We start from the raw sequence: 144,179 nt of genomic DNA on the forward strand, positions 1-144,179 counted from the left end.
TTGTTTTATTTAAGATCATTTATGGTTTATATTTATATTTAGAGCTGTAATGCACTCCAGAATCTGTCAGATTGATTAGCTGTGGGCTCTAGAACAGTCGTCTAAAGCGTTGTCATACAGTGTTATGCTGGAGTTCATCAATAGTCTTACATTAACTAACACAGACTATATCTGAAGGGTTTGGAAGTAATTCGCGTTTTTTCTCCTGTTGAAAAATGTCATAAGAACAATGTTTATTGGCTCAAAACACTTTATTGATATAGTTTACAACCAAGCACAAGTGGTCAGAACACAAACGAGTCACAGGTGATAAAGTATTAAGCGTTCTCCTAAAGCAAAGTGTGTCTGAACCAGGTTCAAGCTAAATGCTAGCAGGTGTCTGTAGCTCCGCCCACTCTCCGCCTCTTTGCCCTTGTTTGGTATCCCGCCGTGGGTGTGATGACGCTTGACCAAAATGGCGACGGTTGGCCGCGCCTACTTGTGGCTTCTTTTGCGCTCTTTAGAAACCTATGGGTGACGTCACGGATACTACGTCCATATATTTTAGTCTATGGTTGGAACTAAATGTATTCACCTTATTCTCCGGCGACGAGCGGGCGCTGCCATTTGAATCTTTTTGGCTCGAGACTTCCGGTCTCATTCACTTCCATTCATTTTTTGACGTTAAAAACTGCTCGTTACGCTGCTAGATGTTGCAATTTGATATTTTCTTATTATATTATTCTACTTGGTCTGTATAATCATGCAAACATTTGTTTGTAGAGCAAGCAGTTTGACCGTTTTCTGCCGTTTATTATTCCTAGTCGTTTCTCCCATAGGCGACTGAATCGGAAGTTCTAAGACAATCGCGAAAACAGGCGCACGTCCGCATTTTAGAATAAGGTCAATATGTGAATGAGTATGTATGGTTGTTTCCTGGTACAGGGTTGCACATGGGAGGGCATCCACTGCGTAAAACATCTGCTGGAAGAGTTGGCGGTTCATTCCGCTGTGGTGTCCTCTGATAAATAAGTCACTACGCCAAAGGAAAATTAAGTTAATGAATGAATAATCCACCTATTATTACCTTTAATCCATAAAGTCTTGGCTAATGGAGTTTCCTCATTTGAACAGGAGGTGATCATGTAGTAAATTATGTTCAGTGTCTTGCTCAGACAATCATTTTGCCTCATGAGACCTCATCAGGAGCTATGGGTATTCATTTTATTTTGCCTGTATACATTTGCTGACCCTTAAAAACTTTATGAAGGACCGAAAACCAAACTTGATTTCCGGCTGAGGGTGAATATAACAAACTACATCACATTAAAGTGGCCAGAAAGAAACTCAAAACCCGTTTGGATTAATGGAGGATGAGTAAAAGATGACAGCATTTTTATTTTGGGGTGAACTATCCCTTTAAGGTTAAAGATACATTAATGATTTTACTATTTATTTCTTTTCCTCAAGGGCGATGCTTGTGGTTCAAGAATAGATCGACATCTTTGTTGTTCCAGAGCAACATTCCGGAAAAGCAAACAGCGTCACGTTTACTCTCAGGCTGGTGTCAGGGCCGAAACAGATTTATTTTAAACATTCGACAATATCTGGAACCGAAACAAATGGAAAAGTAAAACTAGACCACAAACAAAGGTAGAAAAGACACGAGAAGCGAGAGGGACGAACTGATTGCAATCACAAGAACCGAGTCAGCCGGCATAAACATTTCAATAACGTCCAGTAAACAGATGCGTCTTTAATTGAGTTTTGAAGTTTCCGAGATGTTGAGAGAGGGAATTCCAGCATCTTCAGCTTGATGTGCCACCCAAGATGAACTTGAGGACCGTACCACATGCACTGCAGCAGGAAAGATGAATCACATCAGATAAACTCTGAGGCATGAGACCATGAAGAGCTTTAATGCTCAGTAGAGCTGAGCTGTTGTGATTGTCGACTGGGTGCCAGCGGAGTTCGAGATGTTTGCTTTTGTCTATGTAAAGATCATATTAGTGTAGAAGCTCGTGTCTGTCGTGGAGCTTTAAATTGAGGCATACTTATGTGATTGTTAGAGTTATACACTCACATTCAAACCTTCTAGTGCTGAGAGGGTCAGCGCTGTAAAAAACCAAGTTGACTCAACTTAAATTGGGGAATTGTAAGGCAACACTGCTGAGCTTTTTTATTTGACTAAACTTAAAGGTAACACTTTACAATAAGGTTCATTAGGTAATGCATTTACTAACATGAACTAATCATGAACAGCATTTATTAATCATATTTGAACATTTACTAATGCATTATTAACATCCAAGTCCATGCTTGTTAACATTAGTTAATGCACCATGAGTTAACATTAACTAACAATGAACTACTGCATTTTCATTAACTAACATTTACTAACATGAATAAATACTGTAGTAAATTTATTATTAATTGTTTGTTCATGTTAGTAAAAACATTAATTAACATTAACTAATGAAGCTTATTGTAAAGTGTGACCAACTTAAATTGAGTCAAGTGTAGTACTTGGGTTAAGGTTGAGTCTTAGTGGACTCAACTTAAATCGGGTCAAGTGCTGTACTTGAGTTTAATGTTGAGAGGTTTAGTTGACTCAACTTAAATTGGTTCAAGCGCAGTACTTGAGTTAAATGTTAAGTTTTAGTTGACTCAATTTAAATCTAGTAAAGTGCGGTTCTTGGGTCAAAGTTGAGTTGAGTTTTAGTTGACCCAACTTAAAATGCAGCACTTGGCTTAAAAGTTGAGTTTGGGTCGACTAAACTTGAATCGAATCAAGCGCTGTGCTTGGGTTAAATGTTAAGTTTTAGTTGACTCAACCTAAATCGAGTCAAGTGCAGTGCTTGGGTTATATGTTGAGTTTTAGTGGACTCAACTTAAATCGAGTCAAGCGCAGTGCTTGGGTTAAATGTTGAGAGGTTTAGTTGACTCAACTTAAATTGGTTCAAGCGCAGTACTTGAGTTAAATGTTGAGTTTTAGTTGACTCAATTTAAATCTAGTAAAGTGCGGTTCTTGGGTCAAAGTTGAGTTTTAGTTGACCCAACTTAAAATGCAGCACTTGGCTTAAAAGTTGAGTTTGGGTCAACTAAACTTGAATCGAATCAAGCGCAGTGCTTGGGTCAAAGTTGAGTTGAGTTTTAGTTGACCCAACTTAAAATGCAGCACTTGGCTTAAAAGTTGAGTTTGGGTCGACTAAACTTGAATCGAATCAAGCGCTGTGCTTGGGTTAAAGTTGAGTTTTAGTTGACTCAACCTAAATCGAGTCAAGGGCAGTGCTTGGGTTATATGTTGAGTTTTAGTTGACTCAACTTAAATTGTCAAATGCAGCACTTGGCTTTAAAGGTGAGTTTGAGTTGACAACCTAAATTGAGTCAAGTGCAGTATTTGAGTTAAAAGTTGAGTTTTAGTTGACTCAACTTAAATTGTGTCAAATGCAGCACTTGGCTTAAAAGTTGTTTAAGTTGAATCAACTTAAATCGAGTCAAGCGCCGTGCTTAGATAAAAGTTGAGCTTAAGTTGACTCAACCTTAATTGTGTCAAGTGCAGTGCTTGGGTAAATGTTAAGTTTTAGTTGACTCATTTTAAATCGAGTCAAGCGCAGTGCTTGGGTTAAAGTTGAGCTTGAGTTGATTCAAATCGGGTCAAGTGCAGTAATTAAGGGAGTCAAATGAAAAGGCTGCGCAGCAAGTTGCCTTACAATATTAAGTTGAGTCAACTTTTTACAGTGTAGTAGGATAGGAATAAACAAAATTGTCTCTAAACTCACAATTGCAGGGAAAACCACAAGCAATCAAGACTGCATGATTATGTCATGGCTTTGCAATACAAAAAATTGTGGTGATAATGGAAGTCAATTGGGCAAAAACGGTTCTCAACATACTGAAAGAGTAGTCCACTTGAACTATATAGAAGGGTTAACAGTTAAAAATCTAAAATATCCAATCCAAATATGCAGGTATTGTTTGCTAAGAAGGTGACAGCACCAACTAATGGTTTTTGCAGGTGTGTGTAAACACAAATCATTTTGAATACAGGAAAGATTTGTAATTACGCAAGGCAAAAACTTGACCACAACACTGTCATGTAAAGGTAGCCTTGTGAACGGCAGTCATCATAAATCAGCAAGCTTTCATCAAACTCTTCGTTACAAGTAATCCTGACAACCCAGCCGTTCCTCACTCAGCGCTGTGGACTGCAGACTGTTTTAAATGTTTGCATGCTAATGATTTCCAGAGCGGCTCGGGTCATCCGAAGAATCGTTTTGTTGTGGAAACTGGCACGTGATCGCTGTTAGTGTTTGTCATTCTCAGCGCTGTAGGTATTTGTAAGGATTCAAACAGTCGTCCACATTCCCCATCCAGTGCCAACACGGCGGAAAACAGGAGGAAAAGACTCGAACAGGCAGAAGTTAATCCAGAATCATTTCCAAGGCTTTTTAAAACTGAATACGCCACCATTTAAACCACAGGACACGCTGACACCGAGAGCCTCCAAGTGTTTTACAGCACAGCCTTAAATAACTCGAGGTAAACAAGTCTTCTTATTTACAGCCAATGAAGCACTTTGTTGAAGTTTATATTTGTGGCTTAATGGCCTTTAAGTGAATGGCGCACATTTATTTTCCTGTTACATTGAACTTGACTGTAGACACTAGCTGAGCCACAGTGCTATTTCTAATTTCCACACACTTACAGTTGCTGTGCTCCGATATCTGTTAACATGGGCTGCAATTTAAAGAGAGAGTTCACCTAAACATACCAGACACTGTTAATATACTCATCTAGGATGATGTGGGTAATCAATACTAGCCATATTGATTTTGCTAGCTTACATTGCTAGTGTTGTGCTGAACAATTCATCTGTGCATGTCATGAAGAAAAAGACTAATTTTGTCATAGTTATCTTTAATTGAAATCAAAAATGCACTTCCTGTTCGTTTTCAGGTAAATTCTCATGGTGGAGGAAGTGGGCGTGGCTAGGATACTTAACCACGCCCCTTCAGCTGTCAGTTTTGACAACAAACAGAAACGGTGAGCAGGAGGAGTCTATTAGGCTGTAAAACTCTCCCCAAACCTTTTTCCAGATCTTTCTGAATGAAACACCTACTTTATGACATCCAATCAGCTCGCGGTAGAAAAAAAAAACAAGCCACGCCCACTGTTTTCTCATTTAATTTTCCGTTTCTCCAGCAACTGCATCACAATACAGAAAAAAAAAATGGTCGCAGCTTCTGGTTCATGCAGACTTTAAAGAGAAGGTAATGAGGTTACTTTTAAAATGTAAGCAGATCACAAACTATATGCTTTAAAATGTATCTGTAATGTATTTCGTTAGGTTCGGTAACTTAATCTGAATACTTTTAAAGGGGTGGTCCAGGAGGAGCTGTAATGTTGTAGCAGAGGAAGCTAAAATGACGTCCAAACGCTGCTATTTCCACAGAGCTTCTTCTGTTTCTGTATTTGGGCTTCCAAAGGACCCGACACAAAGAGAGAAGTGCTCACAGTTTTATTATAATTATGTTTCAGAGAATTATAAATAATATATATCTAGCATTTAACAAAGGATAGCTTCCAGAATCAAGTTCAGTGCTGGATTTTGGCTAAAAAACTCCTCAGAGAAAGAGCAGCTCCAACCAGACCAGCGTTAACGGTGAGTTGTAGAGCAGTGGTTCTCTAATTTTTTTCATCAAGTACCACCTCAGAAAAAAATGTGTCTCTCCAAGTACCACCATAATGAGCAATATTAATATACAGTGGCGTAGTAAGCCCAGTAAAGCAGCTACAGCTCTGCACAGTTCTAAAACTTGGCAGATTAATTCCTATTATTAAGAATATTAATTATTGTCAGCCATTTTAAACATTATAAACAGTTTGAATGTTAACACTGTAGTGTACTGTGCTTATATGTAAAAAAAAAAGAAAAAAAAAAACTAACTAAAAATGTCAACATTTGAAATTAAAATGTGCTTTTAAAAAGTTAAAAATGGTAGGTTACTGTTCGTAAAAAGTAAAAAGAAAAGTGCTATACCGAAATGTAAAGTATTATTATATAGTAGCCAATTCATGAACACCTGAAAATGTTGCCTGGACATCAGAAATATAGGCTACATGTTATATAATAAATATTATTATATGTCATATTTATATATAAATCATTTATGATAAATTTGTAAATATATGGAGCATATACATATGACACATTTGATATCTCCGCGTACCACTAGAAGGAAGCCTGCGTACCACTATTGGTACACGTACCACAGTTTGAGAACCACTGTTGTAGAGGATGTAAACAAAGGGAAATGCTGTTTGGCACCGCTAACAATTTAGCTACAAATTCATATTTATCAGTCAAACAGCCACAATCTCCAGCAGCACTGCAGTGTCTCTCTATGCGGATGCTTTCCCTGCATTATAGATCTCAGATAATGAACTCGCAAACATTATGTGAACGTTTCAGATGACTTACACATAATAAAAACCCCAATATTTGTGAAAGACACTTGTCAGATGTTATTTTAGAGAGCAGGCGTGAGGTTCATCCTCTTTATTTTCAGTCTGATTCAGACTCAAACCGAAGTGGTTACTACTGCCTGACAGTGTTTATACAGCGCTAAAGTGCGTGCTTGTAGGAGCGTGACGCTTTCCTGGTGATATGGAGTTGATCCGCGAATCACAGCACATTATGTTAGCCGACCAATCAGAGCCTCTTGAGGGCGGGGCTTTCAGAGGAACTAGGAAACATGACAGTGGTGTTCATGTTAGCTGAGTAGCTGTATATAATCAAAGTCAGATACATGAGCAAAAATAACCTGATTTTCTACAAGTGAAGCATGAGCACACATTGCTTTGCATCTTATAAACACAACCAATCCTTAAAATACACTCTGCACCACCCCTTTAAATACTCAAGCTATGCAGGTGCATCTCCATAGATAAGGTTATCATGCAGTCAAAATCTTATAAAGGCCAATGCCTATGTAAAAAAAAAGATGTTTTGTTTTGCTACTTATTTAAAATGAGCTGAACCAACCCTAAAGATTATAGGAACAACTTAATTGTTTTATGTTCAATTCACTTCACTTTGTAAAATAAATAAGTAAATAAAATGAATTGATTTGTGTTGAGACAACATGAAGTTATTGTTTTTTTACAGTGTAGTGCACACACTCATGTCCATCCCATGGAAAACCTCTGTCTGGTGCACAAAACACCGAGGCTTCAGTCAAAGCGACACAATGCTGTGGTAAAAGGCTGGTGTGTTTGCCTGTGCTTTTGTAAATGTCATCCCTCCGGCCACAGTGACTGATGGAGCCGCTCTCCAAACACTCCTCCACCCTCCACTGCACCTACACTGGAGCCCTGCAGGAAATGAACAGGCCAGACGGGGCCCAGTACACACACACACACACACACACACACACACACACACACACACACACACACACACACACACACACACACACACACACAGACTGACAGACAGACACACAGATTCACACACACATAGACGGACACACACATAGAAAGAAACACACACATACAGACAAGCACACATAGACAGATAAACAAACACATGCACATACACAAATAGACATACACACACACATACACAAACACAAATAGATACAAACTGACTGACAGACACACAGATACACACACATAAACAAACACATACACATAGACACACACACACAGAAAGAAACACATATACAAACACACACATACAGACAGACACATATAGACAGACACACACATAGACACACACACAGAAAGGAACACACATACAGACACACACACATGGACATACACACACACACAAACACAAATAGATAGATAAACAAACCGACAGACAGATACACACACACATAAACAAACACATACACATAGACGAACACACACACACAGAAAGAAACACACATACAGACAGACACAAATAGACATACACACACACAGAAAGAAACACACATACAGACAGACACAAATAGACATACACACACACACACACACAAACAAACACACATACAGTCACACACACACATACAGACACACACACACAGAAAGAAACACACATACAGACAGACACAAATAGACACACACACACACACAAACAAACACACATACAGTCTCACACACACACATACAGACACACACACACAGAAGAAACACACATACAGTCACACACACACATAGAGACACACAGAAAGAAACACACACACTCATGCACATACACAAATAGACGTACACGCACACACACACACAAATAGACAGACAAACACACACACACACACACACACAAACAAATCTAAACACACATATTTAGACACACACACACGCACAACTAGAAAGACATACAGACCGACAGACACATACACAGACACACACATCATACACATACATAATCGCACACACACATTCCTGCTTATACAATAGAGGCAAGTTCAGCCTCTTCAAGAGTCTCGCTTCATCTAAGAAAGCCTCGGTGTCTGCAGGAAGTGACGCATCTATCTTTTGTTTTCCTCTTATTGATTATTAATGTTCGACAAATAACCCTAGCACTCTCTCCAGCTTAGTTATGCTAAAACATTCATTTTATTTTCAGCTTAGTCCTTTTATTAATCTGGGGTCGCCACAGTGGAATGAACCACCAACTTATCTAGCATATGTTTTACGCAGCGGATGCCCTTTCAGCTTCAACCCATCACTGGGAAACACCCATACACACTCATTCACACATTCATTATTATTCATTTCACCTATACCACGTCTTTGGTCATAGTGGTAACGTCCACGTAACATCATTTGACGTTGATATTTGGTTGATTTTAGGTTGGACATTGACGTTGGCCTGACGTTGAGTTCTGATGTCAACCTGATGGTTATTTCCAAACAAAATGCAGTGTCCCCATGATGTTAGGGTACAACGTCAATGTGATGTCATGTTGACGTCGTGTGCCTGCTGGGAAGCGGTCAGTGATACTGCAGACAGCATGAGCTAGCCTGGCCGCATGCATCCCAATCCATATTTCTCATTTGTTCATTGCTGATGGTTTCTCTGGCCGTCCCGCACCCGAGGGGAATGTTAACCAGGTAAATTGAGCTTTCCAAATTTCGAGCGCTCACTTGGGAAACAAGACCACAAGCTGGAGCCACATCTGCAAAGCTCATTACAGGCTGGAGATTGGTAATGTTTTACTGTAACTCACCTCATGATAATGAGCCTGCCCACATGCAAGCGCTGGCCGCCATCTGGGACGGGGAAGAGAGCAATTTATTTCACTCCGACTGACCTCTGCCCTGTTTTCTCTCTCTCAAGCAAACCTTTGAGTCACGACTCCCACGAAAGCGCAGACACGTTTCTCGAATAAGCGCTCTGAATCACAACTTGTTTGCGCTTTGAACCAGACGTATAATTTGATTATATTTGCAAGAGTGTGCAGGGAAAGTGATGTCATGAGGAGACTCCGCCGCAAAGCCAGAAGCCCAAGAAGCAGTGTTACACACACATGGCTTTGGCTCCAATCCGCCTTTGAGGTCAGGCACATCTCCCTCATCACTGCGCGCATTAGGGCCCAGACTGTGTGTCTCTACCAACCGGGTATATCTCAGAGTACGTCTCATGGCGCACACCCTTTATTATTAGCATTAGCGTAATCACTCATTCTCCTCTCCCTGCCACTATCCAATACAGTCAGAATTATTAGCCCTCCTGTATATTTTCTGTCCCGATTTAGTTTGTTTGTTCAACACATTTCTGAACATGTTAGTTTTGATAACTCATTTCTAATAACTGATTTATTTAATCTTTGCCGTGATGACAGCACATAATATTTGACCATAGATATATACACTAGATGTCGCCTGGCCTATTGTTGTCTATTGGACGGAATGCGTCAATAGCGCCGCCATCTTGGTACAGGGTAGCGCTCCTTTGAAATGAATGCGGGACCAAGGTACAGTGGAGGACTGTGGCCATCCAAAGCCAGAGATATACACATATACACATATATCTATGATCGGGAGTTTTCCTGGATGTTAGTATGTAATTTTTTTTAAAAATAACGAACATTTTAATTTTATATCACTTTTCTACATTGATTGATCAGTGATCGCACGGGCATTCCTGAAAAAAAGCTTGTGTTTGTGTGTACAGAAATGTATTATTCACCCTCCCTGTTAAATTTGATCTAATCATGTCCTGAAACACAGCTCCTCTCCTGCTTTCACTTCTCATACTGACGGAGAGAGCGATTCGTTTGTGAATGAATCCCCCAACGACGTTCACTAGGTCAGAGGTTCTCAAAGTGGGGGTCGGGACCCCCCGAGGGGTCGCGGGACAATGAAGGGGGGTCGCCTGGTGATTTTCAAAAATCAATTAATTTTTATTAAACCTTAAGACTTACTGTATTTTATCAATAACCTACTGAAGAGAAAAAAATAATCGTTTATAGTTACTATAAACTATATAGTTACTATAGTAGCTTATAGTTAGTTCTATTGGATTGCGACTTCTCGGGTAATTACATTATACTAAAGACACAGCAATACTGTCAGATGCAGCAGATTTTGTAACACCAGGTTAAACTTTCTAGCCCATTTACAGCACTGACATACATTAAAAACAAAAACAAAGAATAGACTTGGGTCTATTGGTGTGTTTGTGCGCATCATTGCATACAAGCTTTCTGTATTTATAACCACCACCTCAGAGAATATTGGGGGTCACGAGTCACTGGCATTGTCATTTTGGGGGTCGCGGGCTGAAAAGTTTGGGAACCCCTGCACTAGCTGACAATAATACAAGTTTCTGGCTGCGCAGCATCTCGTTGTCATATTTCTTTTGCATTGTTTGCTGGTTTTATTCAACAAAACTAGCATAAGCCGAGTGTTTAGTGCGAGTTGGAGCTGCTTTGCCGTATGGTGAATGCAGTAAGAGACTGTTATCATCAATAACGTTACCTGATTAGCACAAAAGTTCAGAACATACAAAAACAGAAAAAAACTTAATATTACCTATGAAATGTTCTGCCTTTGTGCTTTGTTTTCTTTGTTTGCTCGTTACTACACCCGTAGACAGTGCTAAAGTCCTAATCTTCACGTAATAACTCTGTCTTAACTAGTGCGGTTGAATGACATTTGTCCTGGGAGCACTGTACAAATATGGCGGCGCTATTGACGCATGCTCAGTGTCCCTATGCAATATCTAGTGTATATATCTATGATATTTGACTAGATAAGGGATTCTCAACTGGTGGCTATAGTGGGCCTCAGCGATCCTGCAGGTTGGCCGTAGCTTAAAGTGAACTCTCAATATTATTCTACAGTTATTGGACTTCATTATTAACATGCTACATAAAAATGATGGAAGTTCTGAATAAAGGTTTAAATGAGCATTTCATACAAACACTTTAGAGAAAATGTCAGGTGGGCCTTCAAAAATTGATTGGAGAAAGAAGTGGGCCCAGCAGTGAAAAAGGTTGAGAACCACTGGACTAGATCAGGGTTTTTCAAAGTCTAAGACAGTGGGCCTCCCTTTTGACACAACTTATCCATTGGTGCCCCCCTCCTCCCAAACACGCACGCACACACACACACACACATATGTATATATATAGACTTCATTGTAGGGACGTAGGGGATCCACAGGTGATGCCGGTAATCTGCAGGTCAGGTGATTTAAAAATAGACTGCATATTTATATGTGAATGAGTGTGTTTGGATGTTTCCCAGAAATGGGTTGCAGCAGGAAGGGCATCCGCTGTTTAAAACATATGCTGGATAAGTTGGCGGTTCATTCCGCTGCGGTGACCTCAGATTAATAAAGGGACTGAGCCGAAAAGAAAATGAATGAATGCATGAATAAACAATCCAAAACTAATATTGCTTAAGGGGGCTAATAATATTGACCTTGAAATGCTTTTTTAAAAAAACCTTCTTTTATTCTAGCCAAAATAAAACCAATAAGACTTTCTTTAGAAGAAAAAATATTATAGGAAATACTCTATATATATATTTTTTTTGCTCTGTTAAATATCATTTGGGAAATTTATGAAAAAGAGAATAAAAATCACAGGAGAGCGAATCGTTCTGACTGCAGCTGTATATCAAGCCCTCCACGTCAGCCCTGTGAGACTTTAAGAGGAGTGTGTGCATCCTCTGACATGCCTGAATTGTGATGTGGCACAGTGATCCCGTTACCCCACAAAATCAGTTTTCCAACCGTCTGGCTCGGGCACACCATATTTCCCACTTTCCAGACCTTTCTGGGAGCGAGTGGAAAGGCGGTTCAGACGGGGGACTCGATTGTTCCGCTCACCCAGTCACTTTCACCCAGAAACCCCATCTCTCCTCTTCAACACTAACCTGTTGTTTTTTTCCGTTTACTGGAAGTTGCTTTTAAAGGGACATTATTTAAAAAATAAGTGGGCTCATTTTAGAGTCTACATGAACCTGAAGCTGCCACCGTTTTTTTTTTTTTTAATATTGCTCCTAAAGAAACAGAATATTAAATGAGAAACAGTGGGTGTGGCTTGTTTTATTCTACCACGAGCTGATTGGATGTAGTAAAGCAGGTGTTTCATTCAGAAAGAAGGGTTTGAGGAGAGTTATTACAGCCTAACAGACTCCTCCTCCTTGTCAAAACTGACAGCTGGAGGGGCGTGGTTAAGAATGTTAGCCACACCCACTACCTCAGACGGACCTTTTTTTTTTCTTCCTTTTTTCTTTCTTTTTTTGACAGTTCTTTTTTTATTATAACATTTTAACAGTACAAAAATATGCCAGGGGGTAAGCATAAATCCAATACAAATGTACAAAATGCACATATGTAATAATCAAATAAATGCATTGTAGAGTTAAAAAGTTTTAAAATGCGTATAGGGCTTTCTTATTTAGAGAGTCTCTGATACTACTAATAAGCGTAATTCAGTCATCAATACCTTAACATTCGGCTTCTTATTATCGGTAAATTCACATTTATGAATGTAATTTTCTTCCTGCGTTCGCTTGGGTTTCCTCTGGGTGCTCTGGTTTTGCCCACAGTCCAAAGACATGCGGTACAGGTAAATTGGGTAGGCTAAAATTGTGCATAGTGTATGAGTGAGTGTGTGTGAATGTGTGTGTGGATGTTTCCCAGAGATGGGTTGTGGCTGGAAGGGCATCCGCTGCGTAAAAAACTTGCTGGATAAGTTGGCGGTTCATTCCGCTGTGGTGACCCCGAGTTAATAAAGGGACTACAGACTAAAGCACTGTCAATGAAGATAAATGTAAAATGCAAAACGGTTTCAGGAAGGAAGCGGCTCGCACCACCAGCGGGTTGTGGGGGCCCCCTAGTGGTGGCGGGGCCATAAGCAGGCGCTTAATTCGCTTATAGCAGGGGTGTCCAAACTCTGGTCCTGGAGAGCCGCTGTCCTGCAGATTTTAGCTCCAACTTGCCTTAACACACCTGCAAGGATGTTTCTAGAAGGCCTAGTAAGAGCTTGATCAGCTAGTCCAGGTGTGTCTGATTGGGATTGGAACTAAACTTTGCAGGACACCAGCCTTCCAGGACCGAGTTTGGACATGCCTGGCTTATAGGGAGTGCCAGCTATGCCACTGAAGATAAGCACTTGTAAACACTCGCTCCATTGGGCTCGCAGCACCGCCCACACTTATCACTGGTACCAAGCCGACCAATCACAGAGCTTGCGATACGCGTTGTTGCGACGTGTAGTTACATTTTTTGAGAGGTGACCATCAGCGACGGCCATGGCGAAGAGTATGTGTGAAGGCTGCGCCAGACCATGCGCATACGCAAGTATAAATCAGCCAAAAATAAATGAATGATGCTAATGGTCTAATCCAATTCAATGATCTATGCTAAGCTAAGCTAAAACTGCTTAAATTGAGCTGAAACAACTCAATTCTTGAGTTTTTTTGGGGGACAACTTAATTGTCTTATGTTTGATGAACATAAAATTGTAAAAACCATTAAGTTAGCTTAATTGATTTGAGTTGGGAGGCCATGAAGGAATTGTTGGGAAGCCAGCATTTTTACAGTGTTATATTTCTAGAAGAGTGGAGTGTTCCTTTAATAGGCAAATTGGTGGTGTGTGCAAACTCATGATGTAAAACTCCTCTCTCCCACACTCACTGCATGAGCGTCAGACAAGAGCAAAACACCAGCGTCTCGCTCACGACCACTAAACACTGCTCTGGCCTTTATTGTGGTCAGGGGTTTATGCTGTCATGGACGAAATCGGAAACAGTGTCATATCAGATGCAATGAAAGCGTGTGGATATTTCAGTTCTCCCATGAAAACGCCGCAGTGGTCTCTCTGTGCGTCACGTAGGTCAAACTGTTGTTGTTGTTTTTTTTCTGGTTCAATTTTTTAGTCATTAGAGTTTAAGTCATGTCAAACAAGTACGCCTGAAACTGTATGCATTGATGTTAGAATGATTAGTTGACTGTAAAACGTGAGTAAACTTGTAGCAATCATTAAGTTAATGAATAAGGGTGACATGCGGGTAGCCTCACAGTAAGAAGGTCCCTGGTTCGAGCCTCGGCTGGGTCAGTTGGCGTTTCTGTGTGGAGTTTGCATGTTCTCCCTGTGTTGGCGTGGGTTTCCTCCGGGTGCTCCCTCACAGTCCAAACACATGCGCTATAGGGGAACTGATGAACTAAATTGGCTGTAGTGTATGAGTGTGAGTCTGTCTTTGCTTTAAACATCTGGTAACCCCGCTCTTTCAATACACTCCACATAGCAAAATTTCTCTGGCCCGAGCAATCAGGTTTTGCTTGGCCCACATGCCGGAGTGAATTACGGTACATGACTGGACCAAATCTGGCTATCAGACAAGGTTCAAACACGGACCATGGGGCCACGGACCATACACCCGGCGTAATGTGGCGCAAGGCGTGATGCAATAGTCTTTTGGTAGTTTCAGCTTGGCGCAAGAGTGGTTTTGAGGCGTTGCGCTAGGCTGTTTAAATAGGAAATGCATTAGCGCTCGTATGTGCGCCCATAGGCGTTCTGGTCTAAAAAGGAAGGAGTTCTGAGGCGGACCGCTGGCGCGTTGCTATTCTGAGAAACTATAATAGATTTTTCATTAGACCAAAACTAACCCGGTCTAAACTCCAGCACAGAGTTGCGCCTCGCTTACACACTGCTTAATACACACAAGAGAGCAATAGGCAAATATCTTTACATATGAAAAAATGTAAATATTAAGGATATATAAAGGATATAATAAGAATATATATAGAATATAAATATAAAGGATTAAAATATTACAAAACATATTATTTTCTAGCCTACATAAATATGAAAAATCACTGCTTTTATGTCTTCTTCATCTCGGGAGGCTTTTTCAGTTCATTGATAACAATTTGCTTTTGTATAATGTTATTATTATTAGCAGTATTATTTATTATATCCATATTTATATTTGTTTTATTAAAAACAAGCTAAGATTTGCCCACCTGTCAGGTTTTAGACCATATGGGGCGCAGCATGCGTTTTAGGATATAACTCAGGTTTTTGAGCACACTTCGTTATTGTTGTTCATTTATTCGTTTGCTGGAAATTAGAACTGAATTTAGAAATAGTTTTGAAATGAATATTTGCGCTTAACAAACCCAATTAATTATTTATAGACTAATTGATGTGTATGCGTAAAGGTTTCCCTATCCAAGAGCGAAAGTAAAATTCTACTCATTCTCACGCAGTAGATGCTCTGTTTAACTGTTTTCTGTGAACTGTTTGCTTGTGAAATGCTCATTTTTTCCACTTAGACTTACTTTGCGTCCTGTAAATAGCGAATGCACTCTTGGTGCGACGCAGCTGGCCCTTAAAGGGAATGGGAGATGAGACTGTAATTGGTTTATTCTTAAAACACACCTATAACTCATTAAGAAAATAAACTCAACCCTTTTAGACCATGGGCCTTGGCGCAAAGCAGATTTTCCCGTCCTTAAATTAGCAAAAACACGTTCTGACACGCCCTGAATGCGTTTGCGCTCTGCGCATGGACCGTCAAAATAGAGCCCTATATCTGGACCAAGTCTCAGCCCAGTTATTAACTGGGCCTGAACTGGGCCAGATAGGTTGGTGGTTAAGATTGCAATGAAATTGACAAGCCCATGAAGCGTTGCGCTTTAGGCACACTACAGACGCGCTTTTTCTCAAAGTCACCTGATTGGTAGAATGTTTTTCTTTACTCAAAAATTATTTCTTATTTTTATTTATTTATTTTGTTTATTAGGTTCATCTTAGGTCAGACAATAAAATATACATAATATTGATACATATAGATAAACGCACTGATGCAATTCACCAAACAAAAAATGTTCAAGAAAACATAATTATACACTAAATAAGCATATGAATAAAGATAAAATTCCACATTTATACACAAAGATATACAAACATACGATAACACAAATAAAAGAATAAACAAATAAAAACAAATAATATAAAGATAAGAAAGATAGAAAGGCAATTGAGATATAGGTGTCTCCTTAAAAAAATGTGGAAAAGGGCTCCAGACTTTCTGCAACTGTTCTGGCTTTTGTTTTATTGCAAATCGAATCTTTTCCATCCAAAGAGCGTGCAGGAAATCAAAGCTGCTGACTTCAAAATGATTTTAATGTATTTTAAATGTGGGTCACGACTGGCCAGACTCACATGGCCCACATATCAGTTTTTAAATCTGGGCCAAATTTTACGTTTTACATCTGGCCCAAATCTTGCGTGCCTTCTTAAAGGCCGTACTCACACTAGGTACAGTTGCCTCAAACCGGGCCAAAGCACGTTTGTCCCCCCTCCCGTCTCCCCCGACGGCCCGCGCTCACACCATATCGGGCCTCGGCACGCTTACGTCATCGCTGCTGCGCTGTTCAGAAGCGCTCTCTATGGCAAGCCTTTTTAGCATTTAAATCTTTGTTCTGACTCCATAAATATATCTAGAGATATCTCTAATTATATTTTGACTTGTCATAATTATAATTCGACTAGTCAGAATATATAGATATCTGCAAATATTTTTCAATGGGAGTCAATTGAGGAATATGACTAGTCATAATATATTTGCAGATATCTCCAATCTGATTTCGTACTAGTACAATTGTAATTGCAGATATCTCTAATTGTCATTCTGACTAGTCGAATTATAATTATGACTAGTCAAAATATAATTAGAGATATCTCTATATATATTTATGGATAGTCAGAACAAGGTTTAAATGCTAAAACGGCTTGCCATACGCTCTCAACCAGTAGCAGAGTGGAGATTTCTCTAGTTATATCGTTTCAGTCGTTTGATATGCCGTCAAATATTTCGCCAAACAGTCCTTAGGGATGCGGTGACACGCAGTCAGATATTTCGCCGAACAGATCATAAACAATCATTAAGCTCTCGTGCTGCAGGAGTAAGGAGGTCTGCTGAAGGCGCGCAGCTGGCGTGCTGTGAGGAGTTTGCGTCTTTAATAAACTACGGCAGTTTGCGTTCACTGAACAGTAAGAATGATTATTAATCCATATCAAACAGTCCCTTAAAAGTCACGTCTCGCTTTCGGTTTCGGGCTTTGGCGCGTTTTGCGCTCACACACAAGCGTACCGCGCCAAAGCCCAAGTGTACCGCGCTCAGGCCCACCTCTTCCAACCGGGCCAGGGCCGGCCAAGTGAACCGTGCTTGAGCGCGATTCAGCGCACTCACACTTCTCAAACGATCCGGGAAACGGGCCTGGGCACGGTATGGATGGCATAGTGTGAGTAGGCCCAAAGACGTTGCCACCTCTGCCAAACCCGGGCCATGTTTGGCCGACATGCTGTATGCCAGTGCGGATGAATGCCTGCTGTGCCAGCTTTATGCCAAATCTGGGCCCGAATTCTTTGCTACTAGGGACAGGCAAAATAACAAACCAAAATCTGATTTCCTTCATATACATTATGTTTAACATGCAAAACGGAATTAGCTGTTTGATTTCCAATCACTGGGACTCACTGTATACTACAAATATGACAACATTCAGTTTTTTAAAGGAAAAGTTGATAGTTAAAGTTCAGCTCGAGGTGAAAGGATTGAGTGTATTTCTGGTACTCTGACATTAATCATGTTTACACGGCTCCGTCTTCTTTTAGCTTTCCGTTTGGGCAGTGTGTTGACGTCAGGGATCCACAAACCCTTGTGTTGTGCTGTAAATAGTAGTGGGTTTCTCCCTGAAACACCCTGCTTATTCACTGCCACAGCGCACACACACACAAACACACACACACGCACACACACACATATATTAATATTATAGGAGCAGTAGCTGATTGTCTTCAGAAAGTATTGTTGTTTTGCTGGTTGAAAGTCTCTTTAATCATTAAATTAAGGGGTATAATTATAAAAATATTTCATATTTATTCATTCATTTTCCTTCGGCTTAGTCTCTGATAATCAGGGGTTGCCACAGCGGAATGAACCGCCAACTATTCAAGCATATATTTTACACAGCGAATGCCCTTCCAGTACTGGGAAACACCCACACACTCTCACATTTACACACACTCATACACTACGGCCAGTTAAGTTTAAGTCAAGGCTCGTCGTGATGTCCATTTCTTCCAGAATTCTCAAGACATTCTTATTTGTTTGCCATCATAGGCCTGAAAACTGCTGTGTGCGCGTTCTGACGCAATATGTAGTAAAGAATTCTACAAATAGTTTGATGGTGGTGTTTACATGTCTGTACTGCACTTAGCATAATGGTATTATTATTAGCAGTGTTATTTATTATATGCATATTTACACTTATTAAACACAAGTTTAGATTTGTCCACCTGTGGGGTTTTAGAGACGTCTGCATCACCATATGGGGCATAAGAACAGGACGTGTGTTTGGATATATCTCAGTTGTTTGAGCACACACTTTGCTGGAAATGCTGCTTTGCTGCAAATTAGAGCTGAATTTAGAAATAGTTTTGAAACAAATCTTTGCTCTTAATAAACTAAATTAAATATGTGGGCTAAAGGATGTGTTCAGTGGAGTGAGTTTCCACCGTTTCCTCCACCAAGGTAAAGAGTGAAAGTAAAGAGAAAGTAAAGATGCTGAATGGAGGAGGCTCGTTCTTTATCCTCTGGCTGCAGATGCTCTGTTTAACTGTTTTCTCGCTAGTGAAGCGTTCAGTTTTTACACTTATAAACTCCGCCATGTACATAGCAAATGCGCCATGGCGCAACACAACTGACTCTTAAAGGGCCATGAAACCCCCTCGTTTCAGCAGGGTGTTTTCACACCTCTACTTTGGAAAAAGTCAGAAAAGTGGGCGTGTCCAGCTCTGTTTAGGGGGGAGTGTCGGATGAACTAAAGTAAGATGGTGTGGGAGTGTCTATTTGGGCACGCGCGAGTTTCAGAGTCAAAATACACACACACACACACACACACACACACACACACACACACACACACACACAGGAGAAAGTGACTGTGTTTAACCTACATGGACATCTGTAGTCGAATTATTTGCCAAATTATTAAATGGTGGACTTTAACTGCAGTTTGGCTCTTTCATTCAGGGAATTCATTCATGTCCCTCGCGACAAACGCGATATTTGATTCGAGGATCTGCTCTAAGCGTGTATTTTTCATGCAATGTTTGATACCGCACGGCGAATGAGAGAAAAAAAACCTCAGCATTTCCCAGAAACTTAGATGCACACGGTAGGTAGTGTCAGAAAGCCGCGTGTGTTATTCCGGTCACAAAATGCGGTGAAAATCCTACACGAGGTTAAAGTTTGGTTGTGGTGCTAACATGTTTACACTCGGTGCAATTCGATACGAACAAACTGAATAAACAAAGAGCACTGGTCGCTCACTTACCAAATCTGTAGAGACAGGACAATCACCAGCAACTAGAGCCGCGTCTTTATTAAGAGAAGACTACAAGCGAATCCGGATCTCAGCGTTTGCAGATTAGAACAGCTCTCAGGTAAACAATAATCCTCCTTGGAAACGTAAGTTATTGTTGTCGAGCGTCGCATACACTGTTAATCCACACGTGACTCTGAGCTCTCACAGAGAGAAAATGAAAACAAAACTTAACTATAAAACTATAAAAGCAACACTTCATGCTTGTTTTGCCAACACAACGTGGCGTCTCTGCCGTATACACTCTGACAGTAATGAATATTAATGAATTGAAACAATAGAGCGCGCTGATTGGTTTGAACCAAGCCTTACTCATGCATTAATGCAGCACACTGTAAGACGTAATAAGACTCACTCTGGCACAGACGTCCAGTCTGCACGCTGGAATACACGCTATTATCTCACGACCGTGACGCAGCTTCAAAAATCGTTTCAAACCGAAAGTACGAATTTGCTTGAAATAACGCAAAAACAACCAATTTACACTTTTTAGTGAAATATAGGTGTCCTAATAGAGTTTATAGCAGTGTGGGACACATATACCACTGTCAACAGCTCAACACATGTGTTTTAGTGTTTCGTGACCCTTTAAAGGGAATGAGAGATGAGACTCTAATTGGTTTAATGCAGGTTATGCTCAAAACACTTCCAGAACTCATTAAGGGAATAAGCACAACCCTGTTAGACCATGCGCCAGGGCGCAAAGCGTACTTTTCTGTCCTTAAAATAGCAAAAGTGGATTCAGATACGCCCTTAATGCTGGTGCACCATGCACTCTAGACTTTGTGCTTATATTGTTAAAATAGAGCCCTTAAACAGGAATACTCCACATGTCTTAATTCGTCTCTTAATTAGTACAACTATGAGTCAAATTAAGGTCATCAAAAACTGCTGTTTACATGGTAGACTCTTTATCAGAGTATTGTCTTAATCCTATCAAAATCAGATTGTTGGTATCCATGTAAATGTATTCATAGATGAGCCTCTCGTTCACATTTGGAGATTGAGTCACTGTCTGCCGCACAGACGCGGCTGAATCCCTCCAGATCGGGGGCCCCACAATTAAAGTTCTTGACACACATTTTTGCTATTTTCTTCCATGCCATGCCCTGCAGCCCTTGGTCGAAAACAAACTCGTTTTGGAAGCTCTTCAGGGTTTTGCCCACCACAAAATGAAAGCGTGCAGATCGCGTTTTACTGTACACACGACCACCAACAACCTCGTTAGCGGTATTCCTCTGTTTATCTTGAGTTTCCATGCGCACAGCGGGGCCGCGCTCACGCAGTCAACTGATTGAGTCAAAACAAATGTACAGTTTTATCTGCGAAACTTAAACCTAACCTCTAACCCATCCGGCGCACACTGGTTATGATAGGAGTCAGTGAGACAGAAATAATGTGTGGGTTAAAACATGCTGAAGCAATAATACTCTAATGTGTTCCATCTCTCATAAAGCGCTGTACCTGGTGCCACTCTGGCTGTTCGCCTCCATCTCTGACTCTCCCACACACACACACACACACACACACACACAAGCTGCAATGTAATATACTGATGTCTTGTTTCTCCCACACTTCATATATGGATGTTTTCCTGTATCTAAATGAGGACACCACTACTGTTCGAAAGTTTGGGGTTTATTAAAGGCACAAGTCTCTTCTGAATCATAACAATAAGAATATGTACGCAGATATTTAAGAAGCATGCTGAGTGAACATACTTGTTTAATCATTCATTTTCCTTCAGCTTAGTCCCTTCATTAATCAGGGGTCGCCACAGCAGAATGAACCGCCAACTTATCCAGCATATGTTTTACGCAGCGGATGACCTTCCAGCTGCAACCCATCACTGGGAAACATTCCAACCCAGGCTCATTCTGAAAATGTAGTCCTGTGGACGTTTCTGGAGACCGCGGAATACGTCCCGAGAGGTATGTATTTTTGCAGTTTTTGTTTCCGCGAACCCGCGAGAGGCCGCTGTGTGCACTTTTTCGTATCTCAAATGTCTGTAGCAAGTGCCGTTTGCGCCCGTGCTGTTCGCCCACGAGAGGCTGCTGTCTGACTGACTGAATGACTAGGCGACCGGCTAACTGGCTGACCCACCCTCCTCCCTTCCCCCAACCCAACCAATTTTACCGATTGACCCACCTGCCCGCCCGCCCGCTCACTTCCCTAAACCCAACCAACAATTTACATAAGCTGTCCAGAAAAAGAAAAGCCCTTGTCTGATTTTTTTTTTTTACCACGTTTTCGGATTTCACCACATTCTCACCCTGTTATGAACTCGTTCGCTTTATTTTTTGGATTCTGTTTTTGTCTTACCTGATTTCTGGAACCGCTCTTCCCCGGACTCGAACCCAGTCGTCGTAGTCAACTCCTCTCTGCGTCTCAAGTCTGCTGACGTACACGATGAGCTGACTGGACAAACTGGTTGCAGTGGGAAAGCCCTCCACACGGAGGTAAGCGCTCACGCGGTAACCGCGAAAGGAAGCGGCGTCATATCATAACCCTGTGTCGTTCGCTTAAAAAAAATGAAATGCAGCCATACGTTCCTCCCGGGACGTATTTTGCAGTCTCCAGAAACGTCCACGGGACTACGTTTTCAGAATGAGCCTGGGTTGCAACATTCCCACACATACACAACCAGGGCCGGCGCGTCCATAGAGGCGACCTAGGCGGCCACCTAGGGCGGCAGTGTAGAGTGGGTGGCGTCCGCGACACCTCCCTTACCACCAGCGTCCTCAGTTATGTCCTCGACACCTTCCTCACCACCCGCGTCCTCAGATATATTCGCGCATTGCCGACAGAATAGAGAGGGCGGCATCAGCGACACCTCCATCAGCACCCGCGTGTCCTCAGTTATATCCGCGCATAGGGCGGCAGAATAGAGAGGGTGGGGTCCGTGACACCTGCCTCCCTCAGCACCCGCGCGTCCTCAGTTATATCCGTGCATAGGGCGGCAGAATAGAGGTCCGTGACACCTCACTTCATTTCATAACCGTTTTCACGTTGGGGTTGAGGGCAGCGTTATCGTCCTCTGCCTAGTGCGGCAGTTCGGGCTTGCTCCGGCCCTGTACACAACTGACAACTTAGCTTACCCAATTCACCTATACCGCATGTCTTTGGACTTGTGGGTAAAGCCAGAGCACCCAGAGGAAACCCACGCCAACATGTGGAGAACATGCAAACTCCACACAGAAACGCCAACTGACCAAGCCGAGGCTCAAATCAGTGACCTTCTTGCTGTGAGGAAACAGCGCTGCCCACTGCACCACCACGCCGCCCGTTCCTTTAAAGTTAAAATGTAATAGGAGTGCTACACTTCAGCTTCAAAGCACAATCTTGCCATTTGGAGCATCAGTTGTAGCGGTGCACCTGTAATAACTGAACTCAGATGTGCTTCTCCTGATCTGTGGATCTCACGCGGTTCTCATGCGTGTGCGTTTGAATCCACTCTTCAGGCTTCAGTGTTTCTCCCTGCTTGTGTTTTTACTGCTGACTCCAGCAGAAGCAGGTAATGTTGCCCTGCTCTGCCTGTTTTACATTAGCTTTCATGGTTACTTGACTGTTCTACATTTAAGAGGGTTTTTTTTATGTGAAATTGACCCCAGGAAACCTTTTTCATCTGGCAGAATGCATTTTTCTCTCTTTAATTTGAAATGCTTGATCTTCCTGTGTGTGTTAGGCGGCATCACAGAGGCTCTGTATGTATGGGCCAAACGTGCATGCTTCCCATATTTTAAATCACACCTTTGAAATCCCATCATAAGACCTGCTCGCTTAACCCATAACTCTTCTCAGCTCACAGAGAGCGGATTCTCGCTTTTACAGAAGTGAAGCCCGCCATTGACCAACAAGTACAGAGAATTCATTATATATATATATATATATATATATATATATATATATATATATATATAGAGAGAGAGAGAGAGAGAGAGAGAGAGAGAGAGAGAGAGAGAGAGAGAGAGAGAGAGAGAGAGAGAGCTCATTCATTTTCTTTTGGTTTAGTCCCTTTATTTCAAGAGTTCACACTTAGCTCATGATTTATACATGGCTTGTTTGGCATGCTGTCCCGGGAGAGAGCCCTGAGCTCAAGGGATTCTCGAGCTCAGGGCTCCCCCCTTTTGCAGGGGGATATTGAGCTCAGGTCGATCTCAAACTCCCCCGCTGCTGAGGCCAAGGCAAACTTCCTGAGAGTAAGACATTATAAAAAGGTTTAGGCTTATTTTATCTATAATATAGAGCATATTTAGATGGTGGGAGGAAACCGGGGAACCCAGGGGAAACCCACACGGACAAGGGGAGAACATGCAAACTCCGCACAGAAATACCAGATGGCTCAGCAAGGACCCAACGCCATAGGTATTTTTGCTGTGAGGCAACAGTGCAAGTCACTGGGCCACCGTGCCGCCCATTCTGGATGAAGGAGGAAGAAGGGGAGGAGGGGGGTTTCTTCCAGACAAAGACAGTTACAGAAAGGAAATGAGGATATATATAGTGACTTCCCTGCTGAAAAATCCAGCCTGGTTTTATCTGGTCGACCAGGCTGGTTTTAGAGGGGTTTTGGCCACTTCCAGGCTGGTTTCCAGCCATTTCCAGCCTGGTCTTAGCTGGTCAGGCTTGGATGATGAACAGCTAAAACCGGCTTGAACAGCTTAGCCAAGCTGTGAGTCCAGCCAAAACCAGCTATATCCAGCTTAAACCAGGCTGGTCAAGCTGATTTTAGCTGGATTTGAAGTATTTCAGCATTTTTAAATAGGTCCTCACTCCATTCAGCTCTTATGATGCCTGTTAGCCAAAGACGTCTGCAGTTGGCATTAAAAGCAGTGTGGTGTACGGTAAAGTTTAAGTTTTCTATTTTTAGACTTTAGATTCTGGCATCCTACCGCACAACACGACATGTTTGCTATTGCAACCGGTATGCGCGGTTGAACCAGTGTGACGACATGTATGACGTAGGTTGGCAATTCCCCTATAGTATTTCAAGAGTTCACACTTAGCTGATGATCTATCTAAGGCTTGTTTGGCATGCTGTCCCGGGAGAGAGCCCTGAGCTCAAGGGATCCTCGAGCCCGGGGCTTCCTCCAGTTCGCAGAGCTAGAAGGGAGCCTGAGCTCTGTGGATCTCAGAACTCCCCAGCTGCGTTAGCTAAGGGAACATGTGAGAAGGGGGGCTAAACAAGTGCTTGATTGTTATGCATAATGTATATCTTTGGATGGTGGGAGGAAACCGGAGATCCCGGGGAAAACCCACGCGGACACGGGGAGAATATACAAACTCCTCACGGAAACACCTACCAGCCTGGCGGAACCAGGGCTGGCAGTGTTCTTGCTGTAGGGCTCACAGTGCTAACCACTGGGCCGCCGTGCCGCCCGATCAATGGTAAAGGAGGAGAATTGGGGAGGAGGGGGGTTTCTTCCAAACGAAGATGAAGTGGACTGAAAACTGTGGTTATTTATAGTAGCTTAGGGCTCGTGTGATTGGAAGATAATAATTAGGTAATATAAGGCAGGCCGTGATAAATCATAAGCACGTGATCCTCTCGAAATCAGGTTATATACAAACCTCACCTACAATAAAAAACAATAGTATTTTCCTTTTCATGTGGGCTTTCACACGGGTTTATCCTGGATATCTCCTTTCCTGTGTTGAGAAGCAGGCATGGACGCTGTTATATGTTTATAGGCACATATGTTTGGTCACACCCTTCCTATATTACATTAGTAAAGATGTCAGTAATCATCTCTCAACATATGAAGTGCATTAGACGGCTTTTTTAAAGTTAAAATGACTTAAACAACTGCTCCCTGTTAAGAATGTATTACATAAGAGTTCAAGTTTTTATGACACTTCTATAAATAAAGCAAAAATAAAGAGAGAGAGAGAGAGAGAGAGAGAGAGAGAGAATGCTCTGGTAAAAGCATCAGTGGCCTCATAAACAACACGCCCCTGAACGCCCTGTGAATCTGGCTGGGAACGTCACAGCTCATAGAACCTGGCATAAGACGGCCTATCAAAAAGCCATGACAAATACAAGAACAGTCTGTAATGCATTGCTGTGTGTCAACCACTGGATGGGTTCAGACTGCTGGAATGCACTGCAACTGCACTGAAAAAAAAAGATGCATTGGATTTACTACATTTTTTTTAGGTAAGTGGTTAAATGATAATATATATGGGCTGTATAGAGCAAAGCAATTAAGTTGAACAGTGCTCAATTTCATTCGTTTCTTTAAATTCAGCCCTTATGAATTGTTTGCCACCACTTACCTTAAAATAAATCCAATTTCTTTCAGTGTATTGGCCGGATCTCCGGTGCTATTAGTCAGGCATTATTTGATTGGCTGCTGATGATTTTCCAGCAGGGACTCTGTGTCTTTAATTCATTCTCAATAGGAGTGACGTTTCACAAATCTCCATGCGGTTTATCCTGCTGTCTAATCTTTCACTGTTTTGCATTAATCAAGTCTGTGTGCATTACAGATCGCACAGCGTTCACATCAATCAAACAGAAATGTAAGAGTGGGGCGGCACAGTGGCTCAGTGGTTAGCACTGGGGCCGCAAAGCAAGAAGGTCGCTGGTTTGAGTCCCGGCTGGGCCACTTGGCATTTCAGTGTGGAGTTTGCATGTTCTCCCGGGTTTCCTCCAGGTGCTCAGGTTAATGCATAACTGGTTTGTTTAGTAGACCATCCAAAACAAATATTTCTTATAATATTAATCTTAAAATGGTTTTAAAAAAATTCAGAACTGCTTTTATTCTAGCCGAAATAAAAAAAACAAACTCTGTTAGGGTGCTTTCACATCATTTGGTCCGGACCAAGGGCTACAAATGATACATAGGAGCATTTTCTGCTGTCTTTGGGTCGTTCTCACACCACACTGCTGGCTTTGGTCTGAACCAGTTGAAAAGAACCAAAATGCAGTCATGTGACAAAACCCACATCACTCATTGGCCAGATGTTGTTGAACATATTTCCTACACTGCTTTAAGAATTTACACTTAGCTGATAATCAATAAAGCGTATTTGGTATGCTGTCCCGGGAGAGAGCCCTGAACTGGTAATATCCTCAAGCCTGGGGCTCCCTCCCGTTAAAAGGGCGAGAGGGGAGTTCGAGCTCAGGTAGGTCTGGAGAACTCCCCTGCTTGTCACCGTGTGAGAAGAGTAAGCTAGGATACTGGAGAACCCGGGGGAAACCCACACGAACACAGGGAGAACATGTAAAATCCGCACAGAAATACCGACCAGTCCGATAGGAGGTTGGACCAGCGGTGTTCTTGCTGTGAGGCAACAGTGCTAGCCACTGGGCACCGTGTCGCCCTATCGGAAAAAAAAAGGGGGGGGGGGGGGTAGCTTCAAGACGAAGATAACTAGAGTGAAAAACTCTGGTTATTTATAATGCTTCCGTAATCATCTATTAGGGCAGATAACGGAGCTAATGGGGAGCCAGCTGTGTTGATCATAAGCAGGTGATCCTCTCGAAATTAGTTTACGAGTAAACCACACTTATCAATTGGTCAGAATTAACATGCGGAAAATGTCAATGGAACCAAGCAATGGAAGTAAACAAACCGGCAGACAGAAATAGTTGCTTTTGACTATGGAGCAATGACTGCGCTGGCTGATTGTATCCCTGCTCATCGTATACTATATTGTTTATATACATCGCTTTAGACAAACTCTACATTTCGAGAATGAACTGTGGCTGCGCCTGGAAAACAATGTTTTAATGCATCGCAAACGGCGAATCGCAAGTCACTTCAGGAGGAGGCGTGAATTAATTTAGTTAAACTGCGACATGGTCATCTTCCGGAAACATTACCAACGATCCATCAGGTAATGCTTTCCCCTCTCTCTCTCTGTTAGTAAAGCACCCACAACAAATATTTTTCCTCCACATTCCATAATGCACAGCGCATTGTGCTACGGCAGCCGGATTAGTCCAAAAAGGTGCAGTTATTTTTGACGTTGGGTCTGTTTTATTTTCCCGTTTCCACTGAGTGGTATGGTTTGGTTCGGTTCGCTTATGGCTATCACTGTCAAAAGGTACCTAAAAGCGAACCGTACTGTACCATTTTTTTGGGTACACTTTGCAAAGTGTACCCAGCACAGCAAAAGGGTACCAAAAGGCGGAGCTGAACGCACAACTTCACTTTCTCCAGAGAGCTCGCGTGCGCGTTTACATTTGAAATAACAAACTTCTTGAGCTGATGAGCTGATGAGCTTGAGCGGGGTTATTGAAGTGCTTCTGAAATCTGAACCTTTCACACAGGGACAAACGTGAGAGTGAAGCGCGAAAAAACAAAGGAGAAGCCTGAAAAAACGGAGCAACTTAAAACATGAACAAACTGCCATGTTTAACTATTATCGATAATATTTATATATAATAATTATAATAATATAATATATTAACTATTATATATTATTACATGTGCTGCTGAAGATTACAGACACAGATGAGAGGTTTGCTCTGACTATATGTTGTGTTGTTTTTGAAGCCAAAAAAGGACTAGATGTCTGCTGTGTGTAGTTTTTCTGTAACTGGTAACATATCGGAGATTGTAAGGGTCTGTATGTGTTCTTATATGATCATTTATTTATTTATTTCATATAATTGCAGATGTTACAGCAGGCTATTTCTTTACTGATATATTATTGATCTGCATTTATCATCAACTCATGTTCATAGTAAGATTAGTAAATAACTTTTATAGACAACCCAGGTAGCAAAGAATTCTGGCCCAGATTTGGCATAAAGCTGGCACAGCAGGCATTCATCCGGCAGTGGCATGCCGCATGTGGGCCAAACATGGCCCAGGTTTGGCTGAGGTGGCACCGTCTTACAGGCGGCACTCAAGACTTGGACCAGATATTAAATGTAGTATCTGGCCCAGATATTAAAAATATATATGTGGGCCACGTAAGTCTGATCTTTCTTGACCCACTTTTAAAATACATTAAAATTATTTTTGCGTAAAGAAAAAAATCATTCAATTAGGTCACTTAAAAAAAAAATCACAGCCATAAAGCGAAATGCTACATGGTTTATAAAAACATTCCAGTCGTGACAGTTCAGGCCCAGTTATGGGTTATTAACTTGGCTGAGACTTGGCCCAGATATGGTCCACACTTGTCTTTTGTATGGAAGTCAGACTTGGTCCAGTCATGTAACGTAATTCACTGCGGCATGTGGGCCAGATCTGGGCCAGAGAAATTTTGCTATGGGGGAAGTGTTGATCTGTATAAAGCATCTGTGTTGTGAGAAGTGCTTCTCTTATGATATGTGAACGACCCGTACAGCTTTACAATGACATTTCATCGAGTGAGAATGACGTCTACTGAAACTATCGTACACCACGCCCACCAAAAGACTACCATTGGTATCCTTTAACTAGTGGTGGGCAAAGCGAGGCTTCGTGAAACACTGAAACTATCGAAGCAAATGTGTCGAAGCTTCGAAACGTTTCGAAACACCACTCTACGGTGACACCTAGTGGTCATTTTTTTGTATTTCACTGAAACAGCTTCAGCAAAGAACAGTTGAGCAAATTGAGGTATCAAACCCCACTTTGTAGCCTTGAATCATCAAATGGTTTAGTCGAGCGGTTAGAGTTTGTGACTACCATGCAGGAATAATGGGTTTGAATCCAGACTGACACAATTGTTTAGAAATGCTTTAACACCAGTTGGTAATGCTTTGTTATAGTATCGTTTTGTTTCGACATTGCTCTGACATACGAATAAACACCTTGTAAATAAATTTGTATTGTTTTGTTCAGAAAACAGGGTTGTTACTAGATCAGATACAGTTGTGGCCAGAAGTTAACAACAATTATTTATATTATTAATTACATTTTCTATTGTATTTTATTAACGTCTATCCAAAACCTAAACCCATCACAGTACTGTGAAAATATGAATTATTGTTTTACAGTGTTACAAAAATGACGGTAAATTGATGGCATATCCGCAGCTGTATCCTATCTAGGCTACACCATAAAACAGTAACATGATTAAAATACATAAAATCATGATTTTGGAGTAATTGTACTAGTCGAGATTCGAACCCAAAATAAATTTGAATTATAGTACCATAGTGCACACGCACGGTCCACTGGGCCATACTAGACAGAGTTATAATGAAGGTCATGCCAGTCAAATGCAGATTCTCCGGGTCTTGAAACGCCTCTGAAATGATCGATGCTTTGAATCGCTTTTGTCACATGACCAGGTGTTTCGAAACACTTTAGTCACGTGACCTGGGTGTTTCGGATCATGCTTCGGTGCAGTGTTTCGAAACACTTGCGCTTCGGGATCTCGACACTGTGTCGAAACGTCAGTTTCACGTCAGCCATCCCTGCCTTTAACGCAAGCCTGATAAAGGTGACCTGTACGGTTCTGTACCAGTCAGTGGAAACGAAGGTCTCGGTGTGCTTTTTTGACCTGCTTTTGGGTGCGCACTCGAGTAAGATTGCTGCATTCACACCTGCCCAGACGAACCGCACCAAGAGGGAAAGCTAACTCTAGTGCGATTCAACCAAATTAAACAAGGCAGGTGTGAAAGCACCCTTAAACATCATGTGAGAAATATTTGAAAAAATTCCCAAGAAGCCAAAGAACTCTGACTTCGACTGTATATATATCACGCAGGGAGAGTCGAGGCAGAATTACAGAGCGCGCATTCTCATTGTGTACATTCAGGGCTATAAAAAAAAAAGCTGCCCGCATGACTTCACCTTACTTTGGCAGCGAGATCAGAAGAATATTTGTGTGGAGGTGCAAAGGGGTGTGATCTTACCCCGCTGTATGTTTGGGTTAGAAATGCACGATGGAAAGGGAAAACAGAGCATGTGAGCTACAGATAAACAAAAAAGGGGTGTAAAAGAAAACAAGGCGAGAGTTAAACGGATGGCTGTTTAGCTAGACGTGTGCGCCACATCAAAGCTGCGCTGACTTTGGTTCGCTTTGTACAGAAAACCACAGACCTTAAATGGGGAGGACCATCGACAGCATCTCTGAACACAGAGCAGGCACTGTCTCCTGATAGCACAGACTGCAGAATAATATGTGTTTTGGAGGAATGCCCATGCTGAAAAACCTCCTCCAGGCACTCATGTAAACGTTTGGGGACTTCTACCATCCTATTGTGTCTGAAAAAGAGATCACCTTGCATGCATTTGAGAAGTAAAGGGGCTATCCTGAGGCCAGCGGTGTGTATTTCAGCTGTAGATGTTGTGTAGAGCAAAGGATGCTACGACAGAGTGGTGACTTGGCAAGTAGGGGTGTAACAGATCCCGGTTGATTCGTACGGATCACAACACATGGTTCGGAACACACATGGCCTGCAAATTAATATATTTTTTACTTGTCAATTAATCCTAAATTTGTAACGACTGCAGAGAGATCTCCTCTCGCATAATTAAAATCACGTGTATGAAAGCATTTAGGCTTTACTGTAAAATATAATGATGACGGAAGAAGTCGTGGTGGGTTATTCGGGATGTGGTGGGTTTCTTAGGTTATTAAAGGCGGTTTCTATCACTTGTTTAGCCTGCACTAATGCATACAAGTTGCACGATTAATCATTAAAAGATCGGGATCTCAACACCCACGCAACATAAATTATTAGCGATTGTGATTTGCATATGTTGATTAATCCTAAGAGATTCAGTGTTTAATCTTTTGAGTCAGTTATGAAGTTAAAAACAGTCAAATAACAGCAGTACTGGGGGAACAGTGTATAGTTTAGATTAAATCGTCATATGCATTTAACTTGACGCTCAAAAATAAAGGTTGTAGGCTGCAATCACATTATTTATTACATTAGGAAAGCTGATATTGCTAAATGTAGAAATCTGACATTATCATTTGTACAACCCATATTTATTTTAGTCTCATTTTCAATAAATGATTCAGCTATTCTCTCATAAACCTTCATGTTTCATTGCTAGATGATCATTGTTGAAGAATTATTCAGTAGCACATTATTAATGGCTGGTTGTCACCACCTATGGGTTAAATAATGTAATTGCTGCCTACTTTTATTTTTGAGCATCAAGCTTAATGCATATGATGGTGATTTTAACCTTTACCATAAACATCAGTGGTTTTATCTAAATTATTAAGTGTTATCCCAGTACCGCTGTGTTATTTGACTGTTTGTAACTTCATAACTAACCCAAAAAACTAAAATCTAATGTTAGACTAAATGCTTTCACACATGCGATTTAAATGATTCAGCAACAGTACTATGAGAGGTGATCATCTCTCTGCGATCATTACAAATTTAGGATTAATCTACTACAAAAAACTGGGTTGTCATCCGTATGAATCAAAGATCAACCATGATTCATTACACCCCTGATATTTATTTTATATTTATGTTTTCCCGTTAAACATTACATCGGAAATATTTGAAAAAAGATTTTATATATATATATATATATATATATATATATATATATATATATATATATATATATATATATATATATATATATATATATGTGTATGTGTGTTTGTGTGTGTGTATATATATATGTGTGTGCTATGTGAGAACTTCTTCCTTTAAGTCTGTCTGTTGTCTGACGCAGCTGAGGGAGGAGATTAACCGTACGTTCACACCGAAAGCGGCGAGAGCGTCAAAGTAGCCGGAAGTCATTCATTTTCAATGAGAGCCGGCGGCGATAGGCGACGATAAGCGGCGAGGAGCAGAGCGACGCGTCTTCGCCGGCGTGAGCGTCGAGGAGAGTTGAAATGAAGTCAACTTTATGGTAATGAGCTATGACGCGGTTCGGCGGCAAGCAATCAGAATGAAGACGTCCACCGCTTGATAGCAGTTCAGGGAACACAGACCTGTGAACTTTGGTTCCGACCACAGTTGTTCCCAAGGGTTTGATTATTGCGGTCGCCGGATTTCCAATTTCCAATGTTTTCTTACAGGAACATACATTAAATAAGTTACTGGCGAGTTACTGATGTTCATTAATGTTATATAAATTTATCTTTAAAAAGTGGGAATCTCACGCGATGTGACAGTACAAAACAGTACTGCTGCTTCAGGATATTTCAGACATATGGACACATATTGGATAAATAGAGCAAAGCCACACCACACGCAACTTGATCTTCCATTGTTATATGAATTTGATAAAAAGTGTGCAACATTTTCACGCTAAAAACATGCCTTATGCAGGAATGTAACTGATATGCTGCAACGGCTCCTTTAAGTACGAGATCAATGTAGCGAGTTTTGATGCTCTCGCCGCCGGAGCTGAAGGCGGACAGCGTTGTCGCCAGGGCGGCCAGAGCGACCTTGGACGCTCTCGCCGCTTTCAGTGTGAACGTACGGTAAAGCACGCGGGAAGGCATGTAGAAACAGTAGGCGGGAAGACTCGTCTTAAAGGCGCAGTACGACAAAACCACCCCCTGGTGGAAATCAGTATAAAACAGCATCTTGTAAAAGGTATAATGAAAAATCTGATGGGTGTTTTGAGCTGAAACTTAATATACACATTCTGGAGATGCAATAGACTAATATTGAATCTGAAAAATGGGGTAACCTTATTATTATTATTATTATTTTTTAAATTTATGAAATTTTTACATTCAGACATGACAGAACGTTTACAAAATATATTTTACACACTAATTGATGTCATATTTAATATAATTATATTTTGATCATCATCAACACAGCCAAATCTCTCGCTGTCTCCCTCCCGCCTGAAGCTGTGGGCACAGCATTAACAGTAATGCGTTCAAGCCATTTGCTCGTGCTTTGAAATGGTAATAGTGTGAAATGTGAATGCGATCCCTCTTTTAAAATAAGCAGCGGCGGGCAGCATGTATTGTGCTTGGAGAGACGAGTGTTTGCTCTTGTGCTCTGCAGCGAGAGCTGTTCTCTGGCAGCGATGGCCCCACGCAGCCCAAATAAAGCGTGGATGAACAAAAAAAATGTGAGTTTCTGTCACCCTGCCTGGCCCCCAAACACCCAATGAAAACATGAGCGCCCTCATGGGACTCTGAGTCAATACTGCCTCTTACATTTACAGCTGCTTTTGTAATCACAGGAAAACCAATCAGCAGAGCTCCACACTGTAGAAAGCGATTAGTTTGCTTTGTTTTTAAAGGCGATTAGTTGACTGTATTTAAAGAAAGTGTAAACCTAGTGACCTTATTCTTTATGTATGAGTGGGACACAGCCATTGCAATCTTTTTTGTAATTGACTTCCATTTATATTTAGATGTTAAAAACAGCTCATATTCTGCCACTTATTATTTCTAGTCATTTCTCCTATGTGAAAGTGAATCGTAAGTTATAGTAGCCAGTCTTAAAGGGCCATGAAACCCCCCTTGTCTCTTCTTCTTCCATTCACCTCACTCTTCCCTCTGTCCGCCTTGTCACCATGGGAAGCAGATCCTTCAGCCACTCTGCTCCTCAGCTTTGGAATTCACTCCCTCCTGATCTCCGTAATTTAGACACTCTTTCACAATTTAAGTCCAGACTCAAAACACATCTGTTTAGAACAGCCTATTCTCTTTGACCCGATTGCATTTTTAAAGCTTGTATTGTATTCTATTGTTTATTGTGTTTTTATTTGAATTGATTGTTTTAGCTGTCCTGTACGGTGACCTTGAGTGTCATAAAAGGCGCCTTTAAATAAAATGCATTATTATTATTCTCTAATTTGAAAAAAGTCAGGAAAGTGGGTGTGTCCAGCTCTGTTTGGGTGGGAGTGTCGGGGGAGGGAAAGAGGGAAGGATTTGCATAAAAATGGGAGTTTCAGTTTGGAAACGCGCTGATTTTCATAGAGGCAAAACAAACACACAGACACAGAGGAGAAAGACTGACTGTGTTTACAAGGACATCAGTAATCAAATTATTAGCTAAATTATTAATTTCTGGACTTTGCTAAATTTCTGCAGTTTGGCACTTTCATTCAGGAGCATTTCCTTTTTCAGCTGTTGCCAGTTTGCCCAGTAGCTCGCCACGTACAGTGTGTCAGTGGACCTGAGACGCAGAGAGGAGTTACCCACAACGACAGGGTTTGAGTCTGACAAAGGACGGGTCCAGAAAGCAGGTAAAACAAAAGGCAAAAAAATAAAATAAACAAGTAAATAACAGGGTGAGAATGTGGTAAGATCTAAAAACGTGGTAAAAATCAGGCAAGGGCTTTTCTTTTTCTGGATTGCTTTTGAAAACACTGTTGGTTGGGTTTAGGGAAGGCGGTGGCCGGGTCAATCGGTGCTTTGAAAAAATATCGGTTATGTTTACGGAAGTGGGTAGGCGGGGAAGTCGGTCAGTCAATTGACAGCGACCTCTAGTGGATTTCACGATAACAGCAGGTGTTAATGGCACCCACGAGAGAAATTTGAGATCTGAAAAAGAATACACAGCAGCCTCTGGTCGATTCGCCAAAACAAAAACTGCAAAAATGTAGTTCCTTTGATGTACTTCTCGCTGTCCAGAAATATATACAGGGGTACATATCAATAAAGAGGCTGGGTTGTATTTACTCACTATTTAAAGTAAAGTCAGCTTGTTGCTTTTAAGGAAATGGGTTTACTCACTTTATTAAAATGAAAGTAGCTAACAGTGTAGGTGAACCAACAGCAAACTCAACACACTGTTATCATCTCTATTAGAGAGTGACTAACTACAGGTCGAGACGCTATTAACTGAATCACGTTTCAGCTTTTGTCTAAAAGTAACAATTTTTTTTCCAAGTGAGCCATAATCAAACATTGAGGCAATAATCAAACACACTTCAGTCAACGTCTAGACTGTGTCTGTCTCTAATAGTGCTGGGAAGTCTGATTCACTTTTAGTAAGTTGATTTGTTTGGATGGTACGCTTTAAAAAGAGTACTAGTAAAAAAGAGGCAATTCATTTGAATCTTCAGCCCTTGGAAATTGTTGTGCTGCGTTTATGTCTGGAAAATATTTGGTTTCGGGTTCATTTTGAAACAGTTTTTTGAAATAACGAATGTCAACTAAAGGCCCTTTCAGACTGAATGATAGTGCTTAGGGCTTCCACAGGTTTGAAATATACTCGCAGTGGTAGCCGGATTGAAACACACATTTTACCCACAGCACATGCCTAACTACGACTGTTGAAATAAAATAAAAAAAGAAATCCACTATTATTTTATTCCACTCAGGATTACCCAGGTAAAATTTGCTGCTGACATTTTGTACAGTATTGCCAAAGCATGTTAAATATGTATAAAATATGTAATATATCAACATCATCAAATAAAAAATATATACAGCAAATGGGAAATAAAGAAATAAAATCAAACAATATCTCTAAAGTACAATAATTACAAGAATAAAAAGATTTAAGTGAGGCAAATTAGTTAATTAAATTTTTCTAAAGATGTACTAGTATTTTGCAAACTTTTTTGTGATTACATGTTTTCTTAAATTACAGCACGTTGCGTTCTTTCTGTATGCCCATTCAACAAATTACTCAGGTTTAGTTTGGTTTAGCAGACTTTTAGTGCCGGGGGACACACCAGTCTGATGGCAATAATGTTCAACTGCAAATCATGAGAAGTTAGGACAGTATGGAAATCACAAATAAAGAAAGAGGATACAGGTACTTGACTGGCCTGCCTGCAGTCCTGACCTGTCTCCAATAGAGAATGTGTGGTGCATTTTGAAGACCAACATGCGAAAACGAATACCCTGTACTGTAGCCCACCTTAAGACTTGTTTGCAGGAAGCATCGGACAAAATGACACCTGAAACAGTTCATCCCTTGTCTTCGGTACTTAAATGTATTTTAAGTGTTGTAAAGGGAATAGCAACATTACAAACTGGTAAATGCTTTAATGTTCCAATTTGAAATGTGTTGTTTACTTAAAAAAAAGAAAACAAATAAACAAAAACAAATCATTAGGAACACATTGAATAATGTTTGTTGTATTGTCTGTAATAAAATAACAAGTTAGAGTAAATTTAGAAATCACTACGAGTCTGAAAACGGCGGCATAACTAATGTTCGTCCACACCGTAAGAGCCGTCTGATCTGCTGCAAATGTATTCACATCTTACTTCCCACATTTTTTTCACCATGTGTTGGCTGTCTCCTAGCCGGCACACACCAGTCTGGCAATAATGTTCAACTCCAAATCATGAGAAGTTAGGACAGTATGGAAATCGCAAATAAAGAAAGAGGATACAGGTACTTGACTGGCCTGCCTGCAGTCCTGACCTGTCACCAATAGAGAATGTGTGGTGCATTTTGAAGCACAAAATCTACATTTTGAAATGTGTTGTTTGTTTTGTAAAAAAAACAAACAATAAAAATCATAAGGAACACATTAAATAATGTTTGTTGTATTGTCTGCAATAAAATATAAGTCAAAGTTAATTTAGAAATGACTACTTTCTTTTTTTATTTGCTTTTTCCATACTGTGCCAACTTTCTTTGATTTGGGGTTGTATTAAATAATGTCTTTGAAAAGGCAACTAACCAAACTACAAACTAATTCTTCAAACATTTCGGACTGGCGATGAAAACAAATAATCAGATGGCTGGACGAGAATGTCCACCTAGACTACCGTGACTCATCTGATTATGTGTGAGCTCAGAAATTCCCCAAACTCTCAGAATGACCTGCGCATCGGTGCTTATACTTTCATTATTTAAAGCTGATCCCCAGTAAAATGCAGAAGCGCTGACACACAGAGTGATTCACAAAACTGTAATGATATCACCGAGTCTGAAAACGGCGGCATGACTAATGCCCGTCCACACCGTAAGAGCAGTCTGATCTGCTGCAAAGGTATTCACATCTTAATTCCCAAATTTTATACCATGTGTTGGCTGTCTCAAAGAAGGATGAGTGTTCTCTTGGCAAGTGCGAATGTTTTCCAGATAAAAACTCATATAAACACACATACAAAGGAGCGAGGGAAGAAAAACAGACAGACAGACACACAGACAGACAGAACATGAGTCATTTAGTCGTGACATTACCACATATGAAATATATGTGCTATGACTAGCGAAACAGAGTGGTCTCGGGGTAGAAGTGAGTAAATTTAAGCATGACATCATCATGTAAGGTTCGTCTGCTGCTGCTGCTTTATCGGTGAAAAAAGTTCCTGAGCTGTTCAATCGCACACACACACACACACACACACACACACGCGCGCACACACACACGCACGCGCGCACACACACACGCACACACCAGCTTCAGTCAGAGCAGGAGACATTTGTATATCCTGTAATAATAATAATTATTATTATTATTAAGTAGGATTTTTCATTTTATTCTAAAAAGAATAAGAGCACTTTAAATACCCGCATGCTGCACTTATTCAATGGTTAAAAATAAGTGTATGTTGACCACGTCACACTAAACATTCGCAGGTCTGCTCATGTACTGTAGCAGAAGGGATGGAGCTTTTTGTCATTGAGGTTGAATTATTTGATTTATTTTTCCTTCGTGAATGATTTTTGCACCTTCTAATGGTGAATGTGGTAACACTTATGATAGCTACTATTGGGTAGTTTGGTCAATTATTTCACCAATTTAGCCATTTCACAAAATTGAGTCTTTTTAAAAACTTTTTTAAGACTTCTTTTAGACTTTGAGACTTTTTTCAGACTATTTTAAAACTTTTAAGACTTCTTATGAGATTTTTTGAAACTTCTTTTGAGACTGCTGTAGAGACTTTTTTTTTTTACTTATTTTGAGATTTTTTAGACTCATTTTGAGATTTTTGGACAGTTATTTTGAGATTTTTTGACTCTTATTTTGAAATTTTTTGAGACTATTTTGAGATTTTTTGACACTTATTTTGAGATTTTTTGAGACTATTTTGAGATTTTTTGACACTTATTTTGAGATTTTTTGAGACTATTTTGAGATTTTTTGACTCTTATTTTGAGATTTTTTGAGACTATTTTGAGATTTTTTGACTCTTATTTTGAGATTTTTTGACACTTATTTTGAGATTTTTTGACTCTTATTTTGAGATTTTTTGACTCTTATTTTGAAATTTTTTGACACTTATTTTGAGATTTTTTGACTCTTATTTTGAGATTTTTTGACTCTTATTTTGAGATTTTTTGACTCTTATTTTGAGATTTTTTGACTCTTATTTTGAGATTTTTTGACTCTTATTTTGAGATTTTTTGACTCTTATTTTGAGATTTTTTGACTCTTATTTTGAGATTTTTTGACTCTTATTTTGAGATTTTTTGACTCTTATTTTGAAATTTTTTGAGACTATTTTAAGATTTTTTTGAGACTATTTTGAGATTTTTGGACAGTTATTTTGAGATTTTTGGACACTTATTTTGAGATTTTTTTGAGACTATTTTGAGATTTTTGGACACTTATTTTGAGATTTTTTGAGACTATTTTGAGATTTTTTTGAGACTATTTTGAGATTTTTTGACACTTATTATGAGATTTTTTGACACTTATCTGAAATGGCAAAGAAAGCCTTCTTTCAGGACTCCCAGAGTTCATCAAGATCCTTTGGATTAATCTTCAATGCCTTCTCCTTCATCTTACCACAGACATGCTCAATAATGTTCAGCCCATGTTCTGGTGACTGGGCTGGCCAATCCTGAAGCACCTTGACCTTCTTTGCTTTCAGGAGCTTTGATGTGGAGGCTGAAGTATGAGAAGGAGCGCTATCCTGCTGGAGAATTGTCCCTCTCCTGTGGTTTGTAATGTAATGGGCAGCACAAATGTCTTCATACCTCAGGCTGTTGATGTTGATCATCCACTCTGCAGATCTCTCGCACACCCCCATACTGAATGCAACCCAGATGAATGTTGCTCTCACAACTGGGATGGACGACAAGACTTTTGTCAGGTTGTGTATATCTTATAATTCAGAATATATTAATAGTTGCTTTGTATGTTAATAAATGCTTTATTAACTCAATTGCATTCAGTTCTGTGAACTATTTATGCTATGTTAATCTCTTATAAATGACAATTGAAGGCTTAGTTATAATAAAGTAATGTAATGCAGAGTTAATGCTTAACAAATAATGACTTAACTATATGCTAATGCTTCATTAATGATTATTATAGAATAATTGGTCTAATTGGATTCGATGATCTATGCTAAGCTAAGCTAAAAGTGCTCCCACCAAACACAGAGATCAGCTGAATCAAGTAAAACTACACTACTTTTTAACTATTGGAGTGCTCCTTCAACATCTTCATTCAGAAATTGTGATCCTCCATTCCAGACTAAAGAGAGCGAGGGAGAGGAGAGGCTTGATTATTCGCCGTCTGACAGATGACTTCAATAAAATACAGTTTGTGTTGTAGAGCGGTTCACGGTTCGGGAAAACACACTGCGAGTGTGACTGTATAACCGATCGCTACAGATCTGGATGTGGCATCAGTACAGGAGTTGAGGTCAGCTGTCCGACAGAGGCCTGAATCCCGAACTGTCCTATCTGGGATTCGTCAACACCTCTCCTTCTCCCGAACGCAGCCGCATGGAAAGTAAGTGGGAAGCTGGCTGCCAAAAAAGTCCAAGCTCTGCACCTCTTCCAGATTAGCATTCCTTCCATCTGACACATGTGCTGTGAAGCAGATTATCATCTAAGTGGACAAAGCACAATTTAGAGAGAGGTAAAAAAACCCTCAAAGGCAGGGTGGGGAGGCACCTTAAAACAACACCCTTCACCCGGGATAATTGCACCATGGGAAAATGAGGCAGTTCTGCGATTTGGGAAACGGTCACCACCGGGAGATCATGGAATGTAAACAGTACACGTCATCCTCATCGGGAATTTTCAGAAATACTGTCTGGAACCAGATCAAAGTTCCTTTAAGGCAAGTCATTTCACTCAGCGGCCATCTTTGAAACACCTCTTGGGCATTCTGTTTGAATGGCTGAAACATCAAATTCTCCAAAACTGTTTGCCAAAGCTTAAGATTACATTTAAGATTTGGAGTCACTAATAAAGTGAAACTGACTCGTAAGTTTCGCTGCTAAACGTTCAAATCAAACAAAATCTCCATTTGGAATGGACTGCACCTTGCGCACATGACATCAACCTCGTTTATGGCTGTGTTAAGCCTGGTTTATACTTCTGCGTCAAGTGTAACTCACGGCGAATTAAACGTGCGCAGCTGTGCATTTATACTTCTGCTGCTGTCTCTGTTGGTCTGCATTAACACTTCCGAAACGCTAGTTGGCAGTGAGGTGTAAATGTTCCTCTGTGTCGAGTTTCTTCTCTGGTGTTTTGTTTTTCCTGAACACTTCCGGGATGTACAAGTGGCTCAAACTCGCTCATTTTGAGGCAGGAACCGGCGGACGTGCAACAACTTTAACCATGAGGTAAACACAAAACAAAACTTTCCATCCGGAGCTCCTTCACGGGACTCAAACAATCGCTCGCGCCATTCGCGCGGCTCTCGGTCCCGCCCAGACTCGTCAGCGCTACCAAGCCGACCAATCACAGAGCTTGCGCTACGCGTTGTTGCGACGTGTAGTTACATTTTTTGAGAGGTGCACATCAGTGACGGCGACGGCCACGGCGAAGGGCTATGCGTCAGCGCCGTAGCATACACCGGTGTTTGACACAGAAGTATAAATCAGCCTTTAGACATAATTTTCTGGATCAGTGGTTCTCAAATTGGGGGTCGGGAGCCCCCTAGGGGTCGCTGGACAATAAAGGGGGGGTCGCCTGGTGATTTCCAAAAATCTATTTATTTTTATTAAACCATAAGTATTACCATATTGTATCCATAACCTACTGAAGAGAAAAATTTATAGTTACTATATACTATATAGATATTATAGTAGCCTATAGTTACTAGCTCTATTGGATTGTGAGCCCTGTGGTAACTACATTATATTAAAGACACAGCAATAGTGTCAGATGCAGCACATTGATTTTATAACATCAGGTTAAACTTTCGGGCGAAGCAGTGGCGCAGAAGGCAGTGCTGTCGCCTCACAGCAAGAAGGTCGCTGGTTCAAACCTCAGCTCAGTTGGCGTTTCTGTGTGGAGTTTGCATGTTCTCCCTGCGTTCGCGTGGGGTTCCTCCGGGTGCTCCGGTTTCCCCCACAGTCCAAACACATGCGGTACAGGTGAATTGGGTAGGCTAAATTGTCCGTAGTGTATGAGTGTGTGTGTGTGAATGTGTGTGTGGATGTTTCCTAGAGATGGGTTGCAGCTGGAAGGGCATCCACTGCGTAAAAACTTGCTGGATAAGTTGGCGGTTCATTCCGCTGTGGCGACCCCGCATTAATAAAGGGACTAAGCCGACAAGAGAATGAATGAATGAGGTTAAACTTTCTGGCCCATTCACAGCACTCACATACATTAAAATAATTTAACGACGAATAGACTTGGGTGTATTGGTGTGTGTGTGTGTGTATTGCATGCAAGGTTTCTGTATTTATAACCACCTCAGAGGATATTAGGGGTTCGCGAGTCAATGGCATTGTAATTTTGTGGGTCACAGGCTGAAAAGTTTGGGAACTGCTGCTCTGGATTATGATCGTCTGATCGCGCTGAGCTTTTGATGTAATCTGATAGAAGATTTCTTCAATAATATTAGACTAGATATTCTTCAAGACACTTCTTTACAGCTTATAAAGACATTTAAAGGCTTAACTAGGTTAATTAGGTTAACTAGGCAGGTTAGGGTAATTAGGCAAGTTATTGCATAACCATGGTTCTGTTAATTATCGAGAAAAAATATAGCTTAAAGGGGCTAATAACTTTGTCCTTAAAATGGTGTTTAAAAAATTAAAAACTGATTTTATTTTTAGCCGAAATAAAACAAACAAGACTTTCTCCAGAGGAAAAAATATTATCAGACACACTGTGAAAATTTCTTTGCTCTGTCAAACATCATTTGGGAAATATATTAAAAAGAAGAAAAATATTAAAGGTGGCTAATAATTCTGACTTCAAATACTTCTTAGGCAACTATATTCAGTAAACCGGTTAATCTGGACTGATTTGTTCACAAATCTGACTTTGGCTTCAGAAGATTTGGAAAATAGTACCCAGTTTTTATGGACCTCTCTTTATGATGATTTAACGGTGGTTTCAGGGGAGGGTTGTCTTTTTTCAGAGCGTTTCAGCCATAATTGAGATGTCCTTTTGACAAAAAGCTGTGTGAAGATTCTTCGGAGTCATATATGTGTTGAGTAAACGATGACAGAAATTTCATTATGTGAGAGCTACTCCTTTAAGCTTTAAAAGACACTGATGTGTGTTCATTTCCTCACCTGATGTTACCCCATGAGGAGCAGACGCTGAGGAGCCGTCTTCATTACCGTCATCTCTCCCTGCAGTCTGGCTCCAGGAGGAGTAAAGGGAGTGTGTGAGAGACGTTCCTTCTACACACTGCTGGAAGCGAGAGAGAGAAAGGACTGACAAAAAAAAACTGAAAAAGAAAAGGACACACAGTTGAAATCAAAATGATTCGCCCTCCTGTGAACGTTTTTCAAATATTTCCCAAATGATGTTTAACAGAGCGAGGAGTTTTTTCACAGTATTTCCTATAATATTTTTTTTTTCTGGAGTAAGATTGATTTGTTTTATTTTGGCTAGAATAAAAAGAGATTTTAATTTCTTTAAAAACATTTTAAGGTCAAAGTTATTAGCCCTGTTAAATTATATTTCCTTCCGATTGTCTACAAAACAAAGCATCATTATACAATGCTTAATTAACCTAGTCAAGCTTTTAAATGTCACCTTAAGCTGAACACTATAGTGTCTTGAAAAATGTCTAGTCAAATATATTGTGCTGTCATTATTGGTGCAACGGATCACAAATCTCACAGTTCAGATCACATTATTGATTTTTCGTCACGGATTGGAGCATTTTTCGGATCAGCCAAAAAGGGGGGAGACACATTCCATTTGCTTTCCGTTTATTACAGAAACAACAAAGCGAGACACTTTTGGTTTTAACAAACAGAACTAAGAAGCTGTAATTTAATTAAAAATAACATCAAGAAATAATCAGCTGAATAAAAATAAACCAAAATATTCAGTACTGTGAAAAATTCACGGTCACTCCCACTGTTGCTGATAACACTAAATGTAGAAATCTGACATTATCATTTGTATATATAATAGGGATGTAACGGTATCAGAATTTCACAGTACGATATTACCTACGATAGTATGAATGGCACGGTACGGTATTTATTGAATAATTTACAAGAAAAACAAAACGAAAATACTCAAAAAAAGTGGCAAAAGTGTTTATTTACCTTACTGAACATATCAATGACATACAAATGAGCCATCTATCTGTAAGTTTCGAAACAGGAACGTCAATTTTTCAATTTTAATAACAAAAAACTATTAAACCATAAAAAAATAAAGTTTCAATTTAGTATTGTTGAAAACTCATCACATTCAACATTTAATCACTCACTCAGATAGAGATGGGTTTTTTAAGGAAAATGATCATATAACTATAATCTGGTAAAAGCTGGGATCTCTGGGTATTTACAATGTCCCCTGCAACAGAAATAAAAAACCCTCTCATTTGGGACTGAAGTTTCTGGGACAGAGAGATATGATTTAGCCAAGGTTGACAGCAGTGGGTAACGCTGTGCATTGTCTTTTCACCACTTGAGAGGACAAGCCATGAGTGAGATAGAGATCTCTTTGGGGTACAAGTCAATGTCAGCATCAATCTGAGCAGTGTGCTGTGTTCTGCAGTCCCCATGACTGTTATTAGTCGTATTCCCCGACTTATATTTCACCACAGTCTGGCAGTGCCTGCATACTGTTTTATTCTTTGTCTGTCACCTTTTCTCCTTTTTCGTATCTTTTTAGAAAGAAACCGAAATGCTTCCACACATCCGATTTAAAACCCGCTTTAGGTTCGATCTTTTCCAGCTCTTTTTCTTCCCCGCTACAAGCAACACACTCCATTTCCGCATTACTGGATCTGTAGTGACAACAGACCGCAAAGGATGATGGCCACGCCTGGGCTGATGGGAATTGTAGTTCCTGCTACCTCCCGTTCGCTTCATTCGCCTAAGCAAACTTTTCTCAGAAATATAGTTTTATTGAGTCATGCGCCTACAGTAATATTAAAAAAAATTGCTATTGCGGTGTGACAGTATTTACAATATTGGTACATCCCTAATATATATATTTGTATATATTATCAACCTTTATTTATTTGTAGTCTCATTTTCAATAAATGATCCAGTTATTCACTCAAAACTTCATGTTTAATTGCTGGATGATCATTGTTGAAGAATTATTCAGTGGCATATTTTTGATGGTTGGTTGTCGCCACCTATTGGTTAAATTATGTAATTGTTGCCTACAACATTCATTTTTGAGCGTCTTTACCATAAACATCAGTGATTCTAATCAGTGTTAAGCAGTAGCATCGCTACAAGTAGTGATGCTACTAGCTTAACTACATTTCTAAGTAGTGTCGCTATTTTCTAAATCAAATAGCTTTTTTTAGTAGAGAAGCTATTTTATTTGTCAAATAGTGCATTAGCGTCCCCACACACTACATTTACCGATCAATAAGAGACGGCACTGACATTCATGGAGCTGTGAGGCCAGTGTCTATCTGATGAAAGTAAATCCATATGATGACCAGAATGACTCTTCTTTCTGTAGTAAAGGCTAAAGTATACTATAGTAATTACTATTAGTTCATGAGTTATTAGTTATTAATGATACTACATTTTGTAGTGTAATTTATTAATGAAGAGTCGTAAAAACACACACATATATATATATACAGTATATATATATATATATATATATATATATATATATATATATATATATATATATATATATATATATATATATATATATATATATATATATATATATATACACACACACACACACAATATAATGTTTATTGCTAAGTATTTCCCTTTACTATAAATGACTATAGTATTTCAATTGTGTAACAGCTGGTTTTATTGGTTATTTTGTTTTTGCTGTAATATAGGTTTCTACGTTCTATAAGTTTCTGTACAGCATATTATTTGCAGTAAATTACTGAACTGAACTATTCTGCCTCATATGTTTCATTGACAGTTTTACTGATCACTAAGATATGATTGACTTGGATTGAAGCTGCTTCTATTTAAAAATGGATAGCTATGCTTCTTTGACAAGTAGCTTTTAGCTTAGCTTGCTACATTTCCCAGGGGCTAGCTTTTAGTGTAGTTAAGCTATATTTTAAGTAGAGTAGCTAATAGCATAACCCACTAAATTTTTCAAGTAGCTTGCCCAACACTGGTTCTAGTTATATATATATATATATATATTTCTTAATTTCCCCTGTCCAGAGCAAATTCGTGAATGCTGTATGTGTATGATAGTCTTATTAGCCAATTGAGTGAGCACACTTACGTTCTGCCCAATCAGTATTGCACAATTGAACTATACAGAACGCCCACAATAAAAAAAAGAAAACAAACAGGAAAGCGTGGCGTCTGCGGCCTTAGAAGCATTCATAGACAAATTAATATCATAGGAAAACAGCATGTCGGTAATATGGGAATATTTTCACACAGAATGAAAACAGGTCACTTTTAGGAGCTTTCGCAGAATTGTTGCCACGACTATGACGGCAAATCAATGGCAATATTAATCGAGCGCAGCGGTGATGTTTGCGCGCGAGGAGAAGTGAACCGTGAGCAGATTACAGGTCTACACGCGAGAAAACTACAGCTCGCGAGCGCACAGGGGATCTTCACGCGCGCGCTCAACTGATCCAGCGCGAGAAAACAAGTCCCGCGCACGATGGACGCTCTCGTGAGGCTCTCGTGAGCCTACAGCGCGCGTGCGCGATCAGTTCTCTCCGCTCGCTCGCTGGTTCTTCTCTCTGCTCGCGCGAAACAGTTTTGATTTTTGTCAGTCCTGGGGCGGGACTTGGTGTACTTGTTATCTCTAACGCTATTGGCTACTCTGCTTTTCCGGAAGTTAGCCGGGATTGGACGCAGGTTAAAAGATCACGCCATTAAATATATATACAATTTGCAAGTCATAATCATAAGAAACTTTCTGAGAACTTTATGAACTTTATGAGGATTCAATCTCGAGAAACAGTCAAATAATGATAATTAATCTTCGCGCGTGTGAAGATCCCCTGTGCGCTCGCGAGCTGTAGTTTTCTCGCGTGTAGACCTGTAATCTGCTCACGGTTCACTTCTCCTCGCGCGCAAACATCACCGCTGCGCTCGATTAATATTGCCATTGATTTGCCGCCATACACGACTTACAGATTACTGAGCTGAAGCTTGCCTACAAAATCAATTGCAATATCTGTCAAAAAAATTGCAATGAGATATTTTCCCCAAATCGCACAGTCCTAGTAAACACCATGGCTTCTTAGGGCTTTGGCCCTGTAGTGTGAGAAATGCTAAAAAGCCGTTCATCCACTGTTCCACTTCTGCATGCTTCAGAAAACGGTCTACAGCGCAGAGTGTGTTCAGAGCAGTCCTTAAATGCTACCGAATAGAACGGGATGTTACATAACTTTTGGGGTTCAATTGAATTAACAAGCCTCGTTGGCAAAGTAAGACATAGCTTCCCATTGCCAAAGCATTTTAGATATATATGTCAGAATGACAGCGGGCATAAAACCAAGGCAAAAAAAGCAGCAATTTGCTTATAACTTTCCAAGCTCAGCTGCTGTATTAAAGCAAAATATGGGAATCAAACACACTGGGTTTTTAAGTGCAAAATCCAGCTGACTGGGCAAACTCAGATCTGCAAGCACACTAATACTATTGAGTGTAGCGGAAATTATGTAAGGAGGAAAAAAAAAAAAACGTAGCAAGATCCCATTACCCCAAAAACAACTTTAATCCAAGCACACACAGATGCAAATGTGCAGTCCGGCTCTGAATATGGAGCATTCATAACACTTCAGAGCTGAAAGAGGTCAGATAGATTTATGCTTGACTAACAGAAGCTTCATCAAGACTGCTTTTGTATAACTGAATTTATTATTTTTAATCCTAGAGGGCGGCAAGAAGGGTGCTGGTTCGAGTCCTGGCTGGGTCAGTTAGCATTACTCTGTGGAGTTTGCATGTTCTCCCCATGTTGGCGTGGGTTTCCTCCGGGTGCTCTGGTTTACCCCACAGTCCAAACACAAGCGCTTTAGGGGAATTGGATATGCTAAAGTTGTGTGTGTGTGAATGTAAGTGTTTGGGTGTTTCCTTGTACTGGGTTACAGGTGGAAGGGCATCCACTGCGTAAAACATGTTGGAATAGTTGGCGGTTCATTCCGCTGTGGTGATGAATAGACTAAGCCGAAGGAAAATGAATGAATGTTGTAATCTGAATCGATTTTACTCCAGTAAGTAACACAGTCATGTATTAGAAATCCTTCTGTTGGAGTTATTTGTGATGTTTATATAATGTTATACTTTATTTGTTTATTGGCTGTATGATTATTGAGTAATTAAGATGAATAATATTATGCTGTATTATTCTGTGTCATGGATCGAGTGGTTTGGTGATATGGATTATCTCCACCTACAGTTCACGTCAGTTCACCTGCTTGCGTAAGGGCACACAGGTGATGGGTGATCAGTGGTAGGAGTGGCAGGGTTTTAACTTGTTTGTGTTTTGTTCAAGCCACTTAAAGCATTGGTCACCAAACTTGTTCCTGGAGGGCCGGTGTCCTGCAGATTTTAGCTCCAACCCTAATCAAACACACCTGAACAAACTAATCAAGGTCTTACTAGGTATACTTGAAACATCCAGGCTGGTGTTTTGAGGCAAGTTGGAGCTAAACCCTGCAGGGACACCGGCCCTCCAGGACCGAGATTGGTGACCCCTGACTTAAAGAATCACAAAACACCAAAACACTTTTTTTTTGAGCTGTTGACAGTCGTATATGTGTCCCACGCTGCCTAAAACACTATTAGGACACATATATTTCACTAACAAGTGAAAATTGGTTGTTTTTTATTTATTTCCAGCAAATTCGTTCTTCCGGTTTGAAACTAAACTGGTTTTTTAAACTGCGTCACGTCGATTAGATCCTTGTGTGTATTCCAGTGTTAAGACTGCATGTCTGTACCTGCAAGTACTTCGTGATGTCTCTGAGTGTGCTGCATTCATTCATGAGAAAAAATTGGTTCAAACCAATCAGCATGCTCTATTGTGTATGCGGTGCAACTTCATTAATATGCATGACAGCTTCGATGACTGTTAACCAGTTACAGTGTTTAGACGGCAGAGAGACGCCACGTTGTGTTGCCAAAACAAATGGAAGAGCAAGAATTTGGAGGTCGTCAGTGTTGCGTTTATATATTTGCTGCAGTGAAGGTTTTGCTTTCATTTCCCCGCTATGAGAGCGCAGCGTGGACTACAGTGCACGCGACAGAAATACGTTTGTATAGACAATTTTTACCTGTAATCTGTATTTGCCGCTCGTCTCCTTTTAAAAAAGACGCGGCTCCAGTTGGTGTTGATTGTCCTGTCTCTACAGATTTTGTGAGCGACCAGTGTTCTTTGTTTTTTTATTCGGAGGCAACGTTAGTTTGTGTCGTCAGTAGTACTCTTTCAGTTTTTAAAGACAGACCTCAGTCAAAATGATTGAGTTACTGAGTTTACAGTACGTTAATATCACTACAATATTATGAGCTGAAAGATCCGCTGTAAATGCTGCTCTCCGAATGTAAACACCTTAAACTATTAGCGTTGTGTAGGATTTTTGACGCATTTTGTGACAGGATAGTCTACACACACGACTTTCTGATGCTACCTACTGAGTGCATTTAGGTTACCGAGGTTTTTTTTCTTCCATTTGCCGTCCGGTATTAAACACTCCATTAAAACTACACACTTCCAGCAGTTCCTCACATCCAATATCTCGTTTGTCACGGGGGGCATGCAGGAAATGTTCCTGAATGAAAGTGAAAGTGCCAAACTGCAGTTATAGTCGACGCAATAATAATTTGGCAAATTATTTGATATTACTGATGTCCATGTAAACACAGTCAGTCTTTCCCCTTTGCGTCTGTGTTTGTTTCGCCTCAGTGAAAATCAGCGTGTGCCAAACTGAAACTCCCATTTTTATGCAAAATCTTCCCTCTTTCCCTCAACCGACACTCCCACCTAAACGGAGCTGGACACACACACTTTCCTGACTTTTTTCCAAAACTAGGTGTGGAAACACCCTGCTGAGACAAGGGGGGGTTTCGTGGCCCTTTAAATTTGTAAAAACAATTAAGACAACTAAATTAAATTGATTTGGGACAACATAAAAGACTTGTATGGAAGCCAGCATTTTAAATAAAAAAAATTCAGGGTTTCACACAATTCCTTCATGTTGTCCCAACACAAACTGATTCATTTAACATACTGTAATTGTTTTTACAAATTTAAGTTGATTAAGTATTAAACAATTAGGATGTTCCCTGAAAAAACTTAAGCATTCAGTTGTTTCAGCTCATTATAAACAAGTAGTTTGAGCAAGCAGCAAAAGTCATCTTTTTTTTTTGAGTGCAGTGTCCAGATGGCGCATGTTGGTACTGGCTTGTAGCCTCACAAAACAAACCAAGCAGAACATCTACAGGACTTTAAACCTGCCAACCACTTCCTCCCAATAACCATTAATGAAGCTACCGTTCGGGACGATCAAGAAAACCGAGCAAACCTCCAAACACATGTAGAGCAGATTTCATGGCGAGCATTAATAGTGCGGAGGGGAAAAAAGGGGGTAGAAGAGATACCTCGCTCTGCAGGAAACAGGACGGTGCCAAACAGACCAGATTTTGAGTCCAAACCACAGAGTCGAGTGGCATTTCTCCCCTCCGGTGTGATAGTTCTACCTGCCGTTTCGGCCTGACCACAGAATCTACAGGCCAAACCAGACTCCATGGAAGAGTCATCATCACGGCCTGCAGAATGTGCTTGACTGAACACTTTCAAGCGGTTTGCGCTACAGGCTATGAAATCTGCACAATAAGTAGAGCCTTTGTGAGGTGGAGTACATGCTGGTAAATCCAGGTTTATACGGCCCTTTTTACAAGACCACGTTTAACGGTCATCAGCATCTTAAATCCTTGAAAGTTTAGAATATTTTCATTTGAATATTTTCATACAGCTGAAGTCAGAATTATTAGCCCCCCTGTATATCCATTCATTTTCTTCTTTTTTTCGGCTTAGTCCCTTTATTAATCTGGGGTCTCTACAGCAGAATGAACCACCAACTTATCCAGCATATGTTTTACGCAGCGTATACTCTTCCAGCTGTAACCTATCACTGGGAAACATCCATACACACACATACACTATGGACAATTTAGCCTACCAATTCACCTGTACCGCATGTCTTTGGACTGTGGGGGAAACCGGAGCACCCGGAGGAAACCCATGCGAACACGGGAGAACATGCAAACTCCACAGAAACTGAACCAGCGACCTTCTTGCTGCGAGGCAAACGTGCTACCCACTGCGTCACCGTGCAGCACCCTGTATATTTCTTCCTCAATTTTTCTACTGAGTGAAGCCTGCAGCCACTGCTCTTTTGAGTCACTGTGAATGTTAAAAATGGCTAAATTTGTTGCTAGGTGCTTTTTGAAAAAAAAAAAAAGTTGATAGGGTATTATGAAAAGTTGTTAAATCTTGTTGGCAACACTGCTCAAAAGTGACTTTTCCTATGTTAAAAGGGTAGTTCATCCAAAGATTAAAAATCTGTCATCGTTTAATCACCCTGCAACTGTTTACGCCAGGCGTGTCCAAACTACGGCCCGCGGGCCATCTGCGGCCCGCAATCAGTTTTGTGGTGGCCCGCGAGGCTTTTTATAAATAGTAATAGAATCTGGCCCGCTATACAAAAATGAACGTAATTCAATAAATAACCACCGGGTGTCGCTATTACATGCATTCAATTAAGCAGTAGTTCTTGTTATGATCTATCTATATCTATCTATCTATCTATCTATCTATCTATCTATCTATCTATCTATCTATCTGTCTGTCTGTCTGTCTGTCTGTCTGTCTGTCTGTCTGTCTGTCTGTCTGTCTACACACAGTTGAAGTCTGAATTATTAGCCCCTCTTTGATTTGTTTCTTCTTTTTTAAATATTTCCCAAATGATGTTTAACAGAGCAAGGACATTTTTACAGTATGTCTGATAATATTTTTTCTTTTGGACAAAAGACTTTTGTTTTATTTCGACTAGAATAAAAAGCGGTTTAAATTTTTTTATGAACCATTTTAAGGTCAAAATTATTAGCCCCTTAAGTCTTCAGAACAAACCATTGTTATAAAATAACTTGCCTAATTACTTTAACTTGACTAGTTAACTTTATTAACCTAGTTAAGCCTTTAAATGTCACTTTAAGCTGTTTAAAAGTGTCTTAAAAATATCTAGTCAAATATTATTTACTGTCATCATGGCAAAGATAAAATAAATCAGTCATTAGAAATGAGTTACTAAAACTAATATGTTTAGAAATGTGTGGAAAAAATCTTCTCTCCGTAAAACAGAAATTGGGGTCAAAATAAATGGGGGCTAATAATTTAGGGGGGCTAACAATTCTGACTTCAATTGTATATATATATATATATGCGTGTCTGTGTGATGTATGTAAAATTTGGCCCGCGACAACTTTGTTTGTTTTTTTGCATCTGGCCCTCGGCCCAAAAAGTTTGGACACCCCTGGTTTACGCCATTTATTTTTTGGAAAATTACCATTCATTCAATTTCCTTCAGCTTAGTCCTTTATTTATCTGTGATCGCCACAGCGGAATGAACCGCCAACTTACCCAGTATATGTTTTATGCAGCAGATGGCCCCCCCCAGCTGCAACCCAATACAGGGAAACACCTATACACACTTATTCACCCACTACGGCCAATTTAGTTAATCCAATTCCCCTATAATATGTTTGGACTGTGGGGGAAACCACGCCACGCCATGACAACACGGGGAGAACATGCAATCTCCACACAGAAATGCCAACTGGCCCAGCCGAGGCTCGAACCAGCGACCTTCTTGCTGTGAGGCGACAGTGCTACAACTAAGCCACCGTGACCCCTGGACAATGATAAAAAATCTGATTTTGAGCAGTATATGCTAATGGTCTATTCCAATTCAATGCTCTACGCTAGGCTAAAGGAGCTCCCGCCAGACCCGGAGACTAGCTGAATGGATAAAACACAGGCAATTTCTGTTGGTCTGGTTCTACCTTCATTTATTTTGTATGACATCAGATTATGTGCAGCGATTTCCCGAACTCCAAACAGACATACGTCATGTTGACAGCCAACCGAAATCAAAAATATAAATAATATCTATTTTTTGAAGCTTTTGATTGGCCAACGTGACTTTACGGTTAGGAGTATAGCGCCATCTGTTGCTTTGGCATGACCTTGACAGCACTTCATGGGGCCTTTTTGCATTTTCATGTGGACATTTTGTTTTAAACCATGCAAGTGTGACTGAGACTTTTTTTTAAATGGATCAAAAGCTCCATGAAGGTGGCACGGTGGTTCAGTGGTTAGCACTGACACCTCACAGCAAAAAAGTCACTGGATCGAGTCCCGGCTGGGCCATTTGGCATTTCTCTGTGGAGTTTGCATGTTCCCCCCATGTTGGCGTGGGTTTCCTCCGGGTGCTTCGGTTTTCCCCACAGTCCAAACACATGCACACTAAACAGCCCATAGTGTATGAGTGTGTGTGAATGAGAGTGTATGGGTGTTTCCCAGTTATAGGTTGCGGCTGGAAGGTCGCCACAGCGGAATGATGGGTTTTACACAGTGGATGACATTCCAGCCACAAAAAAGTACTGGGAAACACCCATACACACTCTCACATTCACACACACACACTCATACACTATGGCCAATTTAGCTCATCAGTTCCCCTATAGCACATGTGTTTGGACTGTGGGAGAAACCAGAGCACCCGGAGAACACCCACGCCAACTTTGGGAGAACATGCAAACACAGAAATGCCAACTGACCCAGACGGGACATGAACCAGTGACCTTCTGTCAGTGAGGCGACAGTGCTGACCACTGAGCCACCGTGCCACCCATTTAAGATTATATTCAATGCATTCATATTACATGACAACATGTTAATGCTGGTTACTGTGTGTAAGTGATGAGGAAGCCGTGGTCATTGTCCAGAATTAAGGACTCTTTAAATGGAAAGCTTATTCAGGATCCAGGAGCGAAGCAACTCCAGTTCTTGTCGACACAACTGATGGTTGAGGTCTGGGAAGGAATGGAAAGATGCATTGAGTCCAGCTTTTTTCAGCAGCGTGTTCGTCTTCTCGCCCCAGTCATGGAAAACCAGCTCGTCTGATGTGCCGTGACACTGCAGGAGCTCAGGTAGGGGGCGCTGTGCATTTTCTACTGCCTGTGCAGAACACAATAAAGATTCTTTTCCCTTAGTTTGACATTATGATACCAAAAATAAGTCAGAATTATTAGCTCCCCGGTATATTTTTTCCCACAATTTTTGTTTAACGGAAAGAAGATTTCTTCAACACATTTCTGAAGATAATAGTTTTAATAACTCATTTCTAATAACTGATTTATTTTATCTTTGTCATGATGACAGTAAATAATATTTGGCTAGAAATTTTTCAAGACACTTCTATACAGCTTAAAGGGTCAAGAAACACTAAAACACATGTTTTGAGCTGTTGACAGTCGTATATGTGTCCCACACTGCTAAAAACACTATTAGGACACCTATATTTCACTAAAAAGTGTAAATTGGTTGTTTTTGCGTTATTTCAAGCAAATTCGTACTTCCTGTTTGAAACAAATTTTTGAAGCTGCGTCACGGTCATGAGATCATAATAGCGTGTATTCCAGCGTGCAGACTGGACGTCTGTGCCAGAGTGTGTCTTATTACGTCTTACAGTTTGCTGCATTAATGCATGAGTAAAGCTTGGTTCAAACCAATCAGCGCGCTCTATTGTGCAACTTCATTAATATGCATTTCTGTCACAGTGTTTAGATGGCAGAGACGCCACGTTGTGTTGGCAAAACAAGCGTGAAGTGTTGCTTTTACAGTTTGCTGCAGTTAAGTTTTGTTTTCATTTTCTCTCTGTGAGAGCTCAGAGTCACGTGTGGATTAACAGTGTACGCGACGCTCGACAACAATAACTTACGTGTCTAAGGAGGATTATTGTTTACCTGAGAGATGTTCTCATCTGCAAACGCTGATATCCTGATTCGCTTGTAGTCTTCTCTTAATAAAGACTCGGCTCTAGTTGCTGGTGATTGTCCTGTCTCTACAGATTTGGTAAGTGAGCGACCAGTGCTCTTTGTTTATTCAGTTTGTTCGTATTGAACTAACTATTGCACCGAGTGTAAACATGTTAGCACCACAACCAAACTTTACCCTCGTGTAGGATTTTCACCGCATTTAGTGACCGGAATAACACACACGGCTTTCTGACACTACCTGCCGTGTGCATCTAAGTTTCTGGGAAATGCTGAGGTTTTTTTCTCTCATTCGCCGTGCGGTATCAAACATTGCAAGAAAAATACACGCTTAGAGCAGTTCCTTGAATCAAATATCTCGTTTGTCGCGAGGGGCATGAATGAATTCCCTAAATGAAAGAGCCAAACTGCAGTTAAAGTCCACCATTTAATAATCTGGCAAATAATTCGACTACAGATGTCCATGTAAACACAGTAACTTTCTCCCCTGTGTGTGTGTGTGTGTGTGTTTAGACTCTGAAACTCAGCGCGTGCCCAAAAAGACACTCCCACACCATCCCTCTTTTGTTCCTCTGACACTCCCCACTAAACAGAGCTGGACACGCCCACTTTTCAGACTTTTTCCAAAGTAGATTTGTGAAAACACCCTGCTGAAACTAGTGAGTTAAGCAGGATTGGGTAATTAGGCAAGTTATTGTATAACAGTGGTTTGTTCTGTAGAAGATTAAAAAAATATTGCTTAAAAAGGCTAATAATATTGGCATTAAAAAGGTTTTAAAATAATTTAAATCAGCTTTTATTCTAGCAAAAATAAAACAAATATTATAGGAAATACTGTGAAAAAATTCCTGAATTTGACTGTACATGCTGAAGGGTATTATCTACCTGATATACCGCTGAGTCTTTGTTAAGGAAGCTGGACAGACAGAAGATGCCAGCAATGTCCTGATGGTGCCTGCAGACCAGATGAAGCGCCATGGCTCCACCCATGGAGAAACCACCTGTGTTAAAGAGATCTACATTTAGTCATTCAGCAGACGCTTCTGTCCAAAGCGACTTTCAATTGAGAAGGCATTCAGCGATTCAACAAGAAGAGGCAACACACACAACAAGTGCTGAATTTACGATTGGGATATGATTAGGAGCTGTTAGTGCTCAGAGAATGTAGTACTAGATTAAGGAGGGGGATTTGGGTTTCTACAGGTGGTTTGTAAAATGTGAGCATGAAAGGAACATTCAAAAAGCAGCTCATGCAAACACCATCATATTACCGTCTTATTCAGATTAAAGCCAATAATTGGATTACTGATGTCCATGTAAATATAGTCACTGACTCTCTTCCCTGCTTCTGTGTTTGTGTTGCTGGTGTGCAAATCAGGGGGTGTTTAAACTATTTTTAATCTGGTTTCAAACCACATCACAGTACAGAGAGCGCTCTTGTAAAGATAATCAATGATATCCACCTAAATACAGATTCAGGCAGGAATTCAATAGTCATGTCAAAGCAGTAACTACATTAGCATACTATCATCTCAAAAACATTGCAAGAATCACATGCTTTGTTTCAAGTGAGGACTTAGAGAAACGTTATCATGCTTTTAGCAGCAGCAGGGTGGATTACTGTAATGGACTCCTCACTGGCCCTCCCAAAAACAAGCAGTCAGACAGTTGCAGCTTATCCAGAACAATGCGGCCAGGATTCTGACCAGAACCAGAATATCAGAGCACATCACAGCTGTCCTCAGGTCTCTACACCGGCTCCCAGTTACATTCAGAATAGATTTTAGAGTATTATTACTGGTCTATAAATCACTAAATGGCCTAGGAGCTCAATACATTACAGATATGCTCACTGAAAACAGATCACTCAGATCTTTAGGATCATATAAAATAGAAATTCCAAAATTTCAGTCAAAGCAGGATGAATCTGCCTTCAGCTACTAACAACGCCCCCTGAATGAATCAGCTTCCAGAAATGATCAGATGTGCTCCAACATTAGGTACATTCAAATGGAGACTGAACACACATCTGTTTAGCTGTGCCTTTACTGAATGAGCACTGTGCTGCGTCCGACAGATCGCACTTTTGTGTCTTTCCTTTCTTTTTAACGCATTTCTTATCTGTTTTTAATCATTTTTATTATTTGTTTTTTATTCTCTTATACTTGTCTTTTTTATGTAAAGCACTTTGAATTGCCACTGTGTATCAAATGTGCAATATAAATAAACTTGCCTTGCCTTAAAAATATCCGTAAACAAGCAGATCTTTGTATTTTGGGATTCTTGTTTTAATTGTTTTATTTCCCCTTTTATAAATGCCTTTCAATTGCATTATAGGACCTTGATCTTTCTTTTAACCTTTCAAAAAAGTGACTTTTTAATATAATAATATTATATAAATATTATATAATATTATACAAATTATAAAAATATTATATAAAAAATGCACATTTTAATTTAATAATAATTTGTAATAGTTTGCAGTGCTATATTGTCCGAGTCAGTCTTGTATATTGCGCTACAAAAACCTTGTAATAAACTGCCAGAACATTTTAAAGACTCTAGATGTCTCTATATGTTATTCATTCATTCATTCATTTTCTTGTCGGCTTAGTCCCTTTATTAATCTGGGGTCGCCACAGCAGAATGAACCGCCAACTTATCCAGCACACTTTTACACAGCGGATTCCAACCCAATTCACCTGTACCGCATGTCTTTGGACTGTGGGGGAAACCGGAGCACCCGGAGAAAACCCACGCGAACGCAGGGAGAACATGCAAACTCCACACAGAAACGCCAACTGAGCCGAGGCTCGAACCAGCGACCTTCTTGCTGTGAGGCGACAGCACTATGTTATTTATTATACATTGATATTTCAAACTACTAAAATGTCAATAAAAGTCACTTTGTTAAACTGTAGTGTTGAATTTTCAACATCAGATGTCGACAGAGCAGAGATCAACATCCCATAATGCAATTCACAACCGTAAATAAAAGGAAACACAAAATACGGGAACTGTTAATGCACAGATACTTTCGACAATGCAGGCTAAAAACATTTCTGAGCACGCATGTTTGACTTTGGCTTCTCCTGTTGACTATACGACACCTAAAAGAATGAAAAGCGCAATCTATATATGAAGGAGTTTTCCATGGAAAGTTCTGGCGCTTGTCAGTCCGTCAGCCTGGGAAGTGGACTCAGCGTTCAGACCACTGCGTTTCTCCAGCGTGTAGAGTGACTCCAATGAGTATTTATAGTTAATGACAAAATGTTATGATTTAGGAAGATAATATTTCAGCAGTCTCACAGGAACATGTGTTTTTTGAATCAGTTTCTTTGGAAGCGAGTTCAGGGGCTTTTCTGTCCTTCCACACAGAGTCTTTTCACACAAAAACGCTTCTTTTTCTTTCTTCTTGCACTTTTCACATTTTACTTGCAACTATTTCGGGGTATTTCTGTGATATTGGTTTCGTTGGTTAACCCTTCCACAACCCTTCTTGGATTTAAAGGGATAGTTTACCCAAAAATGAAACTTACACCATCATTTACTCACGTCAATTTCTTTTAGAGTGATCGAACAGATCTCACCACCTATTTACTGCCATAATACAAAAAAACAAAGTCTTATGCTGTGTCCACACCAGACGCGGAACGCGCGGATAAATTGCGCTATTCGCGCGTAAATAGCCGCGTGAACATTTGAGTTTACTCGCTTCATTGGCGTGTCAAATTCACTTCAGAACAGACGCGGATTCGCGTGATGGGCAGGGCTTCTGTCTGCCCGAAGACTCTAGCTTCATAGCTAAATGGCTAACATGGATTTCATGAAGAAAATAACAGTGTTTATCTGCGTTATGAAGACTGAAAAACAGCGTTGATACATTTAGGGTCGTGTCTGAGTCCACTACATGCTTTCAGAGGTGCATCCAGCTCTGTGAGCTCATAAACTCCTCCAGAAACTGAACCTGGATGACGGAGGTTTTCAGCGGTGCTTCTGACTGAGCCCAGCCCAGTTTGATGACTTATTGTCGGTGAAGGCTGGAGGATTTCCCTCGGAACACCGACAACAGGTTCTACGTCACAATCGCGCCCCCACAAGAGCAAGCTTCTGATTAGTTAACGCGGCGCGAATGTCCACTGAAGTTCAGATTTTCGAATTCGAGAGAAAACGCTCAATTCGCGCCGCGCCATTCGCGCAATTTACATCATTCGCGCCGTGCCATTCGTGCATATCGCGTCGCAGGATGTCTATTCGTGGGTTTGCATTGACTTAACATGTAAATCACTCGCTCGCTTGGTGTGAACGCAGCATAATAATACTAAAATCTTCATCTGTGTTCAGCAGAAAGACATCTACACGTGATTGGAACCTGAGGGTGAGTAAATGATGGTAGAATTTTGTGGTGAACTATCCCTCACCGTCCAACCAGCGAGATGCTTAGGCTTACTTCACTAAATTGCAATTAAATCCTAAACCCATTATGACAAACTATATATTGTTGGAGGCAGCACAGTGGCTCAGTGGTTAGCACTGTTGCCTCACAGCAAGAAGATCGCTGGTGTGAGTCCCGGCTGTGTGGAGTTTGCATGTTCTACCCTGTGTTGGTCCATCACAGTCCAAACATGTGCTATAGGGGAATTGAATAACTAAATTGGCCGTAGTGCAATTGATTTGAGAGGTTTAGTAAAGGCCAGAGGTGGGAGTAAGTCACACATGTGCAAGCCACAAGCAAGTCTCGAGTCATAACCTTCAAGTCTCAAGCCAGTCAAGTCAATTTTTGTCAGACTCAAGTCAAGTCAGACAATAGCTTGGTCACTTTCAAGTCAAAATTATTGTTGATTTTTGAACTTTTGCAATATTTTTTGCAATTAATATTTACATATATAACTTTCAGTTTTGTATGTTATGCATACTACGGAGACCCGGCAGGGATGTAGTGGAGGAGAAAAAAATTGGATGGGTAAAAAAAATATAATGGGTAGTAGAAAAGAAAATGGGTGAAAGAAAAAAATGGGTGGGAGGAAAATATATATTTTTTTTAAGTTTTTACGTTTTCTCGCAATGTTTTGCGTTATCTCGCAAAGATGTTTTGCGTTCCCTCTGTTTCTCCACAAACACTTCCTGTTCACTGCACTCATGTAAACCCTCTGGTTTTTGCCGAAATTCTCCCGTATTTTACCATTCTATCCCACTTTCTTTACATTAAATCTGTACGTCGATCGTCGCCTTTCATATGCAACCTCTGAACCAGCGAGTGCATGTATAAGCGCTGACTAACAGACGCATGTACAGAAGCTGATCTGGGATCAGTTTATTGTACGGAGCGCGTCTGTCAATCAGTGCTTACATGCATTCACTGGTTCAGAGCATATGAAAGGCGACAGTTGACGCACAGCTTTAATGTAAATAAAGCGAATGCAGACATTTTATTATTAATTTCAGTGTGCTTTCAAGATTAAAATATACAGAAATATGGGAAAATACTTAATGATAGAATGATAGTGGGATAGAATGGCAAAATACGGGAGAATTTCAGCAAGAACGGGAGGGTTTACATGAATGTAGAAAACAGGAAGTGTTAATGGAGAAACATCTTTGCAAGGGAACGCAAATAAAAACTTGAAAATATGTTCTCCTATCACTCCTATCATTTTTTCTCCCACCAATTTTTCCTCCACCTATTTGTTTTCCCCACCATCATGTCCCTTACGGGTCTCCGTAGCATACTATATAACAAAGAGGTATTTATTTAACAGAAACAAGTTATTTCGAGTCATTTAGCTCAAGTCCAAGTCAAGTCTCAAGTCATGACAGCCAAGTGCAAGTCTAGTCGAGTCTTTTTTGAATAGTTGTCAAGGAAGTCTCAAGTCCTAAATTTTACAACTTAAGTCTGACTTGAGTCAAGTCATGTGACTCGAGTCCCCCATCTCTGGTAAAGGCAATACTGGAAATAAATATTTAGCAAATGTGTGTATATTTTAAACAAACTGAATATATTTTTTTTGCACTACTTGTTTTTATTTGCAGTTCTTTATTTTTGTTTGCAAATTTTTATTTTAATTTCTCAAAACTCAGTTTTCCCTTTGTGACACAGCAGAGGCGGAGATTAAGGCACACTCTGACAGGCACGTGGTAACGGTGGGCAGGGAGAACTAGCATTAAAGGCACAGGCAATAAAAACAGCAACAGTGTGTTCAGAAAAAATTCCAACATTTTTAAAGGCATAATAAATAATCTGAAGGGTGTTTTGAGCTGAAACTTCACAGACATATTCTGGAGACACACAAGACTGACCTTCAATCATGAAAAAGGGGTAAAATAGGTGCGCTTTAAGATATTTGAAGACTTTTTAAGACCACACGGACATGAGTTTCATGAGTTTCTTTCTTCTGTTGAACACAGAAGACGATATTCTAAAGAAAGCCCGAAACCACTGACATCCATAGCAAGAAAAAACAAATACTGTGGAAGTCAATGGTTCCCAGTTTCCAACCACTTTCAAAATAACTTCTTGTTTAATTAAAGTAAGAAACTCAAACGCTTGAAAAAAGTAAAAGGTGAGCAAGTCCCTAAACCAGGGATGGGCAAACTTGATCCTCGAGGGCCGGTGTCCCGGCAGAGTTTTGTTCCAACACTAGTCAAACACACCTAAACAAACTAATCAGTGTCTTCAAGATCACTAGAAACCTATAAGCAGGTGTGTTTGATTAGAGTTGGAGCTAAACTTCCTTAATCAGCTTCCAGAAATGATCAGATGTGCTCCAACATTAGGCACATTCAAATCAAGACTGAAAACACATCCGTTTAGCTTTGCCTTTACTGAATGAGCACTGTGCTGCGTCCGACAAATTCAAATTCAAAAAATCATGTTTTTCTCTTCTTCATTCTTTTATATCACATTTTACCTGTTTTTATGTTTTGTTTTGACGATTATTTGTTTTTATTTTAATTTTACTTGTTTCTTTTATTATTGTTTATGTAAAGCACTTTGAATTGCCACTGTGTATGAAATGTGCTATATAAATAAACTTGCCTTGCCTTGCCTTGCCTAAACTGTGCAGGACACCGGCCCTCCAGGATCGAGTTTGCCCACCCCTGCCCTAAACTATCCCTTTAAGGAGTTAAATCTCTAAGCAAATAGTAGCATGCTTTTTTTTTTGCAACCCATTACCTGAGATCCCTTCTAAAAGGGATGATTTTCTGCCACTTTTATCTAATATGCAAACCTGATAACCCAAATATTTGGAGATAAAACTTAGCAGAAACCCGAGAGTCATCCCGAAATTCTTTTGGGCTCAATCTGGCAACAAATGAAAGGAATAAGTAACTTGATAAGTTTCATTCTTCACTTTACACAACGAGGGAGAGACTTATAGACTCTGCTTAATTTGGAACAAGTGGAGCGTGTGTGTGTGTGTGTGTGTGTGTGTGTATAAAAGAAAGCAATCGGGCAGGGAGAGATGGATGGGTATAGGGAGGTCTGGAGAGGATAGGACAGAGATAAGCCAATGGTCTTACCAATAACCATCCTGTGTTTTGGGATCCCGGCTCGGAGCTCATCCTGCACAATGTCACCTAAATGATCACACATGGAATCTATCGACTCCAAGTGCTCGGGGCAATGCTGAGAAATCTTGTGACGATCAAACCACACATGAGACGGCGCCCCTCGCATGGGTGTGTACGGCCTGAAGACACAAGCAAATTCCTCATAATTCACCACGTTCTTGTAGTACCTGTCATACCCATGTCATTATATACACGTCTGTCCTGATGTCACTAAACACACATAAACACACACATTAGCAATTCACCACCTTCTGGTAATACCTGTGTCATACCTATGCAATTATATAGGTTTGTGTCCTGATATGTCATAAAAACACGTACACACATCAGCAATGTCCTCATAATTCACCACCTTTCTGTAATACCAGTGTTATACCTTTGTCAATATATATAGGTTTGAGTCCTGATACGTCACAAAAACAGGTACAGACACACATACAATCTCTCACTAAAGTGATGAAATCAAGTATATTATTTCCATCACAACTGTTTTTAAATACATGCTTTGATAAAGTATTGCAAAAACAGCACAATTACATTTTCAAGCACTTTTAAAACCTCGAAGTTCAACCATTTTCAAGCACGAACGCTGTTTGAGGGGTAAGCGCAGAGGTTCACCTGAGTGGGGCTGTGGGATAAATCACCCGGATGTTTTCAAATGCCAAGTTTTGACCTAAAACATCCAAAACCCAGCTGCGCAGGCCTGGCCCTGTGTCTCCTAAAAGAAACAGATGACATTATTCACAAACGTCTAAAAACTGATTCAAACAATTTACACTGACTGGCCACTTTATTAGGTACACTTTACTAGTACCAGGTTGCACCCCAGAACTGCCTTAATCTTTCATAGATTCAACAAGGCAGTGGAAAATTCCAGAGATTTTGCTCCACAATCACATGATAGCATCACGCTGTTGCTGCTGATTTGTCGGCTGCACATCCATGATGCCAACCTCCCACCACATCCCAAAGGTGCTTTATTGGATTGAGTTCTGGTGACTGTGCAGGCCATATGAGTGCAGTGAACTCATTGTCATGTTCCAGAAACCAGTCTGAGATGATGCGCGACTTATGACATGGTGTGTTATCCTGCTGGAAGTAGCCATCAGAAGATGAGTACACTGGATATTTTCTCTTTTTGGGAGCATTCTCTGTAAACCCTAGAGATGGTTGTGCGTGAAAATCCCAGTAGATCTGCAGTTTCTGAAATACTCAGACCAGCCAGTCTGGCACCAACAACCATGCCACGTTCAAAGTCACTTAAATCCCCTTTCTTTCCATTTCTGATGCTCAGTTTGAACTGCAGCACATTGTCTTGATCATGTCTACATGCCTGAATGCATTGAGTTTCTGCCATGTGATTGGCTGATTAGAAATTTGCATAAGGAGCAGTTGGACAGGTGTACCTAATAAAGTGGCCGGTGAGTGTATACTGTGAAAAGTCTAGGCATCACGGTGGCTCAATGATAAGCACTTTTGCCTCACAGCAAGAAGGTTGCTAGTTTGAGTCTCAGCTGGGCCAGTTGGCATTTCTGTGTGGAGTTTGCATGTTCTCCCTGTGTTGGTGTGAGTTTCTGCTTCGGTTTCCCCCACAGTCCAAACACATGCGCTATAGGGGAATTAAATAAACTAAAGTGAGTGTGTGTGTGCGTGTGTGAATGAGAGTGTATGGGTGTTTCCTAGTACTGCATTGTGGCTAGAACGGCATCCGCTGTGTAAAACATGTGTCGGAATAGTTGGCGGTCCATTCTGCGGTGGTGACATCTGAAATAGAGACTAAGCCGGAGGAAGATGAATGAATGAAAAAGTAAGTCTCTAAATTGTTTGCCAACTTTCACACTAGAGCTGAGAGATCACTATACCTCATCTCATATCCATCATACCTTTTGTGTAAATTAATTTACTGTTATTAATAGTTTATAGATACTGATGATATGGAAATGAGAAGTATATTACAAAGTGTGTACTCAATATTTTTATCTTATTTAATATGCGATTATTTTTCTCATCTCGTTTAGAACTTCAGAGCAAAGGGTTAATAAATTATTCAGTATTATTATTTCAGCATAATGATGAACTTCCAACTGAAACGGAATATGAGATATCATTTCAAGGAAAATATTTGGCGAATTTATTTAATCTGAGGTATTCAAAACTACAAGTTTGCTCAACTCTATAGCAAAGCATATTAAACTGCATATATTATATTTGCAACCCTTTGGTAATGATTGCTACAATATAGCATTAGTGAACAGATAACCTGTAAGAAATACTGTAATATACTTTAGCTTTTACTGCATTAGTTGTAAAAAACTAAAGTACTGGTTCATTTGTTTATATTACCATAGTTGTGTGACCACTAGAACTACCAGAACAGATCAATTCAAGTAATTAACTTCAATACAGTATGGTTAAAAACACTTTATTATGTATTATTAGTATTATTTATTAGTATTTTTTATGCGAGAACACAATTAACCACAATATATTTTAATGTATAAGAGTGCCTCAAGTGTATTAAATACTTTAGTTCTTACAATATTGTAGAAAACAGTAATGTTATTGGTTCATTTGTTTATATTACTATAATATTTAATATTGTTGTATCGCCAAAATGACTAAAATTACCAGAACAGATCGATTCATGTAAGCTACTTTACTATAGTATGGTTAAAACACTATACTATATTATATACTATACTATACTAAATTCGCAGTAACCACAATATGTTTTAGCGTTGAAGGGTGCCTCAATTGTATTAATGAATACACTAAAGTTAATCTAGTATTTTGCATTTATATTATGAACACTGTATTTATAATATATAATATAATATATTTGTTATAAGCACTTTTATAGCACTGATTTTAATAGTTTGCAGTGTTTGGTGTCATTTAAACGTAGACTTTTAACATTTCAGAGATAGTTTATACAATTCTTCAGCTCTGTCTGAAGTATTTCTTATGATTAATTTGGCTTTGAGCAAGTCAGTCGATGATTTAAAGCGCGAGAAGTGCATTATTTACACACGACAGTGGGTTTCACTTCTCCAGCGCGTCTCTGAAGCCCTTTTATTCAGTACCATATGAGCCACAACAGTCCGTTTAACGGTATTATTTTTCCTTTCTAAGGAGCGGGCACAATATACGTCCGCACAAGAGAGGCTTTAATAACTTTTAAAAGCACCTGAGCCGTGAAGAAAGATAACAGAAGCTGTGTGTTTCCCAGCCTGGCTCACAACACTCTTCTGGAGTTTAACCGCAGCCATGTTTATCATCACGTGTTGTCTCGCGAGATTCACACCACGCGTCACTGATCGCGGACAGTTTTCACAAGGACAAACCTATTATTTTTATTTCTACAATGAAACAAATGAAAATAAAAAAAATCAGAGATAGATATTAAATATTACTAGAAATGTTTTTCTTCCCCTGATAATGTGCATAATTACTGAATGTACAGATATAGTATGACGTTTTATTATTGTAATATATAATTTTTGTATATTTTTGTCTTTATTATCAATATTATTTATTATTATTTGCTGTTGTCTACAATGTTCCTGTTAAATTCTGCAATATTTACTGGAATCACTGTGTGAAAGGGGCAATTAATCTTTGTCTATTTTATTGATTTTTCTCTACTCATCTAAACCCATTCCTGCAAACACACACTTTTTTTATTTTGTTGTTATTTTTTTCTCCTGTTTGTTATTTTACATTTAAGATAATTTTCATTTTCCCCTGTCAGTTTGACTGTTAAAAATAAAACAGGACAAGTACTATTTAATTTATTTATTTCACTTTTTGCACATTTTAAGATGCTAACCCTGCTGAAAAATCCAGCTTAAACCAGCCTAGGCTGGTTGGCTGGTTTTAGCTGGTTGACCAGGCTGGTTTTAGTGGGGTTTTGGCCATTTCCAGTCTGGTTTCCAGCCATTTCCAGCCTGGTCTCAGCTGGTCAGGCTGGAAAATTACCAGCCAAATCCAGCTAAAACCAGCTTGACCAGCCTGGTTTAAGCTGGACATAGCTGGTTTTGGCTGGACTCCCAGCTTGGCTAGGCTGGTCAAGCTGGTTTTAGCTGGTCATCTCCCAGCCCGACCAGCTAAGACCAGGCTGGAAATGGTTGGAAACCAGCCTGGAAGTGGCCAAAACCCCTCTAAACCAGCCTGGTCGACCAGCTAAAACCAGCCAACCAGCCTAGGCTAGTTTAAGCTGGATTTTTCAGCAGGGAAACCATATTTTGTTTTCTGTAAAGACCCTAAATCCTACCTCAATACACATCTCATGTCTATTAATTCCATAAAATGTTCTGCAGTTCTGTTCGGCTGTTTGCTCACACAGATTTAGTGTATGTCTACAAGTTTCTTTAAACACACTCTGGCTTCTTATCTTTTATAAACTAAGTGCTGTTTGACTTTGATTCTGGTAAATTTCACTTGCTTTAAACGCTCAGACCACACATTCTGCATCCTAAATCTCACCTCCTTCCACCTTTCCTGTCTCTGTGTGGGAGGAGTGGACTGGATTTGTGTATTATTTAGTTACTGTCTTCAGTGCTGACAAATGACTGAGATTGACGCCCCCTGCTAAATCAATCCACCAATCACTAGGGTTGGATATCATTTGGGGTTATTTCGATACCGGTGCTAAATTGATACTTTTAAAATGGTACTGGTGCCAAAACGGTGCCGGAACCGATACTTTTGAGCCACAAAATGATTGTGGATGACTCTAAATCAAACTTTTATTTGACAAAATCTTTAAAAATATATATTTTGATAGAACAATATATTTAAAGTTTAACGTAAACATCAATTCATATTTTATATATTTGAATTGCATTAATATATTTTCCTTTGATCAGTTGTTGGTTAGCATGAATTTAAGATTTGCATTATAAAATTACTTTAGCTTACTACTAACCTGTGGGAAGGAGGCTGTCATCAAAATACTGAACTCCTTTTTTCTAGGGTTGGGGCTTGTGACTATGTTTATATGGTTATCGGTGATCTAGTGAAAAAAAAAAAAAACTAATACTACTAATACTTCCCTTCTTAGACTTTACAGACCTGAAACTTGCCTAAAGCACTTATTCATTGTTGCTCATCAAGTCGCTTTGGATAAAAGTGTCTGCTAAATGACTAAATGTAAATGTAAATGTAGTGATTTGCCTTAATCTGAATAAGACAATAATTTGATTAAGGTGTTTACATGAGCTGCTTTTTGAATGTTCCTTTCATGATCCTGACTTACATGCTATAGTCAGCGGTGGATCTAGACCAGAGAAACGGGGGGTGGGGGGGGTATTTATGGTGAGACTATCTGTCATTTAGGGTGGGCTATTATTCATTTAGGGGGCAGCTATTAGTCATTTGCATTGGGACTATAAGTCATTTAGGGCAGGGCTGATAGCTGATAAATGACTGGAGGGTTCAGGCTGGTGGTGGTGTAATGGTGAGGGGGATATTTTCTTGGCACACTTAGGGCACATTAGTATCAACTGAGCATTGTGTCAACGCCACAGCCTACCTGAGTAGTGTTGCTGACCATGTCCATCCCTTTATGAGCACAGTGTTGATGGCTACTTCCAGCAGGATAACGCACCATTTCAAGTGAGAATCTTCTCAGACTGGTTTCTTGAACATGACATTAGCCCCTTTAACACATACAGACCTTTCCGGAAAATTGCCGGCAATTTTCCGGAAAGGTTGTATGTGTGAACAGGTCCTTTTTGAAAATACCGGTAAATTCGTTCTGGCTATTTTTCGGAAAGAGAAGTTGTAACATTACCGGCAATTTGCCGGAATGCTGCGCTGTGTGAACGCAGAAGGAAGATTGCCGTAATAAGCGCGTGCACGTCTAGAACGTGCTGACGTGAGACGTCTGCTTTAGCCAATCACAACAGTCAGACGCATTTACGTCCGCGCGGTTTGTGAGAATAAAAGCCTTTGAATATTTTTCCAGACACATTTAGCTGCTAGAAGTTAGTCAGATCACGTTTATATGTTCTTCCTAATGCCAACTGTGTAAATAATCATCGATGAGATGCTTATGATAAGCCGTTGTTTGTTTACCTTCAAGCTTTGCGTGTGCCTGTGAAACAGCCTGTGAGCGCCGCACACGCACATATTATGAACATCTCGACATGCGAAAATGATCCTGTGAAAGTTGTTCACAATATTGATCATCCACATAGTTTGTAATTTAGTCAAATGTTTACAAATACAAGCGCAGCCGTTTAAAGCTCATTTGTGGTGAATGATGTCAGAATTTACTGGTATTTTGGAATGGATGTGTGAATGCTCTTTTCCGGAAAATTTCCGTAACGTCCTCGCCTGTGTGAACAGCGCTTTTTTCAATATACCGGTAAAGTTGTTCCAGAAATTTTCCAGATATTTACCGGTATCACTGTGTGAAAGGGGCCAATGAGTTCACTGTACTTAAATGACCTCCACAGTCACCAGAGCACAATCCAATAGAGCACCTTTGGGATGTGGTGGAACGGGAGATTCACATTATGTGCAGCCGCCAAATCTACAGCAACTGCGTGATGCTATCATGCCGATATGGAGCAAAATCTCTGAGAAATATTTCCAGTACCTTGTTGAATCAACGCCACGAAGGATTAAGGCAGTTTTGAAGGCAAAGAGGGTCCAAACTGGTATTAGTAAGGTAAAGGCAACAAATGAGTATTTTGGGCTGAATTTTGTTCCTAAAAATCTTTAATTAAATCAGCGGTGGCCAAACCTTTTCTTACGAGCGGCCAAAAACTCGAATGAGGGTGGTTCTGCACATTCTGCAAAATGTGCTGGCAGCTCATTACAAGGTTTTTGTAGCGTAATATACTTGTGAAGTTTTTTTTTCCCTCTCCGCTGTCGCCACTGCCTCGCATGGTTCAGGATTGGTAGAGCTACGCATCGATGAATTTGCTCTTCAGTGTTTGAGCTCTCAGTAATGATTAAATCACACTGAACTGAGCTAAACTGAACTGAACTTAAACACTAAAACCTGAACCACACTGTTCCAGTTACTATGACCATTTATGTGAAGCTGCTTTGACACAATCTACATTGTAAAAGCGCTACACAAATAAAGCTGAATTGAATTGAATTGAATATACAACACCAAGACAAAACAGCACGTTAAACTATTTAAAAGCATATACTATTTCTAACTTTTTAAGGTTGAAAGTTATCGGAAGGAAAATCAAGGTCCCATAATGCAATTCAAAAGCATAAATAAATGTGTAAAAAATAAAACATGAACCACAAAATATTGTAAAGCTGCTATTTTACCGATATTTTTTATGATAAATAACATCTTGGACACTTAACAAAGCGTTTCACATGAACTATAGCTTGATACTTTCTTTCTGCTTTTATCGCATGGGAAACTTTAAAAGAGGAGGAACCGCGCTCTGATGCCTGTGATTTTTCATCTCGTTGTTTTTCTTTGCGTTTTCTTTTCATGTCGTTCTTTTTTTAAGCATGATCTCACTGGTTAGCACCACTTAGTGCTCATCAGTCAGTGCTGATGAAAGACTCGCCGTATTCACACTGAACACAGCAATGACTAAAACAACTGACCACTCTGAGTCAGCCCTTTTTTTCTTTTTTAGGTGATTTATATTTTCACTGCGTATAGAGATGATGGCCTCCAGATGAGATTTCAGGTCATATTCTGGTCATTCGCACATTAGGAGTCTCACTTCAAACGAACTAAGCATAATCGCAATGTATTACCAATTCAGGCAGGAATTCACCTGGAATTAATTGTACTGATGGGCTTCTTTGGTCCCACTTCTGCTCGAATTGACTACCCTTTCATTATGTTGGGGGCTCCTTTTGCTCCATTGTACGGTGTCCGAGAGAGTTTAACGCGCTGCAATTTAAGAAAGCACACTTACAAAAAACACCAGCAAATAAAAAAACGATCTTCATCAATTTGACAGCACACGTGCTGAAAATTGGTCACAACTGAAGAAACGCACAGCAAATTGGTCACAACACTTGCAAAAATCCACGTAAAGCAACAGAAATGTTTCTAGGGGACTCGAAACCATGACGGACCCTGCTAAGATATGGATGTGTTATTATCATAGATATGTGTTATTATAGGTTTATTATGTTGTGTAATCAGGATGTTAAAATAAATGAAAAACAACTCACCTTTCAGAGACCACCAATCACTTCACTGAGCAGCAGTCAGGGCGTAATAACATTTGAAGATTAAATGCTGAAGATTGTGGCTATTTACAGCAGTTTGACGGATAAAGATGAATTTGTAGCTAAATTGTTAGCAGCGCCAAACAGCATTTCCTGTTATTTACATCCTTGTTTATGTACTCGCTACAATATATCGTTAACCAGGGCATTGATAGATTTAAAGGTCTTCTGGGGCACAGCTCCCCTAAAATAATATATATATATATATATATATATATATATATATATATATATATATATATATATATATATATAAAAGCAGTATTATTGCTTTTATACAATTATTATTATAAATAAATAACAGAAATTAATCCTAAATGTAACTGGAAAACAATCTAAAGACACAACTGGAGTGAAGCTAAGATAATTTATGAATATAAATATTCATTTTATTACAATGAAATGCTATGGCAAGGCAAGGCAGGTTAATTTATATAGCACATTTCATAAACATTGGAGATTCAAAGTGCTTTACATAAACAAGAATGAAAGAAACAAGTAAAATAAAAATAAAAACGAATAATAAAAATGAGTAAAAAAACCATAAAAACAGGTAAAATGTAATATAAAAGAATGAAGAAGAAGAGAAAAAACATAATAGTGCGATATGTCGGACGCAGCACAGTGCTCATTCAGTAAAGGCACAGCTAAACAGATGTGTTTTCAGTCTTGATTTGAACATGCCTAATGTTGGAGCACATCTGATCATTTCTGGAAGCTGATTCCAGCAGCGGGGGGTGCTGTTAGTGGCTGAAAGCTTATTTAGACAATATAGACAATTCAATTAAATACAAAAAATCATGTTTTACAGAACTAGCTTTTGTGTGTTATCTTAAACCCGACTTATGGTCGAGAATTAGATTTATTAAAGTGCTGTCCCATTTCTTAGGGGTAAATTTTATAGCCCTTCCCCTTCACCCTCGGTTGTAAGGGCCAAGGGGAAGGGGAAGGGGTAGGGGTACAAAAATAGAATTGGGATTGGATCTAAGTCTGACTTCCGTGACTTCATCTCTCCTTTCTGCTTCATACAAAAAAATTTAAAAAAAATCTATCAGCAGCCATGCTTAGTATAAATAGGATCACCATCATATTATATAAACTTTGTTTTGTTGACTTGCAAATCTCACTGCATGCTGACACCTCCGCAAAAAAGACCCTGGATTCGCAACGCTTGAACGGCGCAGCTATTTTTTTGCTGTGCATGTAAACAACTGGGATTTACACCGGGAGCAGAGCAGTGCATCAGCGTCAAGAGGGTATGTTTTTTTCTGCGCATATGTTCAGTTTTGTTTATGAGTAAACAACATTGATTTCATCAGCGTTGGTTTGGTTGCATGTAGAGAATAACATCTTTATTCTGGGATTACCACTCTTAACAAATACACTTGCATATGAAGTAAATCTTATCTCAAAGCATTTACTGGGGCACTGGCAATTTTTACTGGGGCACATGTCCCAGGAAAATGGGGTCTAGCGAGGCCCCTGGCGTTAACGCTAGACACTGTGCATGTAATAGATCAATTTTAAGAAATAAAAACACACAGGTTGTGGCTCACAATCCACAGCTTCGTTTATTCAGAGGAGTTTTAGCCGAATCCAGAACTGAACTGGGAGAGATTCTAACAGTTATCTTTTGTCAAACGCTATATCATTATAATTCTCTGGAATAGCTTTTAGCTTCCTCTGCTACAACATTACAGCTCCTCTGGCCCCGCCCCTTTGCTGCATGGGTGTATAAGCATTGTGAATGCGCGTACCCAGAAGCATTGGTGATCTCAAAAACCTGGATGTATTTATTTGTAGTCCACAAACTATGTTAGCTGTAGGCTTTGCTAAGCTAATTCTGTTAAAGCCAAGGTCTCCCTTTGCATTGAACTTTGACATTGAGGGATGTTGTTTGTGTTCACACAGCTACATTACACATCAACTAAAGTTTAAAACATGATATCACAGTGGACCACCCCTTTAGTTATTTCATGTTCAATCCTGTTCAAGTTAACTTAATCAATTTAAGTTGGGTGACTTGTAAGCTGTGCTTAAGATAAATACCTACAAAACACCTGCTAATGTGTGAAGGAAGAGGTCACGTAAGCACACGTTTCAAAGCACTCATAAAAGCCAGCGTATTCATACCACCTGTCTTTCATTTCAACATTTGCGCTCCAGATCAAACCTTATTTTGCGTGGAATAGTGCGCTACACTCCTTGACCAGCATTCTGGCGTGGCTAAAAACGTACGCTGCACTTTCATCTCTCATGTGGTCTGTAAAATGCTTGGAGTTCAGCTGGTGTTATCAGTACTTTTTAACAGTTGCATACCCCCCCCACCCCCACCTCCCTATTGACTCAAACCTGTGTCCTTCTTCCACCTCTACAACAGCATGCAATGTTGGCCGCGTTTGAGCTGCATTTATGGCCGCACTTCAAAGCTCCTACTGTAGCTCTGCCAGAGAGCACCACATAACTCAGCCAACATGAAAGCAAAGCCTGTCGTAAATTCTTGCAAATAAAAAAAAACCCCGAAACAAACACAGCAGTGCCAAACATGTTTAATAAGCAGGAAAACAATGCTTGTTTATTTTGCTGCGTATACCGTCAGCTGTTGCATGCATCGGCAGAATGTGCCCAGGTCGTAATTCCATAAACATACAGCTATGACGAGAGATTGGGTTTTCAGGAATGCGCACGGACGAGCCAAGCAAGTGTGATTTTTATTTTCTCGTCGACTTTGATGTCAGTCAGCGTTTTCACTGTTCATTCTTTTATAGGGGAAAATTGGATGTGCGCCTGTCAGCGCAAGGGTCAGAGAAGAGAAGCGAACTGTTCTTGCGAAATTTAGTTTAGGTCACAATTAATGCTTTTTACTACTGGCTTATTACCTGCCTATAAACTGCTCATTAGTAGTTATTAAGTATGATCTTATTCTGCATCCCCAATACCTAAACCCAATTTCTATTTTATTACCTATTAATAAACTGCTAATAAGAAGTTTATTAAGCTAGTAGTGCTAATTGGGGGTTATTTCCTTCAGCTTAGTCCCTTATTTTTCAGGGGTCACCACAGGGGAATGAACCACCAACTGTTCCAGCATACTCAAATTTAGCTTATTCTATTCCCCTATACCGCATCTGTTTGGACTGTGGGGGACACCAGAGCAACCGGAGGACACCCACGCCAACACGAGGAGAACATGCAAACTCTAGACAGAAATGCTAACTTGCCCAGCCAGGACTCGAACCAGCGACCTTCTTGCTGTGAGGCGAAAGTGTTACCAATTGAGCCACCTTCAATGCACCTACAGTGCATTTTTCTTAAAAATTTCTCTTAAACTGCCCAGGCGACAAGGTGGGGCAGTAGGTAGTGCTGTCGCCTCACAACAAGAAGGTCGCTGGTTCGATCCTCGGCTCAGTTGGTGTTTCTGTGTGGAGTTTGCATGTTCTTCCCGCGTTCGTGTGGGTTTCCTCCGGGTGCTTCAGTTTCCCCCACAGTCCAAAGACATGCATTGCAGGTGAATTGGGTAGGCTAAATTGTCCACCGAGTATGAGTGTGTTTCCAAGAGATTGGTTGCAGCTGATTAATTTTACGTAATTTCAAATGTACTTTAAAAAAACAGGAAAAAACACTGTGTAAATAATACGGCAATTTTATTGTATAAAACAGACAAATTGCTGTAATTTGTCATTGTTTATATAGTACATAAAATTACAGTCAATCTGTTAAATTACAGATATTGTTTGTCATTTTTTTGGATTTTTGAATATAATTTAAAATAACAAAAAAATACTGTATAAATAATACTGTAATTTCCCTATATAAAAAACAGAAATGTCAGTAATTTGTCTTTAATGATAAAGTACCTAAAATGAATGTCAAACTGTGAATTTAAAGAGATTATTTGTCATTTTACTAAGTTCTACATATAATTTTAAATGACAAAAAATTATTGTAAAAATTTAGGGATATTTTCTGTAAAATTATTTATTTATTTTTTTTAAGGTGTAGTGTTTTTAGTAGCGTGGGGACACATATATGACTGTCAACATCTCAAAAAATGTGTTTTGGTGTTTCGTGACCCTTTAATAATAATAATATAGCCTACTTGCCTAAGACGCTCCTCTCTTCCGAATATTAGTCAGAATTGAAAAGGTCCAAACTTCCATGTTGTTCCACACCCTTAGGTTGTTATTTTGTCCAGTGGAACACAACAGGAGAGTTTTTGAGGAAAGCATTTGCAATCGGAGGTGGGAGCCCATGTTGTCCTCCACACTTCATCTCTCTCTCACGTTTGCTAATGCAGCTCTATTTTTGGAAAACGAGGGTCAAAAAAGGCATTACAGAAATATTTGCACGAGAGAGTCATGGACTGTAGAGTTGACTTTGGAGTGCCATGGCACTCTGGAATTCGTCTTTGCACTTTGTTTTTATAGACCTGCGATTAGGAACGAACAAAGTAAGAAAAACAGCAGCAATCTGATGGCTAGGTCAAGGAGAAGTGACATAAAATAATGCAGAAAATATGAGCGTTTCTGTAGCAATAGTAAGTTAAGCAGGGTGTTTGTGCATGATTCTGGGGAGCACGAAATATGTAGCCAGAGCTGCTTTTAATCTCTAAAACAAATGCTACGGGTCAGTTTGATGTCTTTCGTGCTACCAGCTGACCAATTACCTCCGTGTGGCTTTTTGGCTGTTACCAGTTTGCCCAATAGCTCGCCACCTATGTCGGGTTTACCGCAATGAAGAGTCGAGTCAGGCGAAAAACGATTCCAGAAAGCGAGAGGGACGAAAACAAAAGGCAAAAAACTAAAATAAACAACATAATAACAACAGGGTGAGAACATTGTAAAACCTGAAAACGTGATAAAAATCAGGCAGCCATGAGGGCTTTTCTTTTTTTGGATTGCTTTTAAAAACACTGTTGGTTGGGTTTAGGGAAAGAGGGTGGGTGGGGCATTGGTCAGTCAGTCAGTCGACAGTGGCCCTCTGGTGGATTTATGCAAGAACAGCAGGTGCAAATGGCACTCACAAAATAAATTTGAGATCTGAAAAACCGTACACAGTGGCCTCTGGTGGATTCGTGAAAACAAAAACTGCAAAATAACGTATCTCCTGGGACATATTTGGCGCTCTCCAGAAATGTATACAGGGGCACATATCAATATTGAACCTGGGTTGCATTTTTAGTCAGTACTCTTTTGGTCAGTAATTTGTTTTTTAATTTTTTGTTTTTTGTTTTTAAATGTACTTATTTGTTCCAAGGGTTGATTGCAAGCAATTTTTTTTAAATCTCCACTGGCTCCCAGTGTTGACGCACGTACCGGGTGGCTTATTTATCTTCAGGGCTTAATTTGTGCTGGAACACTCCGTATCCGGCACCCCTAAAATCTGATCCAGCACATAATTTTACCGTCCACTGTTTACTATCACTTTTGTTTGCGACACCCCTCCGTCATGCAATGCTCCAACATCATCTACCCCGCCCCCCCTCTCCAAACCCCCCAGCTCTCCACTTTCCTGCGTGACACCTCTACATCTACGGGTTTCATGCATGATCCGTTCATGCATGATCTGTTTCGGGACCTCACAATTGATAAATTAAGCACTGTTCATAGTTGACATGCACTCTAAAAAATGACGTTTGCTGTTCAAACTACTTATTTAAAATGAGATGTAACAACACAATTCTTGAGGTTTTGTTTTATGTTCAATCCAACTTAATAAGTAACTTAATTCCTTCATGTTGTCCTTACACAGATTGATTGTGTGGAAACCAGCATTTTTTACAATAGGAGAGTGTTGTAGCATAAAAAACAAAACAAAAAAAAACACTTTATACCTTTCGCCTCACAGCAAGAAGGTCGCTGGTTCAAGCTTGGCTGGGTCAGTTTGCATGTTCTCCCCGTGTTGGCATGGGTTTTCCATGGGTGATCCGGTTTCCCCCACAGTCCAAACACAAGCGCTATAGGGGGAATTGGGTAATTGTTCGTAGAGTGTGTGAATGAGAGTGCATGAGTGTTTCCCAGTGATGGGTTGCAGCTGGAAGGGCATTCGTTTCGTAAAACATATAATGGATGAGTTGGCCGTTCATTCCACTGTGGCGACCCCAGATTAAAAAAGGGACTAAGCCGAAAAAAATGAACGTTTTCTGTTTCACATTCATAAGTTGCCATGATTCATCTTGCCCTCCTCTATTGACCTTGGCTGCGTCCGAAACCGCCTACTAGTCAGTAAGTACTGCATTTCAATTTAAACGTACTATTTGGCCGTTAGAAAAGTACGTTCTATACAGTATGAATGTGAAAAGTATGAATGGAATTCGGACGTACTACATCCGCCATTTTGTCATGGTCACGTGACCTACCTGCGTCACTTGCGTCGCTTTACTCCCATTCATGAATTTGCTCGCGGGGCATCATGGGATAGCGCAGCGTGCATGGGATGTACACTCTTGAATCTCGCCGGAAGTAGTAAGTCATACCGGTACTTCTTGCATACTGATTTTCGAATTCTATGAATTCAGACATACTACTCGGCTCGCATACTGATTTTAGCGTACTATATAGTATGGAAGTATGCGGACGCAGCACTTATTCTGTGCTTGTTTTTGCGATTGTTTAGGAACTTTAGTTTCAGTTGCCTATGGGTGAAATGACTAGGAATAATGAACATCAGAAAACGGCTTGCTCTACAAACAAGTGTGTTCAAGACTAAACATCACAAGTAGAATAATATAATGAGAGCTTGCAACATTGAGCAGCATAGTCTCGAGCCAAAAAGATTCCAATGGCTGCGCCCGCTCATACATACATCAAGAATAAGGTCAATAAAGTTCACATGTAGTCAGCAGTGCCTCGGATGCAAGAGGCTTTGTCCTCAGCTGAAACGCTATAGTCTCCAGGAGAGGAAAGGCTGGGTGGCTCCAGATCTAATTTGCAAGGCCCACTTTACCCCACCCTCACTTTTCAGGTCCCAGATCATTAGATGCCTCTTCCCATGAGTCCACCTCTGCTTCCTTTATGGTATCCCGACCCTGCCTTTCACCTCGCTTTGAAATCAGACACTGGAATGATGAAGTTATTTATTATTCTCCGTCCTCCCCGCTCATTCTCCTCTGGAGGAAACGGAGAGGGGGAGCGAAGAGTGAGAAGAAAAGAGGCTTTTGGTGGAAAAGGGAGTTATTGAAATCTCCTCCCCTCTCTCTCTCGCCCTCTCTCTGTCAACATGATATTCGTTCTTCCCCTCGATAAGTATCCAAGCCCAGCTACCGAACGCACAGTGGCCAAATCTCCACTTGGCTGCTATGCAAAGTAAAGGCATGAAGAAAGCATAGAGACTTTTCTTGTTCCCACAGAAGCAGACCTTGAAGTCAGGCCTGTGTTATTTTAATCTGCCATATATACTCTCTGCAGAGACGTCACTTATTCAGACCTCTTTGAGATCATCCATTTCTGGTACCACATGACTCTTTTTGTGTAGTTTTAAGCATGCGAGCTAGGTTTGTTTAAATCCATCCTATATTTATGGCATTCAGTAATCAAAATCACAAATCAAATCTGTTGCTCAAACACGTAAAAAAAATCCAGTATTCCCATGTGTCTCCTGTCAAGCATTCAGAAAGATTTCCAAGATAACAAAGTCTGAAATTACAAGACAGTTAAGTCCCCAGTATGCTTCAAACTAAATCAAAGAATGTACTGGAATGAGTTTGCACAAGTAATCTATAATTGAAATCTGAAAATGCACTTCCTGCTTGTTTTAAATACTCAGGCTGCATCCAAAACCTCATACTTCCATACTATATAGTACGCTAAAATCAGTATGCGAGCCGAGTAGTGTCAGAATTTATAGAATTTGAAAATCAGTATGCGAGAAGTTCCCGGATGACTTACTAATTCCGGCGAGATTCTAAAGTGCGCATCCCATGCACGCTGCTCTATCCCATAATGCCCCGCGAGAGAATTTATGAATGGGAGTGATGCAACGCAACTGACGTAAGTAGGTCACATGAGCATGACAAAATGGCAGATGTAGTACGTCCTAACAGGTTTGTTTAAATCCATCCTATGTTCATAGCATTCAGTAATCAAAATCACAAATCAAATCTGTTGTTCCACTTTGTGGAGGTCTCCTGTCTTTCAAATATTATTTCAAATACATAAAAAAAATCCAGTATTCCCATGTGTCTCCTTTCAAGCATTCAGAAAGATTTCCAAGATAACAAAGTTCGCAATTACAGGTCAGTTAAGTCCCCAGTATGCTTCAAACTAAATCAAAGAATGTACTGGAATGAGTTTGCACAAGTAATCTTTGATTGAAATCTGAAAATGCACTTCCTGTTTGTTTTAAATTCTCAGGCTGCATCCAAAACCGCATACTTCCATACTATATATTACGCTAAAATCAGTATGCGAGCCGAGTAGTATGTCAGAATTCATAGAATTCGAAAAATAGTATGCAAGAAGTACCCGGATGACTTACTACTTCTGGCGAGATTCTGAAGTGTGCATCCCATGCACGCTGCGCTATCCCATAATGCCCCACGAAGCAACGCAACTGTCGCAGGTAGGTCACGTGACCATGACAAAATGGCAGATGTAGTTCATCCGAATTCCTTTCATACTACTCACATTCATACTGTATAGAGAGCACTTTTCTAACAGCCGAGTAGTACGTTTAAATTCAAATGCAGTACCTACTGAGTAGTAGGCGGTTTCGCAGCCTCAGATTATGAATGTTTTAGTCATTGGGCGTGGCTAACATACTTAACCACGCCCCTTCAGGTGTCAGTTTTGCTAACAAGCAGAAATTGGGAAGGAGGAGGAATCTGCTAGGTTGTAATAACTCTTCTTTTCACCCATCTTTCTGAATGAAATGCTTACTTTACTACATCCGATCAGCTTGCAGTAGAAAAAACAAGCCAAGCCCACTGTTTCCTCATTTAATATTCCATTTCTCCAGTTATTTACTTCTTTTATTTTTGTCTTACCAGCTTTCTGGAAGCGTTCTTCGCCAGACTGGAACCCCATTGTTGCGGTCAATTCCTCTTCACATCTCAAGTCCTCGAACGTATGTGGCGAGCCACTGGGAAAACTGGTAACAGCAGAAAAGCAGTCCACACGGAGGTAAGCAGTCAGCTGTAAGAGGCAAGGAAAGGCAAGGCAAGTTTATTTATTTAGCACATTTCATACACAGTGGCAATTCAAAGTGCTTTACATAAACAGGAATAAAAAAGACAAGTTTAGGAACATAAAATGCAGACAATAAAAATTATTAAAAACAGATAAAAACAAATTAAAATGAGTTAAAATAGGTTATAAAAGAATGAAAAAGAAAACGAAAAACATAATAGTGCGATCTGTCGGACGCAGCACAGTGCTCATACAGTAAAGGTACAGCTAAACAGATGTGTTTTCAGTCTTGATTTGAATGTGCCTAATGTTGGAGCACATCTGATCATTTCTGGAAGCTGACTCCAGCAGCAGGGGGCGCTGTTAGTAGCTGAAGGCAGATTCACCCTGCTTTGACTGAACCCTTGGAATTTCTAGTTTATATGATCCTAAAGATCTGAGTGATCTGTTAGGTTTGTATTCAGTAAGCCTATCTGTAATGTAAGAGCGAAAATAAACAAGCTGAGACAGGGTTATGCAAATCCAAAACAATCTAACAAGAAAAGTAATAGTAGAAACTATTAACATATTGTCAGAAAAGTGACTGCAAATTCGTACAAATTCATAAGATTCTGAAAAGATTTTTAAAAGATGGCATGCCTCCAAACCGCATCCCTGAACCCAACCATCACTAGATGAGCAAATCGTATACTAATTTGCCGGTTAATCAAAATGTTGCCATGAGATTTAGTTGTACAAATTTCATTTACATTTATTGATCTACACACATACTGGATGCCAAGAGTTTTCTCAAGTCCATCTTTTTTTTTCTCCTGAGGATCTTTGCGTACATGCAATGAATTGTTCTCCTTCACTTTTAAACAGAAGGTCTTCTGAGGAATACAGTTGTCTTCTTGATCCTACGTCAATAAATTTGTGTGGTTTGTATTTTGTAATTGCACATGAGTTGTGTTTTTTTCAGTTGTTGATCCATCTTCTATGGTGGTAGAACTTTTATTGTGGATGGCACAAACCAACTTGATGGCTTTGGTCATGGATTTCGGTCATGTCAGAGCAGCAGCTGTTGGCAATGCCATAGCAGAGAGCATGCATCTGCTGGAAACTCAAAGCTCTCATTCACATTTCTCAATGCTAAGTGAGTCTGGAAAACTGGAGGAGTGTTTCAAGAATTTGCATCCAATGAAGATGCCCAAAATATCACATACTGAAATTTGTAAGTAATTTGGTCAAACTTGCTGGCTCATAGAAAAAAATACAACCCATAGGTTTTTCCTTATTTACTAAAACAGTGCCTCTCACACAAGTTCTTTGAACACTGAAGTTTTCTATAATCAAATCTGAAAAATTCATTATGCACACAAACTTTACACCGATGTGTTTTAATTAAGCTGTTGTCAAATCATTTGCAAAACAAAACAAAATGTCCTTGATTAGTGAAGATGATTTTGTTGTCTTCTCCCAGTTTAACAGAAGAAAAAGACCATTGGGCTAGATTTGGACTTGTTTTGATTGGCCATTGGGCTAGTTTTAGGTTAGTTTTGATTGGCCATTGGGCTAATTTTGGGAAAAGTTTGATTGGCCATTGGGCTATTTTTAGCCTAGTTTTGTCAGGTCAATGAGGTAGTTTTGGGAAAAGTTAGATTGGCCATTAGGCTAGTTTTAGGCTAGTTTTGTCAGGTCAATGGTATAGTTTTGATCGGCTACTGGGCTAGTTTTGACGTTGTTTAGAATGGTCATTGGCCTAATTTTAGAAATATTTGATTGGCCATTGGGCTTGTTCTAAGCTAGTTTTGTTTGGCCATTGGGCTAGATTTGGATTTGTTTTGATTGGTCATCAGTCTAGTTTTGATTGGCTATTGGGTTAGTTCTGGACTTGTTTTGAATGTTCATAGGTCTAGTTTTGAGAAAACTTTGATTGACCATTGAGCTAGTTTTAGGCTAGTTTTGACTGGCCATTGGCCTAGGTTTGGACTCGTTTTAATTGGTCATCAGTTTAGTTTTGATTGGCCATTAGGCTAGTTTTGGAGTAGATTTGAATAATCATTGGTCTAGGTTTGAGAGAATTTTGATTGGTCATTGTTTGGATTGGCCATTGGGCTATTTTGGACTCATTTTAATTAGTCATCAGTCTAGTTTTGATTGGCCATTGGGCTAGATTTGGAGTAGTTTTGAATGGTTATTGGTCTAGATTTGAAAAACCTTTGATTGGCCATTGGTTTAGTTTTAGGCTAGTTTTGACTGGTTATTGGGTTAGTTTTGGACTGGTTTTAATTGGCCATTTGTGTAGTTTTGGGAAAATGTTGATTGGCCATTGGGCTAGTTTTAGGCTAGGTTTAATTGGTAATTGGGATAGTTATGATTGGCCTTTGGGATCATTTTGATTGGCAATTGGGCTAGTTTTGGTCTGTTTTTGAATGGTCATTGCTCTAGTTGTGGTAAAATTTCGATTGGCTGTTGAGCTATAGTTTTAATTGGTCAATGGGATATTTTTGATTGGCAACCGGGCTAGTTTTAGACTTGTTTTGAATGGTCATTGGTCTAGTTGTGGAAAAGGTTTGATTGGCCATTTGGGCTATTTTTAGCCTAGTTTTGTTAGGTCAATGGGGTAGTTTTGGGAAAAGTTTGATTGGCCATTGGGCTATTTTAGCCTAGTTTTGTTAGGTCAATGGGGTAGTTTTGGACTTGTTTGAATGGTCATTAGTGTAGTTTTGGAAAAATGTTGATTGCCAATCAGGTTAGTTTTAGTTTTTTGATTGGTTATTAGTCTAATTTTGATTTGTCATTGGATTAGTTCAAAAAAAGAAGAACAAGAAACACAATGCCAATCAGAATCGGTCCATATTCTTCATTTTTACAATGACTCTAGACTGAGTGTAGTAATTCAGCCAAATCCAGATTTTGCAGGAGGATAAAGATTAAACTGTTCTAGTCTCTCTGTTCAAGTGAACAAACTCATTATAAACAGATATTATCTAGATGTGGATACTGATATGATAGAAGAGGTTAGAGACCGGTTTGGAAAAGGCAGTCTGATTAAAAATCGCATGTCCATTCAAGAGAGAAGTCTCTGTCTAAACGGACACTCTGAGTAGGGTAAAACAAGCAGCTCACATCAAGATCTGTCTCATGTTCAGAGCACTCAGGTTACTGACGCATGTGTGATAACAAGTGCTTTAACTTAAGACCGGAGATTAAGTTAAACGCCGGAAAGTTTTCCACTGGATGGTGCGAGGGGGATTTGTGTTTTCAGGTGTTTAAGACATAAATGATGATTACCCAAAAACTGACTTGAAAACACTCTCATTCTGACATTGTATTATTTACTTTTTTCCATGAAATAACTTGCAGTAAGTCTGTTACAGTGCTGTGGAGAAATTTTGGCTCATTCATCTTGGCAGAATTGTTTTAATTCAGCAACATTGGAGATTTTTTAAGCATGAACTACCTTTTTAAAGTCTCAATTGGATTCAGGTTAGGACTTTGATTAGGCCACTCCAAAGTTTTCATTTTGTCTTTCTTCAGTCATTCAGAAGTGGACTTGCTCCTTGTAGAATTGTTTTAATTCAGCGGCATTGGAGTTTTCAAGCATGGACCGCCCTTTTAAGGTCATGCCACATCATTTCATTTGGATTTAGGTCAAGACTTTGACTAGGCCACGGCAAAGTCTTCATTTTGTTTTATTTTCAGCCATTCAGAAGTGGACTTGCTGGTGTGCTTTGGACCATTGTCCTGATGCAAATCTCAAGCATGCTTCATCTAGAGGTCTCTAACAGATGGTGGGATGTTGTCCTTCAGGATATTTTGGTCCACAGCTGAATTCATGCTTTTATTTATCACAGCAAATCTTCCAGGTCCTGTAGCAGCAAAGCGGTCCCAGATCATTGCACTACAACCACCACATGGTTAGTCAAAGGTTTGTTTGTGCAGTATAGAAGATGTTTGCTTCTGCAAAAAATCTTGAATTGAAAATACAGTAGAGCTTGAAAGACATGACCTTAAAACAAGCATGTCACATCATCTCAGTTAGATTCAGGTCAGGACTTTGTCAAGGCCACTCCAAAGTCTTCATTTTGTTTTGCTTTAGTCATTCAGAAGTGGACATGCTGATGGGCTTTGGATCATTGTTCTGCTGCAGAACCCTAGTTTGAACAGAATTCATGGTTAAAAACTGAACTACCATGATCCAGTTACTATGACCATTTATGTGAAGCTGCTTTGACACAATCTACATTGTAAAAGCGCTGTACAAATAAAGCTGAATTGAATGGTTTTATTTATCACAGCAAGTCTTCCAGGTCCCGAAGCAGCAAAACAGCCTCAGATTATTGCACCACCACAACATTTTACTGTTGGTATGATGATCTTTTTCTGAAAATGTGAAAACATATTTTTAAAAATATTTCACAAGTGATTTAAAATAAGGGGGAATATTAACTGCTGACTAATTAAAACATTATTTTGTCTTTTCCATGATCATTTTACTAGTTATTTTGCAAGATACTATAGTATTCAGCTTAAAGTGCATTTTAAAGACTTAAAGGGCACCTATGGTATAAAATCTACTTTTCAAGCTGTTTGGACAGATCTGTGTGTTGGTATAGTGTATAGACCGTCATACTGGGGTGATATGAACACACCCAGTCCTTTTTTTTCAATTTAACTACAAATAAAGGGTCTGCCAATTGGAGCTGTTTTCAAATCGATCGCACCATTACGTAGGTGTGCGATCCCCCCGCCCACCGAATTGATTGACAGCTGCGCGCATTAACATGTTCCGGTAGTCGCGTGTATATGTCAACAAGACCAGGCAGACATACGCAAAGCAACCGGGAATAAAAGCTCTGTTCTGTTCGCTAGGATCAGCAATCATCATCAAATGTGATTAAGAGTGAGTTTCACATGTTTAAAGTATTTTAAAACAGAGTATGTGTGTAATTAATTACAGCGTTTTACTTCAGCTTTACTTCATCAGCACAGCCGCTTTATAAAAGAAGACGCTTCAATCCCGGTTTGTGGAAGTTAAATCAGTTTTATTTTGTACATTAGCATAACAGATATCCACACTTGAGGTTAGCCTTGAGGTTAGCCTTAACTAGGCTAAGCGCGCTCTGTCTGCCTGCCTGCATGTGTGGGTGTTTGTGTGTGTGTGTGTGTGTTAACTTTGTAACGATATTGTGTGTGACTCATCAATGCAACTTCACAATACTGATTAGTAAAGGTAAGTTCTTACAGTAGTATCTCACAAACGCTACGTGAGACCTCCTTCCTTTAAGTTTGTCTGTTGTCTGACGCAGCTGAGGGAGGAGGCATGTAGAAACAGTGGGCGGGAAAGAAAAAGCTTAAAGGCGCAGTACGACAAAACCACCCCCTGCTGGAAATCAGTATAAGACAGCATCTTGTAAAAGGTATAATGAAAAATCTGATGGGTGTTTTGAGCTGAAACTTAATATACACATTCTAGAGACGCAAAAGACTTATATTAAATCTGAAAAAAGGGGTAACCTAGGTGCCCTTTAATTAAGTTTGGTCCCTAAAAAATTAGCCAATTGAAAAAAAACTCTTTAGGGTGCCAATAATATTTATTTGAGCAGTTTTTACATTTTTTTCAGCCACACTAAAAGGATTCAACTTTTTTTCAGTAGAAAAATATAACAGGAAATACTGTGAAAATGTTCTTGCTCTGTTAAACATCACCTGTAAAAGAATACAAATTTAGCAGAGGGAAAGTGTCATGCACAGGAACCACAGGACCACATAAACGATGACTGATAATCCTAAAGAGCTCAGTACCAGCCTTATGTGTCTGATACTGACTGCAGAATGAAGGGGCTCAGGGCCGAAGGGTCATAAATCTCTGTTATTGATGCGTCCCTGACATATGAGATCCCCGGGGAGACCCACTCTCACATATTCAAGCTCAAGTTCAGCACATTTCTTCATGGGGCGTAAAGCAGAGGTCAAATGTCTAAGAGCCTGTCAGGAAAGAGGGGTCAGGGGCATTTAACCAGGCTTACTATACACAAGGCTGATTTCCTGAAGACTGGAGACACGCTGGTGATTTCAAAACATTGCTTTAGCTGTCTTTGACATGTTGGTTTGTCAAAGATTTGTTTGTGAAGTATAGGAGATGTTTAGTGCTGCAAAAAAATCATATGCGTTTCTTCTGTGTATTTTTATTGTAACTTAATTCAAAAACTAAAAGGAAGATATAGTAGTGCTTGAAAGTTTGCGTATACTGTACCCCTTGCGGAATCTGTTCAAATGTGAAGAGTTTTGAAGAAGAGCGACGACTAAAACTTTTGAACAGCATGATGATGTCCTAATTTGTCTTATTTTATCATTGTTTTGTATTTGGCATTTATTAACCAACACAAGCTCATTCTGAAAATGTACCCCTATATATATTTCTGGGGATCATGAATTAAGTCGCCAGAGGTACGTATGGCTGCATCTCGTCTTTAAAACGAACACTACAGGGCGGTACGATGCCGTTTCTTTTCACGCTTACCAGTTGACAGGTTACCTCCGTATTGACAACTTTTTTGCTGTTACCAGTTTGTCCTGTGGCTCACAATGTATGTCTGCGGACTTAAGATGTGGAGTGGAGTTGACCACGATGACGTGTTTGAGTTCGGCAAAATAGGGTTCCAGAAAGCAGGTAAGACAAAAACAGAAGCCAAAAAATAAAATAAACAAGTAAATAACAGGGTGAGAATGTGGTAAAGTCTGAAAACGTGGTAAAAATCAGGATCATTTGTTTTTTCTAGATTGCTTTTGTAAACACTGTGGGTTGGGTTTAAGTAAGGGGGAGGGTGGATCATTCGTTCGGTCAGTCAGTCAACAGCGGCCTCTGGTGGATTTACATGAGAACAGCAGGCCCGAATAGCACTCCTTGCGAAAGAAATTTGAGATCTGAAAATGCGTACACAGCGGCCTCTTGTGGATCCGCCAAAACAAAAAGTGCAGAAAAGCAAACCTCCTGGGACGTACTTGGCGCTTTCCAGAATTGTATATGAGGGTACGTTTTCAGAAGGAGCCTAGATTGTTAGTAATGCCCCCTGGAAATAAGGGAAAATACACAGGAATGTCAGTGTCGTCGATGCATCACGATGCAAATGGGAACAATTCTGCATTGTTGTAATAATATTTATAACCGGTTATTATGTGTTGGCGCCATTTATCACATATGCTTTATATGACGGTAGCTTACTATGGTGAGGGAGGACACCATGAGTAAATAAAACGCTCCTACAACCTAAAAAGCAGATAATTGTGCACAATTCACTGCTTGTGAGTTTGCTGGACAGTCTTTCACTGACAGGGAAGAACATCATAATCTACCAGAAGTCGCTGTGTAGCTTTTTAACGTCTCAAGTTTCTTTTGCGAGTGCCATTCGCGCCTGCTGTTCTTGTGTAAATCCACTAGAGGCCGCTGTTGACTGACTGACTGACTGACCGATTGACTGACCCACCTTCCTCAAACCCAACCAATAGTGTTTTCAAAAGCACTGACTGACCGATCACCCCCCTCCCTAAACCCAAACGTCAGTTTAAAGAAGCAATCCAGAAAAAGAAAAGCCCTTGCCTGATTTTTACCACGTTTTCAGATTTCACCACATTCTCACCCTGTTATTTACTTGTTTATTTTATTTTCTTGCTTCTGTTTTAGGTTTACCTGCTTTCTGGAACCGTTTTTTGGAATCCTTCGTCGTGGTCGACTCTTCTCTGCGTCTAAAGTCTGCGGACGTATGCAGCGAGCCACTGGACAAACTGGTAACAGTGGAAAAGCCGTCCATAGAGTTAGAGGTCAGCTGGTAAGCAACGGCGTCATACTGCCACGTAACGTTCGTTTTAAAGATGAAATCCAGCAATACGTACTTCTGGCTACATAATTTTCCATATCATCTATATCAATGTATATAGGACTGTTTTTTTCAGAATAAGGTGTATATAAAATGTATAAAAACTTGTACAAACATATTATAAATGTGAGCCATACACATGTTGCATACAGTGCAGCAGAACGAAGGTGCTACTGGAGACTTTATGGGGGAGTGAAGGTAGATTTTAATGCGTTGATATTATTTTACCCCTACCGTGTGGCGCCGCAGAAAAAGAGACAATGATTTAATAAAGGTTTAATAAAAATCCCCCGCTGCATTTGTTCTGAAGATTAGCTTTTGAAGAAGACACAGCAGCTTCCACCGTTGTCAGGATCTGGATTTAGGACGAGATCAAACGCAAAGAGCAAACAAATCTTGATCCGATTATTCCCGGCCTAGGGAAAGTGATAGGTATTACAGTGTGATGAATGCTGATACTGTACTTCCCCGGCTAACAAACAGCATATGCTTTCACTTTACATTGGAGCGAAACATGATTTGGCAAAGATGGGAAAAGGGTTTTTGGTGGTAATGAATATTCCTGTGTGAACAAGGCACCGACTGACTTCAATTTCAGCTCCGCTATTTTCCAGCTTTTAGGAGGCAGCGAATGTGTAAAAGCCATTTCGGCTGTGTGGAAAAAAGCCCACGGTAAGTGAAGAAACAGGCATTGGTGCTTTTCCAAACTCATATAGAACATGATCCTAAATAAAGGATGTGAGGGGCTCCATTGCCTTGTGTTCTGGATTTGTGCACGTGCGTGATCAGGAAGATGATGGTGGGATCCAAATTCATTCACTTCAAATCTAAACAACTTAATATTCTTGGTTGCACTTTACAATAATGCTTCATTAGTTGATGTATTTACTAACATGATCTAATAATGAACAATACTTGCATTAATTAATCATAGTTCAGCATTTATTAATGCATTATTAACATCCAAATTCATGCTTTGTTTGCATTAGTCAATGCACCATGAGTTAACATGAAGTGAATGACTGTATTTTCATTAGCCAAATGCTGTAATAAATGTATTGTTCATAGTTTGTTAATGTCAGTAAATGTATTAACTAACATTAATACAACCATACCTGCAAACATTGTCTCAGAAAATCCTGGAGAGCGAGGGGTGGGGAGGAGTTGGGGTCGAGAAGGAGGATGTGTCTGTGTCCAGTACCATTCAGAGACTTAATAAATAATGAATAATTAAAAAAGATTGTGTGTGTGTGGGGGGGGGGTCCCTGGTCTGTCCTATGCACTGGGCACGGGCTGCCATCGGAATACTCAATGATCCGGGGGTGTTATATATTGTACCAAACTATTGAGGACCAGGGTAAGGGGCTCAAAATACGGGAGTTTTCTGGGAGACATGACAAAACCGGAAATGGGTGTGAAATATGGGAGACTCCCGGGAAAAACGGGAGTGTTGGCAGGTGTGAATACAACCTTATTGTAAAGTGCTACCATTTTTTAATATACTAAATTTGGTTTTGGGGTGACACGGTGGCTCAGTGGTTAGGACCGTCACCTCAAGGCAAAAAGTTAGCTGGTTTGAGTCCCTGCTGGGTCAACTGTCATTTCCGTGTGCAGTTTGGATGTTCTCCCTGTGTTGATGTGTGTTTCCTCTGGGTGCTCCGGTTTCTCCACAGTCCGAAGACATGCGCTATAGCAGGGGTCACCAACCCTGTTCCTGGTGAGCTACCTTCCTGCAGAATTCAGTCCTAACCCTGATCAAACACACCTGAACCAATTAATAGAACCACTTGATAAATACAAACAGGTGTGTTTGGTCAGGGTTGCAACTGAAATGTGCAGGAAGGTAGCTCTCCAGGAACAGGGTTGGTGACCCCTGCGCTATAGTATTGAATAAACTAAATTGGCCGTAGTGTATGATTGTGTGTGTGTGAGTGAATGCGTGTGTATGGGTGTTTCCCAGTACTGGGTTGCAGCTGGAAGTGCATCTGCTGTTTAAAACAACTGCTGGAATAGTTGGCGGTTCATTCCACTGTGGCCACCCCTGATGAATAAAGGACTAAACCTAAGGAAAATGAATGAATGACTTGGTTTATTTAAAGTCATTTTTAAATGGATAGTTATGCTAACAAGGGCACCTTACAATAAAGTGTAACCAAAGCACCCGATCATGCTAAAGAGGAACCATTTCACAGAATTAAATGCCTTATGTGACTCCAGTCGCTTATGATATGAACCGTTTCCCATGTAGTTGACTGTAATAGCAGCCGCTCTATGGGTGGCCATTCAGCAAATCCATCTGTCCACCTGTGGATCTTTATTACCCACAGTTCTCTGTGACCGCAGGGATCAGTAAGAAAAGCTGGACTTTCAGAGAACACCTGCGCTTTGTGACTGATCCGCAATCAAAGCAGGACTTCAGCAGATCCCCACATGCTCAAATATTCAACTCTAATACTGAGGAGATTCTGAGGAGGTGCACTTCACTTTTCAGGTCATTTCAAGAGTTCACACTCAGCTGATGATTGATTATAAATGCTTGTTTGGCGTGCCGGGAGAGAGCCCTGAACTCCTGAGATCCTCAAGCCCGGGGCTCCCTCCCGTTGCAAGGCGGGAGGGGAGTTTGAGCTCAGGTAGATCTCGAAAACTCCCCTGCTGTAGTAACCAACGAACAGTAAATGCTTGCTTTTGGAGATAACTACATACTAGAAGAATGTCTATGGTGCCGATTTGGATTAGTCAATTAACCTAATTTGCATGTTTTTGGACGGTGGGGGGAAACCGGGGAACCCGGGGGAAACCCACGTGAGCAAGGGGAGAAAGTGCAAACTCCACACAGAAATGTCTGCTGGTTTGGTAAAGCCTGGAACCAGAGACATTCTTGCTGTGGGGCAACAGTGCTAACCATTGGGCCACCGTGTCACCCATCTAGGAAGGAGGAGGAGGAGTAGGGGTGGAAGGGGGGATATATATATGAAGTCAGAATTATTACCCCCCTTGTATATTTTTCCCCAATTTCTGTTTAACAGATTTTATCAACACATTTCTATAGTTTTAATAATGGATTTAATTTCTCCTTGCCATCATGACAGCACATTATATGTTACTAGATATGTTTCATGACACTAGTATTCAGCTTAAAGTGACAATTAAAGGCTTAACCAGGTAAATTCGCCAAGTTAGCGTATAATAAGGCACCTTAAAATGTTTTAAAAACTCCTTTTAGACTAGTTGTTATAAAAGAAGTAAGACTTTCTCCAAAGGAAAAAAAAATTATAGGAAATACTGTGAAAATTCCTTGCTTTGTTAAACATTATTTCGTAAATATTTGGGAAAAGAAAACAAAAATTCACTGGAGGGCGAATAGTCATTTTTATTCTAGAAGAAAAAAAATTATATATATATATATCTACATATATATATATATATATATATATATATATATATATATATATATATATATATATATATATATATATGAGGAAAAGTAACTAGTAACTATTTACTTGAGTATTTTTTTCATCAGATACTTTTTTACTCTAACTCGAGTAACTTTAAGATTGTTACTTTTGCTTTTACTTAAGTAAAAATTTCCGTGAGTACTTGTACTTTTACTTGAGTATAGATTTTGGATACTCTACCCTCCTCTGAGTCTGTGTAATCAGCCCAAAGTTTCAGTTTCAGCTGTGAGTGTCTAATCAATGGTGACTTGGAGCAGGTGAGTGTGTGTGTTGCATGACTGGGATCTGTAGTCTATAAACTGGCAGATTTGTAGTTTGTGTGAATGTTTTACAGCGATCCCTGGTGTTTAGATCGCTGGTGATTGTGACAAGTTGAACCAATACATTTTTTATTTAGTACAAGCCACAAAAGGCAGTCTCAAGTAAATAAAACAATCATGTGTTAACATTTAGCAAAAGTGACCATCAGATTATTGTTGCTGAACGTTTTTTACCACAGATGGCCTGTATTGTGGAATGCTTAATTATATCGCCCGGACTCATGAAGCGGATCACTTGCAGTTTCACGGTGAAAGTAAATGTGCTTTTGTTTAGTTTTTTCTGGGTACACAAAACAGACCTTCTTTCTGATCTAATCCTACCTGCTAATCCAGTCCTAATGTCTCTGCTGGACACCTGTGCGCTGTGTAAACGTAGACAAGCACTGATGACCTTCTACACAGGAAACAGTTCGAGTTGCAGCGTGTTTAAATGCAGTTCAGGAGGTCGGCATAATCAGCGTGGGACGATCAATCCTGGAACCACTCGCTCCAAACCCTCGCTGCTTTCACTGCTCCTCTTTTATCCTGTGATTGCAATTCTCTCTGATGATAAAATGGATGTAAGCAGCGTGCACGATACGCCAGTGCTTTGTGCATGTGTGTGTGTGTGTGGCGTAAATTTGAGTGAAAGGAATTTTGTTGCGGAAGACTGCATTTACACAGTCATGCTATTCCATAATGTGGATATGATGTGTTTTCACAGCCGCTGAGAGGCACAGTAGGATATCCTGGTTTATATATACAGTTGAAGTCAAAATTATTCGCCCTCCTGTAATTTTTTTTCCCTATAATTCCCAAATGATGTTTAACAGATTCAGGAATTTTTTTGCAGTGTTTCCTATAATATTTTTTTTTCTGAAATAGTCTGATTTGTTTTATTTCTGCTAAAATAAAAGCTGTTTTTTTAAAGCCATTTAAAGGTCAATGTTATTACTCCTCTTAAGCGATAATTGTTTTGGATTGAGTACAGAACAAACCACTGATATGACTTGCCTAATTACCTTAAGTTGCCTAATTAACCTTGTTAAATTTCACTTAAAGCTAATTACTAGCATATTGAGTAACACTAGGGATGTGCACATCGATGCTCGAGTATTGATATATCGATACTTAGAAGTTTCTAGTTTGTTATCGATATTTAAGTATCGATATTTCAATTATATTTTGATAATTTCTGCATAACTAAATGTTTTAGCGTCGTGACGCTTTATATACAAGACGTTACCCCAATCAATCTGTGGCGGAACTTTACGTAAGCGATCATGTGCCTTTCAGATAACTTACGCACTTGGCCTGTGCAATTAATCGAAAATCCGATTTCGATTCTGGCTTTTAACGATTATGAAAAACCATTAATCGAGATAAACGATTATTCCATCACATACCGCCCCCTTTCCAGTTGTACATGTGTTGCTCTGCAAAGCTCAGATCCACGTGAAAATGACTAAAAGCGTGTGCTGTAATGTAACTTTTGCAGCATGGGATGTTTTATTTTTAAAAGCAAGAAAGAGCACGTGCTGTTGTGTGTGTGCGCCGCGCTTAGCCTCAGACAGCAGAACACACACATCTAATCTTAATGTGAGCGCTTTAATGATTAAATACATGCACATTTGTGTCAGAGCGCGGTGTTTAGTGATTATTCATATTAACCCTCATTTGTGTAATAAACACACAAGTTGAGAATCAAAAGACGGTGAAAGAGAAACCATATCAGAGCCGCGCTATTCTTAAAGTGACAGCGTGCGATATCCCTGCTGCTGCCGCCTGTTTTTATTATTAATCAATAATAAAATCAAAAATACAGTGAAGATGCTTAAAGCACAGTTTAAACATAACAGATTTAATAACTCATTTCTAATAACTGATTTATTTTATCTTTGCTATGATGACAGTTTATTATATTTTACTAGATACTCTTCAAGATACTAGTTTTCAGCTTAAAGTGACATTTAAAGGCTTAATTTGGCTAAATAGACAAGTCATTGTATAACAGTAGTTTCTTCCGCAGACAATCAAAAATATATATTGCTTGAGGGGGCTAATAATATCGAGCTAATAAAATAGGTTTCAAATATTTAAACCTGCTTTTATTATAGCTAAAATAAAACAAATAAGCCTTTCTCCAGGAGAAAAAAATATTATAGGAAATACTGTAAAAAAAACTCTGTTATACATCATTTGGGAAATATTTATATATAAAAATTAATTCACAGAACGTATAAATATATATATATATATATATATATATATATATATATATATATATATATATATATATTTATATTCCGCTGTAGTCAGAATTATCAGCCCCCCTGAATTATTAGCTTTTAATTAGTGATGATGTTACAGCACGAAAGTGTCTGCTTTTATATTTGGTGTCAGTTTCAGTTTCTGGAAGGGAAAACCTATTCTTTGTCTACAGTTTGGATTTCAGTTTATACTTAAATTGCTCTTGATTTGCAGATTAGAATAGAAACTGTACAAAATGCTTTCCCAGAGATGGGTTGCGGCTGGAAGGGCATCCGCTGCGTAAAAATGTGCTAGATAAGTTGGCGGTTCATTCCGCTGTGGCGATCCCGGATTAATAAAGGGACTAAGCTGACAAGAAAATGAATGAACTGTACAAAAAGCACACACATACTGACAGTTCTTTGTATCCATTCAACACAAATGCACAAATCTCTCCTTTCTGACTGTGTTTTTCTGAAGGAATTCTGGTAAAGCACAGCTCAGGTGTGTCTCCTTGTTGGTTAGTAATGCTAAACATTATTGCACAACAATTATTTAATTTTTTGGCTAATAAGGTGAAATTACTCAGCCTGTGACTTGGCAGTCAGTATGCTTTGCCTGCCAGGGGACGTTCACCTAATGCTGTGAGGACACATGCAAACTATTAATATGGTTGTATAAGTTGGAGGACAGGTTGCCATATAGAGTACATACATCAAAGTACAAATTCACAAGTGTAAAATATAGTAAAATACTTTTGGTGCATCCAGATAAAGGATTTTCTATGTCTGCTAGCTTCCAGCAGCTCAAGTGCTTCTTCAGCTGTGTGTTTCTGCTCACTACGGCCATCGTGAGATCATAAATGTGTGACTTGATTTTAGATGTTGTGAGTGTTGGTGTTCCCAGTGGACTCAAGTGAACCACACGTGCTGGGGCCGAACTTTCACCTTGGACACAACTGTTGAAATCTTTCCCAATTTTATTAGATCATTGCCTGCTCCATGGTCCAAAGCTTCCGCACAGAGGAGGCCCTTCATCCAAGCTATCGCAGGAATGCTGAACTTGTGTAATAAAGCAATGGGAAGCAGCACTGAGCCCAGATATCAAAGTTAGAGATCACACAATAGCTCACTGTAGAGTAGTGAATCGTTTATGTACAACTGACAACTTACTGTGCTGTCAGATATTCAGATATGTCAGATATTTCCACACGAATACAGTCGACAAGTAAGAAAAGAGAAAGAATACAGAGTCATGAATTAACCTGAATGAAAAAAAGAGGCAGAATTCAGAGTCACGAATGAACACGAATCAACAAAAGAGGCAGAATTTAGTCACGAATGAACACGAATCAACAAAAGAGGCAGAATTCAGAGATGGGAATAAAAGTGAATCAAAAAAAAGAGAGAGAATTCATAGTCACGAATGAATGTGAATCAACAAAAGAGGCAGAATTCAGAGTCGGGAATAAAAGTGAATCAAGAAAAGAGGCAGAATTCAGAGTCACGAATGAATGTGAATCAAGAAAAGAGGCAGAATTCAGAGTCGGGAATGAACACGAATCAAGAAAAGAGGCAGAATTCAGAGTCGGGAATAAAAGTGAATAAAGAAAAGAGGCAGAATTCAGAGTCACGAATGAATGTGAATCAAGAAAAGAGGCAGAATTCAGAGTCAGGAATAAAAGTGAATCAAGAAAAGAGGCAGAATTCAGAGTCAGGAATAAAAGTGAATCAAGAAAAGAGGCAGAATTCAGAGTCACGAATGAATGAGAATCAAGAAAAGAGGCAGAATTCAGAGTCGGGAATGAAAGTGAATCAAGAAAAGAGGCAGAATTCAGTCACGAATCAACACGAATCAACAAAAGAGGCAGAATTCAGAGTCAGGAATAAAAGTGAATCAAGAAAAGAGGCAGAATTCAGAGTCACGAATAAATGTGAATCAAGAAAAGAGGAAGAATTCAGAGTCACGAATGAATGTGAATCAAGAAAAGAGGCAGAATTCAGAGTCGGGAATGAACACGAATCAAGAAAAGAGGCAGAATTCAGAGTCGGGAATGAAAGTGAATAAAGAAAAGAGGCAGAATTCAGAGTCACGAATAAACGTGAATCAAGAAAAGAGGCAGAATTCAGAGTCACGAATGAATGTGAATCAAGAAAAGAGGCAGAATTCAGAGTCAGGAATAAAAGTGAATCAAGAAAAGAGGCAGAACTCAGAGTCGGGAATGAATGAGAATCAACAAAAGAGGCAGAATTCAGAGTCGGGAATGAATGAGAATCAACAAAAGAGGCAGAATTCAGAGTCGGGAATGAACACGAATCAAGAAAAGAGGCAAAATTCAGAGTTACGAATGAATGCGAATCAACAAAAGAGGCAGAATTCAGAGTCACGAATGAATGTGAATCAAGAAAAGAGGCAGAATTCAGAGTCACGAATTAATGTGAATCAACAAAAGAGGCAGAATTCAGAGTCACGAATCAACACGAATCAACAAAAGAGGCAGAATTCAGAGTCACGAATGAACACGAATCAACAAAAGAGGCAGAATTCAGAGTCACGAATGAACACGAATCAACAAAAGAGGCAGAACTCAGAGTCACGAATGAATGCGAATCAACAAAAGAGGCAGAATTCAGAGTCACGAATGAACACGAATCAACAAAAGAGGCAGAATTCAGAGTCGGGAATAAAAGTGAATCAAGAAAAGAGGCAGAATTCAGAGTCACGAATGAATGTGAATCAAGAAAAGAGGCAGAATTCAGAGTCGGGAATGAATGTGAATCAACAAAAGAGGCAGAATTCAGTCACGAATGAACACAAATCAACAAAAGAGGCAGAATTCAGAGTCACGAATGAACACGAATCAACAAAAGAGGCAGAATTCAGAGTCACGAATGAATGCGAATCAACAAAAGAGGCAGAATTCAGAGTCACGAATGAACACGAATCAACAAAAGAGGCAGAATTCAGAGTCACGAATGAATGCGAATCAACAAAAGAGGCAGAATTCAGAGTCACGAATGAACACGAATCAACAAAAGAGGCAGAATTCAGAGTCACGAATGAATGTGAATCAAGAAAAGAGGCAGAATTCAGAGTCACGAATTAATGTGAATCAACAAAAGAGGCAGAATTCAGAGTCACGAATCAACACGAATCAACAAAAGAGGCAGAATTCAGAGTCACGAATGAACACGAATCAACAAAAGAGGCAGAATTCAGAGTCACGAATGAACACGAATCAACAAAAGAGGCAGAACTCAGAGTCACGAATGAATGCGAATCAACAAAAGAGGCAGAATTCAGATTCACGAATGAACACGAATCAACAAAAGAGGCAGAATTCAGAGTCGGGAATAAAAGTGAATCAAGAAAAGAGGCAGAATTCAGAGTCACGAATGAATGTGAATCAAGAAAAGAGGCAGAATTCAGAGTCGGGAATGAATGTGAATCAACAAAAGAGGCAGAATTCAGTCACGAATGAACACAAATCAACAAAAGAGGCAGAATTCAGAGTCACGAATGAACACGAATCAACAAAAGAGGCAGAATTCAGAGTCACGAATGAACACGAATCAACAAAAGAGGCAGAATTCAGAGTCACGAATGAACACGAATCAACAAAAGAGGCAGAATTCAGAGTCACGAATGAATGCGAATCAACAAAAGAGGCAGAATTCAGAGTCACGAATGAACACGAATCAACAAAAGAGGCAGAATTCAGAGTCACGAATGAATGTAAATCAAAAAAAGAGGCAGAATTCAGAGTCGGGAATGAATGTGAATCAACAAAAGAGGCAGAATTCAGAGTCACGAATGAACACGAATCAACAAAAGAGGCAGAACTCAGAGTCACGAATGAATGCGAATCAACAAAAGAGGCAGAATTCAGATTCACGAATGAACACGAATCAACAAAAGAGGCAGAATTCAGAGTCGGGAATAAAAGTGAATCAAGAAAAGAGGCAGAATTCAGAGTCACGAATGAATGTGAATCAAGAAAAGAGGCAGAATTCAGAGTCGGGAATGAATGTGAATCAACAAAAGAGGCAGAATTCAGTCACGAATGAACACAAATCAACAAAAGAGGCAGAATTCAGAGTCACGAATGAACACGAATCAACAAAAGAGGCAGAATTCAGAGTCACGAATGAACACGAATCAACAAAAGAGGCAGAATTCAGAGTCACGAATGAACACGAATCAACAAAAGAGGCAGAATTCAGAGTCACGAATGAATGCGAATCAACAAAAGAGGCAGAATTCAGAGTCACGAATGAACACGAATCAACAAAAGAGGCAGAATTCAGAGTCACGAATGAATGTAAATCAAAAAAAGAGGCAGAATTCAGAGTCGGGAATGAATGTGAATCAAGAAAAGAGGCAGAATTCAGTCACGAATGAACACAAATCAACAAATAAGGCAGAATTCAGAGTCACAAATGAATGCGAATCAACAAAAGAGGCAGAATTCAGAGTTGTGAATGAATGAACTGAAGGTTCAACCTTTAAAATGATTGAAACTGGTTTTGTGTAAATTTTTGAGCATAATTTATGCTAAGCTAAAAAAAAAGTGGTCCCACCAGAGTCGAAGATCGGCTAAATGGATTCAAAAATGGTATAACTTAACTATTTAACTCTGGGGGATTTATAAAATCAGTCTTTTTTAAATGCCAGATAATGAAATCGTTCTGTTAAAATCAGTGACCCCCCCCTCCCCTGCTAAATAAACCTTTATTTTCCTCCCTCTGTTTCTGTTATGCTCAGGGAAACATGACCTGCATAATCTTTACATTCTCAAAATACAGAATATTCTCTGCAGATTACGGAAATGAAAATGCCTCGCTCCTAGTATGACAATACCCAATGATGAGATGCTGGTCATTGCAACACGAGAAGATCAAATCCGGAGAGTGTTGTGCACAGCTTTTTGGCATCCCACCTCCACCCCTATTGCTAGTGTTGTGCTTATGTGCAATCAAGATCTCCATCAGGGAGCCCATTGTGAAAGTTCTGGCCCAAATCCTTAGAGAAACCAGCTGGTTCAGCCCTTGCAGAGAACAGACAAACAACCATCATCACCCTCTGAGAGTGTGCGCATGTGAAGGAGAAGGAAAACTGTAAATCAGAGTCCCCAGCAGAGATCTTTCCTCAAAACTGAGGACATTATGTTGATTAGAGTCATTCGGAGAAGGAAGGCCTTCCCAAATCTACGCAACAGAGATTAGATTGTGACATCCTTAAGAAATGCAAAGATCAACTGATGATAATGGCCTTTTAATGGACTGTAATGATTGCATTTAAGCCATTTAATGACACTTGATGATATTTTGTGCATAAAATGCTCAATTTAAGGATTATTAGTATTGCAGCAACAATTTATAATCTTAAATAAACATGGAATGAAACCAAGCTCACTTTTTTAATCTTGTGAATTTTCAAATTGATCTTCGACAAATGGACAAGGCTTGTTTTTTAGACAACATAAATTATGTAGTGAAAATATATATACAGAATTATTCACCGCCCTGTTTATTTTTTTTCCCCAATTTCTGTTAAACAGAGAGAAGATCTTTTCAACACATTTCTGAACACAATAGTTTTATTAACTCATTTCCAATAACTGATTTATTTTATCTTTGCCATGATGGCAGTAAATCATATTTTACCAGATACTTTTCTATACAGCTTAAAGTGGCATTTAAAGGCTTAACTAGTTTAATTATGCCAAACAAGCCATGTATAAATCATGAGCTAAGTGTGAACTCTTGAATCAGCCTCTTAAGAGCTCAAATGGGCTGTTCACGTAAGTGGACACAAGCCCTAGGAGGTTAAAGGTTGGATACTGATTAGAAGTGGCAATGAGGTCTTTAAATATTCTCAGAAGGTCTTTAAAAAGTTTGTGAAATTACCTTAGAGATTTCTGAATATACCCTGATATATTGCTTGTGTAATAACCAAACATCCTGCTCAAAACAGCCTAATATGCAGCTTTTAAAATCATCCTTTCACACTAATGATCGGTTTAATAGTGGGCTTCAAATACATTCTCGGCTTTCTTTTTGTCATTTATTTAGCTAGTTTTTATCTATTGGATTGCCTCAGCCTCATCTGATTTGATGTACGCAATGAGGAACGAAGACAACATGGTGCACAGTGATATCTTTACATCACCTCCTTTTGTTTTTCTTCCCTCCCTCGCTCAGTTAGGAAGAAAGGAGAACCTCTGTGATGCAATGTTTCTCTCTTTCTCTCTCTGTGTTTGTATATATGCATGTTTTTGCCAAAGAGTTTCAGCTGTGGAGAATGGAAAGGGCATGTCCGCTAACATATCAACAGTGTAATCTTTGCGAGATTGCCTGATTATTTAGCATGGGGCATTACGAGTGGAACAGCCCCTCAGTCCTGAACCCATGTCACCTGACCCATGATGTCATTTCTCTGTTTATGTTTGAGAGATATAGAGCAGCGATGCACAGGGCGAGCAGTGTCTTTTGTGAATGGTGCAGAACGTCCTGGAGAGGCTCCAAACAAAGGAAACGGACACAGAAATGAGCGGAGAAAAATGAAAAGCATCATGACAGACTGTCTCGGTGAATCTTCATCAGCAGTGTGCTTGATTTCGCTATTGCGGAACAAAATAAGTAGATAAGACTTGAGATATTTAACACACTAAAAAAATAATTCATTGGGTTTACGAGGGAGGCGCAGTGGTTAGCATTGAAAACGCAAAGAAGGTCTCTGGTTCAAGCTGAGTCAGTTGGCGTTTCTGTGTGGAGTTAGCATGTTCTCCCCTTGTTCGCATGGGTTTCCTTCAGGTGCTCCGGTTTCACAAGTCCAAACACATGCGCTATAGGTGAATTGGGTAGGCTCAATTTTTCGTAGTCTGTGTCGAAATGAGTGTTTGTGGGTGTTTCCCAGTAATGGGTTGTAGGTGGAAGGGCATCAGCTGAGTCAAACATGTGCTGGATAAGTTGTCAGTTTAATAAGATTAATAAAGGGACTAAGCCGAAAAGAATATGACTAGCTTGATGGCATTAAATTGCTAACGTCGCTGTCAAAAAACATTGATTACAGGACAGTTTTGTAATACATTTTTGAACACGAATTTTATATGTTAATTTGATGTCGTTTTGACATCAGGGTAGTTTACATGCATTGTAGGGATACAAAATCAGTTGTTTGCAACTTCGTATTCATTTAGCACTGTGGTTGGCAGGACACAACATTTCGTTCCACCACCCGCTTCGAATGTTATCAGCCGATTAAATGGGCGCTATCAGTGGTTATCAGCTGATAGATATGGGCCCGTAGGGGCCTTCTGTGCCAACTCCATAGATTGCTGGAAAACATTTACTAGTGCTAACGGACTACAAATCCAACATTTTATGAACTACATCTCCATATATGCACACAACATGTTTCTGATCCTGACTGATTGCACACAGCAGAGGATTGTCAAGGACTGATTACACACACTGGCTGTTTCTCACTTCCAAGAATGCAGAGAACGGACTTGCATTCTTGTGGAGAGCGGTCTTGCCAGGTGTCCTCGGAAGAATAAACCTGGGAGAACAGAGAACGCGTCCTGTGGGAAATGAGATGCTGCGTTCGTCCTGATGGTGTTTTTTAATGGAATATTGTTTAAACATTACAGCATTCATACAACGATCTACTGTTTTTCCCCTTTTTTAAAACATATACTCTGCATAAAACATTAGAAATATACTCTGCACAATATAAATAAAACAGATTTGAATACACATTTCAGCAAATAAACACCCTTAATGTGTTTATTCCTTTATTAAGATGTTCATAGTGATGTTTATTTTCACCGTGTCATTTAGGGAAGCTCCTGAGGTAAATGAGTTATATTTCTGAACTTTTATAATAAATATAAATAAAACGTTGCGCTTCCCACCTCCAGTTGCAATGAATTCCCAGCTGAAAAATCCAGCTTAAACCAGCCTAGGCTGGTTGGCTGGTTTTAGTTGGTCGACCAGGCTGGTTTTAGAGGGGTTTTGGCCATTTCCAGGCTGGTTTCCAGCAATTTCCAGCCTGGTCATAGCTGGTCAGGCTGGAAACTGACCAGCTAAATCCAGCTTAAACCAGCTTGACCAGCCTGGTTTAAGCTGGACATAGCTGGTTTTGGCTGGGCTCCCAGCCTGGCTAGGCTGGTCAAGCTGGTTTTAGCTGGTCATCTCCCAGCCTGACCAGCTAAGATCAGGCTGAAAATGGCTGGAAACCAGCCTGGAAATGGCCAAAACCCCTCTAAAACCAGCCTGGGTGACCATCTAAAACCAGCCAACCAGCCTAGGCTGGTTTAAGCTGGATTTTTCAGCAGGGTTTTGGGACTTCTAAGGCGAGATCGGTGCCAAGTCTGCATCGGTGTGTCCTCGATATCAAGAACACATCCGGGAAGTTTCACGCGTCCTCTGTTCTTGCGGTCTTGAGTATTGGAACTGAACTCTGCCAGCTGAAAACTTTGCCAGCTGAAAGGAAACTCATTTCGGCCGCTTGTATCCGAAATCTTGTGCTTTCCGTTATGACCTAAAGCTCATGACCATAGATGAGAGTAGGAATGTAGATTGACCGGTAAATCAAAAGCTTTGCCTTTCAGCTCAGCTCCTTCTTTACCACAACGCACCAGTACATTGACCGCATCACTGCTGCACCAGTTCGCTTGTAAATCTCACGTTCTATCCTTCCCTCCCTCGTGAACAAAACCCCAAGATTCTCAGCTGGGTCAGTTGGCATTACTGTGTGGAGTTTGCATGTTTTCTCAGAGATGGTTCATCCCACAGACCAAACACATGCACTATAGGGGAATTGGGTCAATTAAATTGGCCATAGTGTATGTGAATGTGAGTGTGTGTTTCCCAGTACTGGTTTGCAGCTGGAAGGGCATCCGCTGCATAAAACATATTCCTATGACAAAATAGTTGGTGGTTCATTCCACTGTGGTAACTACTGATAAATAATGGACTAAGCCGAAGGAAAATTACAGAATAATTTAGTCCAAAAAATGTCCTCTTGAGGGTTAAATGATGGGCTGAAGATGCAGCTCCATTGATATCATGGGATTGTACTGTACTAATGTCTTTATTATGAGTAAATGCCTAAAAAGTCTCTGTGGTTGATTTCTTCCCCCCCGTTTTCTCTCAGTGTCCCTCTTTTCCTCATTTCCTCAACATTTCATGCCCCGCGTTTGCCCATTTCAGTGAGAGAATGGAAAAACTGATTTCTCTCTGTCTAAACCCTCATCTCAGCTATGATGAATATAACATGTCAGAAATGATGAAATCTGCTGACAAATAAAATGAGTTTCCTAGTTTTCAACTGTTCTCCAGTCGCTGAACGTCATCCGCTCTCGATAAGACCGTTCCCTTTTCCTCAACACACGAATGTTTCCACTTGACTGTCTGTTTGGCCTATATTTTCAACTGTCGGTGTAGAAAAAAACACACTTCCAGATTTCCTCCGCACCGCACTGACAGAATAACTTCGGCTGGAATTAATGAGAAGTTGATGGAACTAGAACGTTAAAATTAGTCAGCTATAACATCTGTTAAAATGTAGTTCTGAGAATACATTATATATGGTTCGAGAGGTTGAACTCGCTGACGTTTACTGCTAGAAGTGAATGAAATCATACAGTGTAAATGATGTGAATCAGACTTATACATGATGCACACAGTAACGCTCTCAAATAGGCTGAAATCTCACTTTTAGCTACACATACAGTCTAAGTCAGAATTATTAGCCCCTTCGTTTATTTTTTTCCCCCAATTTCTGTTTAACTAAGATGTCTTCAGCACAGTTGTAATCATTATAGCTTTAATAACTCATCTCTAATAACTGATTTATTTGATCTTTGCCATGATGACAGTAAATAATATTAGACTAGATATTCTTCAAGACACGTCTATACAGCTTAAAGTGACATTTAAAGGCTTAACTAGGGTAATTAGGTTAACTAGGCAGGTTAGGGTAATTAGGCAAGTTGGTCAAATTAAGCAGCTATAGCTGCAACCACGGGGAGTGACACTAACAACAAAAGTTTGGATCCACATGCAGGTTTATTCAAAGTCAGGCAAGCAAAGGTCAGCACAGGTGCAAACAGATATACAAGGGAAGTACAGAATCGTTGTCGAAGTATCAGGCGAGTGGTCAGAAGGCAGGCGGCAGACTAATGCTGTGTTCACACCAGACGCGGAATGCGCGTAAATAGCCGCGTGAACATTTGAGGTTACTCGCGTCAACCCCCGCTTCATTCGCGTGTCAAATTCACTTCAGAACAGACGCGGATTCGCGTGATGGGCAGGGCTTCTGTCTGCCCGAAGACTCTAGCTTCATAGCTAAAGGACTAACATGGATTTTATTGAGAAAATACCAGTGTTTTGTGCTTTATGAAAACTGAAAAACAGCGTAGATACATTTAGGGTCGTGTCTGAGTCCACTACATGCTTTCAGAGGTGCATCCAGCTCTGTGAGCTCATAAACTCCTCCAGAAACTGAACCTGGATAACGGAGGCTTTCAGCGGTGATTCTGACTGAGCCTAGCCGAGTTTGATGAACTGTTGTCGGTGAAGGCTGGAGGATTTCCCTCGGAACACCGACAACAGGTTCTACGGCACAATCACGCCCCCACAAGAGCAAGCTTCTGATTGGTTAACGCGGCGAAATCGAATTTTCGAAATCGAGAGATTCGCGCGAAACGCTCGTTAAGCGCGACAAACACGCAAAATGCTCAATTCGCCCCGCGCCATTCGTGCAATTTGCGCGTATCGCGCCGCAGGATGTCTATTTGTGCGTTTGCATTGACTTAACATGTACATCACTCGCGCTTGATACGCGTGCCGCGTCTGGTGTGAACGCAGCATAAGACGAAAAGGTAGGCAAGGCAAGGTTCAAAACATAAGAAACCAAGACTAGGAATACGCATTGTACTGTTTCTATACAGATAACAAGACTAGGCAACCTGAATGGGTGAGTGTGTGGCTTAAATAGTGTGTGCAATCAGTCTCTGACAATCCTCAGGTGGTGCGAGTGTAATCAGTCTAGATGAGGAAGCATGCATGTCTGAGCGAAGTGCATGTAGGAATATGTAGTCCAGAAATGGCGGAATTGTAGTCCATAAGTTATAGTGAATGTAGTCCAGCGATCTATTGGAGTACGATCGTTTGTTATCGTGACAGTAGCACTGCACAGTTCGAGGCAGAGTCATGTTCATATTTATTGAATTTTTGAAATATATATTGCATGTACACGTGACATTTGTAAAACTTTTTAAAATCTAAACTTTAACTTGTATGTAGATTGGTAGAAAACACATTTTCTATACTGGCTTAGTGTAACGAAGTGGCTGACACAGAGGGATCCATTTGCAGTATTTTTATTAAACAGTTTAATAACAAATAGCACACAGATGTTGTGCGTGCGCAAACTCACATCAAACACAGTAGTATATCATCGTTGGGCTGGCGGCAGGTAAACACAGGATGAGTATGCAGGCATGGGTCAGAGGCAGGCAGCTAGTATCAGAGTCGGTAAGCAGACTAGAATTCAAGGCAGGCGGCAAAGATCAAAGTCAGGATTCAGGCTGAAGTACAAGGCAGGCGGAAGGCAGGACTGGGTCAGTAAACGAAGCGAGATCACAACGTGAAAGCAGGCAAGGATGAGAACGCTCAGTAGTGTTTGCCAGGGCAGAACAAGACTTCGCAATGAAGCTGTGTGTGTGTGTGTGTGCTGCTTATAAGCGTGAGCCAGGTGCCATGTAGTGCAGGTGTGAGTGCTAATCAGTCAATGGATGATGTAATGTCGAAAGTCTGGTGATGATGACCTCTGCTGGCCAGCGAGGGGAATGACTGGGACCGAGTCGGAGACACTAAGGAATCGTCTGATTGGTGAATCATAAATTAAATGATGCGGGACTGGCTGCAAGCAATCATAAGCACGTGATCCTCTCAAAATTAGTTTATAAATTAACTTCACTTATTGTCTATTCGCGTGCGTATGAATGGAAATCTATGGGAGGATAAGCCCAGTGTGACCGTAGCTTTATAGTGTTTGTCCTTTTGTCATGTATCTGTGGTTTAAAGCATAAACAAGTGTGCGGCTCAAACTCTGCTTGTTCTAAGCAGGCTTTAAAAGGGAGAAGACATCAAAAGCTACTGACCAATTATTGACCGATTAAAATGATTTTGGTTAAAGCTCATCCAATTAGAAAGAAGCTGCAGCAACATGAACAGGCTGCGTGACATGCCCTTATCTTCGAAAACCGTCAACAAAATGATATTCAATTTGGGTTGACTTTCAGCAAGAATAAACATGCTTCATGCCGACCACAATGGGTTTTTTTTTTATTATTTTTTTGTCTGTGTGGTGAATTACTGACTGCTGAGAACATGAAACCATCCAAATTTGAGACAGTTCAAACCAAAATGATTAGCCTTTCTGTGATGTCTTGTTTCTTTTCTAATATTTCCCAAATGATGTTTAATAGAATTAGTAATTTTTCACAGCTATAATGTTTTTTCTTCTGGAGAAAGTAGTAATTGTTTTATTTCGGCTAGAATAAAAGCAATTATTTTTTTAAATAACCATTTTAATTAATACTTTTATATATACATCAATATTATTAGCCACCTTAAGTAATCTGTTTTCGATCATCTACAGAACTAACCACTCTTAAACATTGACTAATTACCCTAACATATTCTTATTAACCTAGTTAAGCCTTTAAATGTCACTTTAAGCTGTATAGAAGTGTCTTGAAGAATATCTAGTCTAATATTATTTACTGTCATCATGGCAAAGAGAAAAGAAATCAAGTATTAGAAATAAGTTATTAAAACTGTCATGTTTAGAAATGTGTTGAAAAAAAATTCTCTGTTAAACAAAAATTGGGGGAAGATATACAGGGGGCGAATAATTCTGACTTCATTCATTCATTCTTCATTCATTTTCTTTTCAGCTTAGTCCCTTTATTAATCTGTGGTCGCCATGAACCACCGATTCTGACTTCAACTGTACAAAAAAAAAAGAGCAAAACTTTCTTATTGTGCTGTAAGTCACGGTATTTACCTGTAAAAAGACACTTAAACATTTTGAGTTCACTCATTTCATTGGCATGTGATATTCAACTCACGTATTCATTAAAAATGAAATACACCTCATGTGCTTAATTCAGTATTAAATGCTAATAATGTGAGTTTGAATGCCATTTTACATGAAATTTATTGCCGTACTACTGAAAGCAGCAGCAGATAGTTCACCTCAGATCCAGAAAATATAATAAACCGCCTGAAATTGAACTTCAGAACTGAGTCTGTAAACCAACACATATCAGTGATTCAGCATCTACACTTAATGATGTTAAAGAGCTTTAATGTATATTAATTAGTTTATTAACCTCACCATTTTGCTGGAGTGCAGTGAGTGCACTATTCTGTGCTTCTGTATGGCTGTGTTTAAGTGACGTTTAATGAACAAATTTCGGGATGAGCACGATCAGTCTTTGATGAGTCTAATTCATCAAACACAATCATTCTATTATCCAATTAGCTCAAGAGCAAACCCCTATAAATAGTCAAACACGTCATACCTCCGTTTTCTCTTGACTTCAGCGTCCCTCCACCACCCCAACTCCACACTATTAAACCAGATACCTATTTAAATCTGAGACACTGCACTCGGACCCTATCTCTCTTTATCCTGATAAGGGGAATAACCAGCCTGATCTCACGAGGAAACGTAAGTATTTTACGTTTTGTCAGTTTAGTGGCTAATTCGTACAAATTCGTATGAGTTCAGTCGTACGAAAATTTACGATTTTAAAAAGAAGGCGTGGCACCTAACCCCACCCCTTACCCCAACCGTCATTGGGTGATAAGCAAATCGTACAAAATAGTTTGAATTAGATCGTATGAATTCATACGAATTAGCCACTACATCAAAAAGTTACGAATTGTTGTGAGACCTTTAACGCCTCGTGACTATATAAAGGGCGTCAATGTGATCGTGCACACCATTGCGCAACACGGCAAGCGCAAAACCGCCATTTCTAAAAAAAAAACGCCTCATGCTTGTTTTTTTTATTTTGACGTGCCGCGTTAAAAACTTCACCAATCAGGTTGGCACTTTTGTTTACGTGCACGGAGCTGCTGAAGTTACAGTTAACAGCACTTGGAGGCGCTCAAGCGTAAAACTGTCAATGCGAGCGCACATTGAAGAAGATGCCCAGAGTCGATATGAACGTGGAGCTGCTTATTGCACTGGTTAACAATAATCATTTCTTCATTGCTTGAGCTGGAGCTGCTACTTGAACCATCTATGCTTGTTCGAGTCACCAGTAACTTTAACAACAAGCGTGTGAACTTCCTCTCTTCTTCTGTGCTACAAGCAGGGTGTCGGAAGCTTAAAGTTGTGTAGCGCCATCTAACGTCAAGGAGTGATTTTGCATACTCTTCTGCTTGACGCCAGTGAAAATCCCTTAGGTTTGAATACGGAAAAACGTCTCGCAAAACGATGATGATAAACGCAAACGAAAAGCGTCCCGGTGTGTAGGAGCCTTTAGGGTGTCCCTCTCCTCGGACAGCATGCCAAATACACATATTCTATTCAGTCAAATATCTGTAAACTCGTGAAATTTCTGTCGTGTTTCGTCTGGTGTAAACTGCCCAATCACTGCAAAACTCGTCACGCAGTGTGTTGTTGGGGCTGTTCCAATGTAACCTGCTCACCTAATGTTTACGTTGGTAATGTTTATATTATTTGCTAATTAATAACCTCTACTTACCTCATCTGTGTCTCATTTCGGGGCTGCTACTGTTCACCGAAGGTCGCATTTCAGTCACATACGCGTGCTTTGAAAGCCTTCATGAATAAAAGATTAAAATATGCATGTTTCTACCGAGGCAATCCGGGGTGCTGAATTATAATTGGCTTAACTGGCAGTAGGCGGGTTAAATGACCAAAACACAGACAGACGTTCCTGCACGTAACGCACATTTTCAAAGCAGATTATCTGATTTCAGCATTGTTTTTCAGATACACAAGAATGTTCACTGAGCATGTTTCTGAAATATCTGCACACATATTAAGATGTTTTAAGGTGTAAGTTCACATTTGGGACTTGTCGCAGACTGTGGCGACTTTGAAACTAACTTTAAAACCACCGTGTGATGAACAGCAGTCAAAAGAATGGAGAAAAGGGTGTAAAAAAGAGTGGATGTTTAGCCAAGAGAAAGAAACATTTTCCCACATTTTTCCAACCACCGTTTCATCCATATTTTTGTCCCATTTTTTCAGTTCTCAGTGCAAAAACCACAGTCCGTTCCTCTGTGTTGACTTGAATGTACTGTGCATGAGCTGGTGTGAAAACTTAACAGGAATGATTTCCACACCGCTGAGAAACGAAAGCATGAATATCTCCATTGGCAGATTCCTTCTGCTTGTATTGCCATGAGCTATGAAAAAGAAACAGCCCCGTCACACTGGCTTATAGTTTCTTCCAGCCTCAGGGTGACACTCCATTCGTTTCAGGGAGGTTTTCCAGAATTCTGGCTCCTTTTTCAGCATTCGAAATAAATTCAGCCAATGGGTGAAGACTGCAGTATCAGTGTTTTAACCATACTAAATTGTGTAATTCTATATTCTAAGGGTTGCTCAGTGGTTAGCACTGTCGCCTCATAGCAAGAAGGTCGTTTGGCGTTTCTGTGTGGAGTTTGCATGTTCTCCTCGTGTTGGCGTGGGTTTCCTGCGGGTGCTTCGGTTTCCCCCACAGTCTAAACACATGCGATATAGGGGAATTGGGCAAGCTAAATTGGCCGTATTGTATGAGTGTGTGTGTGAATGAGTGTGTATGGGTGTTTCCCTGTACTGGGTGGCATCTAAAAAGGGCATCTGCTTCATAAAATAGACGCTGATTCGTTCCACTGTGGCGGCCCCTGATAAATAAGGGACTAAGCTAAAGCAAAATAATTGAATGAACCAAAATTAACAATACATACAAGAAGAGTTCAGATGCGAAAACCTCCAAATGCCGTCTGAAATGTTCATTTTTATCAGGATCCTGTGTGTAGGTTCAGTAATATCACATTTATGGCAAATATTAAGTCCTTAAGTGAGGGGTCGTTCATGAACGATTCGTTCATTTTGAGCGAATCTTCAATATGACTCGGGAACTGCGAGTCCTCTCAGGGAGTGATTAGTTCATCCGCACATTTGTGCAGGTAGTATCGTGAATTTCAAGTCTTCATCAGATTGGCAGAAGCCAATCATATGCGTTTAGAGCCGGAGAAAGAATTGATCCGCTCACCTCTCAGGTCCTCTATCGGGTCTGAGTCACTCGTTCATCACTGGCCAATCATACACGTTTAGAGCCGGAAAAAGAATTGAACCGTTCATCTCTCGAGTCCTCTATCGGGTCTGAGTCAGTCGTTCCTCAATGGCCAATCATATGTGTTTAGAGCCGGAAAAAGAATTGATCCGTTCATCTCTCGAGTCCTCTATCGGGTCTGAGTCACTTGTTCATCACGGGCCAATCATACACGTTTAGAGCCGTAAAAAGAATTGAACCGTTCATCTCTCGAGTCCTCTATCGGGTCTGAGTCAGTCGTTTCTCAATGGCCAATCATATGCGTTTAGAGCCGGAGAAAGAATTGATCCGCTCACCTCTCAGGTCCTCTATCGGGTCTGAGTCACTCGTTCATCACTGGCCAATCATACACGTTTAGAGCCGTAAAAAGAATTGAACCGTTCATCTCTCGAGTCCTCTATCGGGTCTGAGTCAGTCGTTCCTCAATGGTCAATCATATGCGTTTAGAGCCGGAAAAAGAATTGAACAATTCATCTCTCGAGTCCTCTATCGGGTCTGAGTCAGTCGTTCCTCAATGGTCAATCATATGTGTTTAGAGCCGGAAAAAGAATTGAACCGATCATCTCTCGAGTCCTCTATCGGGTCTGAGTCAGTCGTTCCTCAATGGCCAATCATATGCGTTTAGAGCTGGAAAAAGAATTGATCCATTCATCTCTCGAGTCCTCTATCGGGTCTGAGTCAGTCGTTCCTCAATGGCCCATCATATGCGTTTAGAGCCGGAAAAAGAATTGATCCGTTCATCTCTCGAGTCCTCTATCGGGTCTGAGTCACTCGTTCATCACGGGCCAATCATACACGTTTAGAGCCAGAAAAAGAATTGAACCGTTCATCTCTCGAGTCCTCTATCGGGTCTGAGTCAGTCGTTCCTCAATGGTCAATCATACACGTTTAGAGCCGGAAAAAGAATTGATCCGTTCATCTCTCGAGTCCTCTATCGGGTCTGAGTCAGTCGTTCCTCAATGGCCAATCATACACGTTTAGAGCCGGAAAAAGAATTGATCCGTTCATCTCTCGAGTCCTCGGGTTTGAGTCATTCTGTCACGTGATGATCGAACGATCATGGCTTCTATCGGCTTAGATTGTGCATGGATTTAGATTATATGTGACTGTCAGTGTAACGTGAATGAACCGCTGACATTTAAAGATATGAAGAGCTGAGCTGAGCAAAGAGACAAAAATGCCTTCATAGACAGAAGAGCAGGTAAACATTGAATTATTATTTTCTCCTTCTTATATTGTATTTATGATTTATTTGTCGTGTGATCAAGCTTTTGGGCTAGTTGTAGATGTGTTTGGAAGCAATTCGTAACATTTTAATAATATTTTGGCAAATTGAACCAAATTAATGAAATGACTCGAAAAAAGATTCGTTCATTTTGATGAACGAGACTCGAAGATCCGAGTCAGTAAAATGATCTTCCCGTCACTAAAGTCCTTTTCCTGGTCTTTAAAGTAAAATAACTTAACATAAACAAAGGAGGCTGAGAAAAATGTTCATTCTCGATGGAAATCTGAGACGGCACTTAAAGGTTTTTGAACATTTCACATATATGAATTTATTTTTGAAACCTAATGAAAACCTCGCAACAACAAGAGAAAAATGCCATTAGCTATGTTTTTGTAAAGATATTATGCGCAAAACTGAAATATCACATAAAACACCGCATCTGTAGGCAAGTCATTATATAACAGTGGTTTGTTCTGTAAACAATCCAACCAAATATTGCTTAAGGGAGCTAATAATACTGACTTTAAAAAGGGTTTAAAATAATTAAAACTGCTTTTATTCTAGCCGGAATAAAACAACTAAGGGTGCTTTCACACCTACACTTTTGTTTCGGAACGTATCTCGTTTGCCCAGTTAGCGCGGTTCGATTGGCATATGTGAACAGGGCAATCGCGCCGAGATCGCTTGAATGAGGTGGTCTCGGCTCGATTGAAACGAACCCTGGAGCGGTTCGATTGCAGTGAGAAAGCGATCCGATCCGAGCGCGGTTGTATCACTGTGTTTTATGGATATGTAATAGGCATATACGGCATTATGAAGAGAGAATTGTGAGTGGGGTGGGAAGTTTCGCAAGTCTCCGGATGCCCGCAAACGAGTGACGATCTCCCGGTAATCTCGCGTCTCCCTCCAGGTCCTCAAATAGGCATCGTCGCGCACCCTTCTCACCCCTCCCCACCGCGTCTCTCCTCAGACATGTCGTGCACGCGCTCCCTGTCAATCACCACCAAACCACCAGCTCTCCTGACAGCTGAGCGGGACGCTGCAAAATAAACCCTGACACTCTGACCAATGTGAGGAGAGTTTACTCGCATGTGACTTGTTTTAGCTCTTTTGGTCCGATTAGAAACTTTGCAGTGTGAAAGCGAACCGCTCCAAGAGCAAAGAGCAACAATGTAACAATTATAATCTCTGTTTCGGAACAACTGAATCGATTCACAGGTGTGAAAGCACCCTAAGACTTTCCCCAGAAGAAAAAATACTATCAGACATACTGTGAACATTTCCTTGCTCTGTTCAACATCATTTGGGAAATATTTGAAAAAGAAAAAAGGCAGGGGAATAATTTTGAGCTGCCTGCACACATACACGACACACCTAGTTGATTAGTTGCTAAGTGAGATGCTGGTCAAATGTGCTCAGCTCTAATCGTGTACAGTGCGCTTGGCTCTCTGCAGCTTTTTCTCCATCTTTCTTCCATTTACAGCCCTACTAACTTCTTCCTCATCCCGATCCACATGCTGCTCTCCTCCCACTGACCTCTCCATTACCTCTCTCTCCATCCTGGTCCCACACTTTCTGGCCAGATTTCCATGCCGCATGCCTCCAATACTTGCTCCATGTGCTTTTATATGGCCTTATTAGAATTTATATCTAACAACTGTTTCCCGATGTTATGATTCATCTCCTGCCGCACGCTGGATCCGCCGAAGCTGAAGCTGCTATAATGGATTCTGGGAATCTGCAGTTCCAGCGTCTCCACTGCAAGCGTACAGCGATTCGCTACAAAACTCCATCACTTCCAATTATAGTCAACAAATCTGTTTAGTGGTGCTCGGTGTTGCTCAGTGTCCCAAACAGGTGTACAACGGAGATTTCTGGTCTATGCTGAATGCAGAAATGCCATGTGATGAAACTAAATGACAGATAATCGGAACAATGTGTGAGCATAAAAACATATACAGTTGAAGCCTGAATTATTAGCACTGCTGATTTATTACAGTCCCCCTGTCTAGTCTTTTCCCCAATTTCTGTTTAACAGAAAGAAGATTTTGTTCAACACATTTCTAAACATAATAGTGTTAATAACTCATCTCTAATAACTGATTTATCTTTGCCATGATGACGGCACAAAATAGCCCCTTTCACACATACAGATCTTTCCGGAAAATTACCAGCAATTTTCCGGAGAGGTCTGCATGTGTGAACAGGCCCTTTTTGAAAATGCCGGTAAATTCGTTCTGGCTATTTTCCAGAAAGAGAAGTTGTAACATTACCTGTAATTAACCGGAATGCTGCGCTGTGTGAACGCAGAAGGAAGATTGCCGGAAAGAGCGCGTGCACGTCTAGAACATGCTGACGTGAGACGTCTGCTTTAGCCAATCAGAACAGTCAGACCAACACAATCTCACGGCAATTCGTAACTTTTTCATTTAGTGGCTAATTCGTATGAATTCGTACGATCTAATTCGTACAATTTAGTACGATTTGCTTATCCCCCAATGACGGTTGGGGTTAGGGGTGGGGTCAGGTGCCACGCCTCCTTTTTAAAATCGTACCATTTCGTACGACTGAATTCGTACGAATTAGCCACTAAACTGGCAAATGTAAAATACTTACGTTTTCTCGTGAGATCAGGCTGGTCAGACGCATTCACGTCCGCACGGTTTATGAGAATAAAAGCCTTTGAATATTTTCCCTGACACATTTAGCTGCTAGAAGTTAGTCAGATAACGTTTATATGTTCATCTTAATGCCAACCGTATAAATAATTATCAATTCAAGAGTTCACACTTAGCTGATGATTGATAGTAAAGCTAGTCTGACATGCTGTCCCAGGAGAGAGCCCTGAGCTTATAAGATCCTAGAGCCCTGGGCTCCCTCCCGTTGCAAGGCGAGAGGGGAGTTTGAGCTCAGGTAGACCTCGATGACTCCCCCTCTTGCTTGTGTTGATAAGTATGCTGAAAGGTGTACTCAGAGTTTAGCTAATGTATTTTGGTTAATTGTTTAGAGTGCTTGTTTTTGAACTGTGGGAGGAAACCGGAGGACCCGGGGAAAACCCACGCGAGCACGATGAGAACGAGCAAACTCCACACAGAAATGCTGTCTGGTTTGGAAAGGAATTAAACCAGGGGCATTCTTGCTGTGAGGCATCAGCGCTAATCGCTGGCCACCGTGACGCCCGTTTGAAAGGAGGGAAAGTAGGGTTGGGTGGGGGGGTTTCTTCAAGACGAAGATATTGAGATGAGAAAAGTCTGGTTATTTATAGTGAGTTAAGGATCGTCTGATAGGATAATCAGTCATTAGCTAAAGTTGGAACGGCTGTGAACAATCATAAGCACGTGATCCTCTCGACATTTGTTTATGAATAAACTTCACTAAGATGCTTATGAAAAGCCGTTGTTTGTTTACCTTCAAGCTCTGCTTCCTTTAGTTGCTTGACATGGCGGGTGTGCCTGTGAGCGCCAGCACACACACATATCATGTACATCTCGACATGTGAAAGTGTTTCTCTATATGTTTTCGAAGTTGTTCACTATACTGATCATCCACAGAGTTTGTGATGTAGTCAAGTTTGTACAAACACAAGCGCAGCCGTTTAGAGCTCATTTCTGGTTAATGACGTCAGAATTTACCAGTGTTTTGCAATGGATGTGTGAATGGTCTTTTCCGAAAAACAAATCCGTAACGTCCTCGCCTGTGTGAAAAGTGCTTTTTTTTTATTTAGCGGTAAAGTTGTTCCCACATTATTATTATTTTTATTAAATTGTAGTATTTTCATAGCAATTTAAACTACCCCTTCAATGTGTACAACAAGAATAAAAAAGAAGGAGCTTTGATACTCTGGGGAAGAATGTCTGAGTGCATCAATTACATTATTATCAGGTTTCCACTTTTCTCTTGAGCTTGAATGTTAAACACTTCTGTGCATATAACCCATTCAAAACAACCCAATCTACATCGGCTTTGCGTGAAGCTAAAATAATTTTAAATCAGAACATTACCCGTCTAAAAGAAATACTTCAGTTATGGTGTTGTTCTTCCTCCAGTATGCAAAAGTATAACTCAAATGTCAATTCAGGATTTAAACAAGTTTTGATTCCGCATTTGTTTTTACCTCTCTCTCTCTCTCTCTCTCTCTCTCTCTCTCTCTCTCTCTCTCTCTCTCTCTCTCTCTCTCTCTCTCTCTCTCTCTCGTGTGCAGGTAATGATCTACATTTGTTGACAGACAGTTTGGGTTACTTATCAGAATTATGGAAATCATCGGCATGACTCTATTTAATTGGATGAACATTTTTTAGTTTTTTGTGTGTTTTTTAGAACACATTTAGATCATTTACTTTAATCATCACTATTGGACTGTGAAGAGACTTTCAACCAGCACAACGACAAATGTTTCTGAAGACAATCACCTACTGCATCTTTAAAGGGGCTAATAACATTGACCTTAAAGTGGTTTAAAAAAAATTAGAACAGCATTTATTATAGTCCAAATAAAACAAAGAAACTCTTTTCAAAACAAAAAAATATTATAGGAAATACTGGGAAAAATTCCTTGCTGCAAGAAGGTTATTGTGGTGTTCTTTGTGGAAGTTGAGATATATTTTACTCTCTGACTTATTATACAAACATTAAACCCGCAATCATCTAAAAAGATTGCTAATGCTCTATTGAGAGGTCAGTATTTTTTTTACTGAAAAAAAAGAAAGCAGGGCGTCATGGTGGCGCAGTGGGTGGGACGATCGCCTCACAGGTCGCTGGTTCAAGCCCCGTCTGGGTCAGTTGGCAATTCTTTGTGGAGATTCCATGTTCTCCCCATGTTCGTGTAGGTTTCCTTCGGATGCTTTGGTTTCACCCACAGTCCAAACCAGCCTGATCTCACGAGGAAACGTAAGTATTTTACGTTTTGACAGTTTAGTGGCTAGTCCGTACAAATTCGTTCAGTCGTACTGAAATGTACAATTTTAAAAAGGAGGCATGGCACGTAACCCCAACCGTCACTGGGTTATAAGCATATCGTACGAATTCATATGAATAAATAAATTAAATTAAATACATTTTATTTTAATTTTTATAAATTTTATTTTATTTTCAATAAATAAAAAAGCTACGAATTGCTGTGAGATTGTGTTGGTCCAAACACATGCGCTATAGTGGAACTGAATAAACTAAATTGACTGTAGTGTATGTGTCTGAATGCGAGAGTGTATGTTTCCCAGTGTTGGGTTGTGGCTGGAAGGGCATCCGCTGCATAAAACATGTGCTGGGTAGGTTGGTGGTTCATTCCGATTTGGTGACCCCGGATAAATAAAGGGATTCAGCCAAAAAAAAAAAAAATGAATATAATATAAATATAAAGCATAAGAATATAATGCAATTTTATTGAGATTCCAATGGCTGCGCTCACACATACGTCAAGAATAATCTCAATATTAGGATGAAACCTCTGATAATGGAGACCCTTTTCCATTAAGAGGCAAGATTAATAAAAATGAGCAAAAATAAAAACGTTTGGGGAAGAACTGCGATGTTACATGGTTATTGTTTGACAGTGGAGTCTCCCTGGAGCAAAACGGTCAGATTTTCCACAGTTTGGGAAAGCGGGGTTGATGGAGGGGGGCTGTTTGGAGGGAAACTCCATTGGTTTTGAGTTCACTCGTCCTGCGTCTACATCCACACAGACTGAGAGAAACACAGCAGAAAGAACTACTACTGATGATGTAGGCAGCATTTACGGCAATATGAGAGTAAAGCAAAGCACTGTCAAAAATATCCGTAAATGAACAGTTTTGCGTATTTTGTGATTCTTGCTTTTATATTGCGTAAAACACATGCCCGAATTATTAGAGGTTCTTATAAAATAAACCGAAAGAAAATGAATGAACAACTTTATTCTGGTTACTTTTACTTTTTTTTTTTTTGCATTTGTACTGAAGACAGGAAAGTAGCAATAAGAAATGGGGAAGTGTTAGACTCTGCACAGTTCTGATCCCATTACTAACACTAAAGCATGTGGATCTCAGGTGGAGGTTTTCCTATAATGCATATTGCAATGGGCTCTTTCTCTCTATCTCTCTCTCTCATACACACACTTGTATTTGTGGTTTATGAGGACTCTCCACAGGTGCAATGTATGTTATTTGATTCAAAGCTGCTTGCTGCATTGCTTTAACATACCCTTAGCCCTAAACCCAACCCTCACAAGAAATCTGTGGCAAAATATCAATATCAAAAAACCATAAGAGATGATTTTTTAAGCATTTTGAGGCATGTCCTCATAGACCATCTTAACAGTGTAATACCTGGGTGATGTTTTTATAAACTACGTTTTAAGGTATTTTCATAGCTTTATGATAAACTACATGATGAAATATGGACTGTCATGTCATGTCATGTCATTTTCATCCGCTTATCCAGGGCCGGATCGCGGAGGCAGCAGTCTTAGGAGAGAACTCCAGACTTCCCTCTCCCCAGACACTTCCTCCAGCTCCTCCGGGGGGATTCCAAGGCATTCCCAGGCCAGCCTAGAGATATAGTCCCTCCAGCGTGTCTTGAGTCTTCCCCGAGGCCTCCTCCAGGTGGGACATGCCTGGAACACCTCCCTAGGTAGGCTTCCAGAAGGCATCCGAAACAGATACCCGAGCCACCTCAGCTGACTTCTCTCAATGTGGAGGAGCAGCGGCTCTACTCCAAGCTCCTCCTGGGTGACTGAGCTCCTCACCCTGTCAATAAGGGTGTGTCCTGCCACCCTGCAAAGGAAACTCAATGTATCCGAGATCTTATCCTTGCGGTCATGACCCAAATGGGCTGGTGCATTGTGTAACAAGTGGTGGTCAAAGGTAAGGACCAAGACTACCTGATCGTCGGGCACAGAAATATGGACTGTTGACAATTTCAATAATACCTGAAACATGGAGCAGACGTATCTCCGGTTATGCATTTCAATATCCCCAGAAATGTAGACCTGTTTATGTATCTGCAATGAGCCTGGGGTGGAAACATCCTCGAAATACACTTACTGTACACACACACACACAGACCTATAGGTGAAATATAAAATAATCCTGATGCATGCAGCCTTATTTTAGTCAAGCCACTACCTCATGTTATATGCACAACACAAATGATGAGACCGCCGGCTTCCAAACATGTCCAAACACCTTTACACACCAATTATATCATTAGTACATATTTCATCCAAATTGGCTTGTCTGACAGAAAGCATTGTGGCTTCTTATGTAATGGTTTTATTCAGATGTGTGTAAGGAAAAGCCAGCCGTCTGACCAGGATTATGTGCAGCTGAGGATCAGGTGGCATCCTGGGGGGGGAAACAGTGTGTGTTTGGTCTGCTGGGTGGGACGACAGCAGGTGCCTGCACGTCGGACAGCTCCTTCAGATTTGGCACAGGGATCCAGCAGCTTCACACGCTACAGACGGATCCTCTTTCAGCACAGCACCTCTGCTATGCAGGATTACCTTCAACTCTCACCCCTGTCAGTCTGAGCAGACAATAGATCCCAAATAGTGTGAAGCAACATCGCAGTGATGGGTCGTTCTTGAACAATTCGTTCATTTCGAATGAATCTTTTGTGTGACTCTTGAGTGGTGAGTCCTCTCAGAATGTGATTCGTTCATTAGTACATACACAGGAGGAGATTAGCTCCTTTGTCCAGTCTTCTATCAGGTTTGAGTCGTCCATTCATCACGTGTAAGACAGAAGCCAATTACATGTGGTGAAAGCAAGAAAAAGATTTGATCTGTTTGTTTATTGAGCCCTCGGTTTATAGTCGTTAATCATGTGAAATAAATGTAGACAGTTCATTACTCTTCAGAAATGTAGACAGGGGTACATATCCACAATGAGCCTCTGTTGGATCCATTGTTTTTCAGCTCTTACTGCATATGATTGGATCCAACACAGGCTCATTGTGGATACGTACCCCAGTCTACATTTCTGGAGAGTGTACATTATGTAGCTGGAGGTACGTCTTCATTTCTAAATGAAAGCTATGTGCTGGTATTTCTGGATGTATATTAAAAAAAACGTTGTTTCTGCCCAATTATGCTCCTTTCTGCAGAGGAACAATGTTTTTGAAGAGTTCCAGTCAGGTTTCAGGCCTCATCACAGTACAGAAACCGCATTAGTGAAAATAACCAATGATCTACTCTTAGCTGCTTACCAAGGGTGCATCTCGCTATTAGTTTTACTCGATCTTAGTGCCACAATCGTCCACAATGTCCTCATAGATCACTTAAAGTCTACAGGTGTCCAGGGACAAGCTCTACAATGGTTTAAGTCATACTCAGCTGAGCGTTACCAGTTTGTGAATATTAATGGCCAGCCTTCACAAGTCAGCCCAGTAAAGTATGGGGTGCCTCAAGGATCAGTTTTAGGATCTTTGCTGTTTACAATATACATGCTACCCCTGGGAGACATTATTAGAAGGCATGGGATCAGCTCAATTATATATTTTAACTAAACCTGATGAGATGTCTGAACTGTCTAAGCTAACTGAGTGTATTAAAGATGGTACAGACTGGATGACCAACAATTTTCTTCTGTTAAACTCAGACAAAACAGAGTTATTACTTATTGGGCCTAAATAATCCTGTACACAGCAGATCTCACAACTTAACATGCAATTAGAGGGATACAAAGTTAGCGTTAGCTCTACTACTATAAAATATCTGGGTGTCATATTAGACAGCAACTTAACTTTTTAAAATCTTATATACCATGTCACAAAAACTGCCTTCTTTCATCTGAGAAATATTGGTAAATTACGAAGTATGTTATCCATCTCAGAAGCAGAAAAGCTAGTCCATGCTTTTATGACTTCTAGGCTGGATTACTGTAATGCTGTTTGCTGGCTGCCCAGCACCCTCAATTAACAAACTTCAGCTAGTACAACTTCAGCTGGCAGAGTTCTAGGTCTAGAAAATGTGATCGTATCACCCCAATTTTATGCTATACAAATAAAGGTGAACTGAATTTAATTGAGCCGAGGCTCAGTTGGCGTTTCTGTGTGGAGTTTGCATGTTCTCCCTGCCTTCGCGTGGGTTTCCTCCGGGTGCTCCGGTTTCCCCCACAGTCCAAAGACATGCAGTGCAGGTGAATTGGGTAGGCTAAATTGTCCATAGTGTATGAGTGTGTGTGTGTGTGGATGTTTCCCAGAGATGGGTTGCGGCTGGAAGGGCATCCGCTGTGTAAAAACTTGCTGGATAAGTTGGTGGTTCATTCCGCTGTGGCGACCCCGGATTAATAAAGGGACTAAGCCGACAAGAAAATGAATGAATTGAATTGAATTATGATGCTGCTGCTGGCTTCTGTTCATTTTTGCACTACCAGCTGACCACTTACCTTCATATGAACGACTTGGGAGGGAGCTCGAGGATCTTACGAGTTCAGGGCTCTCTCCTGGCACAGCATGCCAAACAGGCTTTATAATCGATCATCAGCTTAGTGTGAACTCTTGATTCCTTCATTTCGTTTGGTAGTGATGTAATCTGATGACAAATGCTCTCGGGCGATCGTCTTTCAGTCTTTGCTGCGCTCTGTGTGTTTGATCTACCTGTACTGGTTTGATGAAGTTTTCTGGGCCCTGCAATTTTGGGAGAAGTTCCGTGATGAATTCGGTGGGTCTACCGATTTCTTGCTTTTCAGCAATTCCCACCCGTCGAACTGCGCCTGGAGCGGGATTCGAGATCATCACTTTTTTCTCTGAGTCGTTTGCATTGGTCCACCTATTCTCCACACAGCTTTTGTACTGCTGACAGGCGTACCCCCTGGTCTATGCAAGCCTCTTCAATCGACGCAATTTTTTCGGTCATTGCATTGTACGCAATTTTGCAAAAGTGTGTAAAGGCGTCTAATCTTTTGATTAACTGAGGCATTTAAGGCTGGTATAGCATCCATAATGTCTTGATTGTTAAAAGTCAACTCCTCAGGTTGTCCAGCTTTGGAGTGGTCTTCGTCGACCTCTTCTTGTAGTCTGCTCTTTTTTTGGCATTATCAAGGCTTAATGTGCTCTTGAATATCTTGAGAACACTTTTGACGATTAACTATTAAATCTGAGGATTAACTACTTTAAATTATTTGGAGGATTGTTGGAGCTTAGCAGCATTCTCCATGCTCCCCGAAACTGGAAGTCCCAGTTGGCATTTCCGTGTGGAGTTTGCATGTTCTCCCTGTGTTGGCGTGGGTTGGCTCTGGTTTCCCCCACAGTGCAAACACATACGCTGCTATAGGTGAATTGGGTAAGCTAAATTGCCCGTAGTGTATGTGTGTAAATGAGAGTATATGGGTGTTTCCCAGTGATGGGTTGCAGCTGGAAGAGCATCCACTGTGTAAATCCACTGTGTCCTGGATAAGTTGGCGGTTCATTCCACTGTGGCGACCCCAGATTAAAACGACTAAGCTGAAAATTGATTGTATCTGTTCATTGAACAATTTGAAAGTTTTAATTGTAGCACAGGGGAAGTCATGTTAGACCATGCAGCTCCTCCTCTAATACATAACTACATAGATTTTTTATTTAATTCAATTTATCTTATTGAGCAGTTAATATGCTCTGGAAATGTATGAAGATTTGATCTGAGGAACATCTGGCTGAGATGAAGCCTTCTCTCACAAATTATGGCTAAGGACCGGGCCATGAGAGACTATGCAGTGACTAGCAATGTCAGCAAACTGTTAGGGCTTAAGTAGATGAGAATCTCAGACTTCCGACAGGAAACAGCCGTTAATAAAACAAGGCTTTATTGTTCTAGGGCAGCGCAGGGTTGATTTGTGTGTTATGTTATGTTGTGACCCCGGATGAATCTTTGAGCTGCAAAGTAAATATGTTAGAGACTCGGGATTAGATTGAGCTCAGAGATTCATGGAAACAGAAATAACAAATGAGTGAATACATGACGGCTATAGAATCCACATTCAGCCATTCATCCATTTTCTTCCATCTCAGTCCCTTTATTTATCAGGGTTCCCCACAGCGGAATGAACTGCCAAGTTATCCAGCATATGTTTTACACAGCGGATGCATTTCCAGCCACAACCCAGCACTGGGAAACACCTGAACACTCTCGCATTCACATACATACACTACCACCAATTTAGTTTATTCAATTCTCCTATAGCGCATGTGTTTGGACTGTGGGACCCGGAGGAAACCCACACCAACAGGGGGAGAACATGCAAACTGCACACAGAAACGCCTGGGACTCAAACCAGGCGACAGTGCTAACCGCTGATAAATTGGCGGTTCATTCCGCTGTGGTGACTCCTGATAAAATGAAAGGAAAATGAATGAATTATTAGGTGTGAACTAACGTTGATCAACCCACTGTTGAATCACAATCAATTGAGGAAAATATTGAATATACAGTAAAAGTCAGTAATCCATCCTTGAAGATGACTAAAGCTGGAGATCGTCTTTCCACAATCAGCAGAAGAGCGTCAAAGTGAATTTCCATTTGTCATGTCAATTTAATAAAATTCAATTCAGGTCTTTTCACCAAGGCTTTTCAGTCATGAGTTATTAATGCTGATTAAAGGGCCATGAAACCCCCTCATTTCAGCAGGGTGTTTTCACACCTCTACTTTGGAAAAAGTCAGAAAAGTGGGCGTGTCCAGCTCTGTTAAGGGGGAGTGTCGGAGGAAGAAAAGTGGGATGGTGTGGGAGTGTCTATTTGGGCGCGCTGAGTTTCAGAGTCAAAATACACACACACACACACACAGGAGAAAGTGATGGTGTTTAACTTACATGGACATCTGTAGTCGAATTATTTGCCAAATTATTAAATGGTGGACTTCAACTGCAGTTTGGCTCTTTCATTCAGGGAATTCATTCATGTCCCTCGCGACAAACGAGATATTTTATTCGAGGATCTGCTGTTAGCGTGTATTTTTCATGCAATGTTTGATACCGCACGGCGAATGAGAGAAAAAAACCCTCCGCATTTCCCGAAAACTTAGATGCACACGGCAGGTATTGTCAGAAAGCCGCGTGTGTTATTCTGGTCACTAAATGCGGTGAAAATCCTACACGAGGTTAAAGTTTGGTTGTGGTGCTAACATGTTTACACTCGGTGCAATAGTTTGTTCGATACACAATAAACAAAGAGCACTGGTCGCTCACTTACCAAATCTGTAGAGACAGGACAATCACCAGCAACTAGAGCCGCGTCTTTATTTAGAGGAGACTACAAGCGAATCCGGACATCAGCGTTTGCAGATGAGAACAGCTCTCAGGTAAACAATAATCCTCCTTAGACATGTAAGTTATTGTTGTTGAGCGTCGCGTACACTGTTAATCCACACGTGAGTCTGAGCTCTCACAGAGAGAAAATAAAAACAAAACTGCAGCAAACTATAAAAGCAACACTTCAGGCTTGTTTTGCCAACACAACGTGGCGTCTCTGTCATCTAAACACTGTGACAGTATTGAATATTAATGAAGTTGCACAATAGAGCGCGCTGATTGGTTTGAACCAAGCCTTACTCATGCATTAATGCAGCACACTGTAAGACGTAATAAGACACACTCTGGCACAGACGTCCAGTCTGCATGCTGGAATACACGCTATTATCTCATGGTCGTGACGCAGCTTCAAAAATCGTTTCAAACCGGAAGTACGCATTTGTTCGAAATAACGCAAAAACAACCAATTTACACTTTTTAGTGAAATATAGGTGTCCTAATAGTGTTTTTAGCAGTGTGGGCCACATATACGACAGCTCAAAAAATGTGTTTTGGTGTTTCGTGACCCTTTGATAACATTATTTCAACCCAAGCTCATTCTGGAAACGTAGCCCTGCGGACGTTTCTGGAGACAGCGATTTATGTGGCTGGAGGTATGTAAGTCCACGTTTAGTTTTTTCGAGCGAACGCTGCGGGGCGGTGTGGCACCGCTCCGCTCCTCCTCTTCGCGCTCGCCGGCCGACGGTTCGCCTCCGAGTGGAGGGCTTTCCCGATGCAACCAGTTTGTCCACTTAGCTCACAGCGTTGCGTCGGCGGAGCGGAGGCCCCGGAGGAGGAGAGGAGGAGGAGCCGGCCGCGGGGACGACGACCGGGATCGATTCTGGGGTACAGCGGTTCCGGAAATCTGGCAAGATGAAAAACAGAATCCGAAAAATAAGGGCGAGAACGCGATGGGATCCGAAAACGCGGTTGAAATCGAAGATGAGGGCTTTTGCTTTTTTTTTTTTTCTTTCTGGACGGCTTTTGCAAACCGTCGCTCGGGTTTAGGGAAGGAGGAGGAGGAGGAAGAGGAGGGCGGCCGGGTCGGCGGCTTTTCGTGCGAGAACAGCGCGGACGCGAACGGTGCTCGCTCCCGAGATGCGAAAAAGCGTGCACAGCGGCCTCTCGCGGATCCGCGAAAAACAAAAACCTCCCTTATGTACCTCCCGGGACATAAATCGCGGTCCGCAGGGCTACGTTTCCACAATGAGCCCGGGTTGCATTATTTGGTAGCCAATATTCCTGCAATCAAGCTTAGTCTAACTCAGTTGAGGATCGTACTGTTGATAAATTCCAGTCTTAAGTACACTAGATTGAGAAACTGCTGTTTAAAGAGTGTGCAGAATCATACATTAATCTTTGGGGTCTGCTAGAATATATCGACTTGTTTTAAAGTGCCCTCCTCATACACTCCACCTTCTACAGGGACATACTCTGAAATCTGCTGTGATTAATCAGTTGGCTCATCCTTTTTGTCAGTCATTGTCAGAGATGGCAAAAGTACACACATCAGAGTCTGGACTCTCTCGGGTTGAGAGTCTACGCACACTAGAGTCCTTGCTTTAGTTTGCACCCGAAGCATTTCCACAGTAATGTCTGGGGGTAATCAGGTCTCAGGGCTTCTTCAGAGCCAAAGCCTGGGCGGTTTTGGTCTGCCAAGTACCTTGGGCCTAAGTGGGCTGCCTGGAGCTTTGGCCCAAGGTGAAAGCAAAGGCAGAATCAGTCAAAAGAGGGTCTGTGGTTAGATGCCCGTTTCACTAGATTTTCAATCTCACATGGACACATGTTGACTGAGAAGGTCTACATGCACAAAAAAGCAAGGAAGAACAGACAGTACTAGTCTTTTTTAACCCCCTAAGGTGGGCTACCTGGGGCTTTAGGGCAGGGTAAAAGAGACGTGAAATCTGGTAAAAAGTTTCTGTGGCCAGATGCCCAATTCACTAGATTTGCAATCATGCACAAACATAGGTCTAATAGGTCTACATGAACAAAGAAAAGACAGCAAGAACAGACAGTACTGGTCAGTTGAAGAGTTCAGGGCTCTCCTGAGCATTCAAGCTGAGGAGAATATTTGACGTCATCTACCGAAACGAGGATGAAACATTGTAAAAAACATTGTTATTGAGCTTGGGAAGTTACAGGGTAAACACACTAAGGTAACATACACGTCTGGGAAAAGCTAAAACAGTTGCGGGCACAGTATAAAACCATTCAGATTCACAATGATCACAGCACTGATCATGAAAGTAAAAAATCCTGTGGTTTGATATTATGGAAGAGATGTGCTGGATCATCGCCCCTGCGTTACTGGAGAGATCACTCAAGGCAAGATGTCAACTAACAGAGCTTCCTCTGGGCCAAAGACTGGTCTTTTTAGGCTTGCTGAATACATTGGGCCAAAGAAGGCTACCTGGGGCTTTAGGGCGGGGTGAAAGCAATGGTAAACTCAGGTAAAAATTGCCACTTTACATGGGTTATCTAGATTTGACTTTCTTCTTCCTGCTGAACTAGGTGACGTCAAAGGCTATAGAATACATAAGACATGTCACTCGTATAGACTTGAATGGGGAAAAGTATAACAGTCAACATGCGAATGAAGCCCTGAGTAGAACAGAAACCAATCATCAAACGATATAGACCAGGGGTGTCCAAACTCGGTCCTGGAGGGTCAGTGTCCTGCATGGTTTAGCTCCAACTTCCTTCAACCCACCTGCCTGGAAGTTTATAGTATATCGAGAAGGAGATTGATTAGTTGGTTCAGGTGTATTTGTTTGGGGTTAGCACTGAAATATGCAGGACACCGGCCCTCCAGGTCTGAGTTTGGGCACCCCTGATATAGACTGATGTTTCTCCTGGGGAAAAGCTCAGAGCAGATATGTGTTTTTACAATTGTTTGGTGGTCAACAAACGCACTGAAATCTCAGCGAATACTTGCTTGACAGACATAAATAATATATCTTCAAAAAGCTTGAAATCTGTGCTTTTAAATAAACCAAGTGCACTTGAAAACAAAAGGTTTTCGGTTTTGTAATCTGTATGAAACCAATGCGAGGTACAGTACAATCAATCCTGTCAAATGTAAATCACCTGAAAGCAGCGACTACTCGAACGCCCACACACTTGCAAACAGAGAGGAGGTTCACCATCAAGACCAAGATGGGGATTACTTCAGAAGAATTGTTTCAAAAATTAAAATATGATAAACTTTTAAGGATTTAGGATACTTATGACCATTAAATGCGTCACAACCGTCTTCCCTGCTGAAAAATCCAGCTTAAACCAGCCTAGGTTTTAGCTGGTCGACCAGGCTGGTTTTAGAGGGGTTTTGGCCATTTCCAGGCTGGTTTCCAGCCATTTCCAGCCTGGTCTTAGCTGGTCAGGCTGGAAAATTACCAGCTAAATCCAGCTTAACCAGCCTGGTTTAAGCTGGATATAGCTGGTTTTAGCTGGACTTCCAGCTTGGCTAGGCTGGTCAAGCTGGTTTTAGCTGGTCATCTGCCAGCCTGACCAGCTAAGACCAGGCTGGAAATGGCTGGAAACCAGCCTGGAAATGGCCAAAACCCCTCTAAAACCAGCCTGGTCAACCAGCTGAAACCAGCCTATACTGGTTTAAGCTGTTTTTTTCAGTAGAGTTATGAAAAAGATCATAGTCATTCTTTGAAATAACTCAAAGAATCTGCTCTGTCAAACCCATCTGCCGTCTGACGTCTAGTTGTTGTTTTATTTCTTGATTCTGATCAAAACATCCTCTGACTGCCTCCAGCCTCGAAGACAATGCTCTCTGTGAGTTACGATACCTCGTACACCCGCTTAAGAATGTGCATACTGTGGATTCCTCCAGCGCGGTTCACTTGGGCTGTCCTCCACCCCCGTCATACCTGGGAGATTATTCTAGTCGGCCCAAATGCTGTGAATTGCTCACATTCTTTCCCCATTTTCATAATGCTCCGGAAAAGTGAGATGAGAGCAGACCCGGGAAGGCCAGGAACTGCCTCTGAAGTTACAGGGTTCACCCTTGGTTCACTGTGTTTGGTTGCAGATGTGTGTTTTAAATTGTGTGGGAATGAGCAGTTTAGAGCGGGTTTTGTTTTTCTACGTGGGAGGGTCAAGAGGACATGCTTGTCAGCTGTGAGTGGCTTAATTGCCATTCGCAGTGTGTCTGAAATCTCGACGCATGATCCATTTTCCGAACTGTTTGGTGCACGACTCCTACAAGAGAGATTTTCATAAGGGCTTTGGCACGTCACCGCTGAAGAGTGGGATCCCATTCAGTGCAGTCCAGGTTAGTGTTATCACTTAACAGCTGGCGGGGAGATGACATCAGATAAAGTCAGAAATGTGTTTTGGAGGGAATCTCAGGTCACCGAGACTGGGAAGAAACAAGAGGAGAAAAGAGGGTAATGAGAAACAACTGTGCGTCAAAGTAGCAGGGCTGTCTAACATCTTCTACACGGCCCAGAGATAACCTACAACCCTGGCTTCCTGCTATTAGAGTAACATGACCCTCTTCGACCATACTGAAAGCGCAGCGTGAATTCCCCTTCTGGACCAAAACTGGCCACTGCTGCTTTGCTTTTAGTCTGACTAGTGGAACAAAACAGCTTATGATATGCCACATACTGATTTAGGTTCATGTTAGGACACAGCAGTTAATGTCATGTCAAAGCTGCATTTCGGTAAGCTATTTTCAATTGCGATTGTCAATCGGGGACATGATAGAGGTGCAGTTGGTATTACAATCGCTTCACAGCAAAAAGGTCACTGGTTTGAGGCCCGGCTGGGTCAGATGGCATTTCTGTGTGGAGTTTGCATGTTCTCCATGTTGGCGTGGGTTTCCTCCGGGTGCTCCGGTTTCCTCTATAGTCCAAACACATGCACTATAGGTCAATTGTTAAGTGAAATTTGCTGTAGTGTATTTGTGTGAATAACAGTGTATGGGTGTTTCCCAGAGTTGGGTTGCAGCTGGAAGGGCATCCGATGCATAAAACATATAAACATGTGCTGTAATAGTTGATGGTTTATTCTGCATCCCCTGATAAATAAGGGACTGAACAATACTTTCAGTAGACAGTCGTTTTCTTTCATACATTCATCATCATCATTCATCATCAAGATACATTCATCACCTTAAAAGCTGTGCATGGAAGAGTTTCTGTGTTCTCATTGGTCAATGGAAATGCAAAGTCAAAGCAAAGTAAACAAGCAGTTGATGTCACGACAAAGCTGTTGCTGCATTTCAGTATGGTATTTTCTATTTGATCTCATGAAACCTGTTCGTTCTGAAAACGTACCCCTATATACATTTCTGGAGATCGCAAATGATGTAGCCAGAAGTACATATGGCTTTAATTCATCTTTAAAATGAACATACGGGCCGGTATTCCTTTTCGTACTTACCCCCCGACCGCTTACCTCCGTGTGGACGGCTTTTCCGCTGTTACCAGTTTGTCTAGTGGCTCGCCGCGCACATCGGTGTACTTGAGATGAGTTGAGCATGACGACGGGGTTCGAACCGGTGAAGAACGGTTCCAGAAAGTGCGTAAGACAAAAACAGAAGCTATAAAAATAAATAAACAAGCAAATAACAGGATAACATAATGTGGTAAAATCTGAAAACATGGTAAAAATCATGAGATTTTTGTATTGCTTTTGAAAACACTGTCGGTTGGGTTTGGGGAAAGAGGAGGATGGATCAATTGATTGGTCAGTCAGGAAGCCATTCAGGAGACTGCGGCACTCGTGTGAGAAATCTGAGATCTGAAAAAGCATACACAGCAGCCTCTGGTGGATTCGCTAAAAACAAAAACTACAAAAACAATGTAGCACCTGGGATGTGTCTGGCGGTCTCTAGGAAAGTATGTAGAGGTTGCTTTTAGAATGAGCCTGGGTTGCATTATATATATACACACACACACACATATATATATATATATATATATATTTTTTTTTTTTTTATTCATTCATTCAATAATTTTCTTGTCGGCTTAGTCCCTTTATTAATTCCGGGTCGTCACAGCAGAATGAACCGCCAACTTATCCAGCAAATTTTTACGCAGCGGATGCCTTTCCAGCTGCAACCCATCTCTGGGAAACATCCACACACACATTCACTCACACACACACACTCATACACTACAGACAATTTGTCTTTGGACTGTGGGAGAAACCGGAGCACCCGGAGGAAACCCACGCGAATGCAGGGAGAACATGCAAACTCCTCACAGAAATGCCAACTGAGCCGAGGTTCGAACCAGCGACCCAGCAACCTTCTTGCTGTGCGACGACAGCACTACCTGCTGTGCCACGCCTTATTTATTTATTTATTTATTTTTCTTTCTTTGTTTCTTTATTTTAAGTAAGCACAAAGGTCCACTCCATAATCTGAAATCTAAACCTAAATTACTAGGTAACTAAACTACGAGATAACTATTAAAAATAATAACTTACTCTCTGATTGCTCGATGCCTCCAACAACGTGAGCTGCCCTGTGTGCTGATGTACAAAAACTGCCCATCTCTTTGGCTGTCTCTAGCCAATAAACCGACTTTGCTGCTCTTTTACTGATATGTACATTTTGGTAGAATTAATGATATTTTAAAAAAAAATGTTTTCAGGAAATATGTTTTAAAAACTCCTTAATAATAAAGTAATCAAAGGAAATATTCTTGCACCCCTGTCCCGCTGGCTGCCGGCATTGCACAAATGAGTTCTGCTACTGGAATCGCGTAAAATGTAAAGTCAGAGAGCGAGAGATTTGAGAGGTTGTGAGTGCCGACTTGAGGTTGTACAGCAAAGCTGCAATCAAATTTGCCGCACACACGTGTGTGTGATTGGATTGTCGTCTGTGTGTGCAAATCGAGAGTGTGAGCTGTAAGTGTAAATTTCAACCTACACAAACAAATATTATCATCACAAGTTCTCACATTTAGATTTGCAAGCTCTCAAGTTTTGCTACTGATTTACCTTCATACTTTTCTCTCCCACCTCACCACAAACCAACCCCAAAATATTATAAATTCTGAGTGTGCCTCACACAGGTGAGTGGGTTTGACAAGCCACCTGTTGAAAACACACTCTTTCGTCTCTCTGATATGTGAGTTTTTTGCACATTTGCTCCAGACATATTTTTACATTCACTCCATATCAAAACAACAACAACAAAAGCATTGTGCATTTATGAAGCGTGCTTCACGCAGATGAGTCGCCTTGACAAACCACCTGTAGAAAAACTCTCTTGATTAAAAAAAATAGAAAAACCCTCCCCCTCTTAACTCCATCCCTTAATTCTTTGCGCACTAACAGTTCCTCTGTATAATCAGCAGTTGTTGTATGTATTGCCTCTTCTTGTTGAATCGCTGAATGCCTCCTCAAATGTAAGTCACTTTTTACAAAAGCATCTGCTGAATGACCAAATAAAAATGTAAGTTAAAATCTACTCACCTTCCAGATTAGAAAACTGTGGATTATACAGGGTATTTTAAAAGAGGGCCTCCAGAAACATTCTGCACAATTGAATTTAAGATACAATGGGTGGTGGAAAGTAAAGTTCCCATGCAACTCCAACTCACTGGGCAATGACAGTAAGAGCTTTAGACCTTCACACAGGAAAGCAGAAGCACTTGCTGACAGTGCAGGAGACAAACACCAGCCCTGCTCAAACATACACCCCTACATACGGTCCATCACACACTCGGCTTCTCTGTTCTGTCTGCCTCCCACACACAGTTTGTCTATAAAACTGACCGCAGACACAGAGAATCGCACGGAGCTCGCTCTGTTTGGATAAGATATGGCGGAGAGGGGCTTTCCCCGCAGGAGTGAAGAACATCAGATGCCCTCTTTCAGACCAACGGCCGTCTGTAATGCTCCAGTCAGAAATCATGGGTTCCACACAACTCCTTCATGTTGTTTCAACATAAATCGGTTAACTTCAGAGATGTATTCAATATAAATATAACTTTTTATAAATTATTTAGAGATTTTTTTGTTTGCTTTTTGCACATTTTTGCATGATGATCTTTCTCCTCGCACCTGTCAGGTGTGCCAACCCACAAGACTTTAACATGACATCAGATTGACGTCGCAGGGATGTTTATTTTGTTTGGAAATGAAAATCAGGTTGACGACTGAACCCAACGTCAGGCCTATGTCAATGTCCAATGTCGGACAGACGTTGCATTTTGATAACTTTGCCAATAACAACGTCTAATGATGTTACAGCTTGACGTTGTGTGGACGTTACCACTATGGCATCTATCAGACGTTCAGTTCAATTGAGCTTTATTTGTATAGCGCTTTTACAATGTAGATTGTGTCAAAGCAGCTTCACATAAATGGTCATAGTAACTGGAACAGTGTCACACCTGTTGCAGTGCCCTAGTTTGGACACTTGAGGGCAGTTGTTTATTTTGTAGTTTCACTTCATTTCCCATAATCCTTTGTATTACTGATTGTGTTATGTTACAGCTGTTTTGTGTTTGTTAATTTATTCCTGTCTTTATAAACCCTCTTGTCCTCTGTTTTAGTTGCCTTAGGATTTTGTTAGTTCCTCACGTCTGGTATGTTTGTCTGGTTATCTTGGTTTTTGTATTACGATTATTCTTGGATTCCTGTTTGTTTTCGTTTTTGTTAGCAGTCCTACCCTGTCCTTGTATTTACCCGTTTTTGGATTTTTGCCAGTTCCTTCGTCTGGTCATCTAGTTTTTGTATCTTGCTTATAGTTCTGTGCAAGATTTGGAAATCGGTCTTTTTGGATACCTTTGTCTTTTGTTAATAAATTGCTGCACTTGGATTTTTGCATTTTGTGATCATTCCCCATTTCGTGACACAGAGAAGTTCAGTTTTTAGTGTTTAAGTTCAGTTCAGTTTAGCTCAGTTCAGTGTGATTTAATCATTACTGAGAGCTCAAACACTGAAGAGCAAATTCATTGATGCGTAGCAATTCATCGATGCGTAGCGTTGGACGTCGTACGTTAGATTTTGGTTGCCATACCTGATGAATAAATGTCAGTATTTGACATCAATATGACGTTGATTTAAATGTTGACTTAACGTTGGATTTTGGTCACTTTCCAACTAGGCATGGGACTAGCCGTTTTCAAGACCGCGGTTTGGAAAAGTCAAGGTTTTAAAACCGTCTAAATGTATTACTATACCTTTAATAATATATTTGTACGATTTTATTTATTTATTTATTTGTTTTGTTTTATAGAAAAACAATATCTCTAGCAGGAAAGATATCCAAAGATGCTGTAATAAATTGTAAAAATGAAAAAGGGTTTTTGCAACTAAAAATGGTCAATGGTTCCTTTTTAATTATTCAGCCTGACATGTTTGCCGCTCCAAAATATTTTAAATGTTTCTTCAAGTAAAATATATTGTGCTCAGTGGGGAAAAAGTTTTAGTTTTTTTACCCAGACATTTCAAAAGAGCATATTTTAGAGCAGCAATCACAATACCGCGAACCCGTGATATACTTATCCATGGTTATTATACCATCAGAATCTTATACCATTGTATCATTTCCAACGCAACCAACTATCAATGCCATTTCATGTCGTTACTGGATGTCAAAATAACATTGGCCTTAGATGCTGGTTACCTAAATCTAACCGGTCCCACTTTATAATGTGGCCTTAACTAATATGTACTTACACAGGAATTAATAGTTTGCTACAATGTACTTATTGAATACATGTATACATCAAATACATGTATGTAATTACATCTGTAATTAACCACCCTTAAACCTACCCATACCACCAAACCTGTCCATAACCCAACCCCTATCCCAACTCAAAAGCACCACAAGTGTTCTCAAATACATTATAAACACAGTAAGTACATTGTATTTATTTTTTGATGTAAGTACATAGTAGTTAAGGAAACTTAATTTAACCTATCTAACCTAATATTAATGTCTTAACGTTGTGTGTCTGCTGGGAGGTGTGAACTGATCAAAATACACGTGTCAAATTTCAAGTACGCCGCAGCAAATATTCAGTACATTAAGTGCTTGAATTTCAGAAGTGTAGCTTGTCTCAGATAAGATCCCAGCCCATCCGAGAGCATTGAAATATTTCTTCTACTCTGGAAGTTATGTAAAAATGTTGTCAAGAAAACTTCTCAGCCGTAACCATTGTGTGCTTTCAGGGATGTTTTCCTCATCTGGTGTGATTTTCGAGTCTTAATTTGACCACAGCTTCCTCTGTGTTTCAGCTAGCAGAAGGACTTTTGCTGACTAATCTTATTTTGACACTTATTTAGGAAAAATGTTTTAAAAAATTCAACCTTACCCTCGGGTCAAATTGACTACCCTTTCAGTATGTTTGGGGCTGTTTTTGCCCCATCGACTTTCATTATAACAACATTTTATGGCTGTGGAGCCATGACAGCATATAATCCTGCATGCATCATGATTGTTGCTGGTCTCCCCTTTTGGGAAGAGGTAAACTTTGTCATTTTTAGTGTTGGTCATCTGTTGCAGTGCAAAATAAAAGCTTAGTTTCTGGCTTAAAATGATATGGAGTGATATTGTTACCATGATATGGTTATATGGAGAGTAGTGTGTGTGAGTGTGTAAGAAAGACCTTTGTGCACTTATCTTATTCTGTCTGAGAAAATCAAAATAAGCAGCTCAGCTCTCAAAACATAGTAAGCAATGCATAGTAAACAAATAATCTGCAGTTCTCCACTGAAATCCATATAAAAGTCGGAAACTTATTTGCACAGTCCTATACAGTATAAAGGGTTAATTCTGCCAACTGATGATCGACTGTAAAAGTTTAACCTCTTCCCAAAATGGAAAAACACCAACAATTAAGAAACCATACGCTGCCATGGTTTTGCAATCAAAATAATTTGATTATAATGGAAGTCAATGGGGCAAAAACAGCCCCCAACATAACGAAAGAATTTGACCAATGCACAAGAAATAATTAATTTTAATCAATGGTATGAACCAACACACTCTCTAAAATGTCTTCTTTTGTGTTCAATTGGAGGAACGAATGTCATGCGGGTTTGGAACGGCATAAGGGCAAGTGATGACAGCAGTGTTATTCTCGTGTTAGCAACAGTAGATGTTTATCACTCCTCATCATGTGAAATCTACTATTACACAAAGCAGAATTTAGCTGGGTAACACTTTATTTTGATGGTCCATTTGAGTATTAATAGACTGTCCGCTTAATATCTGCTGATGCTGCTCCTTCAACACACATTTAACTGACTATAGGAAACTTTGCATGTCAACTTACACTTAAACCACAACCTAACAGTTTACTTATAATCTAATGAGAATTAGTTGGCATGTAGATGCAATGTGACTTAAATTTAACAAACGGACGATCAATATGAAGTGTGAGCACATTATTTACTAAATAGAAACTAAATTACTATTGTTTAGCACATTATAAACAGAGGTTGGTTAAGTCTCAACTTTCAATAGCTCTTCCCCCATTACTCACACCTGTGCCCGGGAGGCGTTCTCTCCTTGTCAGTCACTGCAGCCTGAATAAAAGTTTGAGAGTTCACCATCTCAAGCCACCCAGTGAGACATACAGGTAGCGTCCATCATTGCGAGTAGAGATAGTGTCAGCTCCGTACACGCAGCCAGCAAGTACTACGCCCTCAGAAAACCACCCAGGATGCACCACTAACGTCTGTCAGCGCTGGAGACGGCCAGTCTCACTCCATCTGAGTTATGAGACTATGAGTATATGTGCTAATGTGGAAGTAGTATTTATTATTATATGAAAACAAAACATTGTTGAAATGATTATGAAAATGGCTGCATTTCTTGCCTTTAAGACATGCATCTTAATGATGCTACTGGACACACGTCTGGGGAGTAAAAACAGACACTTTCGGATTGGAATCTGAAACTAAGAGAACACACCCAATGTATGGAATACATCATTTAGGCCAGGGGTGACCAACCCTGTTCCTGGAGGTCTACCGTCCTGCAGGTTTCAGTTGCAACCCATATCAAACACACCTGCCTGTAATTATCAAGTGCTGTTCAGGCCCTAACTAATTGGTTCAGGTGTGTTTGATCAGGGTTGGAGCTAAACTCTCCAGGAAGGTAGATCTTCAGGAACAGGGTTGAGCACCCCTGATTTAGGCTAAATCTACACCTGCCCTACTGAAAAATCGAGCTTAAACCAGCCTAGGCTGGTTGGCTGGTTTTAACTGGTCGACCAGCCTGGTTTTAGAGGGGTTTTGGCCACTTCCAGGCTGGTTTCCAGCCATTTCCAGCCTGGTCTTAGCTGGTCAGGCTGGAAAATGACCAGCCAAATCCAGGTAAAACCAGCTTGACCAGCCTGGTTTAAGCTGGATATAGCTGGTTTTGGCTGGACTCCCAGCTTGGCTAGGCTGGGTGACCACTAGAGTAAACTAAACCCAATGGAATCCTCCATGCTATTTTACATAGTTTTTATATGGCCTTGAGTTCTTTCATCAAACCATGTTTCACTGGACTCGTACCTGAGCACTCTGCATCACAATTACAACCCTGCTGAAAAATCCAGCTTAAACCAGCCTAGGCTGGTTGGTTGGTTTTAGCTGGTCGACCAGGCTGGTTTTAGAGGGGTTTTGGCCACTTCCAGGCTGGTTTCCAGCCATTTCCAGCCTGGTCTTAGCTGGTCAGGCTGGGAGATGACCAGCTAAAACCAGCTTGACCAGCCTAGCCAAGCTGGGAGTCCAGTCAAAACCAGCTATATCCAGCTTAAACCAGGCTGGTCATATATATATATATGTGTTGTTTGTCAATTAATAAGTAATATTCTTTAAGAAGTGTCGTAAGAGCAGTTCTTCAGCAGTCACCACTAAAAGCACCATCCTTGGCCAAATCTTTGATACTGTATAAATCAACGAGTCTATCCTGCTCCTGACATGCTCCAAAAGATCTGACCTCAGAAGTAAGATTACTGGCCGATTTAATAAACACATTGAAAAAGTGCGTACTTGACTGTGTGTGCCGAGTTACGAGACCACCAAGGCTCTAAGCTTGTGCAGTGGTCTGTTTTGATCTTGCTCTTGTAGGGCATTAGTGTGGTATCAGAGCACACCGCCTGTGGCATCGAGACACCAGCTATAGTGTATCCATGTTGGCAGAGAGAAAGGCAGCACATTGTTTAGTATATGAGGGAGGACTGCTTACCACACACACACACACACATTGGACGGGTGTTAACCTCGATTAAACCCTCTGGACTGATAGACAGGGACAGTTGGGTTTCTTGGCTGCAAATCAAGCAGCGCTTTATTGAATTAAAAGCACATTTTACATGGACGCTCCAGACCCTCACTGACTAAATGACAGTATAAAGTGTGTCAAGCATGTGCATGCATGTAGTTTCAGTGTTTCTGCACGCCATAATTACATGCACATCAATGACTACATTTAATGCGCAGGGCTGGGTCTCTCCTCTTTGTTTGAGTGTGCGTGCTGGAGCTCGTAACGCGAGACGTTTTGTCCGCAGTCTCTCCTAAAAGTCACTCAGCTGATTCCCATATATGTCACAGCCAGAGCCGTTGAGCACCATCCAAGCCTCAGTGTATGAGATGGAGATAAAGCTTTGGTAAACAGCAGGCTCATTGCGGCTATAATTGGGCCTCTCTATTTGTAGAAAGCGGATGCAAGGAGATCAAGGAGAGAGTCATTTATTTTGGGTGGTCATTTGCTCTGCAGACCCTTTTTTTTCAGACTACAAAATGGCAAAAATGCTAGACATGCCTGCGTTTGCTTTTGTAGCCCATAGTTCATGCACATCAAAGATGGTATCTGCTTCTTTTGGTCGGATTTAAATGCATGGTCTGAAGAGCACTTGGTGACTTAGGGTGGTTCTGTATTTTTGGTGCAGACCAAAAGATGATTATTCAGTCCTGGTTTGCGAAGAGTTCACATGATAAGATTTCCCTGCTGAAAAATCCAGCTTAAACCAGCCTAGGCTGGTTGGCTGGTTTTAGCTTGTCGACCAGCCTGGTTTTAGAGGGGTTTTGGCCACTTCCAAGCTGGTTTCCAGGCATTTCCAGCCTGGTCTTAGCTGGTCAGGCTGGGAGATAACCAGTTAAAACCAGCTTGACCAGCCTAGCCAAGCTGGGAGTCCAGGCTGGTCAAGCTGGATTTGGCTGGTCATTTTCCAGCCTGACCAGCTAAGACCAGGCTGATAATGGCTGGAAACCAGCTTGGAAGTGGCCAAAACCCCTCTAAAACCAGGCTGGTCGACAAGCTAAAACCAGCCAACTGGCCTAGGCTGGTTTAAGCTGGATTTTTCAGCAGGGTTAAAGCCCAAAACAACAACAACACCAACAAGAAATCATTTATCTCAGTAGTTCTCAAACCTGGTCCTGGTGTACTTCTGCTCTGCACATTTTATGTTTCTCTAACCGCTCTTAAAGTTTCAAGACACCCTGGAGTACTTTTTTTATTTGATTTTAACCGATTTGTGTGTGTTGAAAATAAGTGAAGACAATGTTAGCACCTGTCAGCTTTAATTGTGTGGAAAACTGGATCATTTTAAGCTTTCCGTCTGCTAATTTTAACTTCCGGGTTTAAAACAATTTTGGGATACAGAATCAAAATCGGTGATGTAGCGTGAATCTGCTAGTGAAGTGATGATGCGTTGGTTTGTCATTATGATTTATAGATGAGTTTTCTTATCCTATGAGATATCCTTCTTAATTATTCATGAGAGCACGTGCTTTTCGAAAGCATGGCAGACCAGCCAAGCTATGACCTAAAGACTGGGTGGGACAGTGTCTGTGTATGGCATGGGTTGTATGTGTTCGTTTCCATGATTCACAGGGTTTGTTGCATGTTTTTCCCCGCGGTGCTGTCCGGGCCGATACAGCAAAGCTTTGTTGGGAGAGCTGTACGAGAATTGGAGAATGGTGGACTTTGTCCTTTATCGCTTGAGTTCATTACCATTCAGACACATCTTCTATATCCATTCTGCTGTGTTCGCCTATGTTTAAAATCCTCTGGATTACCGGCAAGGCTAATGGTTGGAATAGAAAGAGACCTGCTGCATTGCTCCACTGTGTCTGCATTGAGACCCGGGAATTGAGAAGGAGAGCAGTTCTCCTCATTTATAGTGTTTATATAAACACGATTCTCTTTATAATGATAGAACATATTGTAGTTTTGTGTATATGAAATAACGAATAGCAAATGAAGCAGGACATTAAACTACAGTATATTTCTTTGCATTTTAACTTTGTAAACTGTAAAATCATGGGTCTCCTCAAGGTTTGTGTCTTATTTTGTGAGCCGACTAACAACAACTGTTCGCTCCACTCTTTTACCGGCCATGCCCAAATAATTCTGAGGTAGACTTCAACCAAAAGAAGGGGGTTTCTTGACCCTTTAAGGTTATTGCACACTGAATCCAAAACATTCAGCCGTAGTATTTAAACACTGAAAAATTAAATTCGACCTCGCGTTGTGTCAATCATATTGACACACTGTCTCTGTATGTTTGTTGGTCATAAAAAAATATCTAATTGTTTTTTTTTTTTTTAATAATTTTTTGCATTTGAAAGGGCATTTTGAGAGGTGTTTTAACAATTCAGGGTCGCTATAGAAAGCAAAAAGCTAAATTTGTGTGTTTGTATGTTTTTCGTTGACAAAAATTTTCCTCATAATTTTCGTGACGAACAGGTTTCTACTTACAAAAACCATTCATTCATTCAATTTCTTTTTGGCTTAGTCATTTTGCTAATCAGGGGTCGCCACAGCAGAATGAACCGCCAACTTATCTAGCATATGTTTTATACAGCGGATGCCTTTCCAGCTGCAACCCAACACTAATAAACACCCATACACACTCCTTCACACTTACACTATGGCCAATTTTAGCTTATTCAATTTGCATGTGTTTAGGGGAAACCAGAGAACATGCAAACTCCAAACATACCTTGCTGTGAGGCATGACGCTAGGACTAAAACGAAATAAAAATTAGGTGATGATGATGATGACAATTATATACTTATAATAAAATATACTGACAGTTTCGTTGACTAATACAACACGAGACGGGAATAGGATTGAGGGTCATTTTTTGGTAAATATCACTGAGGTTTTATGAAGGTTTTACAGAAGTATCCATGAAAAACAAGTACCAAACTAGCAGAGCTCAAGTTTCACAATAATCATGAAGTTAAAGCGACCTCAGAAAAATGAAGAAATGGCTACAGCAATGACTGATGCTTCTCTGGATATTTTCCAGCTGGCTTGAGAACGTTCCATGCATATATTCAGTTCCGAGGTGTTTACTTGTCAGATTGAACTTTTCCAAAGGTTTGCCTTGGCAAGTTAATTTGAACATCCCAAGCAGACTTAGTTTTTTCCTAGAGTGGTGACAGATGACATCACACCATGTCCATTTGAGCATTTCTATATAATATATGTATATACTGGAGAATATGTGTAGATATGGAGAATATATATATATATATATATATATATATATATATATATATATATATATATATATATATATATATATATATGTATGTATAATGGAGAAGATTCTTTAGATTATTAAATTAGTCTTTACCAAAACTTTTAGAAACTGCTCAGCCAATTAATTGGTTGAAAACTCAACTCATTTAAGAATCTTTAGACCTCTATAATATTTAGAATCTTTAAAACGTTACAATGCTACAATCTTTAGAATCTTTAGAACTTTAGAATTCTAGAATCTTCAAAACTGTAGAATTCTAGAATCTTTAGAGCCTTTAGAATTCTAGATTCTTCAAAACTTTCGAATTCTAGTATCTTTAGAACTGTAAAATTTTAGAATCTTCAAGACTGTAGAATTCTAGAATCTTTAGAACCTTAAAATTCTAAAATCTTTAGAATCTTTAGAACTTTAAAATTCTAGAATCTTTAGAACTTTAGAAATCAAAAATGTTAGAATCTTTAGAACTTTGGAATTCTAGAATCTTTAAAACTTTACAATTGTCGAATCTTTAGCACTTTAGAATTCTAACATATTTATAACTTTAGAATTCTCGAATCTTTAGAACTTTAGAATTCTAGAATCTTTAGAACCTTATAATCTTTAGAAGTGTAAGATTCTAGAATCTTTAGAACCGTAGAACTTTATAATCTTTAGAACTGTAGAATTCTAGAATCTTTTGAACTGTTGAATTCAGGAATCTTTAGAATCTTAATAACTTTAGAATTCTCGAATCTTTAGAACTGTACAATTTTAGAATCTTTAGAATCTTTTGAACTGTAGAGTTCTAGAATCTTCATTTTTACACTGTAAAAAAATGATATGATCAATTAGTCCAGACAGTTTATGTTTTAGGTCATTGTGACTTATTTAACTAAGTTAATCATGTTCTGACTTAATTTTAGAAGCTATGCAAGCAGTTTAATTCATTTTAACATAATATAAGTTCAATGGACTCATAAGGTTAATTTGATTTAGCTTAAAATTTTAAGGCAACCAGGATTTTTTTTTTACAGTGTAGGAGTGTACACAGACAATGTCTGTGAGAGTGGGTGTCCTGAACCTCCGGTCACAGATATGTGCAAGATTAACAGCACACACACATACTCAAACACACACCAGCAAGCACTGGAGGTCTTGAGACACACAGCAGATCCTCGGAGGCCTGGCAAACTTGGGAATTATTAGAGTTCCGCAGGACTTTTAAGAGGACAAATGAAAAACGATGTTGGCTCTGCAATTGCTCAAAGCCACCACTGACAGCTCGATTACGTTCAGCAATGCAAACCATTATGTGCCATTAATCTTGGAGGCTGGCGCGAGTCGTTACGTGCTATTAATCTCAGCAAACTGGGTGCGACCCATTATACGCCATTAATCTTTGGAAGCGAGGTGCGGCGTTCGTGACCACAAGCCGTGCAGGTTCTTCAGGTCACACTTGGCTCCCTACTGGTATCTGAGTACAGAGCATTCATCAACACCGAAAGATGGAGTGCCGTTTAATTGCTTCCTTACACAGACAAGGTAGAACAGGGTTAAAGGGGAGATGGTTATTGTTACCTCTTTGCCTCGCTCTGACCTCTCGACTCTTCACCAATACATCTCACCACAAGCTGATAGATGGGCTCGAATGCTGTCCTCTGATCCTATATAGAATCTTTATAGAAAGCTTATAGAAAGCTTCCAACACAACCCGGTATTGGGAAACACCCATACACTCACATTCACACACACACTCATGCACTACGGCCAATTTAGTTCATCCAATTCACCTAGCGAATGTCTTAGGACTGTGAGGAAAACAGGAGTACCTGGAGGAAAGCCAAACCAACACAGCAAGAACATCAGTCTGGGATGTGGAGATGCCGGGAAATCAACCAGATTCAGCTAGAGATGGAGACACTGGACAAATAGTGTGGAAATTGGGCAAATAGATAAAACAATTCATCCATAACAACAACAACGACAAAAAGTTCAAAATATGCAGTGAAAATAGCCGTGTATTGTAAGGCGGATTAGAGCTGACAGAGTAACAGAGGCTGCAGACTGTGGACGCTTGGGAAAAGCATCAGCTGTCAGCAACTCTACATCTGCGGCAGGATCTGCTCCGCTCATCCGGTTACCAAACCCACAGGCATCCACCGAGGAGATGAAGAGCCCCGCACAGGTAATTTACTCTTAAAGAAAAGAACAAAAGAGGTCGTAGCACTGGAAGATGAGCTATGAACAAAGTTTCCACATGATACATAATCCAACTCTTCTTGCTCTCTCAGTTGTGCCCCAGTCTTCTCCTGTCCACCCACACAGACATAACACACACATACGGATCAAGTCAGAATTATTTGCCCCCCTGTATATTTTTTTTCCCCTAATTTCTGTTAAACGGAAAGTAGATTTTGTTCAGGGTGGCTTAGTGGTTAGCACTATCGCCTCACAGCAAGAAGGTCGCTGGTTCGAGTCAGGATCAGTTGGCATTTCTAAGTGAAGTTTGCATGTTTTCCCCGTTTCCTCCAGGTGCTCCCTTAGTCCAAACACACGTGCTTCAGTTGAATTGAATAAACTAAATTAGCAGTAGTGAGAATGAGTGTACAGCGACGCAGTGGCGCAGTAGGTAGTGCTGTCGCCTCACAGCAAGAAGGTCGCTGGCTCGAGCCTCAGCTGGGTCAGTTGGCGTTTCTATGTGGAGTTTGCTTGTTCTTTCTGCGTTCGCATGGGTTTCCCCGGGTTCTCTGGTTTCCCCCACAGCCCAAAGACATGCAATACAGGTGAATTAGGTAGGCTAAGTTGTCTATAGTGTATGAGTGTGTCTGGGTGTTTCCCAGAGATGGGTTGCAGCTGGAAGGGCATCCTATGTGCAAAACATGTGCTGGATAAGTTGGCGAGTTGGAAAATGACCAGCTAAAACCAAACTTGACCAACTTTCAAGCTGGACATAGCTGGTTTTGCCTGGGCTCCCAGCCTGGCTAGGCTGGTCGAGCTGGTTTTAGCTGGTCATCTCCCAGCCTGACCAGCTAAGGCTAGGCTGGAAATGGCTGGAAACCAGCCTGGAAATAGCCAAAAGCCCTCTAAAACCAGCCTGGTCGACCAGCTAAAACCAGCCAACCATCCTAGGCTGGTTTAAGCTGGATTTTTCAGCAGGAATATTAACATAAACATATATGCACTTCTCTTATGCTGCGTTCACACCAGACGCGGCACACGCGGCACGCGCGTCAAGCGCGAGTGATTTACATGTTAAGTCAATGCAAACGCGCGAATAGACATCCTGCGACGTGATACGCATGAATAGCGCGGCGCGAATGACGAGAATAGCGCGGTGCGCATGGCGCGAATGGCATGTCGCGAATTGAGCGTTTTGCGCGTTTGACGCGCTTAATGCTGCGTTCACACCAGACGCGGCATGCGTGTCAAGCGCAAGTGATTTACATGTTAAGTCAATGCAAACGCGCGAATAGACATTCTGCGGCGTGATATGCGCGAATGGTGGAGCGCGAATGACGAGAATTGCGCGGTGCGCATGGCGCGAATGTCGTGGCGCGAATGTCGTGGCGCGAATTGAGTGTTTTGCGCGTTTGACGCGCTTAATGCGCGTTTCGCACGAACCACTCGTGTTCGAAAATCTGAACTTCAGTGTACATTCTCGCCGCGTTAACCAATCAGGAGCTTGCTCTTGTGGGGGCGTGATTGTGACGTATCGCCTGTTGTCGGTGTCTCAGTGGAAATTCCCTAGCAGACACCGACAAGAAGTTCATCAAACTGGGCTGGGCTCAGTCAGAAGCACCGCTGAAAACCTCCATCAGCCAGGTTCAGTTTCTGGAGGAGTTTATGAGCTTAAAGAGCTGAATGCACCTCTGAAAGCATGTAGTGGACTCAGACACGGCTCTAAACGTATCAACGCTGTTTATCATCCTTCATAAAGCACATAAACACTGTTATTTTCTCAATAAAATCCATGTTAGCCCTTTAGCTATGAAGCTAGAGTCACGGGGCAGACAGAAGCCCTGCCCATCACGC

At 40.4% G+C, this 144,179-nt stretch overlaps 1 protein-coding gene across 10 annotated transcripts; it reads right to left on the reverse strand.

Moving 5' to 3' along the window:
* Positions 1-237: 237 nt before the first annotated feature.
* lyplal1 (lysophospholipase like 1) lies at positions 238-65,911 on the reverse strand. 10 transcript variants are annotated; one of them, XR_012391443.1, is made up of 6 exons: positions 65,820-65,911; positions 63,251-63,350; positions 62,582-62,751; positions 55,946-56,061; positions 43,133-43,276; positions 238-1,836 (listed from the first exon to the last, which is right to left on the reverse strand). XR_012391443.1 is itself a non-coding variant. In NM_001013329.1 (6 exon segments), coding segments are annotated over 5 exon segments (687 nt in total). In that variant the 5' UTR covers positions 65,902-65,908; the 3' UTR covers positions 53,051-53,378; positions 54,001-54,023.
* Positions 65,912-144,179: the final 78,268 nt, after the last annotated feature.

This window comes from Danio rerio, chromosome 16 (genome assembly GCF_049306965.1).
Source record: "Danio rerio strain Tuebingen ecotype United States chromosome 16, GRCz12tu, whole genome shotgun sequence".
Taxonomy (NCBI): domain Eukaryota; kingdom Metazoa; phylum Chordata; class Actinopteri; order Cypriniformes; family Danionidae; genus Danio; species Danio rerio.

Excerpts from the sequence above, each read along its gene's own strand:
- lyplal1 (XM_017351345.4), bottom strand. The coding sequence starts at position 65,910 with ATGATAAACATGGCTGCGGTTAAACTCCAGAAGAGTGTTGTGAGCCAG. Across the intron at positions 63,351-65,819 it reads TATCTTTCTTCACGGCTCAG|GAGACACAGGGCCAGGCCTG; the intron begins GTGCTTTTAAAA and ends TGTTTCTTTTAG. Across the intron at positions 62,752-63,250 it reads TATCCCACAGCCCCACTCAG|GCCGTACACACCCATGCGAG; the intron begins GTGAACCTCTGC and ends TTGTGTCTTCAG.